Source organism: Capsicum annuum, chromosome 3 (genome assembly GCF_002878395.1).
Source record: "Capsicum annuum cultivar UCD-10X-F1 chromosome 3, UCD10Xv1.1, whole genome shotgun sequence".
Taxonomy (NCBI): Eukaryota; Viridiplantae; Streptophyta; class Magnoliopsida; order Solanales; family Solanaceae; genus Capsicum; species Capsicum annuum.
In genome coordinates, this window is record NC_061113.1 from 106,159,477 (window position 1) to 106,303,655 (window position 144,179).

The following is a 144,179-nucleotide window of genomic DNA, read 5'->3' on the forward strand; positions in this document are numbered from 1 at the left end:
TTAGATTTGCACTATGGAAATACTTGACACATTGTCTTGTGATATCTTTATATACCATCTATCGAGGGCTGTACTATAAAAGAGTCATGGATATTAGCATTAGTTATTAGACTACATATGGGTTACAAACCCCCAATTTATCCTATCTCGGGATAATAGCTTGGTAGGTGTATGCAGATGTTATGCAACAACCTCGAGCATCACATTATCATCACATCATCTTTGCATTTTATACATATATTTATATATGGTGCTCATTTTGTTTTGTATTTCTATCCTTTATGTGATATCTATCTATTTACTCTATTTTATCGTACTTATATTTTGTATATGTGTTAACTAATAATTTTTTTCTTTTGTCTGTGTATGGTATATGTATATAATATAGGACTATATGTGGAGGCAGTGTGGGCTACCATTTAGGATATTTTCTAATTGTTTGTGACATGCCCATAGTGTGTAGTTTACACACTTTATTTTTTACTTTACTTAGTCAGCCTATTATACCTAATGAGTACAAGTGGACCGTACTCACCCCTTACTACACCATTTCAGTGCAGATCTTGGTTTGAGTGCACCGTATCACAGCTGATTCAGGCAGTACTTGGAGTTTATTCGACATAGCTATTGATGTATGCTTTCAGAGTTGACCTTCTATTTTTTTATATCTAGACTATGCCTTATTTTGTATTCTAAGATAGATTTTAATCCTTTTTAGACTCCCATTGTATGTGTTTGAAATTTAAGATATATTTAGTAGTTCTTACATTCTACTACTAGGTTTTGGGATATTGTATGGTATTTTTTGGGTTATGTATTTCTATTTTTACTATATATGTGTGGTTTAGATCTGATCTAAGAGTCAAGCCTTAGGTTTTGGTACTAGTTTATTATTTCATTTCAGTTTGGGTGATAGGCTTTCTTGTTAAGGCTTTGCCACTACAAGTTGCATCATGACCTTTGATTTTTAGGTCATGAAAAATTGTTATTAGAGCATCCAGCTATCATTAGTCTCGTCAATATAAGAAGAGGGTGGCTAGTAAAGTCTCTCAGATAAGTATGTAGATGTTTATATCTATCTTCGAGAGGCTATAAGATATTATTAGGACACTTTTCTTATTTTATTTTATACTATTTGTGTGTTTTCATACTTTATATTTTGAATAGTATTTTGCTCTGTTCTGCATAGATAGTAAGGACTAGATCTCATGAGGCTATAGATACAAAGTTGTCATCTGAGGAAAGGGCTCAGTCTTGAGGTTAAGTTTTGTACCATGGATGAGCTCAAGATAATGGATGGTAATGAGGATTTATCCCATCTAGAGTTAGTACTCGAGGGCTCTCCCCTGAGCTTCAAGTTGAGTATACTGGAAATATAGGGCCTACACCAGTCCCATAGAGTTTTTCTATCTAGTCTAGGAGGGGTTGTTGATTTGCTTGCTAACCTATTTGGAGGGTGCTCCTTTGACTACACCTGGTGTTCCTCTAGCTCTGAGTATTGTACCTATATTTGTTCCAAATCCTTCTTATGGTGTTCCTCTCATTCTAACTGTGGATCCTCAGTGGTGCTAATATCGGCTTATGGTACTCCATAGACCTAGAGTGTTGTTACACTTTTTATACCAGCATCTGAGTATGGTATTTTGATACTAGGAGTTCAACATATTTCTATGTTACCTTCTCTGGTGAGATCTCAGCCTGCCAAATTTATTGCGCATCCTATTATTTTAAGTGCAATTATGTCATTCAAGGATCAGAAGAGGTTTGAGAGATTTACTCATTTGGGTCCTCCTAGATTTTATGGTATTGTAGGCGAGGATGCTTATTATTCTTGATTAATATCATGAGAAGTTGCATAACCTTGGTTCTCTTGGGTATCATGGGGTCACTTATACTACTTACCAGTTGAGAGATGCAACCAGGGGTTAACGGAGGTCACATGTTAGTTGCAGTCCTCTCAATTCTCCAAAGATTACTTACAATTAGTTTGTTGAGGCCTTTACTGATAGGTTTGTGCTATATATTTTGAGGGATCAAATAAGACATGAGTTTGATCACCAAAAGTAAGGCCCCATGGTTGTTACGTAGTATGAGGCACACTTGTATGCCTTATCTTGATATTCTTATGCCATCATAGCCATCGAATTTAAGAAGATTCTAAAGTTTGCGAAGGTTTTGGATGTTTCTCTTTAGCAAGCTATGACTCAGTGGTAGTGTATAGGGCATTTCAGAGTATATCTAATCATGCTAGGATAGCTTTGTCTATTTGTCAAGGGTTTTAGTGAGGTGTCAAGAGGGTGCATTGTTAAGGTGAGTTAGAGGTCATACTACTTAGAGTTGAGATTTTAAAGAAATAGTAGGGTACTATGCATATGTAAACTTATTATCAGCATTTAAACAAGGTGACAATTAATAATTACTATCTTCTTCCTCATATTGATGATTTATTCTATTCGCTTCAGGGTACTTCGAGGTTTTTGAAGATTGAGTTGAGGTCTAGGTATCACCATTCGAGGATTAAAGCTTTGATTATTTTGAAGACTGCTTTTCATACTCGCTACAATCATTATGAGTTCTTGGTTAGGTCCTTTGGGTTAGCTAATGCCTTAGCTACATTCACGAGTTGATAAATCAGGTATTTTGATCATATCTGGACTCTTTTTTTATGGTATTAGTAAATTATATCTTGTTTTATTCCAAGAGTAAGATCAACCATGAAGACCATTTTTAGATTATGATTTTGAGATTGAGGGATAAGAAGTTGTATGTTAAGCTCTCCAAGTGTGAGTTTTGGTTGGAGCCTATCACTTTCTTGGGTCATGTGTTTCCCAAGGATGGTATTATGGACTATTTTTCCAAGATTGCAAGTGGTTATAATTATGCTATGCTTACTTCTCCTTATGAGATTTAGAGATTTATTTATTTAGTAGGTTATTGTTTGTGCTTTGTTGATGGGTCTTCATCTATTATGGCCCTGTTGACCAAGTTGACTCAAAAAAACATTTTTATTTAGTGGTCTGATACTTGTAAGGTGAGTTTCTAAAATCTCAAGGATTTGTTGATGTCAGCTCTTATCTTGACCTTGCAAAAGTAGGGCATGGGTTTTACCATATTTTATGATGCTTCAGGTATTAGGTTAGGTATTGTGTTAATGCAGGAGGGAATGTTGATTATGTATGCTTCTCGTCAGTTGAAGACCTATCGGAGGAATTACCCTAGCTATGATTTGGAGTTGCATGCAGTTGTTATTGCTTTAAAGTTGTGGAGGCATTACTTTTATGGAGTCTGTTTTGAGATCTTCTCAAATCATCATAGCCTTTTGTATTTCTTCACCAAGTGAGATCTTAATATGAGGCAAAGCCAGAAATCGACTAGTATGGGTAGCTATATATATCCTTTAGACCAGGAGAGATCTTTGGCGTTAGAGGTTCATCTTTTAGCTTACCAAATAGTGAAGTTGATATTTGACACCTAGTGTGTTATGGTATTTGTCGAGGCTAGGTCTTCCTTGTTTGACGAAATTCACGCTCATTAGTTTGATGATGTTGGATTAAGACTGATTTGGGATACGGTGTTAAGAAGAGAAGCTAAGCAATCCTTGCTTAATTCTGATGGTATTTTGAGGATTGGAGGCTGAGTTTGCATGCTAGGAGAGGGTGATTGGATTAGATTGATTTTAGAGGATTCTCATTATTCTAGGTATTCCATCCATTCAAGAATGATTAACATGTATCATGTTTTGAGACAACATTATTGATTCGGTGGTATGAGAAAGGATATAAATATATGTCATTGTCAATATTGCTTGCAGGTTAATATCGAGCATTTAAGGCTTTGTGGTTTGCTTCTGAGGTCACCCATTCCCATATGGAAATAAGAATGGATCACTATGGACTTTCTGACTAGATTATCTCGTGCTTCTTATTATTCTCATAGTGTTTGGGTTATTGTGGATTGATTGACCAAGTCTGCTCATTTCATTATGTTTCTAGTTTGTTTCAATGTTGAGAGGTTGGCCTATATTTACATTTATGAGATTGTTCGTCTTTATCGTGTGCCAGTGTCTATCATGTCAGTTCTATGTTTAGTGTTCACATCTCACTTTTTGAAGACTTTTTAGGAGAATTTGGGTACATTGGTTGATCTTAGTACAACATTTTGCCCATAGATCGACGGTCTATCAAAGCGGACTTTTAGGTTTTAGAGGATATGCTTCACGCTTGTGTGATAGACTTTTGAGGTTAGTGGGAGCAACATTTTGCTTTGGTAAAGTTTGCATATAATAATTACTACTATTCTAGTATTTAGATGGCTCCTTTTGAGTCTTGAATGGTAGACGTTGTCATTCTCTAGTAGGTCAGATTAAGTCTTCTAAGGTTAGACCTCGGGGTATGAATTTTCTTCGTGATTTTATGGATAAAGTTCACATCACTTATGACAGACTTCAAGGGGCTCAAAGTAGGAAGAAGTGTGATGTGGATCGTAGACTTCAGGCCGTCAGATTTTCTGTTAGCTATTAAGTCTCCCTTCATGTATCTCCTATGAAAGGTGTGATGAGGTTTCGAAAGAGGGGCATCCCAGGTATATTGGCCTTTTTGAGATTCTTCAAACTATTGGGGATGTGGCTTATGAGTTGGTATTACTACCAGATTTATCTGTTGTTTATTAAGTTTTTCATGTTTACATGCTTCCGTGACACATTCTAAATGTATCTCATGTTATTCATTGAGATTTACTCCATTTAGATAAAAGGTTTCTCCTGTTGAGGAGCCTATCTCCATTATAGCATAAGATGTTAGACAATTGGGTTCTACAGATATTCCTGAAGTTAAAGTCCAGTAGGGACATTGACCTATAGATGAGTCTTAATGGGAGTTCGAGTCTGATGTGTGGTAGATATCTCTCCATCTTTTTTGCTGATTTAGGTATTTCTCTTGCTTTAGTCCAAGGATGAACTAGATTCTTAGTGGTGGATGATGTAATGACCTGATTTGGTGATTTTTTGAAAAAAAATTTCTATGTGATATGTGTAACACCCCATATTTTAGGCTAGAACAAAAACCATCATTTCTATGTGTAAATGATCCAAAAACCATAAATCTATGCAAATTTTCTATGTTAATCAATTATGTAGTGTGGAAAATTGAATGAGCTTTCCATAATATAAGATTTGCCCAAATCCGATACCCGAGAAAGATGTTATGGTTAATTTAAGTCCTAGTTGTAAAACACCATCATTATGGTGCTTGGCGTATCGCAGAGGTTTTCTATTTAACAATTGTCAAATTCCAATAGCCTAGAGCAATTATGGCACGTCGTATTGAAATTCCAGGTCCCAACTGGTGGGACAACGTGATGGATCCACGTCGTGGTGACCCTAAGAATCCCATTCAGCAATTCGCAGTGAGCCACCGCGAAAGTGGCGAGTCGCAGTGGCCCTAAAATCGTGCTCCTAGATATATTTTATTCTATCTCATTAAGGGTATATTGGGTAATCCCCCCGTCAGCTTAAACACTGGATTTTTCCCCCAAGTGACAACATTATTCATATTTTCTTCAAAAATTCATAAGAACTCTCTCTAGGGTTTCAACAAAAAACCCGAATAACTCAAGATTCAACCGTGGGTTTTCGAAACTGATTAAAGATTTGGAATCCCCAAATCGTAGTCTTCAAGAATCATCCATCAAATTACTAAGTTGAGGTACGTAGGGTTTATTCTAAAACTACATGGGCTTATTGAAAACACCCAATTATGATTTAAAAATCATCAAGCATGAATTTATTAAAGGGGTTTTGAGATCCATGATTTTATTATGTCTTATACATGTTTAATGATATTGTTGTTTTTTCCTTTAGGCCTTATCCCCTTAAATTGATTTACACATATAAGTAGATGTATGAAACTTGAAATAGAAGATTTTTTTGAGAGCACAAATAATGAAAAATCCATCTCTTGTGATAACGTTATGTTTAGGATCTTATGGTGATGGATTGAAATACATGATTTATGGCTTGAAAATAGTTTACTCAAATACAATAGTATTGTGAGTGCGATTTAGAGATTTAAGAGAGGGTGTTTCTTGATGTAAATATATTTGTTAAAAGAGAAAGATTTGGATGAGATTAAGAGCTTTGACATGACCACCTTGCATCATTGAACATTTGACAAAGAGAATTGCATAGATGTGTTTACATGAGTTTTAGAGAAAGAGTTCTTTGAAATGATTTATTGATATGGTGGTCCAGAATTTATGTTTTGAAAACAGAGATGGGAATATGCTAAAAATGGCTCAGAGATGTGACTGGCAAATTAATGGTATGACGATACCATATAAATGTTTGCCATAATAGAGTTAGAGTTTTCAGAGTATATTTTCAGAGAATGCATGTCTTAAAAAGTTAAAAATGGCAATAAAGAAAGCTAGGTGGTTGCCTGAAGAGGGCTAGAGTTCAAGTAAATCTCAACATAAAATCGTGATTTGCCGATCTCGGTATATTATTTTTACGTTGGCGATGGCTGTGTGGTGTAGCAGAGTCAGAGACTCTAACCCTTGCGGCACACTTGGGTTAGAGGCTTCCCCACCGTGTCAATGGCAAATTCTATATATCCCATGGAATTTCAGAGTTGTAGGGTATATGACCTAGAGCAAAAGTAAAACAAAGAGTGTCACAGAGTTCAGATTATTTTACAGAGTCTTTTGAAAATACCCATGAGATTTCTTACTGTATGATATGTTTATGAACTGTTTTAAATTGCTCTCATTTTTGTAGAATATAAATTATTGTTTTTGATTTGCCTTGCATACCAGTACATCTGTATTGACCCTCTACCTCCCAAGTTTGGAGGCTCAGTCTAAGAGTTTGGCTAATTAGTAGAGGATTCCAAAGAGAAGTAATCTATGCAGTGGTTAGCCTTCTTTGTTCCAGAAGGCCTGTTATTTTAGATTATGTTATTTCTTTATTTTGGTCTACTGGGGCCTTGTTCCAATTTTTAGAACAGTTTTGAGATATAGTACAGATTTCATAGACTGAGTCAGATCTTATTCAGATGTTTTGAATTGCAATTTTTGTTCTTATGTCTTGAATCTCAGAGTTAATGACCATGTTTTCGTATCAAATTATATTGCTGAATCTTCTCTTATTATATGAATATTGTGCATGACTACCAAATGGAGTAGGACATTCGGGCCTTCATGGTTCGAGATGTCCATCATGGCCAGGCTCTAGTTTGGGTCATGACAAACTTGGTATCAGAGCATAGTTCATGGTCCCAAGGTGCCTGTAAAATCGTGTTGGCTAGAGTCTTGTTTATGGGTGTGTAGCATGCCATACTTATAAGCAGGAGGCTACTAGACATTTAGGAATGTTTCTTTTTCTTCAATTCTAGTTCGTTCTATGAGGTCAGTATATTCCTGTTTCATACTCTAATTCATGATATGGTGTTTCCCATACGGAACTAAAGTCATCCAAATTCTTTCCTTACTTTGATGTGCTTAGATATGTCTCATTATTGAAGTAATTCAAGTGCAGAAGTCTAGAATCTAAATGGTATAGTCCTTTCTAATTGAGCCATATAAGATTTTTAAATTGGGTAAAGACTTGTGAAGATTTCGTTAGTGCCTCAAAGTGTATTGATTCTAGTGTGAATTTTGATTTTTGATGAAATTGTTCTTTTGAGCCTACGATATTAAGTATATTCAGTCCCTTTCAAAATTTTTATGTTGCAGGCGTCATGCTTAAGATGGAATGAGGGTAGCAAAATGTTAGAACTGTATTTCCAGCTGAGTAGTAGTATAAGTTAAGGTGTCGGTGTCATGACCTATTGGTAATTAGATTAGACTAAGTAGTTTGTGATACGAAGTCACAAGATTAAAAATCAAAGTGAGGATAACTTTTGTGTAGATAAATGTGTTTAGTTGAATACTGATGTTTGAGGATGATTTACCCCTTTATAGTGATAGACTAATGTGGTAGCTAGTAGCATGCATGGATTGTATGGTAGTCTGTGGGGAAGTGTTTGGCTCATATTTTCGTTCATACAAAGTAAGATATGTATTCTTAGATCACTGATTATTGTGTGTCAAGTTTCTATCTCTTGTAACCTTGTTATCATTGTGTTGCTAAAAAACAAAGTCTAGTGGAGCCGTGTGGGGTCTATTTTGATTCACTAGCAACCTGTTATCCATCTTGTTGATTCTTGTGTTGGTTGGAACTGGGGCTTTAGAGGCGTAATGGAAAGAAAATTAGTAAGGGCGATTTATTGAATGTATATATAGCCGAACCATTTTGCATCAGATTGAGTTGGTAGTAAAGTGATACGTCCTTGTGTGTTAGTTAGTAGAAAGTAGTTAAGAAGTTATTAGCTAAGGTGAGTTGTTGCTTGCGCGAAGTATTAAAATGGCTAGATTAGCCAGTAAGTCATAATTATAGACACAAGGTTGTTTGTGGAACTTGAAGGTAGTCTAAATGTACGCTTGGGTAAGTAAGTGTGATATGAGAAAGTCGTATAAGTAGATAAGATTGTATGGGGTTATAATATAAGATTAAGGTTGACCATGTCTATTATGTGACTCTACCCCCTGACCTTCTTTTCTTTAGTAGTTGTAAACTAGTACTACATGTGAGAAGGTATGTAGTAGATTTTGAGGCATAACAGTGATTTCATAAAGGTGTTTTGGTTATGGGTTGTCTCTAAATAAAATGAGATATTTGGGTAGAATATCCCAATTTGATGGACTAGTATATTATATTGCATTCTTCATTGGTGGAAGATGATTCATGCTAGACTATTGGCCTGATGTGTTGAAATAGTACATCTTAATGAATTATAATAAGGAAAATCGTAAGGTCATCATCAATTATTGTCGCTATGGAGTTCTAGTGTAGTATTGTTTCTTGATGTTTTATTTTGTAGTTTCCAAGTGAGAATTGTGTGTAAGGTTGGGTTGTAAATCATGTTTAGCCCTAGACATTAAGTTTGAACATTTGATGGCCATGAAGGTGGATGTGATTATTTCTTGGTTAATGATACTAGTTTTATGGAAGCGATCTAATAGGCTTGAATAATGCAGCAAGAGATTAAGTTTATTTGATTCGTAATAAAGTATGTTGTTGTACGTATGAAGAAGAAGTATGCCAAGGTGATATGAGGTTGTGGTATTTTTCTAAGGCTATTACATGTTGTGTGTGGCTAGTGGAACCATTGAGTTGCTAGGTGGAGAAAGACTAGTTAGATGGTATATGGTTTTCTAAATAGCCAAGTTAAGGCATTTTGATAGATAATGTTAAGCCTTTTGATATGATCTTGATTCTCAGAGTAGAGAGATATAAGTTCGGAGTCGTGATGCTGGTAGACTATCACAGAAGTAGTACGGTCCGTCAAAGGTGTGGAGATATCCATGTTTAGTTTTAGAAGAATCTGAGTTGGTGAAAGTTTAAGATGTTGTATGATGACTTTTGGGGATATAGAAACCTAGGGGTTAAATCTTAGAAGGAGGTACTAGCATTGGTTGTTATACATGAAGATACCATCTTAAAGGGTAAGTTTAGTTTTATGTGTATTGTTATATCCCCGACTCTAGAGTAAAGTGATTTCAATTTATATCAGAGTGTATATAGTGGTCCACAGACTTAGAGTAATGGCTTAAATCCAATGGGGAGATGATAGTACGAGTAACCAAGTCAAGTTTTTAGATGTTAATAGATATGCAAGTAAGTTGTGAAATTGGCTGTGAGAAAAAATGATGCTCAATCTATTCTTATTTCAGTGGTTTACCTCAGTTATTACGGCACATAGTCATGCTTTATTCTTCAGCTTCATGATTATATCTCGTGTTCATGCATATGATAAGGAATCATGTACTCTCCTAGTTCCTAGTATGATGAGTTCCTAGTTTGTTTAGCAGTCAGAATTGCTTTCCATAAGTTATGACTTCTAAAATTCAGATCATGCAGTTCATGACTCTTGTGCCCATGTGATACTGTTAACGATCAATGAAAATTCAGATTTATATCAGGTACGTCCTCAGATTAGATCTGTTTAATGAATCCATGCCGTGAGTTCTCTATTCCTTACACCTCAATAGGGTATCAAGTTATGCTTAGTACTCCCCTTATGTTTCGAATCCTGATATTCCAATTTGCAGTGACATTGTCCTATAGGTCGAGATAGTGATGATGAACAGTTATTTAGATGAGAAAGAGTAAACATTTCTTGTTGATGAAAGATAGTTGTATGCTTATTTGAGTTAAGGCGGTAATTATAGAGTAAGATTGTGGCTGAGTATTTGATACATGTCAAGGTTTGTTGAACTTTTATGTTTTATATTTGGGAAAAATTATTGTACGCTTGTTTTATGTAAGTCTATAAGTTGAAAGAATTTTGAGGTGAACTTTCGTGTATGGCTTGGTTAATAGAGGATATTTTATGTGTATCATCTAAATAGTGCAGCGAAGTTGTTATGGATAAAAGTATTTGAGAGTATGAGAAATATACTTTATGAGTGGTTGTTTAGAAGTGCATATGTGGGTAAGAAGATAGGATTAAATGTCATCTTTGGATGCATATAATTTGATGCCTTGAGTGTTTGTGAATTTCTAATACGAAGTTTAAGGTGATTGTTGAAGTGGCAATAAGAGTTATGTAGGAGATGAGGAATTGTGAAATGTAGGGTGTGCTTAATTCATGATTCAGACTAATACAACAGTATTATGTGGTTCGTCTAGTGATTTTGAGTTAGGCTTGAAAATGATGAGGGGATTTAGTTTAGTTTAGACACTAGTAGATGGAAATATGAACGACCATGTGAGTAAAAATAAGCTGGATCAATGAGCATGGTGTTTAAGGGGAAAATATAGTTGAGAGAGTATTTTAGAAGTGTGGCTAATCTTAAAAGGAAGAAGTTGGAATGCCTAAGGTTTGGTAATTCTATCCTAGTTTAGGAGTTATTTGTTTATCTTCCATGATAAATAGTAGTGTCATTGTTGTGATTCCTTAGTTGGATGTCTTGTGTAACTCATGTCAGAGATTCTTTGCTCCCTAATGCTACTAGAACTTCTTTAGAGAGAGGGTTGAAGAGAAACTCCAATTAAGTATAAGTGTCCAGTATAATTCAGTTTAACAGTCAGGCAGATGAGTTACTGTGGTTTTCCACCTTTTTACCCAGTCCTAATATCTGAAGTCCAATGTGTATGACCATCCCAAAAGATAATCTATTCCAACCTTGTAAGTTACGAACTCAGTTCAGTCCAAGCATCATATTTTAGATTCAGTTATTTAGTCATGACTCAGTTCATAAGAGTTGAACACATAATCTTAAATCTTTCTAGCTATTTTAGCTCAGATATTGTAATACCTTTGTATGATCAAAATCTTGTTGCCTGATGATTCGTACTTACCTAAGTTATCACTTCCAAATCTAAGGTGTGTAATTTGAGCATAAACTCTTCGGGGGAAATCCTAAACTCTCAACATGAATCAGCTTCTTAAAACAAGTAAGGGTAAGTTAGCTCAGAATTCAGTTTCATGATAGAAGTTTAAATCTTTTAGATCAGTTATATCCTTTCTTAGAGGACACATCAGGTCTGTGTTATTCCATACCTTTAATCTTCAACGTTCCTACTCATTATTTGGTGATGAATGATCCTATAGGGGAGATAATGTAACACCCCCCATTTTGGGCTAGAATGAAAACTATCATTTCTATGCGTAGATGAACCAAAAGCAATAAATCCTATGCAAATTTTCCATGTTAATAAATTATGTAGTGTGGAAAATTGAATGAGCTTTTCATCAATATAAGATTCACCCAAATCTGATACCCGGGCAAAATGTTATGGCTAATTTAAGTCCTAGTTGTAAAACACCATCATTTTGGTGCTTGGCACATCGCGGAGGTGGTCCATTTAATAATCATCAAATTCCAATAGCCTAGCGCGATTATGGCGCATTGCGCAGAAGTTCCAGGTCCCCACTAGTGGGACAATATGATGGCTCTGCATCGCGGTGACCCTAAGAATCACATTCATCAATTCCCAGTGAGCCACCGCGATAGTGACATGTTGCAGTGGCCCATAAAATTGGGCTCCCAGTTATATTTTATTCTATCTCATTAACGGTATATTAGGTAATTCCCCATCCCCCCTTGTCATCGTAAACACGGGATTTTTCTCCTAAGTGACCACATTATTCATATTTTCTTCAAAAATTCATAAGAATTCTCCTAGGGTTTCAAACTAAAAACCGAAATGACTCAAGATTCAACCGTGGGTTTTCGAAACTGATTGAAGATTTGGAATCCCCAAACCGTAGGCTTAAAGATTCATCCATCAAATTCCTAAATTGAGGTACGTGGGGTTTATCCTAAAAATACATGGGCTTGTTGAAAATACCCAATTATGATTTAAAAATCATAAAGCATGAATTTTTAAAGGGGTTTTGAGATCCATGATTTTATTTTATCTTATGCATGTCTAATGATATTGTTATTTTGGCCTTTAGGCCTTATCCCCTTAAATTGATTTACACATATAAGTATATGTATGAAACTTGAAATTGAAGATTTGTTTGAGAGCACAAATAATGAAAAATCCCTCTCTTGTGATAACATTATGTTTATGATCTTATGGTGATTGATTGAAATGCATGATTTATGGCTTGAAAATAGTTTACTAAAATACCATAGTATTTTGAGCACGATTTAGAGATTTAAAAGAGGGTGTTTCTTGATATAAATATATTTTGTTAAAAGAGAAAGATTTGCATGAGATTACGATCTTTGACATGACCACCTTGCATCATTGAAAGTTTGACAAAGAAAGTTGCATACATATGTTTACATGAGTTTTAGAGAAAGAGTTATTGGAAATGATTTATTGATATGGTTGTTCGGAATTTATGTTTTGAAAACAGAGATGGGAATATGCTAAAAATGGCTCAGAGATGTGACTTGTAAGTTAATGGTATGATGATACCAAATAAATGTATGCCATAATAGAGTTAGAGTTTCCAGAGTATATTTTCAGAGAATGTATGTCTTAAAGAGTTAAAAAAAGGCATAAAATGATCTAGGTGGTTGCCTAAAGAGGGCTAGAGTTAAAGTAACTCTTAGATTATGTTATTCAGATGTTTTGTTCTACTGAGGCCTTGTTCTAGTATTCAGCACAGTTTTAAGATGTAGTAGAGATTTCGCATACTGATATAGATCTTGTTCAGTTGTTTTGAATTGGAGCTTTCATTCTTATGTCTTGAATCTCAGAGTTAATGACCATGTTTCCATATCAGATTGTATTTCCACATCTTCTCTTATTATATGTATGTTGTGCATGACTACCAGATAGAGTAGTACATTCGGGCCTTCATGGTTTGGGATATCCGTCATGGCCAGATCCTAGTTTGTGTTGTGACAATATGTCTCTTTTACCTCTCCCGTGGATTCTTTATGGTATTTTGGGGTGTGAAAATTATTGGCACAATTCCCAATATATTTCAATGTGATTGGTTTGAGATTGTTGTTTTTGGATGGTTATAAAAGTATTATAGTTGACTTCGGTCAACATTTATTGATCTGTGTTGGATGAAAAAATAGACTGTGCCAGTAGATCTGAAATGTCGATAACATGGTTTGTTTAGTGTTACGATTTTTACATCTCATTTTGGCCCTCAATTTGGAAAGTTGTGAAATTGTTTTGCGAGGGTCCTCGTTGTAAAAACAAAATATTTTTGAAAATCTAATATTGTCTTTGAGTCTTGGGTATTGAATTTGATGGGGTAGCATAGTTCGTATGGGTTCTCAGGATTCTAAATTGATACTGAGGGATTCACAAAGATTTTTAATTCTTTAAGTCTCCAGTTAGTGCACAACTCTGCTGGTGCACTCGCTTAGGAGACCGGTAGCCAATAAGGGGTATCACATAAGAGACACCCCCATCTCTTCAGAGACATTCGTTTACGCGATGAGGTAGGCATTACTTAAGCAACCATCGGATCGCCTAAGCCACTGTCGCTTAAGCTATCCTGTGGTCACTTAAGCAATGCATGGGTGGGTAAATCGCCTAATTTTGTGATTTTCATAGTTTTTTAGACTTTGAGTGCAGGGTTTCGAGTTTTTGGGTAATTTCTTCCCTTTTTAATCTTGGGTAAGATCCAAAACTCCTATTTCAATTATTATCTTTGACTTTTATCATTTCAATACTTTTAAAACTTGGATTTAAAGATAGAATTTTGGGATTTTGGCCCATAAGGTTTGAAATGGAGAATTCTTTGATTGAAACCTGAACTCCAACCCATTTTCAATTGGGTTTTCTTGTATAAGTTCCTTTAATCTTTGGAAATATATTTTGGGACTAAAATTCTAGTTTTACCCTTCTTTATTCAAAAACCTATTTGGGGGTCCATTTTGACCCTGACTTGGAAATTGCCAATATGGGTAATGATAGCTTTCTTTTGATGTGTAGATTAAATATTTATGTATTTTAGTTGATTTCGAGTCCGTTCATGAGGTTAAATCTTGGTGTTGAAGGATTATATGCATCGATTTTTGGAATTTTAGGTAGGTTATCCCTTTACTTTCCTCAGACTGGGTTGGGTAGTTAATATTGGTATAATATCACGTTAGGGGTGTGGGAACCAATAATAGAAATGGATATGTTATTATGTTGTGCCTGTGTGAGGGCCTATGCTGTAGCTATTTCTTGATTTTGAGACATTATTTGCTATCTGTGACTGTGTGGGGTCTTGTATGATATAGTTAGCCTTTATGTATTCATATTTGGTGGTATCTTTATGATAAAAGGCCTAAATTGAATTAGGTGGTATTAATGGAAATTTTTTTTAAAGATTACTCTATTGGCATATGGATTACATTGAATTCATGAAGGGTTTGCATATTAAGTGGATCTTGCCTCATATGTTTGGAATATTGGTTAGTTATTGAAGTTTCTTATTTTGGTTGGTTGTGAGTAGTGCATCATCATACTGTATGGACTTTTGAAACATTGGTACCACTATGGAAATACTTGAAAACTTGCTTGTGACATATTTATAGACCCTCTACCGAGGAATATACTACAGAGGAGTCATAGATATTGGTTGTCATGACCGAAAAATAAGGGTCATGATGGCACTAATCACGGCGAACCTTGACAATTAAGCCTATTACCTAAACTGATACACACGGGGGAAGAATACAATAATAAACCCAAGGTAAGACTTCTAGAATGAAGCCGAACGCTATAATATCACAAATGTGGAAAGAAATAAACCAAAATACCATACATTCCTAAAACCTGGTGTCAATAGTGTAAGAACTACTAATACAATCTGAGAATCCAATAGTAGGACAACCAAATAGGATACAACTTTGTCTTTGGAATACAATATAGACATAGTCTAATAGAGATAAGATAGAAGTGACTTTGTACTCCTAAAATTAACCACTACATTGAAAGTTCTAATTGCCGCCCGAATCAACCAAGTTAGGGCGCAATCGAACTAGGACCTACACCAAAAGGGTGCAATAGACGTGAGTACGATCCACTTGTACTCAGTAGGTATCATAAGCTACCCGAGCAAAGTAAATAATAACACATACAAAATACATAAAAATGGCACGTCACTTGCAATCAATAAATGTCCCACAATGGTAGCCCACACTGTATCGACATATAATATAACAAAGTAGCAGAGAAGAACCTGAGTATACACTTAAACCACCTATGAGAAAAGGAACAGGGAGACCAACAAATATGAAAGCATTAAGTACAATTAAGAGAAGATAGAATAATGTATAGGTAACAAGTCAAAACAGATTGTGCAGTACATCACAAACATAATGCATAAAATACAATAAATATGATAAAGATGATGATGATGTAATACACGAGGTCCTCACATAACTTTGAGGCCATTGCACAACCTCCGAGACTGTCACACAGTCTTTATATAGACACAGAGCTAATACTTCCTGACGTAGGACATATGGCGTATTCTTTAACCCATATACAATCCATATATAATATCTCCCCCTTGGCGCATCCTTTAGGGAGAGTTTTATAAGATGTCATAATATCTCTACCCCAACACATTACTTGGGGAGCATTTTATAAGAATATGTTGCTAGTGTTTCTCAATATTTATGATATGAGGATGTAATGCTCACAACCATCCACAATGAGTATTTCGATAACCAACCATGTCAGTATTTCCACAACCAACTAATATGCTAATCATGTGAGACAAATATAACTTCAATGTTTTTGACCATTCATGAATTTCCACATGATTCATATGACAATAAAGTATGAATATATCGCAATACACATTTGGTACCACAATATGTTTTTCATCAAATATAACATAATTATTCTCATGTATCTAGGCTATCAACATCAGATAAGACCCTTCACAGCGACACATAGCACATAATATATCAAATCCACCGATAATATTACATTAGGACCCCACACTGGCACAACATAATAGGATATTCATTTTTCATGATTAGTTTCCACATGCTTAATATGGATTTTGTATAAAAATTAACTACTTAGCCCGATCTGAAAGAGTTATGTCATAACCTACCTTAAATGTCCAAACCAATATACTATACTTTAATCCCAATGACATACACCTTATGAATGGACCAGAAATCAACTAAAATATCAAAATATAGAATCTATACATCAAGAGAAAACCAACGATATCCATATTGCCTAGTTTATAGTCGGTGTCAAAATGACCCCTGAAATGGGTTTTTGAAAAAGATTGGGAAAATTGTAGTTTTGTTTCAAAAATATGTTCCTCGTGTTTTAGCAGTATATAGCTGAAAACCCAAGAGAAAATGAGTTAAAAATAATGTCCAAATCAAAGAAAAACTATTCTTAAACTTTACCAAATAAAATCTTTGAAATCCTTTTAAAAATCAAGAATCGAAGTTGTTTTGAACATGAAATTGAGAAAAAAACAAGGAATTATAGAATTATGAAAATTATTCAAGTGGAAAGGTGTTGAATTAGGGCTTAATTCAAAGAAATACAATTTTGGACCTATGGGCCAAAATCTCTAATTCACGCTTTCAAATTTGAATTAAAATAATAATTTAATGTTAAAGATAGAAAAATTAAGTTGAAATGGGTGTAACATAGCTTACTTAATCTTAAAAATAGCGAAACTTTCTCAAAACCATGAAACCCAAAGTTCCAAGTCCAAAAAATGGTGAAAATTGGTGAAACATGAGCATTTATACTCAGCACTCGCGATTGCGGGTTGCAATCAGGGTATATCATTTATAAGGGGTATCGTGATCGTGGGGAAGGGCCACGATCATGAAATCCTGACTATAGGACTTATCACGATCGCTGGATCATTTCACAATTGTAGGTGCACTAGATAGTTGGTGCACCAATTAGGGATTTTGGATCTTTTCGAGTCCCCACAACCCCATCCTAATTTTTTTAGAATTCCTTGAATATAAATAAACTATGATACCCTATCAAATTCGATGCTCAGGACTCAATGGTGATATCAGATTTTCAAAAAGACGTCATTTTTACAAATTTGACCCCCAAATCCCAAAATCACAATTTTCCAAATAAAGGTTTGAAATGATATTTGAAAGCCATAAAACCAAAATACACATCTTACCACTCTAAAATTAATGTTCTAGATCTGCTGGCACAGTCCATTTTACAATCCATCACATGGATCAAAAGATAATGACTGAAGTCACATATAAGGCTCTCGAAACAACCAAAAACCTCAATATTGCACAAATGACACCCAAATGCATTGGGAACCATGACAATCATCCCTCACTCCAAAATTACCATAATGAAACCATTGGGATGGTTAAAATACTGCAAGTACACAAAAATATACATTTCATATATTTCATAAAAAATTAGGTCGTTACATTTGTATTAGTTGTTGGATTGTATATAGGTTGTGAACCCCCTATGGTCCTACCTCAAGAGTAAATCCCAGTAGGTGTATATGAAGGTTCTGCAAAAACCTCAAGCATCACATCATCATCATCATCATCATCTTCATTGGATTATATATGTATATATATATATATATATGACAAAATACATAAAGTACCCCTTGAACTTGTCCAATTTTTCAAAAAGACACCTAAACTCTACGGGTTACCTATTACCCACTAAACTTACCTAAATCATTCTAAATTCATCATTTTGACCAAAATTTTTACTATGCATGTAGACACGCAAAAGAGGCGCGCGAGTGCTTAACAATGGACTGAAATAACCAATTAAAAGATGTCACGTGTAATAAAAAGGTTTCATTTTTTCATTTTGTATTTTAGTACTTTTTCCTTCATTTTCTATCTTTTTGTTGTTTTTTCCTTCTTCTTCTTCTCCAATAATCTTCAATAATGGTATCTTTGTTTTTCCTCTTCCTCTTCTTCTCCATTAATGAAGTAATGATAAATATATAGATACATAAACAAGGACGGTAAAAAGGACATTGTATGTTAGCCACCATTTTTTCAGTGAAAAGGTATTTTTTAGCGCCTAAAAAAGTGATGAAATTAAAGGATTTTGATTTGATTTTATGATGACTTGCTGATGAATACAATGAATGTGGTATCTTCAAATATTCTTCTTGATAGGATTTTTAATTTTAATTCAATAGCAATTTTGATTTTTTGATTTTAATTTGATTTGGGGATGACTTGGTGAATTATTTAAGTTGAATCTGTATCAGAATCAAGTTTAATCTAAATTACCAAGCACACAACAAGTACAAGGATTATACAAGTTTAATCTGAATCAGAATAATGTCTTCTTTTCTTCTACTTGTCTTTATTATGTTTTCTCCTATCATGTGAATCGCATATATGCTCCCTCTTATCTTCTAAAATGGGAATGTTTCCTTCTGTCATCTGAATTATGAGGTTGTTTTCTCTTATTATCTGCGTCCTACAAATGTCGCTTCTCTCTTTGGGTTGAAGTATATATGAGAAAAATGAAGATGGAATAGAAAAAATAAAAAAGAATTAGAATTAGAGTAAAAAATAATAAAGAATTAGAGTTAATAAAAAAAATCTAAATAAAAATAAAAAATAAATATTTAACATGTGGAAAATTGTAATTGGTGTGTGATTGCACTCTTTTTTCTTGCAACAGATGTTGGCTGGAAAATGACATATTTATTCCACTTATAAATTGTTTAATGGGGTAATAGGACTTTTACAAAGTTTAAGTGTCTACTTGCAAATTCAGGAAAAATTTCAGTGGGTATTTGATGTATTCTCTCTCTCTCTCTCTTTATATATATATTATGCTCATTCTATTTGGTATTATTATCCTTGTTGAGATATCTGTCTATTTGCACTTATTTGCTATACTTGTATTTGGTATACGTGTATACTTATGCTTGTTTTTCATATTTATGTATGGTATATGTCTATACTATAGAACTATTAGTGGAGACGGTATGGGCTACTATTTGGGACATTTTTTGAATGCAGATAAAGTACCCATATTTTGTATTTTATATGCTTTATTTTCTACTTTGCTTAGTCAACTTATGACACTTACTGAGTACAAGTAGACCGTACTTACCCCTACTGCATCATCTTAGTGCAGATCCAGGTACGTGTGTGCAGTGTGACAGCTGGCGGTACTTAGAGTTTATTCGAGGTGGTGGTTGACCTATGCATTCAGTGTTGACCTTTTATCTATTCGAAACTAGACTATGCCTTATTTTAGACTCAGAGACATATTTTGGTCCTATTTGCACTTGCATTGTTTCTTTTTTTTTTTACATTTGAGATGTATTTAGTAGTTCTTACACTGGGACACCAGGTTTTGGGATATTGTATGGTATTTTTTTGGTTATGTATTTCTTCTTTCATTTTAGTTTATATGTAGGATTACTTTTCATGACTTACCGCAACAAGTGCCATCATGACCCTTTGTTTTTAGGTATTAACACATGGAAACCCTGTCAACCATTACCTTCCCCTATCAGAGAGAAAGGGAACAACCATAGTTTGATCAATGCTAGTGGAATAATAGCCCTGATCTCAATCTTCTTAAGAAGGTCTAGCTCATCATCTGTATCATCAAACTAGTATCATATGGTTGTATAGGTTGTTTCCCTTATAACTTGTTTGCCTCTTACTCTTATCATGTACTGCTAAAAGGTTCTTCTTCAACTTGTTTAGCCTTTCCTTTCCTAGCTGCCCAATTGGTAGCTTCTTGCCTAATATTCTCCTCAGCCATCAGTTAAGTAATAGTCTCCTTCATAGATTCTTATAGTCTTGAGTGACACCCTGGTTGATACAAGACTACCGATTCAACACTCTCCGTTATAAACTCCTTTATTATGTACTCCCTTATTCACCATCATTTTATTAGGACCACAGTTATCTCAAGTTAAATCAGGGAATTCCTTAACCCTGAGATTAGGAATACTCTAGTGTGCGGCCTAAAATTAGTAGAAAAGTAAAATAAGGAAATGAAAACCAACGGCCCGACAAACATAATCAATCAACTCTATTATATCTTGTATTGATGATGAGTGGGAGACTACAAGGGACCAGGTCTCTGGATGTTCAAGGCTATAGTGCAGTTAGCACATGTCTACATAGTTTTGTCCTCTTGTGTAACAAAATAAACAGGTGGTACTTGTACTTTTTAGGACACCTGGTTCAATATCATTTCAACCCTAATTATCACTCAACTATAAAATAAAAAGTATGCTTCTATATTAATTGGTTTTTGCAAATACAAAAAGTTGAAAAGTGAAAGGAAGGAAAAAACTCAATTTCTACATTGCTTAAGTTCTTATTTATTTTGTGCTAAAATATCAAATGTTCTTGAGTCAAGTTTGAGTCTGTAACTAAATTACTCATTCTATAAGAGTAATGCTCTTTTCTTTTTTGCTTTGACAGTTCTTTAGGTAGAGTTTCCTACGCTTGAACTGGTTAGAGTTAACTAGTATTGAGGAGTTTTGGAAGAGTTGTCAAGTTAAGATTGTAGTAGAATTACTATAAGAAGGAGGATCCTAGAGTTATGTTCAAGTTTGATTCTATGATCAAGAGGTTGATTATAGTGAACTTTTGAGAGCTTTTGAGGGCAATCCGTGGTTTTTCCTCTCTTGAGCAAGGCGTTTTCCACATTAAATCTGTTGTTCTTTACATTTCCTTTAGTGTGTTGTGTTCCTTGTTGGCTTACTATTTTATTTCTTGTGATGGAATTTAAGGCACCTAGTCCCTCACTGTGTGGTGCAACCTCCAGGATTCTAAAAATTAGTATCATAGATAGAACACTCTAAAAGGTTCACACATAGAGTGATTTGGTTAGCATGGCTAATCCACCTAACCTAGAAGAAGGGAAATTTACACTAGGACACCTATATTTAATGGGCACTACTACAGGTGATAGAAAACCAGGATGTTTAACTTTATTATAGCTGAGGATAGTGAGTTGGTGGACATAATTCTTGATGGTCCTCATGTTCCTATTAGAAAAGTCAAAGAAAGAGAAGATACAAGGATGGTGTCAAAAGAAGGAGGCAGTTTAATGATGAAGATAGAAAGAAAGTTGTGAAAAACTACAAGGCCAACAAACTATTAGTGTATGGTATTGGACCTGATGAATATAACAGGATCTTAGCTTGTTAAAATTCCAAGGAAATTTAGTATTGCTTAAGGACTGCTCATGACAGTACAACTGATGTGGGGGATTCAAAATTATACATATTGACTACTCAATATGAAACCTTCACCATGAAAGAAGGAGAAACAATCCATTTAATACATACCAGATTCACTTCCAACAAAAATGAGCTTCACTGAGTAGGAGAAGTGACTCTATTGTATAAAAAAGTGAGAAAGATTCTTGGTGTTCTTCCTAAGTCCTTAGAAAGCAAAGTGGATGCCATAACTGAATCATGAAACCTGAAGACCCTCACTATGGATGAACTGATTGGAAATCTACAAAACCCATGAGCTCATGAAGCAGCAAGGGATGGATAAGAATGAACTAAAAAGGGAAAAATCCCTGGCATTGAAGGCTTCAAAACATGATTCAGAATATGAGGACACTGATGTTGCCTATTTGGAAAAAAGGATTGTCAAGGCCATGAGAAAATGTAGTCAGTTCTAAAGAAGAGGAAGCAGTAGCAATGGAGGAAGCAATATTAAAATGTGTCTCAAATATGGAAGTCCTAAGCATTTTATTAAGGATTATAGAATGCACAAATTAGATTATCAGGAGAATCTCAAGACTAGAGGTGACAATGGAAAGAACAAGGACTAGGTCCCTAAAAATTCAATAAAGAAGGTAGCAGCTGAGTATGCAGTAAAGCAAGCTCTAGCTATATCGGGAAATTCTTCCAGTTAATTTAATAAAGATGAGAATTTAGGAGATGTTTCTATGCTAGCTATGGAAGATTATCAATCATCTATGATTACTTGTTTGCATTCATGGAAAACACAAAATATGAAGAAGAAAAAGAGCTAACTCTCTCAAATATTAAGAAATAGCTTGAAAACTATACTACTAGGAAGATAAAACGTCTTGCAAGTCTGTTGATAGACTCTAAATGTGAACTAAATATTGAGAAGAATTCCTTAGAGGAAAAAGTAGAGAATCAAGAACTTGAATTGATTGCTCTAGTTCTCCAAATATCTAGATCTAAGGACATGGTCACTAAAATAAAATCTAAAAATCTGAGTTGAATGAGTCACTGGAGAAATAAAATTCTATAGATAGTAAAGGGAAAAAAGAAGCTTCAAGGCTTCCGATTGAACTTGAAGAAAAATTGAAGGATACTCAAAAGCATCTTATGTCGAAAATCCATAAGAATGAAGAGTTAGAAATGGACCTGGTCCTTTTAAGAAAAGATCTTAATAAATATCTTAAATTGACTATATCTTCCAAAATCCTTTCTAACTTAACAAGTTAAGATGCTAATAATGGAAAGGGTCTTGGTTATCAAGGAAAAACTCAACCCGTTGGGTCTCATGGAAAGGCTGCTCCTGATGCTAGAAACAAGGTTTACAAACCTCTATGTACTAATTGTGCTAGAGATGGGCATATAAAGGAAAATTTTCAGAGTTGGATTAGAGCTAAAATGAATAGTTCCAGATATGTTCATCAAAGAAATTCATATTTTAAGGGTTTCAATCCTTTGTAAATTATGAAAAGGAACTATTTACCTAGATGGGCCAAAAAGGATTTGATCACACCATTATCCTTCTACTGGGAACTCAAGCTCAAGTTAGTTCCCAAATCTAATAAATAAGAATTGTTCCATGTATGAGAAAAGGGATTGCAGTCAGGAATGGGCTATTGATAGTATGTGTTCAAAGATTAATATGGGAATATCATAGTATGTTCCCTCTCTCAAGAAACTTCAAGGTAGAAGAATCTTATTTTAAAATAGTTGATTTCAGAGGACCTAGTCCCCTACAAAACATAGCTAAAATATCCAAGACAAAAAGATCTCATTGCAGAAAAGATAAAAGGTTGAAAAATGCAAATAAGAATGGTGATGATTTAGAACTCCAGTCACTGATCCCAACTCTAGTTGATGGAGAAACTGATCAAAGTTACCTTTCAAAACATATGAATCTGTGTTTTCTCACAAAATTGGCTATGATAAGGAGGCAGGTATCCTTGATAAAATGGGTGAATATCAGTCTAACTCTGTATCATGCCCATACAAGTATACTCCCAAGGGAATAGCTTTGAAGGAAAATAGTTGAAGCAAACACAATTTGGGAATTCACTCATAAAAGAGAGGGTCCTGGTCCCATATCTCAGGTAATTACCAAAATAATATGCCTTAAAATTTTTATAGAATTTCTATTTAAAAAGCCACATGTCGTCTCATATATGAACAAAAACTGTCAATTCAAATCAAATATGAAGAGCCACAACTTACTAATCAGATAAGACTATTCAAAAAGTTACCTATTAAATGTCAAATGGTTATTTCCTTAGTTATAAACTCAAATCCTTTATTTCACTCTCTTCTAAATTAACTTAAAACATTCTTCTAAATCATTTCCTTCCTTAATAAAAACTATTCCTTTCTTTTCCTCTCACAAAAATTCAAAATGGCTGAAACCCCATTTTCTTCTAACCCCATAAAAGAATTATCATCTAATCATCCTCAAGAATCACTATGTGCTTTACCTATTAGTTCATCTCATGAAGTTCCTAAAACCTTAGGTGAAACTATTTCAATAAAAATCTAAGCTTCAATAAATGTCCTACTGAGTTAGTGTTGGGAAATGACTTAAATAAAGGCTTTGGCTCTCCAATTGACCAAGAGATTCCTCAACCTAATGCACCTCTATCCTAATAAAAAATAGATTCCTTCTATATTTCTCAAATATATGTCCCCTCAGAAGAATTGAAATATACTAAAATTTCATAAATCTTACAAATACCTGGTTTCCCTACTCCCTCTAAGTCAAACCCCATATTTTTCCAACTAGTTGATGAAGAGATCCCTGAAAACAACTTTGATCAATTCATCAGTGTAAATTGGGTAGCTGAAAATTTACTCTTGCTATCAAATAATTCCAAGGAAAGTTCAGTAAGTGTAGAGGAACATATAGTAGGACAAAGGATGATTTATATTACCTAAAAATAAGAAAGATGAAGAGGATGAAGATGAACAACCTCTGAGTTGGAAAATAAAGAGAATGAGGGACAATAAATAAAAGGATGAAATGATTGACTCTAATATTTAGGGTAGAAGATCTTACTCCACTAAGGGGTCTAAAAAGAAATTGCTAGTAGCTGCTAGAAAGGAAAGTAAGTCTTCAACCCTTAAAAGAAGAAGACTCAAGAAATCTATTTTTAAAGAGGAGGAAAATATTGATGTTTTGGAGGTTAGAAAAGATGAGGATATTGACTCTACTGTTGCTGCTGTAACTAAGAATAGGAGACAAGAAGTTCATGTTTCTTAGATGACCAGGTCACCTGGTTTAAAGTTTTGAAGCCCGGTAGGAACAAAATAGAAACATATTATTGTTAAGAAGAAGAAGTCTTTAAGGAACCTGGTCCCAAGAATAGAAAAATTATTGAAAAATAAGAGCCAAGTAATTATCCAAAAACAATAAAAAAGGAGAAAGAAAAAAAAGACATGTTTAGAGAAAGAAGGATTGTAAGCCTAAAAACATAAAAGGTATTGTCAAGAAAAGTGTTTAATCCAAAAATCTATGAGAAATCTGGGATGGTGGAGTTGGTCAAGTATATCAAGCACCAATGATTGATACATATATCTGATTAAGCAGCACCAGTGGTTTTTGTAAATGAAGGAAGAGAATTCTATTATGGAATAGAGTTATCAGAAGATGGATTGAGTTTATATGTATAAGTGTAAGGAAAAGAAATAAGACTAGATGAATAAACCTTAGGAAGAATTTTTGATGTACATATTATAGGTGTGAGGACAGTTCTGAAGCAACAACCCACAACTGAGTTTATGATTGAGGCCTTAAAATTGAGTCGGACTTCAACAACTGCAATAAAGAAAATGTTTCTAAAAAGTGAGTTTCATCTGGTTTTTGAATTAATTAACAAGGTTCTACTGCTAAGATTAGATAAAATGACCATTACCTCTAGTGTTGATTTGATTTTAATATAATGTCTGAGTAAGTTTGAGTTGATGAGTTTGCCTACTCTAATGATAGATCACATGAAAAAGGTAATCTATGAAAAGGAAAGGAAATATAGAATGCCATATGGGAACTTGTTGAACAATGTATTTAATCATTTTAGAGTAGTTGGGAATAGAGGAACACGGGGAATAGTTCAATAAAAGACCAGTCTAACTACACAGGTGGAAAATTAATATATTGTAGGGAAAGTGAGAACTGTGTCCCAGGCGTCTAAGCTACTAATTGTTAAAGAAAACATATGTAAGGAAATAGAGGATTTGAGAATTAAATTAGCCTCTAGGGATGGTGAGATAGTGGAGTTGAAAGTTAAAATTCAGCAGTTATCTTTTGAGGGAATAGGTGCTTCTGAAGAACTTGAAGTAGAAAATGCTCAGCTCAAGGTCAATGTTACAGAACTTAGTAGTGAGGCTCAAGGACTAAATACAGAATTTAAAAAACTTACCAAGAAGTTACTATATGCCATTGTACAAATCATGCAAGAATGGATATGTTTCTAAAATCCCTCTCCCTCAAGCCCCCTTCAACTTGAGTCTTATCCTCCCCGAATAAGTCTTGTCAATTTTATGTCAGTTTCCACTTCATGTTTCTTTTAGGTCTTTTGCATACATTTGTCTTATAATGATTTGGTATATTATAATGGCACATATCCTACTTAATCATGAATGAATTTTTGTTTGTGTGCTTAATCTGTTTCCTCTTTATTTTAAAAATTGTTCTTCATGTTAGTGTTGCCTCAGTGTCCATGCGTTAACTAACCATTGCTTAGTACTAATCTTGCTTTACTACTTTGTCTTTTGAATGATGCCAAAAAGGGTAATACTGATTTCATGTGATAGGGAGCAGGTATTGTAAATAAAATCTTAAATTGCAAATATGTATGACATATTGATAAGGGGAAGTATGAGGAGGCACAATGACAAGGGGAAGTAAATAAGTTGAGTTTTTGTTACAAATGACCACAACGGACCATGTCCCTAAGTTTCATGATATTGTAAGCATGGTATTGAATGATAGGGTGAACATTTATATTCAGTAGAGGTAATCACTCTAATTAAATATGATGAATGTTTATTGATGCTCAAAACTTTGTGGTTGGTTTGACATTATCAAATAGGGGGAAATTTTTTTTCTTATGTTAATGATAAGTAGTAGACTACAAGGGACTAGGTCTATGGATGTTCAATAGTACAGTACAGCTAGAAGGCATCTTTATAGTTTTGTCCACTTATTTAACAAATCGCATAGGTGCTAATTGTACTATTTAGGACACCTAGTCAAATTGCATTTCAACCTTAATCATCACTTAACTATAAAATGAGAAGGATGTTTCTCTATCAAGTGGTTTTTGCAAATACATAAATCTAAAGAGTGAAAGAGAATCAAAAACTCAATTTCAACATTACTCAAGTTCTTATTTCTTGTATGCTAAAATAGCAAATGTTCTTGAGTCCGATTTGACTATTTAACTGAATTACTCATTCTATAAGAGTTATGCTCTTTTATTTTTGCTTTGTGAGTGCTTTAGGTGGAGTTTCCTAAGCTTGAAACTGGTTAGAGTTAACCAGTGTTGTGGAGTCTTGGTAAAGTTATCAAGTTGAGATTGTGGTAGAGTTACTACATGGAAGAGGAGCCTGGTGTTACATTCAAGTTCGAGTTTGTAATCAACAGGTTGATTATAGAGAACTTTTAAGAGCTTATGAGGGCAACCCATGGTTTCTCCTAACTTGAGCAATGTGGTTTCCACATTAAATCATGTGTTATTTACATTTCCTACACTGCATTATGTTCCTGTTTGGTTTACAAATTTCTTGCAAGTGAATGATTTTACAGGACCCTGTCCCTCACAGTGTGGTGCAACCTCCAATATTCCAACAAACTTTATAATCGTACTTTCAGGAAATGGTGTGAAAAGTTGATGTCTCCCTTATTATACCTATGAGCAAATTATAAATTGATTATTGATAACATATAGAACTCAACTAAGTTAGGATTTATCCCATATGGAATATGTTTAAATATCAATCAAGATATTTGTCGAAGAAAGTATTAAATAATCTCTAGTAAAAAAAGGATTTTTGTAAATAATATTTCAAGAGTAACAAATCCTGATTTATTTGGATTGGTAACAATATGAGAAAGGCACTAGGATTGTGTTCCCAATAACTTCATAACTCTATAGGTTCTTCATACTTAGTGATCTATTGTGGTGCTCGAACCTCAAGCAGAAAGTTATGTTCATCTAACAACTATGTTATCCCCCTAATAGATGAATGTTCCTAATAAAAAACGTTTATGTCACATGAGTTTTGCATTACTAACACCTATCATTTATCCCATATTAGGCTATCTCTAATTATCGACTTAAGTCTAAGGAGGTTGATTGCTCTAAGTTTTGTTATTGATTACTTTTTCCCATCCATTAGTCTTGATAAAGTATAGAGTAGAGATAAGTAAAATTCTAATATTTTAGCCTTTAAAAATCCAACAAACAAAATATGTTAGTGATACATGCCCAAACACCCTTTAAGAATCACCTTATAATACGAACACTACCTCGTTAATCTGTCATGATTTTCATATCCCTAGTTGTTGAGGTTAGCTACACATAACTGTAAAAATACAAGAGGAATTTTAATTATAAATTATAATTATGAACTTACAAGAATAAGATGAAAAACTCCAAAATCACACTTTGAATTAAAATCTTAAGAAGCAATGTTTGTGAATTCAAGAATAAGAATTTACCTTGAAAGCTTGAAATAATGTAATAAAGCATAAACTGGTTCAAAAGACCTAATAGGAATATTTATAGACAAAATAAAAACCTATCCTAAACATAATGGGATTTTCTAAATGAGTGCTTCAAACAAAGGAAGGTTAGATCGTGGTTAGATCCTATGATTGTCCTTGGTTCTCGTAGGTTAGCCTTGAACTTTGTCATGTTGTAAATCTTGGCTACCTCTAGGTTTAGTTTGATCTTTTTCCTTGTTGGTACAATTGTGCTTCCATTCATCTAGTATTCATATAATTTTTCACCTTGTTAAATATCTCTCTTACGACCATCAGTATTACTATGGGATATTAACCCATGACTGTGGAAACCTCTTGTCAGATTGCTTCATACTTAATAGCTTCAAGACTTACTTTTGGAATTCTTTATAACGATTAATTCAATGGTCATGACATCGTTCTATAAATGTGGGAAGGTTCCATGTTTCCAACATCTGATTGTGAATACTTACTTTTCATCCACCATAGGTTGGTAGGTGTCACGACCAAATTTCTAAGGTCATGATGGCACCTAAAATAACCCATCAATAGGTAAGCTATCTCGTCGTCTGGAACTGCTAGTAATGGACTACTAAGAGGAATGAATGAAAATAGTGGAATGATTTGGATAAACTACCAATATATATATATATATATATATATAACACGGTACCAAAACCTACTAGAATCAGTACAAGAGCTTCTAATATAGTAGGAATACAAAGAGAAATACTAAAAAAATATATTGATACAACCTATCACTAAATACAAAATAGAGATTAGTCTAATCTATATGAGGGAGAATAGTTATACCCCAAACACAAGGATCTCAACCTATGTCTCCTATCCATAGCTTCAATGCATGATGTAACTAATAGTGGCAAAAATCCATATTATAATCTGTAGGGGGCAGAAGTGTAGTATGAGTACCAACGCATGGTAGTAAATAGGCAACTACCGACTGAACTCCAAAAATAATGCAAATATAAATATAATGAAAGTATGAATGTAAAATCACCCAAATATCCAACAAACTAACATAATAAAACTAAGGAAGAAATAAAAATAAACTATCTTATTCTAGCCATACTCAGAAACCTAAGAACTATATCATATATTGTTGGCCAATATACAATAAAGAGTAGAAGAAGGGTATACGGTAGTATACAAGGTCAGCAAATGGATATACAATGTTATTAAACCTACTTAAAGTGGGATAGATTGTAATACCATATACATATATACATACATACATACATATATATACGTATATATAAACAATACTAACTAAGAGGTACAACATAAAGTAGTCATACTAATATATTAAAGTCTCCCAATAATGTTAAAAACTAGAGTAAGCATAATCAGGGCCAATAACCATAATGTATGACTATGAGATAGTTATCCAAATGATATTAACCATAAAAGAAAGAAATTGGAATTATACCTTAAATCTCAGTACCAGTCCTATAATCAACCTATCAAAAACTAATCGTAATAACAACAATAGAGTAAATGGCTAGTCTAGAAAAACAATACCTAAATTGAGCCACATAACACGAAAGGCTCAATCAACATACATCATAAAACAAACAACACTAATAACCTTTACGTATACAACACCCCATATAACTAATACATATAGGGGTCAAAAAATATACTGGTGATAAGTGATGCATATGCTTGGATGAATGCAAAGTAAATCCATAATACCATAACCGATCTGAATGCCATAAAGTATCCTAGTGTATATACCTATTCCATCTCAATGGATTGCAAAAGTAGGACTTATGGCCACCTTTCTTCTCTAGCACGTTGGCTCACGAATGAAGAGGGACCTAGGGGTTTGGGAGTTGATATGTCATGGAAACACGATTTTTTCAATGCTTAAAACCATGAAATTAGGCTTGAACTTAGGTCATTTTAGTAGATATGATATGCTTTTATGGATATTCCAGGTAAAATAGGTCTAGTATAGTGTTAGAAAGAAACCAAAATAAAAAGACCTAAAAAGGCCAAGTTGCACCAAGGTACGAGTCGTCAACACCTCATACGACTCAAAGGCTAACTTATAAGAACAATGGAAATGAAGCACTAGAAGAAAATCTAAGTATAGAGAAGATACAATTGAGAATATGAGTCGTATGATGAGTGTACGAGAAGTATCATGAAGTTGTACAAAGAGCAAAACCTAAGGAAGAAATTTAGAGTTGAAATGTCAAAAGAGCAAGAGTCAAAAGTCTGAGTATGACTCATATCATCCAATTATAAGTAGACCAGTGTTCAAAAGAATAAAATAAAAAGTCCCAGGTGGATATGAATGAAGGCTACGAGTCATATGATCATGTAGGACTCGTGAACAGTTATCATAGACAAAATAGAAAGTTGAAGCCTAGAAAGATCAGATACTAGAGTGGATACGAAAGGCATGGTACATCTCGTACGATGTTGGTATGAGTGAATGTGAGAGTCGTACATTGTCCCAATATAACTTTACCTTTTTTAATTTTATTAGGATTTCTAAGTATTTTTTAGATACTATAAATACCTTAGGGTTTATATTTTATTACGTTACACATTCTTACAATAGTTCCTTACTTTTACATACTTTTATAAATTTTCTTGATATTTTGGATTTTTATTCAATTAAGGACTTAGTATTTTTATTCATCTTATTATTGTGCAATTAATTACATGTCTTCTTTATTTATAATCAAGGATTCTTGCATGAACATGAGTGGCTAATCTACCTGAATAGGGTTGTAGGAACTCTGGCGAATTAGCTACATAAAGGAAGTGGAAGATTTATTTACTCTATGGTGTATGCATGTATTTTAATCTTCTACAAAATAACTGACCTCAAAGCTACTGTAGAAGCTTGGGGATATTCTGTATTTGCAAACATCCTTACAAGGGAGTTTGTGATTAGGAAAAGAAGATTAACATAGTAATTTGAAATTCACTCACATCTTATTATTATTCCATCAACTTATCTAATCACTTGAGACTCAAAAGGTGAAAGTAAACTAAAGTCATAGATAATGAGTAATAAGGTGACGGCCTAAGACTCACAAAGTAAAGGGTGATATTTATCAGCATGTTCAAGAGACGATTGATAATACATATCTGGTTGACTTTACATGCAGAGCAAAAACATAGATGGATTAAATACAAGAAATGTATGGAGTTAATATGCCAGGGAAACACAGCCCTAGTGTTTGTCTTCTATTGTTTACAACTCAAAAGAATTCAAGATTCGATTACTAGTTATTAATAATTCTAAATTCCCCCACTTACTTTTCTACATTGCTCATGAACTACATAAAGTTAAGAAATAGGTTAATGTTTTCCTTGTGGGTTTGACCCCAACCTAGTTGGGTTACTATATTTTGCATCGACCACAACATACTTCTTTTAGTGGTTAGTTTTGGGTGACATCTTTGTCACCATTATCAGGGAGGATGGTTTGAGTAGTTAATTAAATTGGTGAATTTCATGGTTTCTATTTTATATTTTTGATTTGGCATACGTCGGTGTATGTCAAACACTAGGAGAAGAGGAAATCCTTTACTCTTTTTTGATCTAGAGCCAGAGAGAGTTCTTCAAACACCCAGAAGAATGTCCAGGCAAGTTCAATATGGGGTTAAAGACCCTCCACCTATGGATCCCAATGTAGGACTCCCACATGCTCTAATTGGTCCATAAAATGTTAAAAATTTATAGATGAAACAACTAATAGATATTGCTGAGGAAAAGAGAAAATCAATCAAAGAGGATTGATTAGCTGAAGAGGCTGGGTTAGATTAGCAAGGAGGACTATCTAGGCTTAGACAGGGAGCTGAGCAATGACTTAGAGTTTAGAGAGGTAGAGCTCCACTGATTCTTGCATATCTACACTTATATCCATATGATAATAAAGAGGATCTAGATTATGTTAAACCTACTGAGACAGGATCCATCATTCCTTATGCTTTACCCCATAATGTGAAGTTTGATATTTCAAGCACCATGATCCAATTGTTGAACTTGAAGAGTGTATATTTGGGATTACCTAATGATGATACAAACTTGCATCTTGCTAATTTTACTGGGATTCGCATTCCATACACTATTTTAGGGGTGGATCAACTAGCTTAGAGGTTGTGGTTATTCCCTTTGAATTGATATGGGAAGCATCACTATGGTTAGGGGAACTTCAAAAGGCTCAATCACTAATTGGTATTAGTTACAGAAATAGTTATTGAACAGATTTTTGCCTCCTGCAAGAATACTATATTTGAAAGATGAGATTTATAACTTTAGATAGTTACCTTCAGAATCCTTGTATAGGCGTGGTTTAGATTCAAGAAGAAGCTAAGCATGGTTCCTAATTATAGAATCAGAGGATCAAATTTGCTGGAAATCCTCAATAGATCATTGAATGTCAGTCTAAGAGTAATGGCAGATATAAAGTTGGGAGGTGTATTTTGCTACATTGATGGGAAGCTGCACGGGATATGTTGGACGATAGTTTAGTGACTAATATAGGTTGGTATACTAGAGAGACAAAATGTATTGCAGGTATATATGCTATTGGAGAGGATAATTATTAAGGAGTTGGTCATGACATAGTAGCACAAGAGGTTGCACAATTTCGTATAGATATTGGGTTACTTATAAAATAGTTCATAACAATGAGCGCTAAGAAATTAATGTAGTTACTTCACAGGGGTCTACTTCCAGAACTTTTGAGATTGAATCTTAAGAGTAAGCAAAGTATCTTAGTCAGAGGTTTGCGTATTTCCATTCCCAACGTCAAGGAAATCAAGGTCGAAACTATTATAATGATAGATATAGAGACAAAAATATAGAGAGATGGTGATAGGTAGTGAAAAGATGACTTAAGTTAAAAACTGACAAGTATGTTCCACCAGGTAATTGTGATTCAAAATCTAGAATAAAGGAACTTTTTTCAAAATTAGTCAAAGTGAAGAAAAGTCAAGAAAGTTGTCTTAAGGATGTCAAGGTAGACCTATCAGGGCTAAACCAAAAAGTTGAGTCACATGCTATATCAATCAAGCAACTATAGAAACAATTTGGTCAGATATCAGCCATAGTAAATCAACGATAGTCGGTGCTCTCCAAAGTAACACAGTGGCTAATCCTAATAATGATGTTCACTGCCATATCATTATTACTTTAAGTGGTAAATCCACCATAGACCCACTTATACTAGTTGTAGATGAGCAAAAGAATAATGATTACCCCGTGGTTATGGAAAGTAGTAGAAAGAAAGATAAAGGACAAGATAAGGATGAGGATCCTATGTTGAATACCATTTTGAAACTTCATCCTCCTTATCCACAGAGGATAAAAAAGAAATAAGAGAATGGTAAGTATCAAAAGTTTTTATCAATTCAAAAAGAGCTATTAGTCAATATGCAACTAATAGAGGCATTCGACCAAATGCAAGGGTATGTATAATTCATGAAGTATCTAATCACCAAGAATAGGTCAGATAGTTATGAGCCAGTTTAAAATATTCACCATCACAGTGTTATAACTACTAGATCATTATTGGAGAAGAAGGGGGATCCTAGTGATTTCATTATACCTTGCACTATTGTATCTTCTAACTTCGCTTGTGCATTGTGTGACTTAGGTGCTATCATCAACATTATGCCATTTTTAGTATTTAAATAATTGGGTTTGGGAGTTCCTAAACCAACCACCATGAGATTAGTGATGGCAGACAGGACTGTGAAAAAACCAATTGGTATCTTATAGAATGTATTGGTAAAGGTGGATTCTTTATTCTTTCCTATGGATTTTGTGATATTGGACTACGAAGTCAACTTCAAAGTCCTAATTATTTTGGGAAGGCCATTCTTGTCTATAGGAAGGACGTTTGTTGATTTAGAGCTAGGATATCTGATGCTGAGACATAATTGACATTAAATGTATGCAAATATATGAGGCATCCCGATGAGTTAAGTATGATATTCTTGATTTATTTGTATGATGATTAAGTGGATTCATTCTATGAGGTCGATTCAGTTACTCTTTAGGATGATGGTTCTAATGTTGTTGTTCCTTTTGAATAGGGGTTGGGTGTTGATAGTCTTACAGCCGTGATCATTAACTTTTATAGTGATGGCATAGATGTGTATGATGAGATGATATATGAACTTAATGGTAGTGGTTCTTATATGTACCAAAGAAGCTTGATTTAGATTTGAAGAATATAACTACTTCACCTTTTCACCCATCTATCGAGGAGACACCAATCTTAGAGTAGAAGTCCCTCCCTAATAATTTGTGATATGTATTTTTGGGGGCTAACAACACTTTACCGGTAATTATTTCAGCCGATTTTATTGATTCAGAAGTAGAAGAATTGTTATAAGTTTTATAGAGATTCAGGAGGGACGTTAGTTGGTCCATTACAGATATTATGGCTATTCTACCTGGTCTTTGTACATATAAAATTCAACTTGAATTAGAGTGTATTCTAAGTATAGAATATTAGTGTCGATTCAGTCCTCATATACTGGGGGTGGTGATGAATAGATAATTAAATAGTTGGATGCTGCTAGAGTATATCCTATTGCTGACAGGAAATAGGTCATTCCAGTATAATATGTTCAAAAGAAAGGCAGGATTACTATTGTTCCTAATGATAAGAATGGGCTAGTGCCGATGAGTCTAGTCACAAGATGGAGTGTATGCATGAGACAATTGAGAATTTGATAATGGCATTAGGACTTGGTATAAAACAACTAGGGAAATTTTTTGAATAACCGGATTAGTACGTAGCAGTATAACTTGGTCAGGGGTAGCGAGACCTGAAAGAAGCGTTAAAGAAAGAATGGATAGCTAACCTAACTAGCTGATAGAGCGCCATAAGAAGTCGAATGCAAGGGGAGTGTATGTGAGGTATTACTAAGTTCCCGGTGACTCAAAATCTAGAACTTGTCCGGTTTCTTTTACCTAGGCCAAGGATAGTCGATTAGGAGATAATCATTGGTCGTTTTTGATATAAGTCCACTTAATCATAAATCCCCAAACCAAATGACTAAATCCCATTAATCCAAATATTTGAGCCTTAATCGACCAAATTTGTTGAGTACACTTATTTCACCTGCCCATTTCTACAAAGAACCTGTATTGGCCCTGGTCCTCCTTGGACGCTGTTAATCTTAACTCAAGAAAATTGCCTAAGTTGAAGGTGGCTATTATAGGGGTGCATTGAAAAAATGGGTGTGAAGAAAGAGGTGTGCAAGAAAAATGAAAAAGGACAGGTGTAGTGAAAAAGAAGAAAAAGTTACAAATAAAAGAAAAAATGAGAAAACAAAACCACACCTAGACCATGTAATGTTCTTTAAATAAAAAGGGAGACAAAAGGGTGGAAATAAAAGATAAATTGGAAAAATAAGTGGAGCCTGAAAAATGTGTAGTGTCAAGGAGGCTTAGTCATTTTTATATTTTTGTATATGTATGTCTATGTATATATAAACAATACTAACTCAGAGGTACACCATAAAGTAGTCATACTAATATCTTAAGGTCTTCTAATAATGGTAAGAACTAGAGCTAGTATAATCAGGGCCTATAACCATAATGCCTAACCATGGGAATATTATCAAAAAATAATAACCGTAAAAGAAAGGAATCAAAATCATACCATGAATCTCAGTACCAGTCAAATAATCAACGTAACAAAAACTAATCGTAATAAAAACCATAGATGAAACTGTTAGTCTAGACAAACAATACCTAAATTGGTCCCCATAACATGGAATGCTTAATCAACACACAACACACAACAAAAAACACTAATAACCTATGCCTATACTACACCTCCATACGACTGATAGATATAATGCCAAATAATATACTGGTGATAGGTTGATGTACATACATGGATTACTGCAAAGTAAATCCATAATACAATAACTAATCTGAATGTCATAACGTAACCTATTGTATATACCTCTTCCAGCTCAATGGATTGCAAAAGCAGGACTTATGGTGACCTCTCTTCTCTGGAAAGATGACTCACGAATGTAGAGGTACCTAGGCGGTTTAGGAGTTGATGTGTCATGGAAACATGACACTTTCAATTCTTAAAACCATGAAATTAGGCTTAGAATTAGGTCATTTTAGTATATATGATGTGCTTTTGTGGTTATTGAAGGTAAAATAGGTCTAGCATAGTGTTGGAAAGAAATTGGAAGAAAAAGTCCTGAAAAGACCAAGTTGAAGCAAGGTACGAGTCTCCTCATGAATCATCAAGACCTCATACAACATGGAGGATGACTCGTAAAAACAATATAAACCAAGCACTAGAAGAAAAACCAAGTGTATAGAAGATACGACTGAGAATACGAGTCGTGTAATAAGGGTATGAGCTATATCATGAAGTCGTACACAGAGCAAAAGACAAGGAAGAAATCCATAGTTGAAGTGTCAGAAGAATATGAATCAAAAGTCTAAGTATAAATCGTATGATCCAACTGTAAGCAAACCAGTGTTCAAATAAAGAAAAGAAGAAGACCCAAGAGGATACAAGTGAAAGCCATGAGTTGTATGATCATTGTACGACTCGTGAGTAGGAATTGTATGTAGAACAAAAAGTTGAAGCTTGGAAGATCCAACACTAGAGTAGATATGAGAGGCACAATACAACTTGTATGATGTCGGTACGAGTTAATGAGCGAGTCGTACCTTGTGCCGACATAACTTTAACTTTTCCATTTTTATTAGGATTTCTAAGTATTTTTTAGATGCTATAAATAACTTAGGATTTATCTTTCATTACGTTACGCATTCTTACAATAGTTACTTACTTTTACAATTATTCTTGAAATTTTGGGTTTTTCTTCAATTAAAGACTTGGGATTTTATTCATCTTATTATCGTACAATTAATTACATCTCTTCTTCATTAATAATTATGTATTCTTGTATGAACATGAGTTGTGGGACCCATGGTGGATTCGCTACGTAAATAATGTGGGAGATTCATCTACTCTAGGTTTTATGCATCTATTTTAATCTTCTTTATAATAACTGACCACAGAGATACTACTGAAGCTTAGAGATAGCTTGTATTTGTAATCATCCTCACTAGAGATTTTGTGATTAGGAAAAGAAGATTAAGAAAGTAATTTGAGATTCATTGCCATCTTATTATTATTCCATCATCTCATCTAATCACTTGAGACTCATAAGGTGAAACTGACCTAAATTCATAGACAAAGAGCAATAAGTTGATTCCCTGAGACTCACAAGGTAAAGGGTGAGATTTATCAGCACGTTCACAAGAGGTTGATAATACATATCTTGTTGACTTTACATCCAGAACAAAAAAATAGGTGGATTAAACATGAGAAATTTACAAAGTCGAGAAGCCAGGGGGAACACAGTCCTAATGTTCATCTTCTATAGTTTACTACTCAAAAGCATTCAAGATTCAGTTACTAGTTACTTATAATTCCAAATTCCCCCCCATTTACTTTTCTGCACTGTTTGTGAACTATATCAAGTTAACCAAGTGGTTAACATTTTCCCTGGGGTTTAGAACCCCAACCTAATTGGGTTACTATATTTGGTATTGACCACAACATACTTTTTTGGAGGTTAGTTTTGGGCGACATCAGGAGTACCCCTATAGACCGACTTGATTGATCTTCATCATAATCAATATACTTATTTCAATACTAGAGAGATATGTGTGTGTATATATATATATGCATGAAATTAAACTATGAAAAAAAAGACTGTAAGCCTGTAAATTTATTGCCAGGGTAAATTCTAGGGATAAATCATCACAAAAATGTAGAAAGGGGTCAAAATCTCTTCCGACCAAAATATATAGTTGTGGTAAAACCATGAATCAAAAATTAGCTCGGTCAATTCTCAAAAACATCATTTTCAGTCTTAAAAGTTCCTGAATAATTCATTAAGATGTTACAATTCTCATTATGAAAGAATTTGTTTTATAAGTTAAAAGTGGGAATTATTTTCTTTTTCTTCAAAATAGTAGTAAAACCATGTTTCTATTTGGAATTGTATCATTTAGTGGGCATGAGTGTGCTGAATCTATGCAAGGCCATCACCAATATCAAAATAATATAACTACAAGAATCTAAACATCAATAAACTAAACCACATCCTTTATAGGGATAAATCACTCACCCAAAATCTATTTAAGATAGTAATCACAACCTTGGTCCTAATAATATCTATAACCAGCATAAAAATATCATCATATGAAAAACCATTATAATCCATCGAGTCAAGTATTAATATTTATACTAAAGGGGTAATTAACGTCAACTATGTCCAAACTGCTAAAAACCAAAGGTAATAGAATTCTAGAAGCATATAATTATTTTATCTTAAGGGTCGGTACTCCCTTCTAGACCCCCAAACTTATAAATTAGGCTAAGTCATGGTGTCCTACGTATCATGGTGTCCTACACATATTCATATCATAATATCCCTATATAGTATGCCACATATGTATTACACTATCTCAAGAAGAAGAGTAGACAGAAGCCTACATCACTGTAGAACTTCAAATCCTTGAATTGCCCATAAATCATCCGTCTTTGCTACATGATCTCAAGAAGCCATCACGATATTAAAACAGTAATCTGCATATTGTTAAGAGTAAATAAGATCCATATTTCTAAACTATGGTTTGGGATGAATTTGGGTGAAGTACGAGCCTATATGGCCTATAAATAAAATACAAAATTGAATCCATCAGTAGGTCCCTCGAAGGACAAAGAAAGTATGCTCAAAAGTTGAGCATAAATGGTGCATGACTTAGAGGCCAAATTAGTCCCAAAAGTTTAGGGATTTTAAAATATAATTTCTAATAATTTACCTTGAAATAAGATGGACATTGATAGAAAAATTAATGGGAAAAGACCAAAGAGTATTAGGCTAGCTTACCTTAGCTTCAATGAATGATTCTCCACTTTTTTCCTTCTTTGAGTTTTCAAATCAATGTGAAAATGGTGAAAGAAATAAAGAAAACTGGGTGAAGAAATGGGTTAAAAGCCCCCCAAGTGCCGTTAAGGCGGACACCTTGATGCTAAAGCACTTGCTACTAAAGCAGCATCGTGGCCGCTAAAGCAGTTTGGTACCTTTGCACGGGTACCGCTAAAGCAGCACCTATGGCACTAAAATGGGGTTCGCTTAAGTGGACCCCTTGCCTCAAAAGTAGAGCATAGAAAAATGTCCTAGTATCATGACTCGATTTATGATTCATGATGGGACCTACTTTATCTCACCAATAGGTAAACCAAATCATAACCTAGAGCTATGAGGAATGGGCTAATTTTGTAGAAAATAGTATGAATGCCAAAAATTTGCTAGTAAGGACTTACAACCATAAATTAGATAATAATAATAATAGTAATAATAAAACTACTACTACTACTAATAATAATAATAATAAGAAGAAGAAGAAGAAGAAGAAATATTAATAAGGTAAACGACAATATCCCATGACCTAGTAGGGTCAATACAATGCCACTACCAAAAGCAATATGAGTAATCTAATATTCAAATATACATCAGTCTCAAATTATGAATGACTAAGCAAAAGTACAAGAAAGAAAAAAGGTCAATCCAACTTTGAGAGCTCACCCAGTCTTTGAACCTTAACCAACCCAATCTTAACGTTAGTGGTGGCTACTAGTACTTGAATCTGCACCAAAAAGGTACGGAAGTGTAGAATGAGTTTCAAATCCACGGGTACTCAGTAGGCATCATTAGCCGACTGAGCTAAATCATAGTATAAATTTAAGGAAAATGCAAGATAAATAAGCTAAGTTAAGGTAAAAGGGAAAACCTATGATAATGCTCCAAAGACATTAATAAGTAAATAAATTATAACAATAACTTAAAGGAACACATAAATATCACTACAAAACTAGACCCTATAAGCTAGTAAGTGAGGAAGAGTAAATATTAAAATGTGGGCCCCTATATATATGAAGGGTACAATCAAAGATAATAGGTAATTGAAATTATATTAAATAACCGCATCTCAAGACATAATGAGAATCCTTCCATGCCATCAGCATCAGTCTAGAACTAATTCCATAATCATCATAAGCAACCCCTCAATGTTTGACTTGAACCGAAATTCATATTATCAACTATCAGACTTGAATTAGAACTCATATAATCAAAGGCCAGACTTGAACCGGAACTAATATAATCAAATATTGGGATTGTATCTAAAACTCATATATGCCATACTTAAACTAGAACTCAAAGCTTCAATAATGTTGAAATCTAACAATCCATAAGATCATAAATTGGAGAAATTGAATCAAAACTAATATCAACTCTAATGTACCAATCTACAATTAGTATCATGTAACCAACCTCTTAAAGCACCTAAATATCTATAATCTAATACTATGCGCCTTCAAATTTTACAAATGAACTATTAGTAATCTTAGTTTAAGATGGCTAGGAGGGTCCCACATCTAATCTTTGAAATCCGTTCTAAAGAAAATTCTACCCAGGACTACCCTAAGCACGAGCAACTATTTAAATTATGCCTTTTTTTTGGTTCATTAATTGACTAACTAATCCAAATTACACTAATTTTTACTCCAAAACCAAATTACCAACCCATATCTAGCATATTATTATACATACGCTATCGTTAAGCTTAGTGTAAGATAGAGTTAAACCAAGCTTACCTGGACGCCAAAGAAAGACCGATGAAATTTGTTAAATCAGTTATTTTACCTTTCGAGAAGCTTTTGTGCCATACTATCAAAATGATAATATACTCATCAATAAAAGAACAATGGTAACCATATCTCATTTTAATGTTTCAGGACCAAAATAACATAAAAATCCCATGTAGGGATTGTTGGCGAAATAATACTTTTGAAAATGTCAACACGTCACTCCGTGCTCAAAGAACATTCACCCTTAAGGATGGGTAAATTTTGAGCTCAAATGGTGCTAAAAGCCACCCACCAATAGTCTAGGGATTTTGAGAAATAATAAATAATTTCACTATGAAATTAATGACACTCATAAAGAATTCAGAGAATAAACAAGTAATGTAAGCTTACAAACTCCCCAAACTTACCTACTAAAGTTTATCCTAAGTTTTCACATTTTCTAAGGTTCTACACTCTTGAAATTGTGTGGGAAGTGGGAGAAAATTTCACTAATTGGGGAACTTAATAGAACCTAAGTGTCTGTTAAGCAGACACTGGGCCGCTTAAGAGGTCATTGCTTTCGCAGCCAAGAGTCACTTTCGTGATACCTATCGTCTGCTCATGTGACATAAACGAGCCATCTATCGTTTTACCAGCTTCGCTTAAGCAGTGAAGGGTATGGTTAAGGAGCCTCAACCAATCAAACTTGGTTACTTAAGTGACTGATAGACCACTTCAACGGTCTTTGCTTAAGAGACCTAATGAGGACTTAAACGGATGCACTCACTGAGACTTGAATTTTTTCCAAATCTCCACCAAACCCTCAGGATTCATCTGTAATCCCATCAATGAAAATAAACTATGCTTACCTACCATATTAAATGTTATAGAATAAATGGCTTGATTAAAATTTCCATCCAAGGTCATTTCGATAAAAAAATAGATCCTATACCCAAAAAAAATTTCATAATTTTTGGACAATATTTATGAATGAGTTTGAAAGACTTGAGACCTGAACCAAAGTTCCACCTAGCCTAAATTGATGTTTTAGAGTTGATGGAATAGTCAAAATGACATACGAGGTTATTTGATTGAAGTTTTCATTCGGTAGCCAATTATTACAAGCCAAGAATTCAAAATAGGAAATTGGCTCTAAAAACCAAACTAACTGTCTGGTAACTAAACTGTCAGCTCCAGTAAGTCATAAATGACTTTGGGCAGCTATAGGAAAGCTATAAATTAGGACTCTATGTTTGAATACAAGAAATGCGCTAGAGGGTCATTAAAATATCCACTACTAAATGAACATTCACTCGCAAAAATAAAGGGGTTAGGATGTATCGAAAGCCTCGAACAGGTGAGGATACTGGGCCAACATATCTCTCTTGATCTCCCCTGCAACTTCCTTTATTGAGTAGTGTCTCAACTAAACCTTAACTACTGCAATCTCTCTAGAGATTAACCACCTGACATCCCATGAAAATATGAACATATACTCCTCCACGAAAGTCAATCGCTCAACCAAGTGAAATGAGTCCCACCGAAGAACATGAGACTCATTAGGAATGTACCATGGCAATATAGAAATAGGGAAAACCGAATGAACAACAGTGAAATTTGGGAATAAGGCTAACTCATAAGCTACCTCTCCAATTGTGCAAAGGATCTTAGAAGTTCTAATATATCTGGGGTTGAGCTTGACCTTCCTCCCAGACTTTATCACACCAATCCATGGGCATTTCATAGAGAAATACCCGGTCACCAACTCCAAATCTCAAAGCATAAAGCCTAAGATTTCCATAAGCCTTCTGCCTACTTTGAGCTGCCCTTAGCCAATCCTAAATCACCCTAACACAATACAATGACTCCTAAAGTAAGTCAATACCTCGTAGTTTAATCTTGGAGGTCTGGAATAGTCCAATCAAAGAAGGACAATTCCTACCATATAATTCCATAAATGGTACCATCTCAATACTCGAATGGTAGATATTATTATGTGCAAACTCTACCAAAGCTAAGTGTTGCTCCCACTAACCTCCAAAATCTGTAACACATGCTTGGAGTATATCCTCAGAAACATAAATAGTTTTCTCTTATTGTCTGTAAGTCTAAGGATGGAAAACTATGCTAAGATCACCTTAGTACTCAACTTCTCCTAAAAGTCTCTTTAGAAGTTAGAAGTGAACCCTGAACCTTTGCCTAAAATGATTTATATAGGCACACCATGCATTCAGGCAATCTCCTAAACATAGATATAGTCTTACCTCTCTGCATAGATGGATATTTGAATCAGAATAAAACTTGTTGATTTGGTGAACTGATTTCCTTTGACCTAAGTACCATTAGAACCATGGGATTTAAGTGGAAAACCATTATAGAAGTCCATAGTGATCTTCTCTTACGTTCACTCAAGAATGGGCTTCTCTGAATCAAGCCACCAAGTCTCTAATGCTCGGCCTTCACCTCCTGACAACATAGATAGTGAGCTACAAAGTCTATCATATATCTCTTCATGCTGCTTTAATAATAATGTTTCCTCAAATCTCTGATGTCACCCAAAACTACACCACAATAAGAAGTATAATATGGTCGATGCAAATATAATAACCCAACTAGGTTAGGGTCAATCCTACAAGGAAAATTTGAGAAGTTGTTTGTTTTGATTTAGTCCTTGAGCAGCAAAGAAAAGTAAATAGGGGGTTTGTTATCAATATCAAAAAGTAACCAATTCTTGAGTGCTTTTGAGTTGTAATAAATCAGAGATGAATGCTAGGTCTATGTTCCCCCTGACATCTCAACTCCATAGTTTTCTCGTGATCAACCCACTATTCAGTTGCTATGTATCCAAAACCTAAAAGCTATGTATTATCAGCCACCTTTTGAGTACGACGATAAATATCACCCTTTGACTTGGTTATCATCATTGGATATCACCTAATTGCTCCTTTATATGGCCCCAGTTCACCTGATCCTTGGTTATCAGACGAAGTGATATGATGGAATGCGAGGACTATAAGGTGGAGGTAGAAATCTGAAATTACTGTCCTAATCTTCTTTTCCCAATCTCAATCTTTATTGGTTATCGAAAGAATGTGAATATATTGTTTTATCATAAGATGTTGTAGGTATTTAAAATCAGTTGCAATGAAGAAGAATTGGAATACATGATTAACCTTAAAATAAATATGTTTCACACTCTTCTATGTTACTAATCCACCAGGGTTCCCACAATCCTAGTTAATGAGATTAGAAACTCATATTTGTGAAAGAAACCATGATTATCAATGAAGAATACATAAAATCAATCACACAATAATAAGATGAAAAAACTCTAAAGTCATAAATTGAATAAAATCCTAAAATCTCAAGAATAATTATAAATTATGTAAAAGTATGTTGTAGAATATAATTGAAACTAACCTAATGAAAGATAAACCCTGGGTTTTTATAGTATCTCAAAATAATAGTAATTTCTTATTAAAAATAGGAAAGGTAAAGTTAAGTTGGAAGTTGGTACAGCTCGTTTGTCACTCATATCTTCAGCTTACATGTTGTACCCTGCCTTAACATAACCATTCTAGCATCTAGTCTGCCCATGGCTTCTACTCTATGCGCAGCTTATGATTCTAGTTCACGAATCGTAACTATGTGTAGGACATAGATTCTTCATCTGTATCTACCCGGGACTTTGGTCTTTTCAGATCTTTATCACTAGTTTCCATACAACCTCTCGATATGAGTCATACTCAGACTTTTGACTCATACATTTCTGACACTTCAATTCCTAGATAGTATCTTGGATTACATTATGCTTGTGGACTCTTATCCTGCCATACGGCTGAGATGCATGATTCATATCTTTTTTAGATTTAGTTCTTCAATTTCTCTTCTGGTTCTATTGTACCTACGATTCTGAATACGAGTCGTATTGGTTTGTTACAACCTAGGTATTGACTTGTATACTGATCAAAATTGGTCTTTTTTAGGTTTTTTTCTTCTCTTTTTGTTCAAGTACTGTTGTTGACCAATTTTACTTGTAATTCACACCAAATCTCATCATATCTAACAAAATATCCTAAGTTTACGCATAAATTCTTGGTTTTATGCATCGAAAGTGTCATATTTCTGTGCCACATCAACACCTTTTACTTAGGCTTTTGCATGTCCTCTGGTAAACAAAATCAATTGCTATTTTCTACCCTTGGGGAGATGCTCAAAATAGGAATATTTCAGATAACAACCCATGGCAGTGATTTTGAATTAAATTTCAATTTTGTTGTTCCCTTCTTTATTTTCAACTTTTTCAACTCACACTTGCGTATAGCAATTTCAACACATGTACAAACACAAAAGGATTCAATGACGGTATTACATTAGGAATAGACAATTGGGCACAAATATATTTTACAGTTGTCAAGCACTCTAGCAACCTAGCAACATAACCCATATGCACTCACCATCAAAGAAATCCCATTTTCTCTTCATATATCGACTTTTTTCAGGATCTAACAAATAACTCTTGCTCTCACAAAGAAGTATCATCGGTATACATAGAATAGGCTACGGGATTGTAGGATATCTTTTGGGATTCTTTTAGTGGCTATACCTCCTGGACAATATTTTTTTCTTGGGATACTTTCCACTTTTTCTTTTATTTCTACCCTTCTATCTACTTTTTCTTTTTAAGCATATTCTAATCGGGTCAGGTTTAGCATTTTCTAGTGCTTAACTTTCTTTTTCTTTTGCAATACTTAGCTCCTTTCTTTCTTTTCAAACCTGTCCATATTTCAGCTAGTTTTCTTTTGCCTTTTTTTCACATGCATTTGTTCTTATGCACCCCTATATGCATTTGTTGTTACCCTTAACTTAAGCTATTTGTCTGAGTTGAGTTGCATAGGATCCATAGAAAGATCAGGGTCAAAAACAGATTCCTTTCAGCTAAATAGAAATATGGTAGGTTTAAGAAGAAAAATTGGTCTATTAAGGCTCAAACATTTGGATCAAGGGGATTTACTCATTTGATAGGCATTTTAGGCTGAGGTGTACTCATACGAAAAGGGCCTATGATCACTTCCTACCCAACTATCCTAGGCCTCGGTAAATGAAACTGAGTAAGTTCTAGATCCAATACAATCGAGAACTCAGTAAACCTTACGCACACTTGTACAAGGCTATATTACAAAGTGACAGATATACCAATCTGTACTAGTTTTGTCCCAACCTATAATATCATTAATCATAATGCCATTATCAGATACCAACAGTTTCAACACAAATATACTAACAATGTGATTACTTAAACAACAAAATTTCAAGGGGGTTTAACATTTTCAACTCTTCAGCACAGTTAACACTATTTTTAACAAAGTCAACTCAAAAATGCACAACCATCAGCAGTATCAAACTCAATTATAAAAATCAAAATCAGCATCAAAATCATTAAATAAAACCCACATTTTTCAAAATCCATAAAAATCATAGTTAAAAATAAAAAAAATTTCTACCATAGGCGTGCTGATCTAATCCCTATCTCAGCTGCCGGCATCACATCTTAGAGTCTTAATAGACTTTCAGTTTTAGCTACATCTAAAAAAAATTCAAACTACTCCCCAAATTTTTGATACCCCACCCCCAGCTTAAGAATATTGTATTGTCCTCAATGCATCAATAATAATTTAGAGTAGGGAAAAAGGGTCATACCTAGGTACTCAAGGCATCGAAGCATCAACATACATATGCGGGCCCTCAGACCGGGTCCCACTCTCATCAGAAACTATCCTAACTGGGACTAGAACAACAACAGGTGGGGGCACAACATTGACCCCCTCAACATCAGAAGCTGGATCTTTCAATCCACTTTATCCGCTATCCATATATTTGTCCTACCGATCTTGGTTGCCATTACGTCTGGCCTTCTTGGCAGCTCTTGCCTCTTTCTTCTTTTATTTTTCTTCTTTCTTATTTCTTTTCTTTTCTACTCTTTTTGCCTCGATCTACGTAGTCTGCTGATCTATCGAGACTACCTAAATATTTGGCACCTCAACTATGGGGATCACAGTCTCTATAATAGGCTCAGAAATCACCAGCCTCTAGGATAACTTAGCAACCATACCCTTCATATCAGCAATATCTACTCAAATAGCAGTAACATCGGGTGTCTGTCCACTACCTCACTATTAAGTAATCCTCAACTCAAATATATCAAGGCAGTCTTGCATGCACCTATCCTGTACCTCCAGCTGCCATTTTATCCAACTCTGTATGCCACCTTCTATGTTGTTTACCTTTACTAAAAGTATAGTAGACTGAGTCACTACCTCTATCCACATAGCCTACGAATTATCATAACATTAGGGGGCATACCTCTTAGCCTAGGTGGCATGGAATGAGCTAGGAGTGGAGCACTAGAAGTACTCACTCTATCTTTTGGAGTAGTCTCAGTCTTCACACCTATCTCAGTGGCCTCAGAATTAGCAACGACATCTGTCTTATCACCTTGCAAAAAAGCTCCTGCTATAGCCTCTGTTTCCTACCTAATAGGTCGAGACAGTGGGTTGGATGCATCATGAATAAGCCATATATCAAAAGTCTAATAGGCCTCTATCATCTTATTAATGACCAAAATCGCCAATAACCCCACAGCTAAACATATTTGCATGATTATACAGTGGTATGTTGGTAACGCCTTCTACTCTACAATATCCCTGTATTTTAACTCTCAAGCTAAGAACTAACTAACATCAAATGCAAATCCTCATGTAAAACAACCTAACATTGCAGCCCAAAATTGGCTCAAGATATCATCACCTATAGTCGGATATAGCCTGTGATGGGCTATAGTCCACCATGCATTACCCTCAAAAGTAAGGAATTGTTCTGGATTTCTTGTGAATCCCCAATACAACCTGCAACCCAAGTGGCATGCTCACCATGTGTAGCAATCTGCTCAACTATCTATTGGAATATCTCCAACTTGTCATCTGTAACTAAAGTCTAGTTGGTGATATTCATCATCTCTGCCATTCTATAGTCCATCTCGGCTATGTTAGTCTAAGGCTGATATGCTAGTCCATATAAAAATATCCCAATAGTCCTGGGAGAAATGTCGACACGGACACCTCCAATAGCCAGGAAGGTAAAAGGTTCACCTCCCTTCCACAGCATATCTTGTGGATAAATCCTCATCAGCTCACCCTTGTAAGCTACATAAAATTTCCGAACAAGCACCTTACTATATCTACCCGATGCTCTCAACATCTAGTTGAAACCATATTTTCTGAAACACTAAGTGAACTCAAGAAACTCATCCATACCCGTAGTTATCATTCTCTGCTCCTCGCATAATACTCTCTTAATCTTTCTATTTAGTAGCTGAGCAAGCCTGTGGTAAATGTCACCTACATATCGGGGTACCCCCATCGTTGAATGATAGGCACCAGAGCAGGGGTTGACGCTAATGGAGGTCCTTTCTAGCTCTTAATGGTATATCCACCTTGGGACCATGGTTTTTCTCTACAGTTTCCTCGGCTAAACTAGACTCAACCTCGTCTTCATCGTCATCACTTGGTACTGGTATATGTGGAGGGGTGAAATTCATATTCTTTCTTTTTGGTCCTTTAAGTGGTGGGGTATCAGAATCTTGGGGAACGACTTTCTTCCCTTTAGCTTTAGCTACTACTTTTGATTTTTGTTCATTTTTCTTGGAAGATGTTCTAGTATACTCCACTCTGCTACTTTTAGTCTAGCTTATGGATGCACTTGTTTCTTCACTTTCTACTAGCTTTTATTTATTTCCTTTCATTGCCATAGTTTTGGAAGAAGATGAATTCTTTTGACGCATTTTTTCTGCAAATATACTAGAGTTAGTAACTAAGAAAAGGAAAGAAAAGAAAAATTAAAAATAGAAGTTCAATATGCCTTGATTTAAGTATGTTACGAGTGGTGGGTATCAATTTTATCCACTGGGTACGACTCTTATACACAAGTCGTATAATAAACAGTGAATGATCCTTGTTTACTAAACAACTTATGACTCCTTCTCACTAGTCGTACCGACTGGTTACGACTTATGTCCAAAAGTCATAAGCTGGTTAGAAACTTTTGGTCAATTTATTTTCTTACCATGTGGGTACAATATATATGTACAAGTCGTAAGGTCTGGATATGACTCATAAGCTAGAGTCATATCCATTCCTGAGAATTTGTCATATTTCCATGTTGTCAGCTGGTATGAGTGTCATTATTACTCCTATACTAGTGGGTACGAGTCGTAAGGAGTCCCGTATCCACGGCAACATAGAAGTCCAACTTTCAAAGTTTGGCTCCAATGAAATTCCCAATTTACCTATTACTTATTCAGCTATATCTAGCATTTCAAAACATACATACATATAAAATTCCAAGTACAAACCCTAGTTCATCCTAATTCTCCATTTTCAAAATCTAAATCAAAATATGAGGTACCAATAATTGACATTTGAAGAAATTTAACTTAAACCAAGTTGTTAATACCTCGTACAACACTTTTCAACTTACAACATAGCAAAAATAGAATCAAGAACTTACTTGGTATGTGTACAGTAGAGGATTCCAATTTTGGATCTAAAAAGCCTCAAATTCAAGTTAAAAATTGCACTAACTCAAGCAATTGAAGTTGTTGGTAGTTCGACTCAGTCAAAAACAAGTTAATTTTTAGATTTGAGTTTAAAATTTAGAAGAAAATGGTGTGGGTACGAGTGAGAAGCCTCGGGTGTCTTATAGGTTCAACACTTTTCTTTTTATTTAAATTTTGGATCGGGTTAACTCGAGGACTGACCTAGTAAGCTGGGGTATGAGTTGTCAGTACAATTTGTACCCAGGATTACAGGTCATTTCCTTGTCTCTACGACCTAGGATTCTTACCTAGGTTCTAGACTGGGTATGACTCCTGCTCACAATCCATAACTACAGACTACGGCTCGTACCCAGAATCGTTAGCATTCTACAACTTAATTTTTTATTTTGATTCCTCTCCCAGGTCATTACTACTCCTATCCACAAGTCATACCATATAGAGATGACACGTGAAGTGTCTATATGAGACCATTCTAACTTCTTAGGATTTGTGTCTACACTCTTTTAGTCCTGCCGCATATTAAACCAACACATTACCCTATACAAGAAATAAGTAAAAAAATATGGGTTCCTGGTATGCAACACTTGATTTGACATCGCGGCACAATGTGGCTAAGTTAGATACTCAGCATTTACCAACTAGCCTCATGGTTTTCCTCCTACGTAGTGCTTGATTTAACGTCATGGTACGATAGACTTTCCTTGACTACTCATATTTTATCAAGGTCAATAGCATCTATTTCATTCACCGCTTCTATATTTTATAGATATATTTTTACTCTAGGACTATTTACCTTGAATGGTTGTTCACCATCCTTCTATAGTTCTAAAGAACTATAGGGATAAAATTTTGGTACTTTGAGTAGACCATGCCATCTAGACCTCAACTTTTCAGGAAACAAGTGAAGCCTACAGTTATATAGTAGCAATTGGTCATATTTTTCAAATACCCTCTTCTTTATATTTCTATCATGATACAACTTCATTTTCTCCTTGTTTATTGAAAATTCATATTCCTGGAGTCATAATTCATGCAACTCATTGATGTTATTCAATCTTGACTTAGCCGCATCCTTCCACTCTAAATTTAGCTTATTCAATGCCTATGGTGCCTTATGTTCAATATCAATTAGTAAATGTCGAGCCTTGCCATACATAAGCTAATAAGGTAAAGCACCTATAATGGTTTTGTAAGCTGTACAGTAAGCCCTTAATGCATCATCTAACTTCTTGGCTGAATCAGTCCTATTGGCAATAACAATCTTTGCTAATATAGACTAGATTTCTTTGTTGGATACTTTGACTTTTCCACTAGTTTGTGGATGATAAGGTGTTTCCACCTTGTGATTAACTCCATATTTGTTAAGCAGACTCTTGAATAGATAATTACAAAAATGTGACCCTCTGTCACTAATAATAGCAAGTGGCACACCAAATCATGAAAAGATATTCTTTCACAAAAATATTATGACACTCCTCTCTTCATTATTGGGAAGTACAATTGCTTCCACCCAATTTGAAACATATTCAACAGCCAGAAGTATGTATTTCATTCCACACGAAATTACAAAATACCCCATGAAATCCTTGCCTCACATATCAAACACTTCTTATTCAAGAATTTGGGTCATAGGTAACTCATGTCTTCTAGAAATAGCACCTTTTTGTTGGCATTGATTACAAGGAGTTGCATAGTCCTGAGCATCTTTGTCTATTGTCCGCCAATAGTTGCAGCATTATAGGATCTTATGAGATGTGCGGGACCTTCCGTGATGATCCCCAACTGGCGATGAATGACAAACCTCAAGTATGCTTATCATTTCCTACTCAGGTATGCACCTACGAAAGATTCCATCTACACAAATTTTTAAAAGATAAAGTTCATCCCTAGAAAACATTCTCACCTTATGCATGAATTTTCATTTTTGCTGATATGAAAGATCTTTTGGAACTAGATTGTTGGCTAGGTGGTTTGCAAAGTTTACAAACCATGGAATACAATCTTGGGAGGCTGCTAGTATCTGCTCATTTGGGAAACTATCATAATCTATACTCCAGTAGCAACCTTCTGCATAGCTTCCTTCTCTAGTCTAGACAAGTGATCTGCAACTTGATTATCTCTGCCCTTTCTGTCATTTACTTTAAAGTCAAATTCTTACAAAAACAGCACCCATCAAATCAGCCTTAGCATTGCATTCTTCTTAGCCATTAGGTACCACATTGCTGCATGATCAGTGTGTTTTATTACCTTGTTCCTAATCAAATAAGATCTAAACTTTTCAAAGGCAAAACCAAAAGCCAATAACTCTTGCTCCATGATAGTATAATTATTTTGAGCAGGATTTAGTGCTTTCCTAGCATAGTAGATAGGATGAAGGATACTTTATTTTTATTGATTTAGTACGGCCCCTAAGGTCAATCCTCTAGAATCACACATAATCTCAAAAGGTTCATACTAATCAGGAGACACAATGATTGGAGCAGTCACTAAATTCTCTTTAAGGCTTTTAAAAACCTTCATGCATGTATCATCAAAATTAAATTTAACCTCCTTCTCAAGAAGCTTGCAAAGAGGACTTGCAATCTTTGAGAAATCCTTGATAAATCTTCTATAAAAACCTATATGACCAAGAAAACTTCTAATTACCTTCACAGAAATTAGATAAGGTAATTTCTCAATCACCCCAATCTTTGCTCGATCAACCTTTATGCCGCTCTTTGAAATCATGTGCCCAAGTATAATTCCTTCTTTAACTATGAAATAACACTTCTCCCAATAAAGTACTAAGTTGTATTCTTCACATACTTTTAGATCCTTTGTGAAGTGAATGAGACAATTATCAAATAAGTCACCTACCATCGAAAAGAAAACCAAAAAAATTTCAATGGTCTCTTCCACCATATCGAAGAAAATGGACAACATACATCTCTGAAATATAGTTGGGTTCTGCATAGATAAATGGCATTCATTTTAATGCAAAGGTTCCATAAGAACATGTAAAAGTGATCTTCTCATGATCTTCTGGTGTAATAGTAATCTAATTATAACCGAGTACCCAACAAGAAAACAATAACATCCTCTTCCTACTAACCTGTCTAGCATCTGATCCATGTACAACATATGAAAATGGACTGTCTGAGTCCATGCATTCACCTTTATATAGTCCATCCAAACTCTCCATATTGTGACTGGTCAACTAGGAACCATCTCATTCTTCTTATTAGGAACAACAGTTATCCCACCCTTCTTTGGAAAGCATTAAATCGGGCTAACCCACTTGCTATCAGTGATGAGAAAAACCACACCAGAATCTAACCACTTGATCATCTCCTTATTAACCACCTTTTTCATAGAAGGATTAAGGTGGTGCTGATGCTCAATAGATGGAAAATAATACAAATCAAGCAAAATTTTTTGAGTACATAAGCCAGGTTAAATGCCCACAATATCTACAATAGACCATCCAATGGCCCTCTGGAAATGTTGTAAAACTGATTACAATGCTTCCACTTCTGACTATTTCAGGTCTACTGCAAGAATGACCAACCAAGTATTGTTCGCCCCAAGAATGAATATTAGAAGTTTGGGAGAGCCTTCAACTCTAACATCGGTGGTGCTTCAATATATGGGCGAGTGAGTGGATTTGTTCTGTTCTTTAAATCTAGATCAAGATTCTTTAGTGCAAAATTGTAACCAGTACCATGCAATACACCAAAAATCTCCTCAAATTCTACTATGCCATGAGAGTCAAAATTCATAATCACAGTTGCAAATGCTTCACCACCTAGTATTTCTTCAATAGAAGTAACTGCATCAGAACCGTCATCCCATAAAGTTACCATATCAACATCATGGAATGACTATGCTTCTTCATCATCCAAATTAATCGCAAATATCACCCTTAACTCATAAGGTTGCTTCATGGATTTGCATATGTTGAATATCACTTATTTATCATTGAATCTCTACATCAGATTTCCAAGCTCTAAATCAATCAATGTTCTACCTGTAGCTATAAAAGGTCTGTCGAGAATAATTGGGACTTCAAAGTCCACTTCACAATCTAAAAAATAAAGTCAGTAAAAAAATAAAAGAAACTACTTTTACTAGAACATCATAAAGGATACGAACTAGCTTCTTTATACTTCTATCTACCATGACAAGCCTCATGGTAGTGGGTTTTGGAGCGTACAACCCCAACTATTTGAATACTACAAATGGCATGAGGTTGATACTAGCACCCAAATCACAAAACGCATGGGCAAAGTGGAAACATCCAATGGTTCAAGGTATAGTAACTGCACCAGGATCCTTCTTCTTCTCCATCAATGACCTAATGGATACAGCACTGTAATTATGGACATTATCAATAGACTCATAACTAACTATGGTTTTTTTGTGATCAGGTCCTTCATGAACTTTCCATATCCAGGCATTTGCTCCAATTCTTCGACCAAGGGTATGTTGACTGATAGCTCTTTTAAAATGGATATAAATGTTTTATACTTACACTCTTCTTGTCCTTTTTGCAGTCTTTGTAGATAGGAAGGAAGGGGCCTTGGAATAGGTTTCAACACAGGACCTGCAGCCCTCTCATCTTCTATCCTCTACTTGCTGCTGCTTTCTACATCAGCTAGCTCATCATTATTTTGATTTTGCTCATCAACAATACGTACAGGTAGATCTACTATAACCTTACCTCTCTGAGTAGTAATGGCATGATATTGGCTGTTATTTCTGGGATTTACTATTTATTATTTGGAAGAGTGCCAGGTTGTCTCTTAATTACTGTGGCCGACATCTTGCCAAACAGTTACTCCAATTTCCTGATTGTTGTGGCATATGATTTAAATTTTTGATTAAGTCCAGACAGATTTACTTTGATATTTTTTAGAGAATTTTTTTGACATTCTTGCCCTTTCACTAGCTTAGACAAGAGAGCCTCAACTCTAGACTTTGTATCTCAGCTACCTAATGGAATGTATTTTTCACTCTTTTCCTTATAATAATCCTTGTGTCGCTAATCACCATCTTTATATCTGTTCCAATCTCTATATCTATCACTATAATAGTTTCAACCTTGATTCCCTTGCCTTTGGACTCAAAAATCAGCCAATCTACTATCAAGATAATTTGTCTCTTCTTTAGAAGCAATCTCAAATGGTTTGGGTGCGGATCCCTTTGCTGCTATTACGTTTACTTTCTCAGCATTTAACAAAACAAACTATTTTGTGAGCTAACCAATTTTAGTACAAAGTTGTGCTACCTCTTGTGCAACCATATCATTACCTGCTCCATATATATTTATCTCTCTAATACAATATGTACCACTACCACGGTCAGAATCTCTGGTATGCCATTCTCTATTGGTGACTGCAATATCTTTAAGCAATTCCTTCAAAGCATCCTGACGAAGATGCATAAAAGAACCTCTAGAGATAGTTTCTATCATGGCTCTCAAACTATCACTTAGTGATCTATAAAAGATTTGTTACAGATTAGTTCCTGAGATTCTATGGTTTGTCTATAAGTTTAACTTCATAAATCTAAACTATGCCTCATACATCAATTATGTAGGTAATTGTCAGAAATTATAATTTTCATCCTTCAGCTTAACATTCATGCAAGAAGGAAGAATCTTCTCAAAAACTATTTCTTCAATTCATTCCATATTTTGATAGATCCTTTTGGTAGTTCCCCTAACCATAGAGATGCTTCTCAAATTGGGAGGTTATAATTTGTGCAGATCACAAGAAAATTAGTAAGGTGCGTGTTCGTGTCATCCTTAGCTGCTCCTAAAATGCCTCTTTCATATTCGACAATTAGATCATGGCACTAGTAATATCGAACTTCATATTAGGGTCTAATACAGAAAGAATAATAGCTCATGTCTCAACAGGCTCAACATAGCTCTTGTCTTCATCATCCTTATCATATGGATCTATATGCTGATATACTGGAACATATGGAACTCTGCCCCTTTAAACTAGATGATCAATAACATATATATGTCTGGCTAGTACACTTTACTATGCTGATTCGACTTCAGCAACCAGTCTAGCTTCTTTGGCATCTCTATGTTCTTGTTCAAACAGTTGTTGTGTCTGAATATCTGCAAGATTGTATGTCTGATGGATCACGCGGGATTGCCGTGTTTGGGTCCACAAGTGGGGGATCTTGAACCCCTTCATGAACTTGTCCTGACATCCTTCTCGATGTTTGAAGGATCCTTTCTGGCGCTGGCTCAAAAGAAAGTAAGGGATTGTCCCTACTCCTAGTGCTTGGCATACACTGACGTATGCAAAATAAAAAATAGAAAAGTAAAACCTCAAGAACTTCACCAATTTCAATTACTCCTCAAACTTTATTCCCTAGAAATGGACCAAAATTTGATGTCACCCAAACTATACCTCATTCAGAAGTATAATACGATCGATTCAAATATAATAACCCAACTAGGTTGGGGTCGATCTCACAAAGAAAATGTGATAAGTTGCTTGTTTTGATTTAATCCTTGAGCAGTGTAGGAAAATAAATGGGGGATTTTGTTATCAATATTAAAAAGTAACCAATTCTTGAGTTCTTTTGAGTTGTAATCAGTCAGACACAAATGCTAGATCCGTGTTCCCCTAATGTCTCAACTCCATAAATTTCTCATGATCAAACCACTATTCTATTGCTATAAAAGCAAAGCCTACAAGCTATGTATTATCAGTCACCTTTTGAGTGCGAAGCTAAATCTTACACTTTGACTTGGTTATCGTCACTAGATGTCACCTAGTTGCCCTTTTCTATGGCCCTAGTTCACTTGATCCTCGGTTATCGAACAAAGTGATAAGATGGAATGCGGGGACTATAAGATGGAGGTAGAAATCCCAAATTACTGTCCTAATTTTCTTTTCCCAATCTCTATATTTCTTGGTTATCAAAAGAATATGAATACAAGCTTTTAACTGAAGATGTTGCAGGTACTTGAAATTAGTTGTAATGAAGAAGAATTAGAATACATGCATAACCCTAGAACAGATGTGTCTCACACTTTTGCTATGTTGCTAATCTTCCAGGGTTCCCACAACCCTAGCTAAGGAGATTAGCCGCTCATATTTGTGCAAAAAATAATGATTATCAATGAACAATATATGTAATCAATCCCAAAGTAATAAGATGAATAAGCTCCAAAGTTTTAAATTGAATAAAACCCTAAAATCTCAATAACAATTGTAAAGTTTGTTGTAGAACATAATAGAAGCTAACCTAATAAAAGATAAACCCCAGGGTTTTTATAGTACTTAAAATTATAGTAATTTCCTATTAAAAAGGGGAAAGGTAAAGTTAAGTCGGCAGTCGGTACGACTTGGTCGTCACTCGTATCCTCATCTTAAGAGTTATTCCATACCTTGTCGTAACTAGTCCAATATCTAGTTTTCCCATGGCTTCAACTCTTTGCTCAGCTCATGATTCCAGCTCACATAGCATAACCATGTATACCACTTGGTTTCATCATCTGTATACACCTGGGACTTTAGTCTCTTTAGATCTGGATCACTGGTTTGCATACGACTTCTCGATAGGAGTCGTACTAATACTTTCAACTCGTATACTTCTGACATTTCAATTCACGGATAGTAGCTTGGATTTTTTTATGCTTAAAACTTCAATATACGACTCATATCCTGCCTTACCACTGAGATACTTGAGTCGTTTCTTCCTCAGATTTGGTTCTTTAATATCTCTTTTGGTTATGTTGTACTTATGATTCAGCATACGAGTCGTATTAGTTTTTTAAGACTTAGGTGCTGACTCGTAAAATGATCAAAGTTGGTCTTTTTCAGTTCTCTTTCTTATCTTTTCATTTAAGTACTATTGTGGACCTATTTTACCTACAATTCACACCAAATTGCATTATATCTAATAAAACACCCTAAGTTCACGCATAAATTCTCAGTTGTGTACACGGGACCTCAACCACATGTCCATACTTTCGAATGGGAGTGGTACTTTGACCTTATGCTCCCACATTAAGAAGGGGACTCCAACATAATGCCATACTTGGACTTTAACCATAAGCTGTTCCATTCGGCGAGGATCTCTAATCCTCAATTGATATCTTTAAGCAAGGGACTCTTACCTCGAGCATTTCCATTAGTAAAGGGACTTTGACCTCCAAGCCTCTTCATAAGGCAAGGGACTTTGACCTCAAGCCATTTATAAGGAAAGTAACTTTCACCTCAAGCCATCATTACCATCATTTGTTGACATTTGGGACTTTACCCTATTCCCATGCATCAACATTCATTCAATAAAACATTTTAAGGATTTTATCCATTTTAACCAATTCAACATTATTCATGACCATATGGTCCTTATAGGAGCCTTAATTTATAAACCATTTCAATAGGCCAATGCCTTCATTCAAATCATTACATAATTCATTTTATGGTCATCAAGACCATCACAAGACATTCAAATTTCACTTGCATTCTTATACCACACTTTAATTCAATACACCCCTGAAGTTCATATTTCATGTTGAGGGACTTCAAGTTCTTATTGTTCATTAGCTTAATAAGGTTATCATCACACCTTACATGGCTTAAAATTCCTTTAACAACATCATTATCAATCATTTATACTCATTAGGCCATTGCTCTAGTTTAATACACCAACAACATACTACGAGACAACTCACTTTGACATTTTCACAAACATCCTCTGTGTTTATCTTCAACAAGGCTATTTTCATGGTGGATATCATAAAGATTAGGGTTACTCAATACCCTCATGTTAAACAACATATAAGGACCACACACATATACAATCTGCCGTTAATAACATGTATCTACACAAGTATAAGCAAGAATCATTATTATTCATTGTTAGGAAACAAACCACTTTTCATTTAATTCAAAACCACCATGTATACTTACTAATCCACGTATGAAATACATGGGTTTAGACTTATTTAAAGAGGGGAAGATATACATGCCTTAAATAAGCTGACACACCAACAATCTTGACTCTTTCTTGCTACTAGATGAACACCTCAAAACCGTAGCCTTCAATCTTGCTTCAAGAAGGCATTACAGTATTTAGGAGTGTTTTAGTCTTGTAAATGAAGACTTAGAAGGACACAATGCTTTATATAGTGAGAGGACTTAGGGTTTTAGGCAAGGAAAATCACCAAAATGTCCTTAGTTAAAAGCTATAAAGTTCACACATGCAAGGGTATGACTCCCCCGTAGAGTTCCTATTGCAATAGTGACCCAGGGTACCAGTGGTACCCTAAAGCGTACCCTAGGCTTCTCCAAGTTCAACTACATTGTTTTAGGTACGAGAGGGAACCTTCGAGTCATAATTAAAGGGTACGACTCATTCCCCAATCGTGAACTTCACCCATAACAAAAATAGTCCACTCTAGGTTATGTTTTCACTCTATATAACTTTGTAGTAAATGAATCGTATGCATGGTTACAACCAAGTGATGGCCTTGTCGTATAGGAGAAAATATTCTAACTTAACATACTGCTCAAGGTATGAAAGGGGAGGGGGAGAAGGGAAAAAATTGTGACCAAGGGCACGACTCAAGCTCCAAGTCATACCCAAATCAGAGACACCAAAAGTTGGTTTTCAATAGCTTAAAGCCTTGGTATTGCAAACACCTAATCAGGGATAATAACAAGTCTTATATCCTTGAACAGATGCTCTGAATCTGCTCAAATAAGGTAGTCCTTACCTCAACACTAGCAAGAATCCTCCTAGGTATAAAATATCAAGTCCCACTACCAAGTTGGCTAAGGACTGGATGTCCCACACCAACAACCTTTATGAAACTGATATAGAAGCAAAGTACCCATTCTCACAGCCTCCCCACTCAAGATATCCGCTACTATGTTCGCCTTGTTCAGATGATATAGAATAGATATGTCATAATCCTTAAGCAACTCCATCCATATATGCTACCTAGTATTAAGCTCTCTCCAAGTTATAAGATGTTGAAGACTACATGTTCCATGTAGATCTCACAATGCATTCCATAACGATAATGCCTCCAAATCTTAAGCGTAAAAACTACCACCACCAAATATAAGTCATGAGTACAACAGTTTCGCTCGTACACCTTTGGCTATCTTAGCACATAAGTAATAACTCAACCCTTCTACATCATCACCCAACCCAAAACAACACTGAAAGTATCATAATATACAGAGAACCTCTCACCTTAAATAGGAACATCTAATATATGAGTATAAGTTAGAAATACCTTGACCTTTTGACAGCTCAACTCACACACCTCAGTCCAATTTAGGCCTATCCAATTATGAAAAACTTCAATCTTCACTGGGTCCACCATATGTCCTCAAAATGTCACCCACTCAAGCCATAAGCCAAACATAGAGAATTTGGAAAAAAGCCTATGATCTTTCAAAGTATGGAGCACAATTCTCGAATGTTGAATATGCTCCTATCTATTCCTCAAATACACTAGGATGTCATTGATTAATACAATCATGGAAAAATCCAAATAAGGCCTGAACAAGTGGTTCATCAGATCCATGAATGCTGCTAGGGTATTGGTCAACAAAAAATACATCACCAAGAACTCATAATGGCCATAACATGTTTCAAAGGTTGTCTTTGGGATGTCCTCAACATAAATCCTCAATTAATGATAACCAGAATGGAAGTCAATCTTAGAGAACATCGGTACTCCCTTAAACTAGTCAAAAATTCATCGATGTGAGGAAAAGGATACCTATTCTTCACCATCACCTTATTAAGATGCATGTAGTCAATGCACAATTACCTCGAAGATCCTGAAGTTAAGAATTTAGATCTTTAAGATTGGCATGATCCATGTGGTAAGGTGATACAGAAATAAGTTGGGTACCTAAGTCAAGATCAAAATAAACTCAATATTGTACTCAAGAGGAAAAATAGGTAGATCGGTACGAAAAATATTAGAAAACTCACAGACTATCAGAATGGAGTCAAGCAAGGGACTCTCCACGCTAACATCATGGCTATAAATGATATAAGACTTGCAACCCCTCAAACAAGTCTCCTAGCCTGAATATAAGAAATAAACCTGATTGGCTAGTGGCTAATAGATCTCTTCTAAATAATTTAGAGTATACCATGTATGGCTAAGGTAATGATCTTGGTAAAATAATATAAGGCCTCATGATAAGGGGATAATCAATGCATGCCCAGAATCACATCAAAATCCACCATACATAACATAATAAGATCATCCTAAGTATCAAACTTTTGAACCGTCATAATGCATGATCTATAAACCTAATCCACAACTAAAGAATCATCAACAGGAGCAGATATACAGAACGATAAAGATCAAGAACACCAAGATAACTCTAACTGCAGGGCACAGTAAGTAGATACATAAGAATACATTGATCTCAAATCAAATATAGCAAAACTTAGCCGATGGCACTCTAAAATCATAACTTTAATAACAACAACCAAAGACTCTAGCTTGGGTCTAGTAGGCATGACATACAATTGACCATTCCCTCCACCTAGCTAGGCTCCTGATCGATCTCCTATCTTAACAGCCTTAGGAGCACTACAAGCACCCTAAGGACCACCCCAACGACCATGCATATCACCTCGGTTTAAGAGGTGTACATTCCTACAGTGGAACACTCTGATCTAAAGGAACTATCACTACATTACTGGGGCACTCTTATGAAAAATGGTTGAAGGTCACACATCCTTAACACGCCCCTGGAGCTACACTAAAACCAAATGATTTGGCTGACCCATATTAACCACTATGACTGGAATAGCCTAAAAATGAACCCCTCAGAGGATGAATACTACTTTTTCTGGGAAGATTACTATAACTAGACTAGACTCCATCTGTGATCTGAAGTGTTGCATGAATGAGCCTACTAGACTGGACCTAATGCTGATAAGGCTGACGCAGAGGGTCCCTATCTTAAGAAACATGAGACACTATGGCTCCCACTTAAATTGACATGGTGGTGTGGTCTCTTATCACTGCCCCTTTATCCCTCAAATGCATCTTCTCTAAGTGTAATCAGAAACCTAAGTAAAATATCTACGCATAGCAACCAAAATCTATGTAGCCATGTAGAAAGAAAGTCTCAAACCTAAAAAAAACACTGAAACCTCTCATAATCAATCATCAAGATAGAAATAGCATGCCTAGACAACTCATTTAATCAAGCCTCATACTCAACAACAGTCATAGATCACAGCTCTAACCTGGATAAATTATCCCATAAAAGATCTCTCTAGCTACGAGGCATATACTTCTTCAAGAAGACCTTAGAGAACTGAGTCCATGTCAATGGGGGATATCCAGCAGGCCTGGAATTAAGATGACCTCTTCCCAAATGTCAAGTTTCCAGATCCAAGTAAATATTAGTCTAATCCACATATGAGCCTCAACTAGGCCTAAATTACAGAGCCTATCCTCAAAAAAAACTAAGAGCTCAAAATAATTCTCGCTTGGTGCAACAAAAAATCTAGGTAGAGTGAATCTTAGAAATCTACCCTACATCTTATGCTCCTTAATAGATATAGCAGGATGGGGCAATAACTTGTTGAGCAACAACCTATATAGAAGGAGTGGCAACCTTAGGAGTCGCAGTTACAGGTTGTACGCCCACCTTAGTGCAACTCAAATCGATAGACCATGCACTATCAGATGATGCACCACTATCTAATATTAAGAACTAAGCCAATGCATTATGGAGTAGTGGAAAAGAAAGAAATCTTGATAGAGCCTGGGCTGGTCCCTAGCCCACCACTAGTTAGGGTGGAGGAATATTTGGTGCAGGAGTAAAAATAGGGTCTGGTGAAGGCCCTAATCCTGGTCTTTATCTATAGATACATCTCTCGATTCTCTTCGACCTCTGGGTTATCCACGGACTGCAAAAGGATCCCTAGTTGTAGACTCGCGGTCCTATCTTATGTAGAGGTAGCACGCGTCTTTACCATCTCCAAAAGAGTGAGAGCAAAGGAACTTTAAAAACCAACTTAGACTCTTAGAACAAAACGATTGAAGGAAAGGAAGAACTCTTAAGAATGGACTATAGCCTCACGAAGATAAGTAAGAGATGACATTGTTCCAATCCATGGGACTCTATTAGAGACTTTCTCTTGTACCAACAGTACTGGTGAACCTAGCGCTCTAATACAAATTTGCCATGATTAAATTTTTGATTCATGATGGCACGTTCTTTATCCAACCATTAAGTATGCCAAACCATAGGATGGAGCTATGAATGATAGGCTAATTTCTTGGCAAAATAGAATAAACATTGCGGATTTGAAAGTAAATACTTACAACCATAAATTAGATAAGAATAATAATAAAGATGGATGAGGTAACAACAATATCCCACAACCTAGTAGGGTCAATACAAGAGCCGCTAACAAAATGAATATGAGTATTGTAATAGTCAAATATATATCAGTCTAGAATAATTAAAGAATAAGAAAAAGTAGAAAAAACAGAAAAGGTTAACTTTAGCTCTGAGAGCTCACCCTGTCTCCAAAATCTAAGAAGAATGATTGTAATGTCAACGGTGACCAATAGTACTCGGATCTGCAAAAAATGGTACAAAAGTGTAGTATGAGTACCAAAGACATGGGTACTCACTAGGCATCATCAGTTGACTAAGCTAAATCATAATAATTACACTAAAAATGCAAGATAAATAAACTAATTCAAGGTAAAAGGGAAAATATAGGAAAATGATCCAAGAACTGTAAGTAACTAAATAAATTGGAACAATAACATAAAGTAACACACAACTGTCATTACAAATTTGGCGCTCATAAGCTTGTGAGTGCTGAAAAGTATATAACCGAACGCGAGCCCCTATAACATCAAAGAGTGCAATCAAAGATAATAGATAACTGGAATTATATTGAATAAGTGCATCTCAATCCATAACCAAGAATCCTTTCAAACCATAAAAATCAAAGTAGTGCCAATCCCATAACCATCATAAGCAACCCCTCAATATCGAACTTCAACTAGAACTTTTATAATTAACTGGAAAACATGAACTCCAACTCATATAATCAAATGTTAGACTTGAACTAGAACTCTTATAATAAAATGTCGGACTTGAACCAAAACTCTTATCATCAAATGTCGGACTTTAACCGAAACTCATAGTACAATGCCCGAATCAAATAGGTCTTAAGATCAGAAATTATCAAACTTGATTTGGAATTGGTGCAAACTCTCAAGTATCAATCTAGCATAAGTATCATGTAACCAACCTCTTCAAGCTCCTAAATATGTACAATCTAAAGGATAAAATGCACCTACAAAGTTTACAAAGGAACTAATAATAATCTTGGCCTAAGGTGAGCCGAAGTAGCCTACTTCTAATCCCAAAATTCCGTTCAAAGAAATATTCTACCCTGGACTAGGATAAGGTATCTAATTCATTGCTAGATATAAAATAAGCCACATTTAGTCCTAAGATAACAAGTCTACACTAAGCATGACAAACAAAGTTAATTACGCCTACTTTCTGGTTCCTTAATGGTTAAGTAATCAAAATTACATAAATTATGCCTCCATGACCAAATTTCTAATCCATATCTAGCAGATTATTATAAATATGCTATGATATAACTTAATCTATTATAAAGGTAAACGTATCCTACTAGGACACCAAAGAAACCCTACTAAAATAAGCTAAATTCGTGATTATCCCTTTCGAGAAGTTTTTATGTGAATCCATGCTATCTAAACGATAATTTACTAATCAATGAGAGAATAACGACAGCCATATTGAATTTTAATGCATCGGGCCCAAAATCACATAAAAATCCAACATAGGTCCACTTGCAAAATCACACTTTCAAAACTGTCAATGCATCCCTCCATGCTCAAGGAAAATTTACCCTCACGAATAGGTTCTTAGCTCAATGGTGTAAAACTCAACCCACTAATAATCTATGGATTATAAGAAAAAATAAAGAAATTCACCATGAAATTAATGAAACTTACCAAGAATTTAGAGAAGAAATGAGTTATTTAATCTAATAAAACACCCTAAAATCACCTATTAATGTTTCTCTCAAGGTTCCACACTTTCTAGGGTTCTACATTCTTGAACTTGTGTGAGTAGTGGAAGAAAATCAGACTAATAGGGGCATTTAATGGAACCCAGGTGTCACTTAAGCAGACATTGGGCCACTTAAGCAGTCATCATTTTCACAGCCAAGTGCAGCTTTTGCGATACCTATGTCATCTGCTCATGTCGTTTAAGCAACCATTCTGTCACTTAATGACACAACCCGACCCCGGGCCTTGTCGTAATGGGAATCCCAAGTCCATCCAGGTCCAGGGACCACCCCCTGTTACACAACATAACCACCTATGTCCAGCCTTAGATGGGCTAAATTTCGAACATATAACTAGATAGTGTTATTGTTCTCATCAAGACTCTTGGATAGGGCCACAATCGTGATCGACCCAACTGAGTCCAACCGTACCGTACCAACTACCCAACCATACCAAACCAAAACATAGACCATAAACCAAAGGGAATACCAAACACAATATGATAATCAATCCCAAAATATACTACGATGGAATAGTGAGAAATTATTTCTGATAATGCCAGCCTCAATATCAATACCAATACTAAGGAAGATACCTCTATCGATCCCGCCCATAAAAACCCCCAGATCTACCACAAGCCTCTATCCAAAAGTGTAAACAAATTTGGTTTGAGCATGCCCCCAACCATGGCCAAAACCAACATCAAATAAAAGAAAAGTGTCCAGAGAAATCCATAGCATTAAATAATACCTTCTGAAAGGGTGGAAGCTCACCAATTTAGTCCAAAATATTGATACTGAATCCACGTGCTAAACAGTAGGAGTAGAATGGACAATTCTTGAATAGCATGGGTATACAGCCGCCAGTAGACGATGTTAACGAATGACCGCTAGCATAAATCTCAAGGTAAGGATAAAATAATGCTAATAATAAACCTAAGTAAAACAATCCATAATGTATACAACCATACATATATAAGTGCCGTAAAAAAAGATTGGGTTTAGTAAGGACGTAAAACCTTTACCTAGGTTGTGTAGCTTTACTGTCCTGTTCTGCGCTCCCTGCTGAAAGGGTCCTAGTGCATATTGCTACATAACCAAGCTATATCATATAGGATGACTAGTACATCCCTATAATCTAAAATGTGACACTCGCACATAGTCTTCAAGGACCCCTCATATCGGTAAATATGAGTTTCGAGTTTTTGTCCCCCCGGGCTGCCATATTTCATGGCTTAGTTAGACACCCTGCCATTAATGCCCATTTAAAATCATGCCCAAACAATCCATTTAACATTTACTAACCAAGACCAATATTGGTGGTATTGTCATACCACCTCTTACTTACAAGTTATATCCATACAAAAACCATTTAGATTAAGGGGACCTTAGGTTCCTTTTCCATATACTATATTAAATCCACTTGGGGACTTCTATGTTACCCACAAGCATAACAATTTAGCCTTAGCATTTTCAAGCCATTTAAACCATGCATAAATCCTTTATCTAGTTTAAAACATGCAAGAGTTCCATTAAAAAAAGTTAATGCAATTAACATATCTTTATAAGCATTTTATCAAACACCTTGGGGGCATAATATACCCAAAACAAATTTCAAAAACCACTAAACAATTACCATGCAATACAATTGTCCAAAACCACCATTAACGCATATAAAAGTATAATTAAAACCATCCGAAACCATAACTAAGCATTCAATATCAAAACCCCCAAGAGTAGCTGAAAATCGATAATCATAAAATAGTAAAAACTATGAAATCAATCATATAAACTATTCCTTTAGTTAAAATTACAAAGAGGGAAGAGAATCATGCCTTAAATCGAGGAATTGATGGAAAGATATCACTAAAGTAAGCCCAAAAATAATACTTTAGTAGAAACCCTAGCTTTCTTTCCCCAAAAGCTCTTGAGAGAAGTATGAGATGTTTTTGAATAGTTTCTAAATGTTAATGAATAGAAAATACGGGAAATAACCTGCTAAGGTAAATAACCTCCTACTATCCAATGCCTCAAAAGGAGCTATAGCAATACTTAAATGATAACTATTGTTGTAAGCAAAATCCACCAAAGGCAGATGCTTAACCCAATTTCCACCATAGTCAATCACACAGGCACGAAGTATATCTTCCAAAGTATGAATAGTACCCTCCGTTTGCCCATCCAACTGTGGATGAAAAGCAATACTCAGACTAACCTTAGTCCCTAACCTTTTCTGGAAAGGCTGTCAGAAGTGAGATGTAAACTGCATACCATGATTTAAGATAATAAAAATAGGCACCCCTGTAGATTCACAATCTCTTGAAGATACAACCGCGCATAATCCATCGCTGAAAAGGTAGTCAACACTGGCAAAAAATGCACAGACTTGGTCATCCTATCCATGATTACCCAAATTGAATCATACTGATTTTGAGAATGAGGAAGACTGATAACGAAGTCCATATTGATCATTTCCCACTTTCATTTGAGAAAATCTATTTCTTGATACAACCCTTCTGGCTTTATGTGCTCAACCTTAACCGGCTGACAAACCATGCACTTGGCCTTGAATCAGCCACATTTCTCTTCATGCCATTCCACCAATAGATCTCCTTGAGATCAGGATACATCTTAGTCGAGCCAGGATGAACAACATAGCATGACTCATGCACCTCAGTAAAAACCCTTTGCCGCAACCCGTGGACATCAGGAACACACAACCTCCCCTGGTACTGTAAAGTACCATCACCACTGATATTAAACACCATTTGCTTTTGCCCACCGACTTCACCCTTGAGTTTTATCAAGATAGGATCTAGCATTTTTTTCTCTTTAATCTCAACACCAAGAGATGATCGAACCACTTCTTGCACCATTCACCACCATCCTTAGAGTCCAAGAGACAAAATCCAAGATTAGCAAAGTGGTGAATATCTTTTACCAATTCCCACTTTCCTTTCTCTAAGTAAGCCAAACTCCCCATGGATAACCTTCTAAGAGCATCAGCAACCACATTATCCTTTCCTGGGTGGTAGTGAAAACTCATATCATAATCCTTGAGAAGGTCAAGCTATCTTCCTAGCCTGATATTAAGATATTTCTGAGTGAATATGTATTGAAGACTCTTGCAATCAGAAAAGATATCCATAATAATACTATACAAATAATGCCGCCATGTTTATAAAGCAAACAAAATCCCCAACAACTCCAAATAATGAGTAGGATAATTCCTCTTACGTACCTTCAACTTCCTGGAAGCATAGGCAATCACCTTCCCATGTTGCAATAAAATACAACCGAGCCCTACCCGAGATGCATTACAATAAACCACATACCTATTATTGCCTTCCGACAAGGTCAGGATTAGAGCCGAAGTCAACTTATCCTTCAATATCTCAAAACTCCCTTTACAAGCTCCAACCAAGAAAACATAACCTTCTTCTGAGTCAACTTAGTCAAAAAAGCATCTATCGAAGAAAATCTTTCCATAAACTGCCTATAATACCTGGCCAAACACAAGAAACTCCAAATATCGGATGGAGTCCTGGGCCTAACCCACCTTTTCACAATAGCAGCCTTTTACGGATCCACCATGATCCCTTCACTAGAAATAACATGACCCAAGAAAGTGATAGCATTAAACTAGAACTCACACTTAGAGAACTTAGCCTACAACTGTTGTTCCTTTAGGGTCTGCAAGACCACACGGAGGTGATTAGAAGATCCACCTAACTCTTTGAATAAACCAGAATCTCATCAATAAACACAATAATGAAGAGATCTAAATACTGCCTGAACACTCTGTTCATAAGTCCATAAATGTTGTCGGAGCATTAGTCAACTCAAACGACTTCACTAAGAACTCAAAATTCCCATACCCAATACGAAAAGTCATCTTAGGGATATCCACCACCCTAATCTTAAGCTGATGGTACCCAAACTGAAGATCTGTCTTAGAGAAGAGCTTGGCACCTTATAACTAATCAAATAAATCATCTATTCGAGGAAGAGGATATTTGTTCTTGACCATTACCTTATTCAACTGCCTGTAGTTAATGCACATCCAAAGAAAACCATCTTTCTTCTACACAAATAACACAGGCAACCCTATAGAGAAAATCTAGGATAAGTAAACCCCTTATCCAGAAGATCCTTAAGTTTCTCCTTGAGTTCCTTCAACTCAGTCGAAGCTATTCTATATGGAGGAATAAAAATTGGACGAGTATCCAGAAGAAAATCAATACGAAACTTTATTTCCCTATCAATATGAACACCAGAAAGATCATCCAGAAAGACCTCTGAAAACTCATTAACCATAGTGGTCAAAGACAAAAAAGTACCTTTCGAGTTAGAATCCTTAACCTGGACAAAGTGATAAAGACAAACCTTAGAAATTAACCTCTGAGCTCTAAGATAAGAAATAAACCTCCCTCTAGGAGCTAAGGAACTACCTTCCCACTCTATAACCAGTTTACTAGGGAACTTAAAGATAACCTTATGGGTCCGACAGTACACAGAAGCATAACAATAATAAAACTAATCCATACCTAAGATTACATCAAAATCTACCATATCTAACTCAAATAGATCCGCCAAGGTCTGCTTGCTACCAATAGATACCATACACCCCTGATAGATTCTCTTAGAAATAACCGAGTTACCTACTAGGGTAGAAATAGAAATAGGATCCAAAATAACTTCAGAATCAAAACCAAAACATGCAACCATATATGGAGTCACATAAAAAAGTGTGGAACCTGAATCAAGAAAACAATATATATCATGAGAGAAAGGTTGTAACATACCTATAACGACATCGGGTAATGCCTCAAACTCCTGTCGAGATGCTAAAGCATAAAACCTATTTCGACCAACACTAGAACTAGAAGCAGTAATAGAAATAGATGCCACACCACTAGGTATAGCAGCAGAAAATGAACCCATAGGAATCTTATTCACCCCAATAGCAACCTTATTGACCAAACAATCCCTGAGCCAATGGCTTATCTGGCCACACTTGAAGCACTTATCCCTTTTTTCGCATAATAACTCTAATGAGGATGGTAACAGAATTAATAAGGAGGACATAAAAAAACTGACTGACCTCTACTCGCCTACAATTGGGCAACTTGTTCCCGAGAATTATCACCACCTTGATGATGCCTGTCTCCCAACTGATAAGAAGTACTAGTAGTAGAGAAAGAGCTAGAACTCCCCCATTTCTTTTTTGGACACTATCCACTATATCTACCACCCTGAGACTGAGCACCTCCCTAATCAGAAAACATGTTCTACTTTCCCTGCCTATCCCCAAACTCTGTTTGTTTTCTCTTCCCATCCTCAACTTGTTGCATATGAATAGTCAACCTTGAGATATCTATATCTATAATTAGTAAGGCAGCCTTTCTCTTTGGAATCAAATCTTTATTCAACCCAGAAGCGAACTTACTCATTCTCGTCCTTATATCAGCTACCAAATTAGGAGCATACCTTGGTAGCTGATGGAACTTCAAAGCATATTCCTTTATAGACATTTTCCCCTGTCTGAGGTTTACAAACCCCTCCATCTTTGTTTCCCTCAACTCTTGTGGAAAAAATCAATCCATAAAGGCATTAGTAAAAGCCTCCCACAACCCTACCTCTTCCATATCACCTCTATCCCCATCCCACTCCTCATACCACTGATAAGCAGCATCTTTGAGATCATAAGTTTAAAGTTAACCCCCTATACATTAGTAGCATGCATCACTCAAAAGATATCTTCCATTTTTTACATGAAGACCTATGGATCCTCCTCCACCTTTACCCCAATAAAAGTTGGAGGACCCATCTTCATAAATTGACCAACCCTTGTGGCCTCAGCAAATAAAGCACCAATCATACCCTGCTCATTCTAAGTAGCAACCAATTGGGAATAGGACCATGAGATCAAAGATGTACTCCAGACGTAGGAGATACCCCTTCAGCATTATCCTTAGATGGGATGGAAGAGTTTCTTTGTGTTCCAGATCTAGGAGGCATAATCTGAAAGATGACCAAACAAGGATTAGAGGAGATTCCAGGATTAAGAACTCATGCTTGAAGATAGAATTCCAAGAAAGTTAAATATTCCTAAATATCTTATAACCTCTCTCTCATGGGTGTGGCACGCTTTATAACACTAAAAACAACTCTACTTTACATGGCTTTGTGGACTTCCCAATTAACTATGAACATAAAGCTCTGACACCAAATTTACACAACCCAACCTCGGGCTTTGTCGTTATAGGCTTCTTAAGTCCATCCAAGACAAGGGACCGCCCATTATTACCCAACCCAACCACCTATGTCCAACCTTAGATGGGCTGAATTTCAAACATATAACGAGATAGAATTATTGTTATCAGTAAAACTCAGGGAAAGGATCACAACCGAGACCGATCCAACTGAGTCCAACTGTACCGCACCAACCGCCAACCACACCAAACCAAACCATAGACCATAAGCCAAAGGTAATACCAAAACATAATATGATAATCAATCCAAAAATGTAATATGATGGAATAGTGAGTAATTCTGTCCGATAATGCCACCTCAATATCAATACCAATGCTAAGGCTGAGACATCTACCGATCCAGCCAATACCAACCCCCATAAGTACGACAAAGTCTTTATCCAAAGTGTAAATAAATCAAATTGGAACATTCCCCTAACCATGGCCAAAACCAATATCCAAATAAAAAAAAGTGTCTAGAGAAATCCATAACATGAAATGATGCCTTACGAAAGGATAAAAGATCACCAATCATTCAAATTTTGATACTGAATCTGCATGTAAAATAGGAGGAGTATACTGATCAGTTCCTTCATAGTGTAGGTATAAAGCCTCTAGTAGATAGGGTTTGCGAATGACTGCTAGCATGAATCTCAGGGTAAGGCTAAAATAATGCTAGTCATAAAATCAAGTAAAACCATCCATAATGCATACAACCATTCTTACATTAGTGCCGAGAAAAGGGATCGAGTTTATCATGCACTTAAAATCATTATCTAGGCTAAGTAGCTTTGATGTCCTAACCACCCATGAGCTTTATAGGTACAACTCCCCCTGCTGAAAGGGTCCCAGTGCGGGTAGCTGCACGACCAGGCAATATCCTATGTGATGTATAGTACATCCCTTTAATATAAAATGTGGCACTCACATGTGGTCAGAGAGGACTCCTTATACTGGCAAATATGACTAATCGGATTTGGTCCCCCCTTGGACAGCCACCTTTCATAGTTTAGCTACACACCCACCATTAATGCCTAATTAAGACTATGTCCAAACAATCTATTTACCATAAATTAACTAAGGCCAATATTGGTGGTATCATCATACCACCCCTTACATGCAAGTAATATCCATAGCCAAACCATTTAGGATAAGGGGACCTTAGGTGCCTTTTCCATATACCATATTAAATCCACATGGGGGACTTCGATGTTCTCCACAAGCATAAACATTTAGCCTTTAGCTTTTTCAAATTATTCAAACAATGCATAAGTCCTTTATCTAGTTTAAAACATACAAGAGTTCTATTAAAAGAAGACAATGCAATTAACGTATCTTTATAAGTATTTTATTAAACACCTTGGGCCATAATATACCTAAAACTAATTCCAAAAACCATTAAACCATTACGATGCAATCTAATTGTCCAAAACCACATTAATGTAAATAAAAGCATAATTAAAACCATAGGAAACCATAACCAAGCATTCAATATCAAAACCCTCAATAGTAGTTGAAAAACCATAATCATGATATAATAAAAACCATGAAATCAATAAATTAAACTATTCCTTTAGTTGAAATAAAAATGAGGGAAGAGAATCATTCCTTAAACCAAAAAATTAATGGAAAGAACTCACCAAAGCAAGCCCTACAACAATCCTTTAGTTGAAACCCTAGCTTCCTTGCCCCAAAAGCTCTTGAGAGAAATATGAGATGTTTTTGAATAGTTTCTAAGTTCTAATGAATTGAATAATAGGGTAAATAACCTCCGAAGTGTATTAGAAGACATGGGTCCTAATTAGGGTAAGTAGGGAAATGTCTAGAATATCTCCACTTCAATTGCACAAAAATCCCGTCATAGTAATACAACTGACCCATACCAGTCGTACCCTCCTATATGATCGGTATCCACCACTCGTATCCAGACCTTAACCCTTGGATTAAATATTGTTCAGTATACAAATTATCCAATTAAGTGGCAAACATAGTATACGATCTGTGTCCATAACTAATATCCCTAGCAGAATAAAATACCTGGGGAATCAAACACTGTTCACCATACAAGTCCCTGATATAACTCGTACAAATCCCTTACGAATCAAACCTCTAAGTTCTAACCATTCTAGTGACCAAATTAATCCCACCAACTAACACTGGTCAGCATTCACAAGACCATACCATCTGTAACCCAACATATGGCTAGTACCTATGAGTCATATTGGGTCCAGAGAACGAATTTGCAGGAAATTTTCTACGGGTCAATACCCAGGATGTTTCACTTATGTGGCCTTCGCTTGTGAGAAGGCACCACCTGAGTGCAACAGCTGAAGACTTAGAATTTTTCAAAGTCTCCACCGACCCCTTAGGTTTCATCTAGAATCCTGTAAATGAAAATAAACTATGAAACCTTATGAACTTTTACATTCCAGACTCAATGGCACTGTTGAAATTTTGATTCGAGGTTGTTTGAACAAAAGGTGGGTGCCACACCCAAGTGCCATATATCTTAATTTCTGGAAAATATCTTAGAATGAGTTCAAAACCCTTAGGACCCTAACCAAAGGTTCACCTAGCCTAAAATAGATATTCTGGAGTTGATGGAATAATCAGAATTGGAATACGAGATTGTTTGGCTAAAGATTTTACCTAATAACCAATTCTTACCAGTGAGAACTTCATAACAGGGAATTGGCTCTAAAAAACAAATGAACTGCCTGATAATTGAACTGTTAGCTCCAGCAAGTGATAAATGACTCATCGTATCAATAGGAAAGCTCAAAATTATAAAAATACATGATAAAGAAGAAAATGCCTTAGAGGGTCATTATACCAATTCTGCTTAAGCAGATCATGGGCGCTATATCATTTTCTGCTAAAGCAACTCTATGAATGCTAAAGCTCTTATATCAAATACCAAGTACAAGTTTTTGCTAAGACTAATAATAGACTTCAATCGGGTGGTCAAAATTTATTCAAAACCTCATGTGCACATGGGAACTATGATATCATACCAAATTCGATGTTCCAAACTTAATAGAACCATCAGAACTTTCATCTGGGTTCATTTTGACTAGATGTGGTGCCTACACCTATAGTTCTATCTTTCATATAATATGCCCCATAGCCCAAAACTAGTCTATATGACTCGAGACCTGAACTAAGGGCCCCTTAGCCTAAAATCAACATTTCAGAGCTGATGAAGTTGCCTAAATTCTCATCTAACGTCATCTTCTAGGATTTTTCTTCTGAACTAAATCATATAGAATAAAAACTACAAAATGAGGAAATAAACCTAAACCCAAACAAACTGTCTGATAACCAAACTGATAGTTCTGACAACTAATATATGGCCTGCAGCTATTGTAGAAAGGCGCAAAATGTCAAAAATGCACATAAAATAAGGAAATAACCTAGAGGGTTATTACCATATCTGCCGCCAAAAGGACTTTTATCCACAAAGATCAGCGAATAGAAGAAGCACAAAAACTCGAAGGGATGAGGTAGGTAACATACATGGTCCGGGAAAGACACCCTAGATAACCTCTTAAAAAAAAGATAACATTTTCAAGGTATTTAGCCATAGGTACCCCTTTATCAACCAAATTCCTTTCTTTACTTATCAAACAATAAAAACACAACCTCAACCACCAACTGACCTTTAATAGAATCGAGAAAGGTTACTACACTCAAATCTAAACTATGACACGCTAATACAACACCGATATATTACAACCAAACAAAAACTCATCCTAGCCTAATGCAATCCAAGGTATGACTCATACAACAACTCCAATAATAAAATATATCCTTCTTTTGCCTTTCCAAACTGGTATCCACTCCAAACAAAGAAGAAAGTCAGTCAAGTCCTATTTACATAACTCCATCATATTAATCACGAAGAATGAAAGTTGATCTACCAAAAATCTATATTGGTAAGCATGATAGTAAATCTATAAGGTGCTACTTGAATACACAAATTGAGATAATCAAGGTTTGAAATCAATGCCAATGCTACAACTAGTCTGAATGACCCTAAAAATGAAAGCTAGGAGTTTAAAGCACAAGCACTCAGCACAGAACAATCAACTCTATGATTTTCCATAAACTAAGGAAAAAACAAACTAATCCCAATATGATCACACTACTCATACTAAGTAGGTCATCAAAAATTAGAATAAAAACTAAACATTAAGGTCAAGGCTAAAGGAACCAAAACCGATCTAATGGACTATCATCTAAAAACCTATTAACCACTATCTATCTGAACTAAAGCAAACTGAATAGGCAAAAAATGAGTAGGTTTTAGTTTGTAGATAAAACCCAACAGAGATAAATCTAAAAACATAGGTTGCACCCTAGCTCTACAACTTCTAATTGAATCTCAACACTAAGGTTGAACCTTCCAATCTCATCTATCCAAAACTATCCTGTAAATAGGCAAACATCCACACTCCAAATATACCATAACCTTAAATTCACCATTCCAAGGCATCAAATCCAAAATTGTGCCAAAAATTATAAACAAAGGCAAAACCTAAATTAACCTAACTATCCAAATCAAACATATCATTATTAGATCATGCTGGAGCCCAAACCAAAACCTAGCTGAAGATCAAAATCACAACAAATGATAAATCACTGGCTATAAGCATAAGAAATCAACTCCATATCTACTGGAGCACACGAACCACCAAAGCATACACAAGAACTCACAATAGTTGCAAATTGTACTAGTAATAGTCAAAACTCTTGAAACTTAGATAAATGCAGCCTTAGCTGGAAAATGGTCAATCCAATGCTCCATCTAAGCAATGAAACCAAAATTTCCAACTTAAGAAACAGTCAGAGGAAAGATTACCTATCTCCACCTCCTTTAACTCTATTGGAACAAAAATCATACCCCAATAAGAATGGAGTGTTTAACTCCACACCAACACAAAGATCAAAGCTATCACATAGAGAAAAACCCAATAAATCTTAAAAGAAAATCCAAGACCTCTCAACATCAATATTAGGGCCACTACCATGTGATGAACTAGCCAAAACCAATGAATGGATCCCAAACTAGTCAACCTCAAACTAGGATATATATATATATAAGGGAAACCAATACTAAAATACCAGCAAACTATGAGGCAATCCCTAGAATCTCAAACTCAAAAATGGATAATTTTATGGAATTGCCAAATCTAGAATTATAGAAGACCACCCTACCTTTGTTTCCATAGCCAAATCAACAACCTATCTATCCTCGTTAACAAAAAAAGAAAATAACCAACCTTACCTTGTTATAAGAAAGAAATTATCCAACAAAGCTAGCCATCCAAAACAATGAATAAAAGCTAGAAAAAATGGATTTTTAACTAGAAAATGCTACTCTAGCCATCTATCAAGCAAGGATCGATAAACATTAAATAATGGTAGTAGTAACGACGATAATTAAAATAACAATATAAGGAATAGGTGGTACAAAAAACAAAATCAACAAGGAGTACCACTCTTAGGCCATAAAAAGGCCAATATTCCAAGGTAAAGGGGACTCAAACCCAAATAGCGCAATCCTAAGAAAGCTTCAACACTAATCCACATTATCCACTACTAAAGAAAATCATCTATAAGGGTAGTCATATAATTATGAACTTTATATCTTGAAATATAGTAGTCAATATAAACCTACCAAGGCATAAAATCATCGATGGGTACGAGAACCCTAATATAAATAAATAAAAAGGTAAAGAAAGGAAATAGAAAGTGCACCTATCATGGTGGAATCCAAAGTCACATTCTTGTCATTCTCAGGAGAGAAAGAATCTGAGTATGTCCAATCTCGGACTGATCATCTGAATTACTAATCTAGACACCAAGTGCACTGCCTCTAATTGAAGGTGCCATATTACTATTATACTAACCTGGATGAGATAAAGGAATAGTAGTCCCATATTAGAAACACTCTTTATACTAGTGACTGGTCTCTTTGCAGTTATTGCAAGCCCTTAAAGCCCTAATCTGGTGAGAAACATGGGTTGACCCCAACTGGTTGAACTGATTTTAAGGCACTCCCTACTAAGATGATCATCTTGTCTATAATCATAACACACCTCTGAAGACCTAGGCTGAAAGAGAACACATGCTAACTTTTTTTAAGAAACCAACTCATATTTGGGCACTCCCTAGACCAATGACTAATCTCACTGCAACCACAGAAAGCTCTTAAAATACTCTAAGGTATTGTCCCTACTAATCTTGAATAACCGCCATGAACTAAAGAGCCAATCATGTACTCCATAAGGCTCGCTGAGAAATCCATCAACTATAATCACCACAAATAATCTTAGAGCAACCCATAGTCTGAGATGCTACCTAGAAAGAATTAATAGGCTGCAAATAAAGCTGACCTCTACTTAGAGGATCCCCACTCCCAGATAGAATACCAATGGCACTGTACAAGTTTTATGGCCTCTTACCTTCACCATTATAAGTATCAATACATGCTCTCTTTATGGCCCTCGCATGGTAAACAACCTAAGATAAAGAAGACCCAGCTACTACTAAATGCTCTGATGCCATATAAAGTGGCAAGGCTAGTCCTCTAATAAATCCATGTACTATCTCATGCTTTGAAGTATATAACATAAGAATATGTTTGGCCCACTCAAGAAATCAAATCCCATACTCTAAAACTAACAAAGAACCTTGTTGAACACCATCAAACCCAACTTTATCTTGAGAACTACTTAAAAAATTAGACCACATCTCTGCTTGTGGGGTATCAATAAAAGGGCTCAAAATCCCCATACTAAATATTAAGAGGCTATGTAGGTTGTAAGCTCTACCAGAGCCTGGGTTGACCTTAAATCCTCTAGATAATATTAAAGGTCTTTGATATTAACCTTTGACTCCCTAATACGATGTTGCACCAAAGCTTTGGAAACATGTGTTGAAGTCTCATCTACATTTATTAATAACCTTACATCACCCCTTGGGGATAGAATATAATCAATGATTGAACTTGAGGCTCATATAATTATGGACACATGATAAGGAGTCAATAATAGAATTTCCTAAAAATTTTCTATAGCCTCTAAAACATAGGTTATGAAGTTCTTCACACCGATCCACAGGACTCAACTAGACACATGCTTTTCAACCAATATAATGAAAAACTTAGGTTCTGATACTAATTTTTCAAGATATAATTTCTCAGGTCATCAGGCCACCTACTTTAACCTACCAGTATGTAAGCGAACTTGTAGTTCAAAACTACTAGTAACAAACTACCAAGAGGAATGAGTAAAGATAGAGGAATGATTTTGATAAAAGACTAGTATATAAATATATCTATATATATATATATAAGGTGGCCCCAAAGCCAGGTGGAATCGGTTTAAGAGATTTTAATTTAATAGGTATACAAAGTGAAATACTAAAAGAATATACTAATAAAACCAATCTCTAATACAACATAGAGATTAGTCTAGTCTATAAGAGGGAGAATAGTCATACTTCAAATAACAGGAGCTCACCCTAAGTCTCTGATACATAGTTGCTCTGCATGATGTACCCAACAATGGTAAGAACCTATATTATGATCTAAAGGATGTAGAAGTATAGTATGAGTACCAACATATGGTACTTATTAGGTAACTATTGATTAAGTTCCAAAGATAATGTAAATGTAAATAATATGCAAGCAAGAATGTAAACTACACCCAAATATCCAATAAACTAACATAATAAAACTAAGGATTCATGAAGAATAAACTATCCCATTCTAGACATATTTAGGCACCTAAGCACTATATTATATATCACTGGCCAATATATAATAAAGAGTAGAAGAAGGATATATGATATCATAGAAGATCAAGGATTGGATATCCAATATGAATAAAAGAAGAAAAAGAGGAATATATAATAATACCATAGCTATATATATGTATATGTATATGTATATATAAAAAAGACTAACGTAGAGGTATAACCTAATGTAGTCTTACTAATATCTATGTTCTCCGAATCACAATAGGAATTAGAGCTAGCATAATTAATGCCTATAACTATAATATCTGACCATGAGATAATTGTCTATAATAAAATAACAATAATAGAAATGAATCAAAATTATACCTAGAATTTTAGTACCAGTCCAATAATCAATGTGTCATGAACTAGCCATAATAAAAATAACTATCCAGGCTAGACAAACAATACCTAAATGACCCCATAATCTGAAAGGCTAAATTAACACACAACATACAACAAACAACACTCATAACTATTCCTGTGCATTCTCCCAAAAGGTTGATAGGTATAGGAACAAAATAACATAATGGTGATAGGTATTGCACATGCTAGGATGAATGCAAAGTAAATCCATAATATCATAACTGATCAAATGAAATAATATACCCAGTGTATATACCTTGTTCAATTCAATGGCTCACAAAGGCACTACGATGACCTATCTTTTTCAGCATGACATCTCACAGATAAAGGGGCCCCTAGGGAGTTTAGGAGTGCGTGTATACACCAACCTGGTCCAGATTTAGTATTTCAAATAATCATCATCTTCATCAATCTACTCTATCTAGTATTGAAGTTGTGTACATATATATGTATATATATAAAAATACACAGACTCGAGCCATAGCTAAAAGAGTGTAAGCCTGTAAATTCATTGGTTAGGGTAAATTTTAGGGCTAAATTATCATAAAAGTATAAAAAGGGGTTGTAATCTCTCACGGTGGAAGTAACTAGTTAGTGGTAAAACCGTAGGCCGGAATCTACCTCGAACAAATATTTAAAACATAATTTTAAGACTTCAAATCTCATGAATCATTCACTATGGTGTTGTGATTCCCATTATTAAAGAATTCATTTTAATAGTTAAGTGGGAATAATTTTCTTTTTAGAAAAAACAAAAGTAAAACCATGTTTTAGTTGGAATCATTCAATTTTAAGGGAGTGAATGTACCAAATATATCAATGAATCACCACTATCTAAAAAATATAACTACAAGTGTCTAAATGTCAACAAAATAAACCACATCCATTACAAGGATAAATCACTCACCCAGAATCCAACTAATATCATAATCATAACCTTTCGCCCAATAATATATATAATCGGCAAAACCATATCATTATCTGAGAAACTATCATAAACCACTAATTCAACTATTAAATCTTATAATAAATGGGTTATTTGACTCAATTATGACAAAAATACAAGTATCCTAGGTTAATAGGATTCTACAAGCATAATAAGTATTTCATCTTAATGGTCGGTTCACCCTTCTAACCCCCAAACTTATAAATCAGGATAAGTCATGGTGTTCTACCCATAATCACATCCTAGCATTCCTATCTAATATGGAATGTATACAATACACTATTTCAAGAAGAAGAGGAGATAAAACCCTACCTTGTTGCTGAATTGTAAATCCTTGAATCGCCTATGAATTATTTGTCTTTGCTTTAGGATCTCAAATGCTACCACAGTATGAAAATATTAATCTACATAGCATTAAAATGAGACTCATGTTGATATACTCCGTATCGAGTCAAATTTGGTTCAATAATGGCCTACAAGGCCCACAAACAAATTCAAAACTTGAATTCGTAATGAGTTTCCTTAAATTCAAGGAATGTGTGCTCAAAAGCTAAGCACAAATAATGCATAAATCATGGCTCAAATCTACCCCAAAAGTTTAGGAATTTTAAGACCTAATTTCTAAGTATTTACCATGAAATAGGATGAAAATTTATGAAAAAGTTACTGGGAAATGACAAGGAATGGTGGGCTAGCTTACCTTAGCTTCAGTGGATGATAACCCACTTTTCTCTTTATTGATCTCTCAAATTGATATGAAAATGGTGAAAGAAATGGTGAGAGGAAAAGGGTTAAAATTCCCCTAGGTGTTGCTAAAGTAGTATCTTGGCCGCTAAAGCAGTTTGGCAGCTTTGTACGGGTACTACTAAAGCAGCCCCTATGGCACTAAAGCAAACCTCAGCCAATTGGCCAAGGCCACTTAAGTATCTCATAGGAAATAAAGCGTTAAGTGGCTCCATGAGTTCTAAATTGTTCATATTAGGAATAGGTACCAGTTTTTAGTAATTCCAAAAATAAACTTCGATCGGGTGCTCGAGATTCGTTTGAAATCACATTTGTGCAAGCGAACTATGCTACCGTATAGAATTTGATGTTCCAGACTTAATGGATTCATCAGAACTTCCATTCAAGATCATTTTAACTAAATATGGGCCCACACCAATAGTTTTATTTTTCATATAATTCATCCAATAGCCTAAAATGAATTTGGAAGCCTAGGGACCTGAACCAAGGGTTCTTTTATCCTAAAATCAACTTTTTGGTGCTGATAACATTGTCGGAGATCTTATTCGAGGTTTTATACTAGGAGTTTTGGTATGAGACCAAACCCTAAATAGCAAAGCACCAAAATTAAAAAATGAGCCTAAAACTCAAACAAAATATCTAATAACCAAACCGACAGTGCCCATAAATTACCTGTAGCCACTATACGAAGGCTTAAAACACTGAAAAAGAATGAAAATCGAGAAAATAACCTAGAGGCTTATTATAGTAGGATAGTGGTAAGATTCCACAATAGTGGGTTGGGTCGTCTGATATCCTATCTACCAGATTTTTTACATTTTTCTTCTCTAGGCTGATTTACCTACAAATACCCAAATAATATATCTTACACGCTTACTAATACCTTTGTGTTTATAAATTTTCATACTTTTAAGGGTTTAAAGTGTCATAAGCCCAGAACACATCATCCTCCCATTGTGTTTTTTGTCCTTTCTCCGGTTTTTTAAGAATTAAGGTTAGATCAGGCTTAGTAAAGTTTGTATGAATATTTTACACTAAAATGGGAATGTGTAACACTCCAATTCACCCTTAACTCACCCAAACTCTTTAGGGAAGATGACCATCCATCTTTCAGCCTTTCCATGGTCAAAATTGCCTATGAACTTCATTACTCTTACATATCAAACATTATATGAGCATTGAAGATAAAAGAGAACCTAACATATTCATCATTTCATTCAAGAACACTACCAAATTCTAGTTTCAAAAGTTGCACCCAAAAATCCTTCATTCTAACAAGGTTTGAACAATACTATAGTAAGAAATGCATAAATTAAGTAATAGAGAAAAAGAATTACCTAAAGTTTATTGTCTGAGGGAGTTTGGACAGAGGGAGTTGAGAAAATTTGAGAGTAGAAGTGAAAATGGGGGAATTGAAATATTTCCTATAATTTAAACTGTCATGAACCACTAATGTGGTAAAGTTACTGCTACAGTGGTACCATTATAGTGGTAACCTTCCTGGGTGTCAGTTTTTATCATGACTATTCACACATTATAGTATTGTGCGACATCCAAACATTGAAATAATTGGCATGTGAATATTTTATCAACTCCTTCTATGGTCCTTGTGGATTGGGAAATTAAAAATACATCCATGCAAATGATAATTAAAATGATAAAATAGATAGAAGGTTAGTCCTATTATAATTGGAATGGGGTGGGGTAACTTGACTAGCAAAAAACTAAGATCGTTTCCCCTTTGACATAACATAGGCTAAAAATTCCTTGTATATTTATACTGAAAGTTCTTGATTTTTACCCGTACAAGTTCGACGGTGAATTGTAGGTAAATTGTTATCTATGTAATGACCTAAAATGTCATTATATGTGAAAACACCTCGGAAATATTATTGACTAAAAAAATAATTTAAATGGACATCGAAAAATTATTTCATGGGAAAAAATGAGGCCTAAAATGACTGGGCCAACATGCCAAAAAAGAATTAGGATGGTCTATGGCGTACCTTTGTTGTGGTAAAATAACTGCTGCAGCATAACCCGACACTTACCAGCCTAAGATATTTTAAAATCCCTCTTTTATTATAACCCTCTCCAATCAATCTTTTCTCTTAAAACACACAGAATAAATTCCACCTCTATAGTTATGAGATTCCAAAGGCTAAGCTTCATGAGCGGGGTTTTGATGGAAACCCGATATGGGATGATGCTTAGCACTCGTAGGATAATTCTCTTCACTCAATAGCATCATGTCTCATCTATGAGTTTGGTTATGATTTATTTATCTAGAAAATTTAATTTATTTAGATTCATATAATATGGATAATAATGTTATACATTAGCCCTGCAGGCATAGTGCTTGGAAGAATAAAAATGATAAATACCCAATTAGGCTTTAATAATGTGGTATATTATAGTTCTACCCTATTGATGTGAATTAATAGCATTGAATCAGACAAACTTTGTGAGAATCTTTACTAGTTGAATGAATATCATGGCTAGTAAGTATGGTGTGGGGTTAGGTATGGTAAAAGGGGGAGCAATAGTAAGCTAGGGTATGATCGAGGGTGCTCTTAAAAAATTAAATACTTATGTCTTGCATTGAGGAAGGTTAATTAAACTTAAATATGGAGTAGGGGTTAAAAGTAATTTAAGAGTGTTTTATGCGACCTATGAGCTGAATTAAAGAGGTAGAATAGTTTAAGAGACAACCTAATGGTAGGGCATGTAGTAGAATAGGTAAGTGAATAAGAGGTATCGGATAATTGGGATAAGATTGTAAGAATATGTATGACAAATCTAATAGAAGTATTTTGGATGAAATTTGAGTACTATGTCAAGAAGATGAATGAGAGTTGTGAATAGACACGATTGGTAACAACACCTAGGAAGAATTATTGCAGTTTGATAGGAGGTGTAGCATAAATGATTTTAACAATAAATGTACCTAAAAATATGTATGGAAATAACATTTATGTCATGATTATATGTGAAATAGTGATTGTGATTACTTTTAGGCAACACTTGTGATTATTGGATGCATTGCATATCCATACACTTTGATGTGGTAGAAGTGAGATGATAAAGATATTGATTATGTCACTAAAATCACAATGTTGACGAGTTGATGGCGATGGTAGTGATATTGGTATTGATCATAATGTTCACGATATGGAAAATAATATTAATAAGATTGAGAAGTGAAAGAGGTGATGCACACATCTTGCATACATACATATATTCATATGACTTGACATTTCATATCATTGTAAATTTATTAAACGGATCGGTCTATTAGTAGACTTGATCGAATATAGTATCACACAATGAATCCAAGGATGCCCTAGTTAAAGTTTAATGTTAACTATTCTAAGTATATAGTTATAGGAGCATATTATATGATATTGTCCCTCCCCACTGGGTAGTTAGAATTCTAAGTCTTGGAAATGGTAAATACTGTTATGCATTGTAACAGTGAATTATCGAGAAGATCCATTATCGTATGAGCCAGGAGTTGCGCAAACTAGGATATTGAGTTAGTGAAGGATAAAAAGGTATAATTTAGAATCGTTGATCAACGGACAAACATATACAAAAATTTTAAATGGTAGACAGGGCACAGAGATGTTAAAAGTATGGTTTTAATGAATTCATAACATGGGATTTTGAAAAAGAAACTTTACTTGATTCGATGATTTTTCCTTATTTTAAGATTATTTAGCCTATATGCGTTCAAAATGAAATAAGTGACTTCTTTGTGAACTTTTCCACACTTGTTTGAAGTAGTTTCACACTTGTTTGAAGTATAAAATATTTTAAGATAAAACAAAGAAAATTAAATATTACTATCTTTGTCCTATTTTATGTGTCGTCATTTGACCGGACACGAAGTTTAAGAAGTAAGTAATGACTTCGTAAAGTTTACAAAATTGTCCCTCTTAAAGTTATTTTAATGTTTACTTTTTAATTGTCTTTTTTTAATAAGTGAGAACCACTAAGAATAAAATGGGAATAATGTCATTAAATTGTTATCAACTAAGTAAAGATGACATTCTTTTTGGGACGGATCAAAAAAGGAAATAGCGACACATAAAATGGGACGGAGGATTACTAATTATTGACCTACAACTTTCTACCCTATGATCCACGTAAGAAAATTAACTAATTAAATAACTGATAGAAATTGAAGAAAGAGAAAAAATATAGTGCAACTAGGAGACATACAAGAACACTTAATCCCTTAACCACAAGATTCTAATAAAGCTTTTTTGTTGCAAATGAGGTTCATCCATAAGGACTATCTCAATAAGTGACATTTGTTTTTAGTTTAATAACTTTCATTTCCTTTGTTTATGATGTGCAACTTCAACACTGCTAGTTTCAAGATTCTAAGTCTATCATCACCGTTTGAGTCTATAACGAAATATTTAGGCATATCTCTTTATAACCAAAGTTTACTATCATCATCATCATCTAATTAGTAATCAAATTTCTGGTATAAATCTTTTCTAGTTTAACGGTGTAAAGGTCAACAGGTATAATTAAAGTTAACATCAATAGTGCCTGTAATTGTAAACACTTCGTACCTTTAGGTTGTGTTTTAAACCGTCTACACGAGAAATTAGACTCGAACCTGATGAATATTATTGTACTAAGCTAAAAAGGTTATGTCTTAAGTGTGGGGATCTATTATAAATAAAATTGATGAGAATTTTTGCGGGCATGAATGTCATATTTTGGGTAATTGATACTTATTTTGAGTTTATTAAAATATATGACAACGTGAGCTTGATTTCTCGTTGTAGCATTTGTAAAATATCCAAGTTGCTCACTAATATGTAACAAAGAGATTGATATTAGAAAAACAACATATGAAATGCTTGTATGATTATTCTCTCGTCCAACTTGTGAAGTTTATTATTATAGACTGTTTATGATTATTTGTGTTGAGAATTTAATTTGATCTAGGATTTATTATGTTTTGGCATTGCATCTCATGCACAGGGACATTGACGATTAAGCAAGTGAAAGGATAAATTTCATTAAAGGGTCATGTAGGATATTACCGATAAAGGGATATCTGGTATAGGATATTGATCACCAAGATTCCTCTATAAAGGATTGTCCGATACGTGATGGGTATATGGACCTCCTGAGTCCTCTATAGGCCCTAACTAGCTACACTATGGAAGCTAGTATAAAGAAGTTCCAAGCCAGGTTGGAGACATATGCAGCATATTCATACATCATCTCAACTCTCCTAATATGGTGTTGTTATGGTGTGAAAAGTGATTGGGTACTTGTGATAGTGGCTTTAATATTTCTATTTCTGACTTCACTAAGATTTAGATTATCTTGACTTAATTAATATTCGCTGTTGTTTACATTGACTGTTAGTCCAGGTCTATCTTTCTTATAAATGAATAGTATATGAGTTAATTATCGAAATAGAGCAGTTTTGGACCGACCCTTTCCATTGCTTAGTATTTGGGTCAGTAGATATTGTTGTTGAGCTCATGTGAATTTTATACTCATTTTTTCTTCTTTTTGCACCTTTGTTGTGTAGGTTCTGATCTAGTACGAGTGGCCAGTGATAACGTAGCGATTTAGAATTTTCGAAGATTCTTAGATAGTTACTTGACTGATCAATAGTTCCTAGATCTCTTCCTTCTCTCATTTCTTAGGTCCTTATCATTTTTAGATACAGCATAGACTGAGTTTATACTTTACAATTTGTAGAGGCTTGTAATAATGGTACCCTATTTTGGCGGATTCGTATTATTTATGCTTTTCTCCTATGAGTTTTAGGAAAAAAGATGTTGTAAGGCTTATCCTATTTTAATATTATTTCCGTGATTATTCTTCTTTCTTTTAGGGGTCGTTTGGTTTGAGGTATAAAAAATTCAAGAGATAAGTTATTCCGGGATAAAATAAAAGATCACTTAATCCCTTATTTGGTTGGAGAGATTAATCCAACGCGGGATAACTTATCCCACCATTTTCCACTTAGTGATGGGATAACTTATTCCATATCCATGGTGGAATAAGTGATCCCGGGTAATCCCGGAATTTACCTCGAATAATTTATCCCGGTATTAATTATCCTGGGATAACAATTTTCCAGACCCCTTACTATTTTAGGTTAGCTTAGTTATCAATGAGTGTAAGGTAGGTATCATCAAGTACATAGATATTTAGACCATGACAGGAAGTTGAACCATATTCTACCTTAAAAGTCCCCTTCCCGTGATGGCAGGATTCACAATACGAGATGCCAAGTTGCCAACGAGTGGTACTTTCACTTCCGTGCACTACCAACGAGGCTTCCAAAATGCAGTGTTTTTCAATGGTTCATATTCTTGTTATTTTCATTTTGAACGGTCAACTTCCTTCTACATTGGTGATCGGATCTCCTTGCATCAGCATGGAAGTTGGTAAAATGGCTCAACTTGCAATGTCGTGCATTTAAACTGTAACCTACAAATGTAGAAGGTAAAATCAACATGTTAAGACATGACCAAATAGGCAATAATACCAAAATCTAAGAGCTTGTCAACACGTAAGTCCTCATGGAATCAAAATTTGTTGTGGTGTTGGTGAACATGCAAGTGTTGCCGCTATTAATGCAATTATTGGGAGTAATAAAAGGTCATATGTCAAAAGGACATATGATTGAAAACAGTTAGATGTAAACTACTACTATGTAGAGACAAGTGTTTTAATACAACAGTGCCGTTTCTTACTTCTAATTGTGATTGGATAGCTTTGGTTAACACAATAAAGATAAATTTCATAGTTATGATGATTCTAATAAATTTACTAGTGTCTACACCTTTGTTATCTAGCAAGTAACGATCGAGTTTTTGATTCATATTGTAACGCCCTTGAAACTCATGCACGTGGGTTTTCAACGTGTTTAGGGTCATAAAATAAGGCCATATGACCCTTATGGAGGTGGAAAAATGTTTTGGGCAAGTTTGGGGTCACAAAAAGATATCATGGACTAAAATAAAAGGTTGAGCCTCACACATGAGGACACCAGCCTTGGGCCCCGCTTGATGGGGCACTTTAAAATTGGCCATGGAATGACCTGCGGTATCGGTGGCACTGCACACAGGCCAGCCCTGTGCATTGGAAGGCGTAGTGCACAACCTCCACCTGCGTATTGTGGTGCTTGGCGCACGACACTTTGCTCCCGTAGTTTTTTCATTTTTCTTTAATAATTGAGGGCAAAATCATCCTTTAACCCTATGTAACTCCCCAACCCATTTTCAATCATCCAAAGTCATCCTAGTTTACCAAAAATTCATTCCAAAACATACAAATCCTCTCTCTCCCAAAGCTCATGACTACAAGAAATGGGTTTCTCAATTACCAAGCTCCATGGCCTAGAGAATCAAGCTTTCTCCAAGAATCTTTTCCAATTTCAGCTATGTGGGTATTTAACAAGGATATCCTTCTATCCTTGTGCCTCAAAAATTCAGCTATCAAATGGAAAATTCTTAGTTAAATTCTAGGGTTTATACTCATTTTATGATTTTGAGTTTTATTCAATTAATATCACGCTTCTCTTGTTTTAAAGTGTTTAGAATAAATGGTTTACTACTTTACAAACCTCTAGCATGAATTTAAATTAGCATGACATGAGTTTCGTGAACTTCCATGATTTAGTATAAATCCCATGGTTTTGGTTATGTAATGGCCTTATGATTTTAGTTGATCATGAATTACCCATCGATTATTATTAGTTACATCCAAGTGGCAAATGAAACATGATCAATTTTTAGCATGTCAGGACTAGGACTACTGTCACGACCCGATTGGGCTAGTTGATTAAAAATAGCTTAAATGTCAAAATTATGTAAGTAATTAGATTACAAGCCATTAAACACAAGAATAGTAGCATAACTAAAGAGAAATAAAGAGAAGAGTACCAACAATTCCTCGATCTAGTAAGGTCAATACTAAAGCCTCAAAAGAGTACTATCAATGTCAAATATAAAATAAACTTTAAATGGAAAGACCATCAAAAAATAGAAGAAGGAGAGAAAGTTAACTCCAGCACCAAAAGCTCCTCCTATCTCCAAACTCTGACTCGAACTAATACAGCGCCAACGACAGCACCTAATACTCGAATCTATATCAAAAAGGGTACAGAAGTGTAGTAGGAGTACCAAAGTAATGGGTACTCAGTAGGCATCATCGATCGACTGAGCTAAATCACAATATAAATACAACAAAATGTGAGATAATAAGCTAGGTTGGGAAAAAAAGAGCAAACCCAGAATAATTCTTCAAATACTAATAGTAGACAGTCGAAATAATAATGTTATAGAGAAGATAGATATTTCTAGCATAACTGGGGCCCATAAGCCCAGAAAACATAAAAAAAAAAGTAAATAACCCAACATGAGCCTCCATAAGCCCGAGGGATGCATTCAAGAGGAGTAATACTAGTAAATATTCTAACCGTCCAAATTTCAAAAATATAACTGTAGGTCCTTTTATACCGTAAACATCGCACTCGAACTAGTTCCATAACTATCAAAAATAACCTTTTAATGGTGGACTCAAACATGAAATAATATCTCATATATCAAATTTGAACAAAAAATAACATCATCGTAGATGTAAGACTTGAATCGATCTTAATATTATAAATCGTCTGGCTTGAACCAGTTTTATAGTCTCCTATGTACATGTATAGCATAATCCATAAAATATCTAAAATCTCTTCGGGTACAAGAATGTAAACAAGATAATATAAGGAGGTCTACTGAGACTACAAGATGCTAATAGTAATCTTGGCCTATGGTGAGCCTAAAGGGCAAACTTTTAACTCCAAAAGTCCATTCTAAGGAAACTTCTACCTCGAACTAGACTAAGGTGTCAAATCATACTATAAGGTTCTAAATAAGTCTCATTGTTTCTTAAGATAGTAATTCTATCTAAGGAATAGATAGTTAAGTCAATACACCTAATTATGGTCCATTAATAAACTAAATAATCCAAATTCCACTAAACATACCTCTAAGTCTAAATTTCCAACCCAAAACTAGCACAATATCATATCGATACTATAATTAAGCCTAGTCCAATAAAAGGTAATCCTAGCCTACCTGAACGCTGAACGAAGCCCAATAAAGTCTACTAAATAGACGACTTTCCCTTTTGAGAAGCCTCTGCATGATTCTATGTTATCAAAATAGTGATATAGTCATTAATAAAAGAGTAATGATACCTATATTGCATTTCTATGCTTCAGGTCGAAAATAAAGTCAAAATTTCATATGGGCCATGCTTGTGAAGTAGTTTCAAAATTGTCAAAACGTCTCTATATGCTCAGAGATAATTTACCCTCAAGAATGGATAAATTTCAAGCTCAAATGATACCAAAATTGACTCTTCAAATAAATAGGGATTTATGACAAAATTGGAGAATAAACTCAAGAATTTGGTAGAGACATAGAAAAATCATGATAAGAAAATGATTATTCCGAGCCCTCTACCACCCCACGATTACCCAAAGATTAGTATCCAAATTTTCCACACTATTTAGGGCTTAATGACTCTTGAAACTTGTCAGAAATAGTAGAAAATTGAGTAAAGGGATGAATTTAATGCCCTCTCAGAGGTCGTTTTAGCGGATTGGCCTTCGCTTAAGCACCTTGGATAGATCATCCTTGGCTGCCAAATCATCCTCTACTTAAGCGACCGAAGTTCCGCTTAAGAATATGTACTAGCTGAAACTTAGATTTGCCAAGTTTCCATTGACCCATCAGGACTTATCTCAAATCCTTTAAATGCAAATGAACTATGCTACCCTATCTGATTCAATATTCTAGACTCAGTGGCACCATCACAATTTTCATCTAGAGTTTCTTTGATCAAATATGGGTCTCATACCTAAGGTCCACTTTTACTATATTTGAAAGGCCAAAATGAGTTTGGAAACCATGGAACCCAATCCAAAGGTCCCCATATCCTAAAATTGATGTTCTGGAGTTAACATAACTATCTCAATTAGCATATGAGGTTTCTTACCTAAAGTTTATGTATGATAGACAATCCATACTAGCGAAGACTTCAAAATAGGGAATTGGCTCTAAAAACCAAATAAATTTCCTGGTAACTGAATTGTTAGCTCTAGCAAGTCATAAATGACTTGGGACAGCTTAGGAAAGCTCTAAATAGTGAAAAAGTATGGAAATATAGAAAATAATCTGGAAGGTCATTACAACTACGATCATCAATATAATATAAATTTATGTTTATTTTCATGATGTGTTTTCTAAAATATGAGTGATATTCTATGTTTGTAGAGTATTATTTACCATAGAGAGAGTGTGGCTTAAGATATAATATAAATTCCTAAACTATGTGCCATCATTGACTATCATAGGGATCCTCGCCAGTTGAGACTGTCACATCTTTGCCTAATTATGGGTCCATGAGTGAATTAACACCAAACTATGGTTCTTTAACCCTTGAAAGGTATTTAACACCCTTACAACAATGATTACAAGTTAGATACTATCTTTCCTAAATGGAGCATGTCGATTATGATAATTTCTCACAGTAAAATTATTTTAGAACCTAAGTGTACATGGATCAATAGCTTTATTGAAATATATTTTGGCACTCTATTCTTTCTAACATTTAAATTTTGAGCTTAATTCATGAAAAATGGTGAGTCTTATACACTTGGCCTGCATGTATTCATTTCATGATCATGGTTATGTTCTACCCCAATTACTCAGTATATTCTATAAGTACTGACCACATACTCGTTGTGCTCTACATCCTATTATGATGTAGGTCCTGGTGTTCGTCCATAGCATCACAATTAGCCACGATCACCTTTGTGTACTCCCATCATTTGGTGCGTCCTCATATTTCAAAGACTTGGTTTATGATTCTTGTTTTCAGTAGTTCTATTTTACATTCAATTTATATTTCATGGTTTTAGGTCCCTAGGGATTTACCCCATTAACTCTTCAGTATGTTAGAGGCTTGTCTAGACTTAGTAGTATTTCCTGTGTTATTTAAAATGGTATAATTTTCAATTAAATTTGAAAGGATTCAAACTTTGTATTTCATATTCATATTTCTTATGACTAAGTATTTGCTTTCTCCAATGAGTTTAAATATAATGTACATGATTTAGCATTGAGTTAGATACCACAGGTTAGCTTTGGGTATACTTGTAGTCCTAAGCACCAGGTGACATCTTCAGAGTAGTCTCGGAGAATTACAAGCTTAGTATTTGAGCCTAAGGTTTAAGTTACTTGAATAGTATAATCACCCACGTTACTTAAAGTCTTATTGATGGTGTGAAGTGTGTCACAATTATGAGCAAGAGGATATGAGATGTTGTTAAGGACTTTTTCTTCTCTAATGATCTCTATAATACAATAGAGTTTAACTCTATCTCTCTTTTAACTTATGCTTTTCATATGACAGAAAATGCCTCCTAGCAGAGTTAATGGTCACAAAAATAGAAATCAACCAGACCTACAACCAACCATAGATATTTTGAATGAACATGTTTCCCATACTGAATTTTGGGCTTTATTTCAAGTGTTGGCTCAGGCTATGACTGTATAGGTTAATCAACTGATGGTAGTTCCATTTCAGCAAAATAGAAACATAGTTGTAGCCTAGATTTGAGATTTCACGATGAGGAATCTACCCGAGTTCTTTGGTTCAGAGGTAGATGAGGATCCATAACTCTTTATAGATGAGATGAAGAAGGTTCCTCAGATTATGCATGTCATTCAGGTGGAGAGTGTTGAGTTAGCATCTGATCTTAGGTGGATTTATGCGCCTAAGTATTGTTATCTAGCCTTATTAAGTTAAGTTTTAAGGACTTCTTGTGTGCATAATGAGTTTCTATGCAAATAATTGAGCATCTAAGTGTTAATTAATGGTTTTATAATGTTTAAGTTGTGTTTAGAACATGTTTGGATATAAAACATTCACTTAGAGCTTAAATAGGGAAACTAGTATTCTTAGCTTGAGCTATACATTATTATAGCTTGTCTTGTTGATTTCTATTGAGTTGTAAGCTCTAATTTGTGGTTTTTTATGGTATAGTAATCTTTGTGAGATGATAAACTCAATTATTGTATGATATACAAGATTTTTTTAAAGAGAAAAAGCCACCATAAAGGAAGGAACTAAAGGCCAAATGCATAGAGCAAGGGATAACTAAAGCTGGAATTTTTGGGCTTAGGGACATGCCACACTCTAGCTCTACGTTTAGGGTGTTCAACACCCTTAGCCATAATCCAAGATCCAAGTTATAGTGTGTCACCAGTATAGGAGCATTTTAGGCTCCCTATCCTCTACGATAATGGTGTGGGACATTGGTATGTGAAGTTCGGCCAATGGTTTCTAACTATAAACAAAGACTCTTATCTTTTGATATTGATCTTGGAAAATCTTTAGGGATTGGAATACACTTGAGGACGATTCACTTAAGATTTCTAATCCTTTCCTTTAGTTTACTTTTGGATTATTTACATGAATTCCTTATGATTCTTTATAATTTCATGAGTGGCTAAACACCCTCATCCGAAGTTAAGGCCAAGAACATGAGTACTTTATCTTGTAATTGAGTTGGTTTGTGTTTATTATCATTAAAGTGTGTTCATATATCCTTATTTTTACTATTCTACAAACTTGCCACCCTTAGGATAAATATATATTCCTATCAGGTGCGCGGAAGGAGGAATGATGGAATAGAATGCAGGATATATGGGATAGGATCGTAATCATTTAAGGGAATGAAGTTATGATTTTCATTTAGGATAGGAATATACCTAATTTGGCCTATTTTATTCATATATGTGAAGAAATACAAATGTGTTTAGCTTAGTTCTTTCTTCTCCACTCAACAATGTAGTTGTGAGGCTAAGTTTGATAGATTATTAGAGGCTCGGAAGACTATGGTCATGCTATCAACCTTGTGAATAAACAAAAAAGATAATTAACTAAAGCAATGAGATTATATAGTAAGTAAGATTTTTTATAGTGCCTTAGCCTTGGGTTTCTCCCTATGATTATCCAAGTACTTTACATTACCACATTGTTTATGATTATTTTTAGTTTTTACCTCCCTAACATTATTGGTTACTTTTGCACTTGTTAATCTTCTTAGTGAGATGAGAATCAGATAGTTGTTAAGCACAAGTCCCTGAGATCTCGATACTTAGATTTTAAAGGCTACTTTACTAATTAGGTGACCACGTGCACTTTCATGTGCACTTAGGCGCACTAAGTTTTTGGCGCCATTGTTGGGGACTTATAAATTAAAAATTGTCTTAGTTTTAGTTTTGCACTTTATTTTTCTAAGTGCTAACAACTTGATCTTAGCTTCTAAATTTGTAATTTTAGATCTAAAAAACAAGTAAGATGGCAAGGGAAAGGGATTCGGTTCACCCATATCCTTAACCTGAACGACGCTTACACCATTTAAGGAGAGAAGTAGAACTTCTCTAATGGATACCTCAAATTCAACAAGGGGATGATATTCGTACTCCCGTGGTTGAAGATCTATTGGCCTGTAGGACAGTATGTAAAGTGGCAATCCCACTCATAACTAACGTTACCTCTTCCATCCACAGACCAACCCTTGAAGGTATATATGAGTTGAAATAGAACATAGTGTAGCTTTTGCAAAATAGTGGATAGTTTACTAGCTTGTCACATAAAGATCAACATGTTAATTGTAGAATTTCCTAGGGATCAGTGACACATTCATTCCTAATATAGTCTCTACTAACTACCTGAGGCTCACTTTCTTTATTTTCTCACTTTTAGTGGAAGAAATATATGGTAGAATGCGGAACTTGCAAGTTCCATCACTACATGGGATAGTCTAGCAAGGAAGTTCCTCATCCATTTCTTTCCATCCGACAAGATTTCAAGGTTGCACGGATAAATTTTGAGCTTTAAGCAGAAGCCAAATGAGAATTTATATCATGCTTAGGAGTGTTTCAAATCTCTTCACAGGGATTGTCCACATCACCAACAGTCCAATAAGATATTGGCTGAAACTTTTGTTGAAGCTCTGCACCATAATACAAAGATTTTACTGTAGGTGGTCAAGCATTGGAGAAAACTTATGATGAGATGTACACCTTTATAAACCAAATTACACAAGGTAATCCTAACTAGAATGGTGACATCTCTAGAGGTATAGTGAAAAAGCCTGCAGGCATGATTAAGGTTAATAGTGTCACAACCTTAGCCACCCAATTGTCAGATCTTCAGAATCAGATGCTAACTTATTTTAGCAAATTGGGTGTGAATCAATCTTAGGCATAGGTAAATCCAGTTCAGTAGGCCCCTTCTTGGTGTGATATCCACTGCAGGTTGAGAAGAAGAAGGTTGCAATTAAAGATGTTGAAAATTCAGGGAAGACTGAGTACTCAAAAACTAACGAGGATGAGTATTCACCTAAAAGGCCACCACCACCATTTTCTTAAAGGATTAAAAAGGACAAAGAGTATACATGTTTTAAGATATTCTTTCACGTTCAGAGAATATCACATTAATCTTCCTTTTTAGATATTTTGTAGTGTATGCGTAAGGATATTAAGGACTTAAAAGATATGGTAACAAGCAAGTCGAAGCTGCAGGATATTAAGACGGTGGCATTTACTGAGGAGTGTATCTCAATGGTGATAAAGAAGATGCCCAAGAAGTTGAAGCACCCAGGGAGATTGGTGACAATGATGTGGTCTATGCTTTGAGTGATATGGGGAAATCATAAACTTGATGTCCCTATTGGTGTTTAATACACTTGGATTATGGAATCTGAGACTATGCCCTGTGGTGCTTCAAACGGTGGATAAGACCAGATTGTATCCTGAAGGAATCATAGAGGATGTGCTTATTAAGGTTGGTAAGTTCATTTTTCTAATGAATTTATTGTTCTTGATTATGATGCAGATGATATCCAATCACATTGGGACGTCTATTCTTAAAAATGGTAAAAACACTGATTAATGTTAAAGAGGGTACTCTTAAGATAAGACTGAATGATGAAAATGTGGTCTTCAAAGTTTACAAAATACTCAATCAACCATCGCAATATAAAGACTTATGTATGATCACAGCTTGAAAGTGGATGAATGTAGGGTGGAGCCTAAAGCACCAAAGAACTCTTTAGATTATCTTAAAGAGTTGTTTGAGCCACTACTTAAGCTCGAAGACAAGAAGCATGAGAAGGATCCTAATAAGACATGTATTGACAAAGATATAGACCTTAAAGTACACATTCAAGAGGTTAAAAAAGAGTGAGAAGATGGCCTCTAAGTATGAGGAAGAGAATGAAGTAATATGGTTAAAAAATAGTGATGTGGGTCCTGCAGTGACACAAAATCAGACGACTCTTGAGGGGGGGAGGGGCAACCCAAGTTAAGGTAGGTATTTTATTTTCATATTTTAGTTTTTATTTTACATAGTTTTTGTTTTGTTGAGTCTCAGGTTGAAGAAAAGTCTGAGTACCAAAAATCTAAGCTAAGAAGCATGGCAAAGACTAGGTGTAGGGTCAATTCAAACTTATTAATGACTAAAAATGCTACTAGCTAGGTCTAAAGGCCTTAGGGAGTATTTCTATCTCTATTTTTTAATTATACTTTGGGTACAAAGTATGTTTCCAAGTGTGGGGTAGGGAATCTTCATGTGGTGTAGGGTAAAGTATTTCTATAGGTTTTTCATTCTTAGTTGTGTTCCTAGGTTTTGACTAAATTATAAAAATTACAAAGAGATTTTCTCTTTGTTTTTTTAGTTGTTGTTGGTGTCAGTCTAGTAGGGGCACGCTTCACCCATCTCTTAGTTGTTCTTTTCGTTTCTTTTCTTAGTAGGCGCCCTTTGAACTCAGTATCCATTTTTTTTATTTTTAGGACTAAATTTAAAAAAAACTGTGTTAGGAATAAGTGGGATGTTCTTTCTAGTCTATATGTGGTTATATGATGGAAGTTGTTTTGTTTGTAAAAGCATGTTGATATTGTTGACTAACTATTTTTCATACACCTAGGCTTATGTTTATGACTCATGTATGATGTTGGCTAAATTTTAAATTTATTCTATTGCTTGGTCTAAAGTCTATAATGATCCCACTCAAATTGAGCATCTTCCATGTGTAATGTGAGGTTTTATTGTATTCCTTATTGTGTTTAGCATCTAGAACTTGCCTGATATGAGTGCAAATCAAAGTAAAGAATGTGAGTTTAGGAAATGATATAGGCATTTCTTTGATAGACATGCTTCCTGCCATCTTTTATTTACCCTTGTGCATAATCTTAGTTAACCCTATTGAGCCTTTAGACTATATTCTTTGGTAGCCTCATATGTATCCTACTCCCCATTATTGATTGACCATAAGTTGATCCATAGCTCCTAAGCACTTTAGTTGTTTAATTAATGAGTTTAAGGAGTTTAAAATTGAAGAAGAAAAAGGTAAAAGTGATGCCCCAAAATATTATCTATTAGTGTTGAAAAAGTTGATATGTCGGGATTGGGAGTAATGTGAGTAAAAGTGAATCATGTTCTGATAAAGACCACTTTGCTTTAATATATGTGAGCTAGCTTAAAGATATGGGGTAAAACAAAAGATATATGTAAAGGTAGAGGTGGTGAAAGTTCGGTTTCTTAGAAAGATCCTAATCTAAAGTGTGATATATTAAAGTGCTTAGGAAAGACAGTTACTATTACTGGCCAAATTAATTTCTACCCGTCCTTTAGCCTACATTACAACCCTTAAAGTCCTATTTGATCTTAAGCTTTAACATTATGATATTAGCAGAGTCTTACATTGAGGGAAATCCTATGGTTCATTTTATGTGACATGTGAATTCTTTGTGAGAGTGAGCATAATTTGATTCTCATCCCCATTCTTGTGATACATTGTATCTATGTGAATGAATATGGATAAATATCTTGTGAGGGTGTAGGTTTGATGATAGTTAGGTAACTTATATTATCTCTTTAATGGTGTAATATGCATGTGTTTTCCAACTTGGTAGAGTCAATTCTGTTGGCTAAAGTGTTTTGAAGTAGTATTCATTATTTCTCAATTATATATGACATTCTTGAGTATGAAATTTGCTAATTGTGTAGTCATTGAAGTCCTAGCTTGAGAGTCTCACTTGTATTAGTGATTTTGGATTCTTCCTTATATTATTATTAAGGTAAGGAGTTGTTCAATGATGAACAAGGATTTAAGTGTGAGGTGATGATCTTAGGTGGATTTATGCACTTAAGTGTTGTTATCTAGCCTTATCAAGCTGAGTTTTGAGCACTTCTTGCATGTGTAACGAGTTTATATGCATATATTTGAGAATCTAAGTGTTAATTTACATATTTATAATATTAGGGTGTGTTCAAAACAAGTTTGGAAGTAAAAATTTTACTTAGAGTTTAAATGGGGAAACTAGTATTCTTAGCTTGAGCTATGTGTTATTCTAGTTTGTCTTGACGATTTCTATTGTGTTGTAAGCTCTAATTCATAGTGCTTTATTTTATATGAGGCTTGTTGATATGATAATATTGATGATGGGATGATATACAAACTGTTTTTGTAGAGTAAAATCCGCCACGAAGCAAGGAACTAAAGGACAAAAAGATGACTAAAGCTGGAATTTTTGGGCTTAGGGGCGTGCCACGCTCCCTATCCTCCACATTAAGGACATTCCACTCCATTATACAGAATCCAACATGAATTTTCTAGTGTGTCACTATGATAGTAGCATTCCACTCTCCCTATCCTCCACGATAAGGGAGCGGCACGTTGGTGTGTCAAATTCGGCCAATTGTTTCCAACAATAAATAGAACACTCCTATTTTTTATGATAGACCTTGGACGACCTTTGGGGATTGTAATACACTTGAATAGGCATTACTTAGGGTTTTTAATCCTTTTCTCTAGTTTACTTTTGGATTATTTACATGAATTCTTTAATTGTTATTCTTTGTAATTCTATGAGTGGCTAAACACCCTCATCCTCAGTTGAGGCCAAGAGCATGAGTACTTAATCTTGTAATTAAGTTTATTTATGTTTATTATCATTATTGGTTATTCATATATCTTTACTTTTACTATTCTACAAACTCGCGACCCTTAGGATAAACACATATCTTTATCAGGAGCCGGAAAGGAGGAACAATAGAATAGAAGGTGAGATATATGGGATGGGATCCTAATAATTCAAGGAAATAAAGTTAGAATTTGCATTTAGGATAGTAATATAACTAATTATCCCTATACAATTCATATACAATAAAAAATACAAATTTGATTAGCTTATTTCTTTCAACCCTGCTCAATAATGTAGTTGTGAGGCTAAGTTAGATAGCTGATTAAAGGCTCGATAGACCATAATCATGTTATCAACCTCGTCAATAAACAACCAAGATAATTAACTAAACCAATGAAATTACATAGCTAAGTAGGAGCGTTTTTTGTTCCTTAACCCTATGTTTCTCCAAATTATTGTTCAATTACGTTACATTACTGCATTATTTACGGTTATTTTTATTTTTTACCTCCCAAACATTATTGGTTACTTTTTCACTTTTTGAATCATCATTGTGACACAAGAATCATATAGTTGTTGAGTGCATGTCCCTGAGGGATCGATACTTTTCTTTTAAAGGCCACTTTACTGCTTAGCTAACCGTGTACACTTTCGTGTGTGCTTGGGCATAATAGTATCATATCAACTGAAGGATATTTCATGATTGTTTAAAGTAGTAGAAATAAGTTAGGGGTGAAAATGCATGTTTGATAGATGTAGTGTGTTTGAGCCTACTTTTCTTGATTAGTTCCTTCCTCGAGAGATGCAAAAAGTCAAAGTGGATGAGTTTATGAATCTTGGGCAAGGTTCTATGTCAGTGAAGGAATATTCCCTCAAATTCACTCAACTTTCAAAGTACGCTCGAGAGATGATGGCTGATTTTAGATCCTGAATGAGTAAGTTTGTTAGTAACGTGTTTGGATAGGTAATTTGGGAGTGTAGGACTGTCATGCTGACTAGGACATGGATATTTCTTGATTGATACCCCATGTGTAACAAAGTGAGAGAGAAAAGATAAAGTAACATGAGAGGGAAGCCAAAAAGTATAGAACCAAGAAGTTTGAGTATAATTAGTACAAGTTAGACGAGGAAAATTGCTCACAGTATCAGAACTATTCATCAGCTCTTGCACCATCTTCGGCCTGTGGCCCAACACCTATGTCTTAAAAAGTAGTGGGGCAAAGCACCAAGTTACTATCACAAAATAGTGTTAGTGAGGTGTACCCACCCAACTTGTAGAATATTCTGTAAAAATTATCTGAGTGAGTGCATGGTAGGTAGGGATGGTTTTCTAGGAGTGGCAAACAAGGACAACATATAAGGGATTCTCCATTTGCTAACAAAAGTGGCAGGGATGCTATTCATTTCTTCAACATCTTACATGGATCGCCCAACCCAGACACATGGTGCTACATTCAGTGCTGGTGGTGGTCTAGGTCAGAACTTATTCTATACTTTATCTTCTCATCAGGAGCAAGAGAGCTCCCCAAATGTAGTCATTTATATGCCTCATGTCTTGTTAATTCTTATGTGATATTAGATGTGGGGTCTAATCTATCTTTATTAACCCTATTTATTGTTGTGAATTTTGGTGTTAGTCTTGAAAATCTTTTCAAGTCTTTCTCAGTTTCCACCCCTATTGTAGAGTCAGTTATTGCTAAATGGATTCACAGAAATTGCCAATTATAGACCTTCATAAGGCCACCTTAGAATATTTAATAGAGTTAGAGATGACTAATTTTTATGTCATTCATGACATGGATTGGTTCCATTCATGCTATGCCTTGGTCAATTATCTAACGCGAGTTGTGAAATTCTAGTTTCCTAATGATGGGATTAGTTTTAGTTAAATTTGATAGGATTCAGACTTGTTGCTTTATATTCATAATTCTTATCACTAAATATTTGTTTCACCTGTGATTTTCGGTAATGGTGTACATAATTCAGTGCAGAGTTAGATACCATAGGTTAGCTCTAGGGATATGTCCTACGCACCATGTTTTATATAGGGGTAGTCTCGGGGCGTTACACATAGGGTTTATAATAAGATCATGGTTTCCTACACCTTTAGTCTCATACTTATATTGGTCTTATATCTATATTGTTAAGTGAAAAATTGTTACCTTTCAAGAGTGCATTTACATCACCTGTTTATGAACAAATTAGGGAGAACTAGGTATATCCTTACCTAAACATCAAATTTTCTCCCTTATAATACATCCTACTTTATTTAACCATTGTTAAATCATAAATTTCCTCTTACGAGTTCCATTATATAATATGGATTTATTTCTACTGGTCATGAAGTAATAAAATAGTCAGTACAAAATCAAATAAATAACTTATGCAATTGAAACTATAAAAATAAATTAGATTGTGAGATTACCATTCATACTGGGGAAGATTATGACATCAATGTTCATATTAGGACATAAACCTTGAACTAGGGCGTTTATCAACTCATAATAGTTTAAATATGCAAAATTTTATTATCATAGAATAATACCATGACATAATAAAGAGACATTTGAACTAAGATAATAGCTATGTTGCATCTGTTCTGTGCTACAAAATATCGATCCCCTTATAAATAATTGACTAAGGATTATTTATTATTTATTAAAGAAAGACCTACTGGTCTATCTAACTTTGGTGGTACTTAGAAAGATATCAAATGTGGCTTGCCTTCCTCATAATATGATGCCTATAGTAAAGCAAGTTCTTTTGGTGAGTTTCATGACATAAAACCTTGCTATTTTTACAACTCTCTAAAGTTTCAACCTCTTCTAAGCAAAAAAGGTTTCACCCAGCAAAACCCATATCAAAGGGTGGTATCACGTTCCATCTTACACTATAAAGCTTGCTCATTACTATCAACTTTGACATTTTCCAAAGTATTTGACTTACAATTTGACATACTACATCGATTCATTTAACCAATGCATAAATGAATAATAGTAAGGAATATATAGCGTGTTTTATCTCAAAAGAATACATAAATGTATGTAAAATATAATTAAAAGATATATAAATCTACCTGATGTCATCACCCATACTTTATACTTTGTTCTTCCTCGAATAAATTACTACACACTTTGAACACATTATACACCTAACCATGCCTATTAAATAAGTTTTCTCACACCTTTCAGACCGGTAAAAGCTTTTAATTTTATTTTTGAGATTATTTACCCAAATGTTTACCTTAGTTAACCCATATGTTTTCAACTTCCTATTTTTTGGTTTTCTTCTCAAATATCATTTTCCTAGGAATAAATCAAACCCAATCTTGTAAGTCATAATTCACATTGTAAGACTATAAGACATGTTATTTAAGGTTAAAGGGACATAATAAGTATGCCTATTTGAGATTTCTATCTATGATAAATGCTAAAAAATTAGTTGGGAAGGAGTGTTGGGCTTTTTAAAATCATCTATGTGATACTAGTGCTGAGATACCTCTTATTGCATTAGTTCTAGTGATTCATGAGTTCTTAGAGGTTCTTATTGATGATCTACCTAGAATTCCACTTAATCATGACATTGATGTTTTCATAAACTTAGAGTTGGGCACTCATCACATTTCCATTCCTCCTTATAGAATGACACCGTCTGAGAAAGGGGAGACAAGGGTCTTAATTGAATGAATTATGGGTAATGATTTTATTCCTCCTAGTGCTTCTCCTTGGGGTGCTCCGATATTGTTTATTAAGAAGAAGGATAGTAGACTTTGTATGTGTATACACTACCGGTAGTTGAACAAAGTTATGATTCATAATAAGTACCTTTTAACTAGGATTGATGATTTTCTCGATTAGTTACATAGTGCTTTTGATTTCTCCAAAGTAGACTTAAGTTTTGGCTATCACCCGCTTAGGATTTGGGTAGCAAACATACCAAATATGACATTTCAAACTTATTATTGTCATTATGAGTTTTTGGTGATGTCTTTTGGTTTGACTAATGTTGTAACGCCCCGAGATCCCATCCCGAGATGTCACACTGATATTTGTACCTATACACTGCATAATATCTGGAATAAATGCAGAAACTAGCTATAAGGTTCAACACATCTATCAATACTCATAATAAAGAAAACTGAATACTAATACATCTGTCTGAAAAGCCTCTAACTATCTGAATTGTGGAGTTGATGGGACAGGTCCCCATCTAACTCCATCAACTGAAAATAAACAAAAATTGAAGCAATAATAGTAAACTAAAATTGGTCGTAGAAAGAAGAGGACTCACTGCTACTGCTACTGATTGGCACTGACCTGCTGAGGATACTCTGGATCCTGTGCCTCTGAACCTACGATGTCAAATAAAACACCATAGCACAAATGCATCAGTACAAGAATGTACCGAGTATATAGACGAGGTAGTCTAATGCAAAGGCTCATGTATGCACAATATCTAAACTGAATAATCATGAAGAAGCTGCATGAGAACACATACATAAATGCACATATCATAAACACAATCACCGCAACTCTAGATACTGAAACTCGAATACCACTTTACTACAGACTAAACTCACTACTGACACTTAGATACTAAATTACTGACTCATCTGATTCTGATAACTGAGAGTCTGGATGTACTTACATCAAAGACTAAATTCTAAGCTTACTACTTTTGACTGACAGAATTAGATATCAACTTTTCTAATAGATTATTCCAGAAGTGATTATCAATGATAAGAAGTATGATCATGTCCAAATCTTACAACAAGAGTACTCAACAGAATCTGATATAGAGATCAAGCCTATCTGATGGGAGATCTCTAGATATGATAATAAGAATACTCAACATAGTCTGAGACAGAGATCAAGCCTCTTTGATGGGAGATCTCTAGATATGATAATAAGATCTGCTTATGAGACCAAGCCTATCTGACGGGATGGTCCATGAATTAATGGAACTATCTGAGTTCCTCACTGAGATAGATGATTATACCACCTAGTCCTGATTTTTAAAGATTGATACTGAAACTTTAACTTTGGGAAGTAGTTACTTAACCGACATACCCCAACCTACCACAGGTGGGGTCCAACCTGTAACCCCAGCTGGCAGGGTGTCAATATCGTGCCACGGGTAAAGACTTCTCTAGTTGAGACTCTCTGATGGGATGACCCTCACAGGAAATTAGCCCGAGGTAATATAATAGTCAAACCTCTCTGATGGTGACAACCTATATTGAGGGGAATCCTGCATCTTGTGTTTTCTATGTAGTTTTGGAGTTCATGGATTTCTTCTAATGACTCCGCCTCTTTGACGGGGAGTCGCCATCCCTTCCCTCGCTCGGTGCTACTTTGTACTCCCAATTAAAAGACTTTGAACTAAAATCTTAACTGAACACAAATGAACTGAATCTAATACTGATCATGTTTCTCAAAAGATCTGACTGAGTTACACTGAGATTACTTAGTTCCTTATCTGATCGAAAATGCATGGAATCATGGTATCTGACTGATGATACATAGCTTGAATAGATTACTCTAATCGCTTTGAGATTAGAATTGAATCACTTGAATACTATAAGATGTAAGCTTATTATAGGACTGAGGCTAGATTACTAGTAATACAGAGATTATAGAGATAATTGAGATTAATGAGCTTAACCATTTCTACACCCATTTAACATGAACACATCACATAGAAAGCAACATAAGGAAGATTCATCACAAATATCACATGGATTCTACCTACTAGGGTCAAGGCTCATGAATCTTGTAAACAAACATGAATTAAAACTCAACAACACATGTAACATCAATTTCAACTCATGCAAATCATTAAAAACTTATAAACATAAAAACCTTTGGGTTTTGAAAAGAGTTCTTAAGTTTCTTGGATGAAAGGGACCCAAGAATCAACATCTACATTCCTTAATCTTCAAATTTAGATGAATTCTAATGCTTTAGACTCTATCCGCACTTATAATAAATAATTCTCAAAGCCCACACTATGAGGAACTTAATTATTGAAGAAATTGTGAAGAATTATAGATGAATTTTTAGAAGATTAGGGTTCTTGAATTGAAACCCTAGATATTTTCTATTAAGAGAATTGGAAGAGTAGATGAAGGAATTAGGGTTTGGATGGGGTTCCTCATATTTATAGAGACCTCCAAAGGGTGGGAAAAGACTAAAATACCCTTGCAAAAATGTTCTTAAATTGCTGAAAAAAATAGCTGACGACATTTGTGACAAGCCGTCAAGTTGGTGATAAGTCGTCACGAAATATCGTCACAAGAGGGTAAAATTTTGAGTTTCTGGTAAAGGTTGACGAAATCGGTGATATGCCATCTCGAGCGTGATGGCTTGTCAAAAAATGTCATCACCAGAGGTAGAAATCTACCCAAGGATGATGACATTGGTGATAGGTCATCACGGGCGTGACGGCTTATCACGAATGTCGTCACTCAATTTCTCAGCTAGACATGCTGGAATAAAATGGGCATAACGCTTTGATCCGATATTGGTTTTTGATGAAATTAGTATCATTGGAAAGATAATTCAAAGAGATTTTATTTGATATATATTAGGTCCTATAATTCAATATATACAAAGAATTATGGTTGATTGAAGTTGACCAATATTTTGACACTCACTAAAACTTGAACGATATGAAAGCTTTCAACTCGTCCTTGAGTTAGGGGACCTCTATGATCTTAATTCATGCTCAAATAGATTCCCACACGATTCAAAGTATTTCATACTTGGGAAGATATTTTTGAAACATTTAGACTCGACTTTTTTGTTTTACCAAACACGCTTTAAGGCTCAGACTGGAAGAGGATTTTGTGGGGCATTATATTATCTGCCCATTGGGAACATTTGTCCTCGAATGTAGCTTTATAATTTATGAGTACTGATCAATTGAACTTGCTTAAGGGATACAAATATCTAGAACATGACTATGTAACTAGAACCACTGACATATAGATTTATCGCACTAGGCATGAATATCTGATGTATGGAATACTCGACTGAATCTACTCATAGCTGAATTCTCATAACACTCATGCATATCTGATGCATAGACTCATAACTGGGCTGATCTCAAGAATGCATAACTGATCATACACTAACAAGCTGAACTCATTTATACTAGATGTGCATATATAATGCATGAATATCCAGCTAAGCTGACTTTCAAAAGCAGGACTTGACAATGCAATAACGACTGATGCTAACTTCATAAAGAAAATCTGAACATGTATCGAGATGTATCTAATGGCATGCAACATCATAATACTATGGGGTATCTCCCCCTTGGGACTCTATATCCTTCTAAACATACTTCACCGAAATACGGGGGCTTTACGCAGAGCACCTACAGATAGGGTCATAATTGACCGATCAAGATTTGAAACTCATGCATGACTCATGCTAACGTATAAGCTCAAAATGAGAGCAAAGGATCTATTAATGCACGTCATAAAGATGAAGGGGTCATTACATACTCGGGCTATTTCAGGGGATCTTTACCGATCAAGGTGAGCCAGTAACGCACGGAGTCTACCCGTTTGAGTCAACACCCTACATTCTTGTATTCTATGGTCTGATTCACCACACCCAAAGCATACATCACTACCGGCTCCACACATACCTTGGTGGCACCTGTCACACTCTCCACAATGCAGATGGGTACGAACACCAGTAGCACTATATGGGCTTTGGAGCTTGGCGCTCCCTCAGATCTGACACCCCTAAACACAGGTGTGGGTACACTAGATGAAGATAGAGATGGAACTAAAAATCTCTGACCAACCTGAGAACTACTACCATCTTGAGACCCTGACTGTAAGAAATCATGACTATTTATCTTGGCTCTCTTACTCACTCTCTCTCTCCTTCATCTTATCTGCCTCAATCTGTTGCGCATGCATCATCAGTCAAGTAAGGTCGATATCTCTATGAAGCATAGAAGTCCTACACTCTTTCAACACTAACCCGGATACACCAGTCACAAACTTATTCATACTTGCTCTAGTGTCAGCTATCAAGTCAGAAGCATACTTAGCTAATTGGTTAAACTTAAGAAAATACTCTTTCACAGTCATAGAACCTTGCCTTAGGTTCATGAACTCTTCTACCTTAGACTCTCTCATCTCTATAAGGAAAAATCTATCAAGAAAAGCACTCTGAAACTCTAGCCAAGTCACAGGAGCTACATTCTCCCCTCTACTCTTCTCCCACATCACTACCCAATCATGAGTAATATATTTAAGCCTATAAGATGCTAACTAAACACTCTCCTCCTTAGAAATATGATTATTCTGGGTGATCTTCTTCACCTTCTCTAGATAAAGCTATGGATCCTCACCTACTACTAACCCAAAGAATTCAAAAGGGTTTATTTTCATAAAACTTCTGATTCTGGCTACGGTTGAGTCCCCATCTTACTGAGGTGGGGTTGCAGCCTGACGATTGCCCTGAACACTAGTCACAGCTTGGGATAGCTTCTAAAAATATGCCCAAAACTCTACATATGACACACACTCATTCTCAGGATCTACTGGCTAAGGGGGCTGATCATCAACCCACGGATAAAATCTCTGCGAGGAGGCATACTCTGTAATTGGAAGAAACAACTGGATTAGATGAGAACCAACTTGAGCTTATGCTCACTCGTATGAAATGATCACTGAAATAAGGGAAACTGCTCCTAAGAATATCCTATAGTCTCCTGTACATAAATCTGGTGTGCTATACACCCATGCACAAGACTCTACTAGATGTGGCTTTTCAGACTCCCAAGGACACTCTTGAACCTTAGGCTCTGATACCAATTTTGTAACACCCCCAGATCCTATCCCGAGATGTCATACAATGCTTATGACCCCGAAGGACCACAAGCTAACCCTTTACTGATATTTGTACCTGTATATTCCATAATATCTAGAATAAATGCGGAAACTAGCCATAAGGTTCAACACATCTATGAATACTCATAATATAGAAAACTGAATACTAATACATCCATCTGAAAAGCCTCTAAACTATCTGAACTGCGGAGTTGATGGGACAGGTCCCCAATTAACTCCATCAACTAAAAATAAACAAAGACTGAAGAAATAATAGTAAACTAAAATTTTTCCTCAAAAGAAAAGAACTCACTGCTACTGCTGCTGACTTGGACTGACCTATTGAGGATACTTTGGATCTTGTGCCTCTGAACCTATGGAGTCAAATAAAACACCATAGCGCAAATACGTTAGTACAAGAATATATCGACTATATAGAAGAGGTAGGCTAATGCAAAGGCTCATGCATGCACAATATCTAAACTGAATAATCATGAAGATGCCACATGAGAACACATACACGAATGCACAGACCATGAACACAATTACCGAACTCTAGATACTGAAACTTGGATACCATTTTACAGCAGACTGAACTCACTACTGACACTGAGATACTAAATCACTGACTCATCTGATACTTATAACTGAGAGTCTTGATGTACTTACATCAAAGATTGAATTCTTAGCTTACTGCTTTCGATTGACAGAATTAGATATCAACTTTTCTAATAGATTATTTTAGAAGCAATTATCAATGATAAGAAGTATGATCATATCCGAATCTGACAACAAGAATACTCAACAGAATCAGAGATGGAGATCAAGAATATCTGATGGGAGATCTTTAGATATGAGAATAAGAATATTCAACATGGTCTGAGACTGAGGAGATCAAGCCTCTCTGATGTGAGATCTCAATATATAATAATATGAATCCGCATATGAGACCTAGCCTATATGACAAGATGGTCCATAAATCAATGGAACAATCTGAGTTCCTCACCGAGATAGATGACTGTATCACACAATCCTAATTTCTGAAGATTGATACTAAAACTGCATTTATGGGAAGTAGCTACTTAACCGACATGCCCCAACCTACCACAAATGGGGTCCAACCTGTAACCCTAGCTGGAAGGGTGTCAATACCTTGCCATGGGTAAAGACCTCTCTGGTCAAGTCTCTCTGATGGGATAATCCTTATAGGAAGTTGGCCTGAGGTAATATAATAGTAAAACCACTCTGACGATAATAGCCTCTACTGACAGGGACTCCTACGTCCTATACTGGCTATGCAGTTCTAAAGTTTAGGGATTGCTCCTAACGACTCGGCCTCTCTAACGGGGAGTTGCCATCCCTTCCCTCGCTCGGTGCTAGTTTCTACTCCTAACTAAAAAACTCTAAACTAAAATCTTAACTAAACATAACTGAAATAAATCTAATACTGATCATGTTTCTCAAAAGATCTATCTGAGTTACGATAAGATTACTTATTTCTGTATCTAATGGAAAAAGGTATCAAATTATGGTATCTGACTGACGATACATAGCTTGAATAGATTACTCGAATTGCTTCTGAGATTAGAATGAAATCACTTGAATACTATTAGATCTGAGCTGATTACAGGACTGAGTCTAGATTACTAGTGATACAGAGATTAAAGAAATAACTGAGATTACTAAGCTTAACCATTTCTACACCCATTTGACATGAACACATCACATAGAAAGCAACATAAGGAAGATTCATTACAAATATCACATGGATTTCACCTACTAGGGTCAAGGCTCATGAATCTTGTAAACAAACATGAATCAAAACTCAACAACACATGTAACATCAATTTCAACTCATACAAATCATTTACAACTCATAAACATAAAAATCTTTGAGTTTTGAAAAGGGTTCTTGAGCTTCTTGGATGAAAGAGACCCAAGAATCAACATCTACATACCTCAATCTTTGAACTTGGATGAATTCTAATGCTTGAGACTCTATCCGCACTTGTAATAAATAGTTCTCAAATTCCAAACTATGAGGAACTTGATTCTTGAAGAAATCTTAAAGATTTATGGATGGATTTTTTGAAGATTATGGTTCTTGATTGAAACCCTAGATATTTTCTCTTAAGAGAATTGGAAGAGTAGATGAAGGAATTAGGGTTTGAAGGGGGTTCCTCATATTTATCGAGGCCTCCAAAAGATGGAAAAGACTAAAATACCCTTGCAAAAACATTCTTAAATTACTAGAAAAAAATAGCTAACGATATCCGTGATAAGCCGTCAATTTGGTGATAAGTCATCATAAACTATCATCACAAAAGGGTGAAATTTTGAGTTTCTGGTTAAGGTTGATGACATTGATGATAGGCCATCACAGGCGTGATGGCTTTTCATAAAATGTCATCACCAGAGGTAGAAATCTGCCCAGGGATGAAGACTTGGAGATAGGTCATCACGGGTGTGACGACTTATCAAGAATGTCGTCACTTAATTTCTCTGCCTGACATGATGGAGTAAAATGGGCATAAATCTTTGATCCGATATTGGTTTTTGATGAAATTAGTATCCTTCAAAAGATAATTCAATGAGATTTCATTTGATATATAGTAGGTCCTCTAATTCAATATATAAAAAGAGTTATGGTCGATTGAAGTTGACTAAAGTTTTGACACTCACTAAAACTTGAACGATAGGAAAGCTTTCAACTCGTTCTTGAGTTAGGGGACCTCTATGATCTTAATTCGTGCTCAAATAGATTCCCACATAATTCAAAATATTTCGTACTTGGGAAGATATTTCTGAAACACTTAGACTCGAATTTTTTGCTTTACCAAATACGCTCTTAGGCTCAGACTGGAAGAGGATTTTGCAGGGCATTACAAATTCCCAACTACGTTTATGGGAATTGTGAATAGGTTGTCTAATTTTTATTTGGATTCTTTTTTTATTATTAATATTGATGATATTTTTGTATACTTCAACAGTGGAGAGAGTATGAGGCTTAATTGCAAATTATGTTCGAATTGCTAAAAGAGAAAAATTTTCCTTGTTAAGTATTATAAGTGTGCATTTTAGTTGTATTCAATGTCCTTATTGGTGCAATGGTTTATAAAGAAGAGGTTGTAGTAGATCCATAAAATATTAAGGTTGTTAAGAGTTGGACCGGGCCTACTACTATGACTGAAATCCAAATCCTTATAGGGTAGGCTAGCTACTATTATAGGTTCATCAAAGGGTTTGCTTCTACTTCTTCACACTTGTCTCTATTTAGTCGTAAGTAAGTACCTTTTTTATCAACTAATGAGTGAAGAGAGCTTCCAAAATCTCAATACTTTTCTTACTTAATCTACTATTATTGACCTACCCATTAAAGGAAAAGACTTTATTATGTATTGAGATGTTTCACGTTCAATTTTAGATGTTGTATTAGTGTAGGACGAGAATATGATTACATATACTTCAAGTAATTGAAGGTTCATGAGAAGAATCATCTTACCGATGATTTAGAGTTGGCACTAGTGGTGTTTTATCTCAAATATGTCATCATTATCTTTATGGGTGAAGTGTTAAGTATTCACCGATCATCATAGCTTACAATATGTATTTACTCAGTATGACTTGAATATAAAATAATAAAGTTGGATGGAGATACTTAAGAATTATAACATTTTTATCCTCTATCATTTGTGCAAGGACAATTTGGTAGTGGATACATTGAGTCAAAAGATAGAGAGTATAGGTAGCATGGCATATTTTGGTGTTTCAAGATATTCATTGGCTTGAGAGGTTCATACCTTAGCTGAAAAATTTATGAGATTGCAGTTGACCGAGGGGTGAAAATTAGTAGATAATATTGAAGAAAGGTCTGCTTTTATTGACCAAATCAAATCTAGACAGTTTGAAGAAGAGAATTTAGCTAGGATTCATGATAAACTATTCCAAGTTGAGGCTAAGAAGGCCATTATTGATGATAAAGGTCTGTTGAGGATTATAGGATAAGTTTGTGTACCTTGGGTGGCTGATTTGACTTCTATCATTCCTGTGGTGGCTCATAGTTTTAGTTACTCCATACATCCTAGTGTAACCAAGATGTATTGTGACTTGAGACAATAATATTTTTGGCATTGTATGAAGTAGGATATCGTAGATTTTGTGGATAATTGCCAAAATTATCAACAAATGAAGTACTTAATTTAAAGACTTGGTGGTACTCTTCAAATAATGCCTATTCCTAAATGGGAGTGGGAGCGAATAGCCAGATATTTGCTTTTTAATATTTCTGAGACCATGAGGTAAGATGATTTTATTTGGGTTATTATAGGCTGATTGACTTTGTTTGCATACTTCATTCTAGTTTAGGGGATTATAGACCGATTGACTTTTTTTTGCATACTTCATTCTATTTTAGGTAACTTATAATGCAACCAAGTTGGTCCATATCTATGTTAAGGAGATTATTTGACTGCATGTGTATCCATTATATCGTGTAGATATGAGAAATTCACCCTAAATTTTTTGGAGAAGTTTTAACAAGAGTAAGGGACTAGATTTGATTTAAGTATAATGTTTAATCCTTAGACTGATGGATGGTCTGAGCAGATAAATCCAAGAGTTTCAAGACATGCTTTGGGTGTGTGTCATGGATTTTTCTGGTCACTGGGACTAGTTCTTACCCTTGTGTGAGTTTGCCTACAACAGTAGTTATCACTCCATTACAGATATGGCTCTTTTTAAGGCTCTACATGGAAGAAGTTGTAGATCACACATTGGATTGCTTGATGCCTTTGCGGTTCATACGGGAGAATCTAAAGTCTTCTCAATGTAGTCAAAAGGATTACACGAATAAAAAGGCGAGAGATGTGTATTTCAAAAAGAGTGATCATAAGTTTCTCCAAATTTCACTCATAAAGGGTATGACATGATTGGAGAAAAAGGGTAAGATTATTCCAGAGCATATTGTACCATTTGAGGATTTGGAGGATGTGGGGCCTATGGTATATAGATTGGATCTAGCTCCTATATTATTGAGACTTTATCCCTTACTTTATGTATGATGCTTAAAAAGTGTCATAGAGATGGAAATAATATCATCCATTGCGATCCAGTGTTGCAAGATAAGGACCTCTATTATGAAGAGGAACCCATTGCTATTCTTGATATGGATGTGTGAAAGTTTAGAAAAAAGATGATTTCATCTTAAGAGTGCAATGCAACCATTTTCCTGTTGAGGAGGCCTCATGGGAGAATAAAGTAGAGATGCATAAGAATTATCCCCAAATTTTTATCAATTCAGGTAATTTTTGGTTGTTTTATTCTCTTATTTTTTTAGTGGCCGTTTGGGGATGAACATATTTTTAATTAGTATGTAATGAGATGACCCATTTTATTTTTATGGCATTTTCTATGGTGTAAGTGTTCGTGTAGAGTTGACCTTAGGATGATAGTTGTGAAAAACTAAGACCATGGTTAATTTAGAAAAAAATTGGTTGTCGTGTGGTGTAAAGACCTTTTTATGTCTTGTAGTAGTTGGTATGTTAATTTTACATATGTGGTGTGATAGATAAGGAGTTTAGTGCTCTATAGTTTCGTGACCCAATTCATAGACTGCGAGGGCACTTTTTCAACTCTACCCTAAATTGGAGAACCCTTACTACCTAATTAATTTAAGTGCCAAAAGTTAAATAAAATAACCGTTAAAAGAAAAAATCCCTTAATCAAAAAGAAAACTCTTACCGAAATACATTTGTAAGATAATAACATTATGGAAATAAAATAACAGTTTTCCTCAGAACCTAATCCAAACCAGTATAAGAGCACTAAGAAAATGAAAAAGAAGACTACAAAACATCTATGTAAGAATTAGATGTCAGGAGTTGCTAAAGAGTAACCACCGAGGTACCTATAGAGACTCCAACTGGCCAGCAATATGGATATACCACCAAGTGGAGATATATCAATTATAGTATTAGTTCAACCACATAGACAAGATGGCATCATCAGTTGACCAGGGTTATAAAATAATAACAAAAATATAGAATAAGGAGGAAATCATAAGACCAACCAAAGTTACCATTAAAATCTTTGCACCTTGCCTGCCATTTAAAATTCTAGTGTATCGATGTGCTTTGGAAATTTAGCTCCTCCTCAAGTTCACTAACTCTAGTCTTACCTTCTTTACCAACAACCCTGTGACTCTATGCTAACACAATTATGAGTCACTACTCCTTCTCTAAATTATCCACACAACTACTAGTTTGATTTTCTAGGACACTTCTAAGATTGGACTAGATCACCCTATACCCTACCTATATAACCTATATACACTACAAATACTGAGTTTTATATAATTACTCATATAACGCATATCTATCATTACACCTAAGTATTTTCTGACTACTCATAAGCACAATCTTAACTCATAAAAAGAAAATAGTAAAATTATAACATATCAACTCAAATAGGTATAACGATATACAAAAACATCAATTAATCTAAAGAAGATTACTTCCTCACAATAACCATGGTGAAGCTACCCACAAAAATAACAATGAGGATAAGGTGGGGCTGACTATGCTCCACTAGCCTGAGACTGGGTACCCTTTGCCTTAGGACCACTGTTAGCCTAAAAACGACAATCACCTAAAGGATTAGAAAAAGGAGCACTGGCTGACGAATAAGAATTTCCTAATCCTTTTTCTTAGTCCACTTCCTACCATCTCTTTCACTGTTCTGCTGATTCGCAACCTACTTTGATTATCTAACCTTCTTATTCTGCCTCTCTCCCATCTCTACCTGCTTCTTTTTTTCACCCTCCATATGTTTCATATAACCCACCAGTCTAGATATGTCCATATCATTATTCAGCATAGCAACCTTACACTCTAACACCTGCTCATGAGACAATACAGAAGCAAATTTCCTCATTCAAGACCTCATTCTAGACACCAACTCTGGAGCATAGAGGAACAACTGCTAGAATTTTAGATCATACTCTTTAACACTTCCTACCCTACTTTAAGTTCACAGACTCTTTATCTTTAGGCTTCGTCAACTCTTGAGAAAAGAAGTGATCAAGAAAGGCACCTAAAAAGTCATCCCACATCGTTGGTTCAACATTATTATCACTTATTCCTTCCCGCTACTCAAAATATTGATAAGTCACATCTTTCAAATGATAAGCAACAAAATTTAAAACCTTAAAATCAGTAGGATACATAACCCTAAAAAGATTAAAATCTCATCAATAAACCCCTGAGGATCCTCCTAAACCTTAGAACCTGTAAAGGCTGAGGGTTTTCAACCTCATAAACTGGCCAACCCTTGAGACCTCAGATGAACTAGACATAGATCCAACACGACCAGATTGACGGGACTGTTGTAATACCCCAGAAATTGTTTTTCGTAAAGATTTCGTGAGAAACGTATCAAGTTCTATGCTTTAAAGCGATTCATAAATTTTCTGTGTAGTATTTATAAGATATTGACCTACCATTGTGTAGAGTATCGAATAATATTTCCAACGATATGTAGATCATTGAAAACAGACACTCGAGCGATGAGTTACACTATTCCGATAGAATTGTGAATAGTAAAACGTGCAGGAAATTAAAAATTACTGCAGCCAGGCAAATTTTGGGGTCAACATCAAATGATCGTAACTCCTTGTACATAATGATCTAAGTGATCTACTATATATCAACGAAAATCTCTGCGAGTCCTCTTTCCGATGAAATTGGTTTCATCTAATTTGTCTATCGGAACAAAAAGTTATGGTCGATCTACTTCATCCTATCAAAAGTGAATTTTTGGGTCAACTTCAAACGATCATAACACCTCATACACAATGATCTGGGTGAGATACTATATGTAAATGAAAATATATGAGAGTCCTATTTCTAATGAAATTGGTTTCATCCAATTTAGATATTGGAGCAAAATGTTATAGTTGATCTACTTCAAACTATCAAAACAATCCATCAAAGGACAGATTTGAGAATTATTTGATTTTTAAGGGCATTTTGGTCATTATGCCTTCACTTCATGGACGAAAATTGTCCATTTATACCTATATGGAGCCATAAAATTCATGTTCTTCCATTAAAAACATTGAGAGAACTAAACCCTAGGTACATTTTGAGCTGCAAATATCTTTCAATTTCACTATAGAAATCTAAAATTAATCCAATAAACAAACTTCTCATTTCAAGACCTTCGAGGAGCACCCATTATTTGTCCGAATAGGATTCCATAATCAAGAAGTCAATTTCAATGTATGTGGTATTTTGAACAAGAGCAATCTTCCGTTCTTGTGCTCAAAGCTTTAATTTTATTATGGTTTTACATGATTTTTTAAGTGAGATTATGTCTAAATAATTCGATTATGAGATTATGATGGTTGAATGAATAAATTTCATTATATGATTATCTCAATATTTTCATGATATGATTTAATAATTATCATTGAGAATTACACACTTTCACCACGAGGTGGTATTTTGAATGATTTTGGGACGTATGTCGAGATGGTATTTTGGAATAATATTTTGAGATATGTGTCAAGCTTTATGCTTCTCAATGACGATTTTAATTATTGAATATATATTTGAGATATGAGATGTCTTGATATCTATAATTGTAAATTTCATAATTTTATTTTGAATGATTTCGAGATATATGTTGAATTGATATTTTGGAATGATTTTGAGATTTATGATAAGATTAAAGCTTCTTTATGAGGAAATTGAATCATTGAGCATATTGAGATATAACGTTTGAGATGTTACCATGAGTCTTGATATTTTCTCAAAAATATTGATGTTGTCATGACTTGATAAATTATTACATTTTGACATTTAAAAAGCTTGAGTTCTATTATTGAAATTTCATGATATTAAAAAATGGATATACACTCAAATTACTTTATGAAGGATTTATAAGACTTTGAAATTTTTTTCAATATGGATATACATGATTACTTCATTACTCCACTTCTTAAATTGAGAATTATGCTATGAATTGCAACTACTACAATGAATTGATATTTCTAAAGGCTTTCGAGATAAAAGTCGTGATTTGAGTTGTACTACGGGATATGTATTCTTATTATGAATTGAAGGTCTTAAATGGTTTTCAAAAGTTGTTGTCATGATTTAATTGTCGAATTGAAATAATAATCATTTGAGTACATTGACCTTGAACTCGTAGAGTCGAGATGATTTTGACTCTGCGAAAGATTGATTTTGAAATAGATGTTGAGATAAATTTTGGTATTTTTTTCCGGATGATTTTGATGAGTTGAATTGTTGAAAATATTACGTATTGAGTCTTCATATCCTCATCAAAATATCGACTCAGTTATGGTTTAATGCATTGATACCTTGTTGATGTTGAAAAAGATTGAAATGTTTTAAGTCGAAGTTGGGGTAAGGAATCCCCAAATTGTTGATGAATTATAAATTAAGATATTTGTTTTGGTCTCTATGATAGACCCTTGTGATGATGATGGTGGATTTCCTAATGCGTTTTGAGCTTGTCGGAGAGTAGTACTTAGCACCGAGAGAGAAATTTGGTATTTTTCCAAACCTATGTGCCACCATAGGGTTGTTTGATGATGATATTATTGGCCAGAGAGCCCGATTGTGATTATTGCAGTTTTAAGGTCATACTCCCTGGCAAAGAGTATGACGCTACCGCCAACGGGAGTTTCAAACGTTAGTATTCCAGGTAGCTTACATGGCGTTGTCGGTTATAGGAAACTCTCCTGTCCATAAAAGTCATATTTCTTGAATTACCGAGTCACTCCGAGATTTGAGTCAAAGAGATGAGATATTATGATGAATTCTGATTACCTATGATGAATTTTGACGATATGATAATTTATGATGATTTATCATAATTTATGATTTTTGATGATTTACATGGATTATGAGATTTTACCATTTGAACTATTTATTATGAAAGTATGAAGAGTATGATTTGATATAACTCAAGCCAAGTTAGTCATCATTGTCTATGAGCATATTTTCGTGAAATTAATGATGTTATTTAAAGTGTTGCATGAACCCCCACATACTCAGTACATTCTCTTTGTGCTGACCCCCATTTACTATTCTATTCAGTTGCAACATCTGGTCAGCAGGTAAAGAAGTCCTTATAGTTCAAGGTCTTATGTTGGTTGTTTTAGTTCAGAGACACTGTACCTTCTTCTGTCAGCCATATTGAGTGGGATGGTTGGGTGTCATGACCTGTTTATGTACAGGAAATAATAGTAGAGGCTTCATAGACAGTAGTAGTGGTTGACGTATTCAGTCTCCTTCTTGTATATGTATATTTATCAGTAGAATTGTCATCCTGTAATTCCAATATTATATTGAACAAATTCTGTATTGACATATTTTCAGCTTCATTATCTAAGAATTATGTTTTAAATCAGCTGCTTTTGAGTTATACCTATGAAATGGTTAGCTTGGGGTCACTTGTGACCCTAAGCACCGTCTGGCATCTCGGGACTTGATTTTTGGTGCGTTACAACTTGGTATCAAAGCATAGAGTTCAAGTGTTCTAGGGTGTCTATGAAGCCGTGTCAAGGATATTCTTGCGGAACGATATGGAGACGTCTTTACTTTTTTTCGAGAGGCTATAAGGTATTTAGGAAAGGTTTCTGTTCTTTCAAGTCTTGAATCGTGCAATAAGTTTAAACCAGATAAGCTACCAAATTTCTTTTCAGGATCTATAAGTGACAGTTTATACTTTTCTATCTATGTGCTATTCTTGAGATAGTATGAGCAGTAAGTCTCGGTTCTTTCCCTGATAATGTTTTCAGACTAATTAGCAAAATATTTCAAAAGTCTCATAAAAGTGGTTTCAGAAGAGCCTCCCAGTGTGTTATGAGTTCCTGAATTTTCACGTTATGTCCTCTTCTTTACGACTTGTTCAGCTAAGACTGAGTGGATGCGTACTCCTTGATCATCGAATATGGTATGCCAAGTTCCTATCTCCCGTAATATTGCTATCATCATGTTGTTGAAAAAAAAAATGAAAGTCTAGTGAAGCCGTGTGGGGCTCTTTAGATCCACTAGCACAGCTGTTTTGTTATTCACCTCAAACTTTTTTTTTCAAAACTCATATTCAAAGCCTAGTGGAGCCATGTGTGGCCTATTTCGATCCACTAGCAACTTGTAGTTTATCTTGTTCCTTGTGCTAGCTGAAAATGTAGGATTTGGAGGTGTAGTAGTAAGAAGGATGGTAAGTGTGATTTGTTGAGCATAAGTATAGTGGAATCCGTTTTTGCATACATTTGGGGTTAATAGGGAGTGATATATCCTTGTGTGTCAATTTTGTTATGTAGTTTGTTCGAGGTATGAAATGGGTGCTGACGGTATTTGTATGCCAGAGAGTATAGGTTAGTAATGAAAGTACTCGGTGGGTGAGTATTGTTAAATTATGCCATTGTCGGGTTGGAAGAGGAAGTTATGTTAAGGCGTAGAGAGCTACAAACTAAGTTAAGTTGTGTATGAAGGATATAGAGTAGTGACAGGTGAAAGAAGGATGTGTTAATGGATTGTGAATAGCTTATGACCAATTATTATTTTTATGAAGTTTAAATGGTCTAGAATTTATTGAGGATTGTTTTATAGTTTTTAAGTTGAAATTTCGTGCGAAAAGTTTTAAGTTATATTGTGTGCTAAAAGTTAAGTTTGAATGATTGGTGATCGTGAAGGTGACCATGATGATTTCTTGATTAATGGTATTAGTTGTTAGGAAGTGATCTAGTAGGCTTGAATATTGGATATAAGATCCTAAGTTTGGTTGATTCATGATTAAGTTTGATGTTGTGTTTATGATGAGAAAGTTCACCCAAGATATTATGGGACTGCTTTAATTTCGAGGATTAGTGTATGACTGTAATGGTTGAGCTTCTTAGATGTGATTTTTATTCTTTTGGTTTAGAAATATAAGTTTACAAGCGTGATTTTAATAAGTGATGACAGAGGTAGTGTGGTCCGTTAAGGATGAGAAAAATTTGAGTTGAGCGTTAGACTGTAAGACTGAAATTCCGAAGTTGAGCTGAAAGCGATGAAGCTCTAGATGGTGTATGCTTATTTTGAGCTAAGTGGTAATGTGAAGTAAGATTGAGATTAAGCTTTCATGTATATTGTGGTTAGTTGAAGTTTTAAGTGGTTATATTGAGGGATTGTGGTGTACATGTTTCAGATTCTGGAAGCTAGTTATGCTTCATTCGTAAACTTCTACTAAACGATCTTTGTTTTCCAAGTATTCCAGCTCAGTCAGTCAGAATCGTATAGTGTACCTTCTCATTTATCCTTTCATCATGTTATCCAAGGATATTAGGAATGATATCATTTCCATATGGAGCATATCAGTAGTTACGAGTATACCTCTGTTCGTGCATCATGCATATGAGCTAATACATACGTGCCCCGTGCACAGTCTTAGCGACCCTATGAAATAAGTGTTGTAGAGGAACATACAGTCCCAAGGGGGAGATACCCAGTGACTTCTTAAAGCTTTCGTATTTTAAGAACATCTAGTGCATGCTCAAGTTCTCATTACGAGCCTTGAATTGGAAATTGTTGCATACGCATTCATACATTCCAGAGTCAGTTCAGCTAGATATTTATGCGTCAGATATGCATGTTCAGTATGAGGACTAGGAAACTGTAATTCTAATCGTGCCGATATGTCTCAGATGTTCACGTCCCTTAAGAAGGTCAGTTGATCAGTGCTTTTATCCTATCAAGCGACATTCGAGGACGAATGTTTCCAAGGGGGAGATAATGTAATACCCCAAAAAAATTTCTTAGTAAAGATTTAGTGAGAAACATATCGAGTTCTATGCTTTAGAGCGATCCATAAATTTTCTGTGTAGTATTTCTAAGATGTTGACCTACCATTTCGTAGAGTATCAAATAAGTTTTCCAACGATATGTAGATCATTGAAAATTGACACTCGAGCGATGAGTTACGACCATTCCGATCGAACTACGACCATTCCGATCGAACTGTGAATAGCAAAACGTGCAGGAAATTTAAAAGTACTGCAGCCAGGTGAATTTCAGGGTCAACTTCAAACAACCATAACTCCTTGTACATAATGATCTGAGTGATCTACTATATATCAAAGGAAAGCTCTATGAGTCCTCTTTCCTACGAAATTAGTTTTATCCAATTTGTCTATCGGAGCAAAAAGTTATGATCGATCTACTTCAGCCTATCAAAAGTAAATTTTTTGGTCAACTTCAAACAATCATAACTCCTCGTACACAATGATCTGGGTGAGATACTATATATCAACAGAAATATATGAGAGTCCTCTTTCTAATGAAATTGGTTTCATCCAATTTGGATATCGGAGTAAAACGTTATGGTTGATCTGCTTCAGACTATCAAAACAGTCCACCAAAGGACAGATTCGAGAATTATTTAATTTTTAAGGGCATTTTAGTCATTATGCCTTCATTTCATGGACGAAAATTGTCCATTTATACCTATATTGAGCCATAAAATTCATGTCTTCTATCAAAAACATTGAGAGAACTTAACCCTAGGTCCATTTTGAGCTCCAAATATCATTCAATTTCACAGTAGAAATCCAAAATTAATCTGATAAACGAACTCCTCATTTCAAGACCTTCGAGGAGCACCATTATTTGTCTGAACAGGATTCCTTAATCAAGAAGTCAATTTTGAGGTATGTGGGGTTTTGAACAAGAGCAATCTTCTGTTCTTGTGCCCAAAGCTTTAATTTTATTATGGTTTTACATGATTTTGCAAGTGAGATTTTGTCTAAATAATTCGATTATGAGATTATGATGGTTGAATGAATAAACTTTGATTTATATGATTAACTCAATATTGTCATGATATGATTTAATAATTATCATTGTGAATTACACACTTTTACCACGAGGTGGTATTTTGAATTATTTTGGGACGTATGTCGAGATGGTATTTTGGAATAATATTTTGAGATATGTGTCAAGCTTTATGCTTCCCAATGGCGATTTGAATTATTGAATATATATTTGAGACATGAGATGTCTTCATATCTATAATTGTAAATTTAATATTTTTATTTTGAATGATTTCGAGATATATGTTGAAGTGGTATTTTGGAGTAATTTTGAGATTTATGATAAGCTTAAAGCTTCTTTATGACGAAATTGAATCATTGAGCATATTGAAATATAACGTTTGAGATGTTACCATGAGTCTTGATATTTTCTCAAAAATATTGATGTTGTCATGACTTGATAAATTATTACATTTTGACATTTAAAAAGCTTGAGTTCTATTATTGAAATTTCATGATGTTCAAAAATGGGTATACACTCAAATTACTTTATGAAGGATTTATAAGACTTTGAATTTTTTTCCAATATGGATATACATGATTACTTCATTACTCTACTTCTTAAAATTGAGAATTTATGCTATGAATTGCATACTACTACAATGAATTGATATTTCTAAAGGCTTTCGAGATAAAAGTCATGATTTGAGTTGTACTACGGGATATGTATTCTTATTATGAAGGTCTCAAGCGCTTTTCAAAATCTATTGTCATGATTTGATTGTCGAATCGAAAGAATAATCATTTGAGTACATTGACCTTGAACTCACATAGTCGAGATGATTTTGACTATGAGAAAGATTGATTTTGATATAGATGTTGAGATGAATTTCGTTATTTTTTTCAGGATGATTTTGATGAGTTGAATTGTTTTTAATATTACGTATTGAGTCTTCATATCCTTGTCCAAATATCTAGTCGGTTATGGTTCAATACATTGATACCTTGTTGATGTTGAAAAAGATTGAAATATTTTAAGTTGAAGTTGGGGTTAGGTATCCACAAATTGTTGATGAATTATAAATTGAGATATTTGTTTTGGTCTCTATGATAGACCCTTGTGATGATGATGGTGGATTTCCTAACGTGTTCTGAGCTTGTCGGAGAGTAGTACTTAGAACCAAGAGGGAAATTTGGTATTTCCTCAAACCTAAGTGCCACCATAGGGTTGTTTGATGATGATATTATTGACCAGAGAGCCCGATTATGATTATTGCAGTTTTAAGGTCCTACTACCTAGCAAAGTGTATGACGCTCCCACCAACGGGGGTTTCAAACGTTGGTATTACACGTAGCTCACGTGGGGTTGTCGGTTATAGGAAACTACCCTGTCCATAAAAGTCATGTTAATTTGAATTACCGAGTCACTCCAAGATTTGAGTCAAAGAGTTGAGGTATTATGATGAATTATGATTACCTATGATGAATTTTGACGATATGATAATTTATGATGAGTTATCATAATTTATGACTTTTGATGATTTACATGGATAATGAGATTTTACCATTTGAACTATTTATTATGAAAGTATGAAGAGTATGATTTGATATTACTCAAGCCAAGTGAGTCATCATTGTCTGTATGCATGTTTTCATCAAAATTCATGATGTTATTTAAAGTATTGCATGCACCCCTACATACTCAGTACATTCTCTTTGTGCTCACCCCTATTTATTATTCTATTCAGTTGCAGCATTTGGTCAGCAGGTAAAGGAGTCCTTATAGTTCAAGGTCTTGTGTTGGTTTTTTCAGTTCAGAGACACTGTACCTTCTTCTATCGGCCATATTGAGTGGGATGGTTGGGAGTCATGACCCGTTTATGTATAGTCAATACTAGTAGAGGCTTCATAGACAGTTGTAGTGGTTGATGTATTCAGTCTCCTTCTTGTATATGTATATGTGTTAGTAGAATTGTCATCTTGTAATTCCAATACTGTATTGAACAGATTCTGTATTGACATATTTTCAGCTTCATTCTCTCAGAATTATGTTTTAAATCAGCTGCTTTTGAGTTATACCTATGAAAGGGTTAGCTTAGGGTCACTTCTGACCCTAAGCACCATGTGGCATCTCAAGACTCAATTTTTGTGGTGTTACAAATGTGATGCCACCAGCTGAGCAAGCATATAAGACAGACTGAAATTTGCAATAGAGATGTCTCCCTTAGGTAACTAATCATAAGTATCACCAGCTCGAGAAGCCTGAGGAGGACTAGAAGGGACTGGTGGAACCCAGTTGAAACAGTACAGTCAAGAGCAGGGACCCTAGACCAGGTTTGTACTTCATAAGTAGAGAAAATCCCCTCCATATTTTTCTTAGGCGGGATAGAAGTTCCAGCAGAGTTTCTATAACCGTTAGATCTATAGGGAGGCATGATCTGAAATGTGAGTAAGCCAAGAGTTAGAGAGGTTCCATAACAACTAGACTCTATAGCTCGAAATAGAACACAAGAAGGGAAACATTCCTAAATTCCTTATAGCCTTCCCCTATAAGTGTAGCGCTCTACACAACTATCAAAATCACTCTACTCAACATAACTTTATGGACACCCAATAACTCTAAATCAGGCACTGATATCAAGCTTATCATTACCCAAACCTGGGGTTCTCCATGATGGGTATATCAAACCCACCATGGGCCAAAGACTACCTCCTTATCCTTACCTCAAGAGCATAATAATAATAAATAGCGAAATCAAATAAAAATAGTAATAAGGATAGACAAGTCAAATGACAGTTCTAAGAAATCCAAGAAAAACAACCAACCCACACATTTCCATATATAAAATCCTCAAACTATAATACCAACTAAGTTGAGATATGCCCACAACTATGACCAAAAAGAATCCAAAAGTACTACAACTAAAGAAAGAACAATGAATGATAAGGCCTTTCCAAAGATGGAGGCTCATCACTTCACAACTGATCAATAGGTGTACCCGACCACCTAATGTTGCACAAGAGCAACGAAAAATTCCTATGAACCTACATTATGAAATGATACAACATCCTGGTACGGTCAGTGGTGCGAGCATAGGAAGGTAACTCAAGGGATAGGGAAAATAACGTAATTACCGAAATCCAATAATAAACACTGTGCACCACATTCATATCCATATATATCGCGTGCTGAGATAGGTACAAGGTCCATGAACATGTGAGTTTTAAAGTATTAACCTAAACTATGTAGCTCGATCTATCCTAAAGGAACCCATGGGCTATATGGGTCTAGCTCCCCTGTTGGAAGGGATATAGTTAGTTTTAGCAAGACCAAGCAAAAAAAAAGGAAATTTTAAAGATACTAATATTATAGCCCTCCCAAAATATATAATAGTGCACCAATCACATGGTCACATGGATCCCCAACATCGGAAAATGTGGTTTCCAGTGTTGATCGCCCCAGAACCTACATCTTCATAGTGAGCTACACAATTTCCTTTAAGCCGAAATTAAAACAATTTCATAGATACCAAGAATTAAACTAGGTGTATTTCATTAAGGAATTTACCAACTTGGTATCGTCATACCAATATTCTTACAAGCTAATTTAATTATGCCAAACCAGTCCACATAACCAAACTGACCCAAGTTCTATTTAAAATCCAAGCCATGGCCATCAATGCCATCCAAATTCATTTTTATCCAATTATCCCTTAATGCAATGCAATGGGTTCAAAAGATAAGTTAAACCATGAAATTATCCATATTCAAAATCAAGTTTACAAATTGTTTTGAGGGTAGTGCAATTATCAAGCCAAATTTCATCAATTTTGGAAAACCCATGTCATCCATTCCAACCATTAAAATAATGTACCAATTCAGTCTAAAAAACCATCAAATAAAGAATAAATAATATATTTAAATTATGGGAAAAATAATTCATGTAATAACAACCAAAATCCCTCAACCCAAGTTCAAACCCATCAATTCAAATCACATGAATATTCAACAAATCGATGACACGATGTAAAATTCAAGTTAAGGAAAGAGAAATATGCCTGGAATATAGAACAATTTGAAGAGAATTCAAATTTTAGAGCATGAATATTGCATTCCTTGTAAAACCCTTGAGTTTTCTTAGGTTTTGAGTTAAGGAGGAAAAAGAATATTTTTGATCTTTGAACACTGAAGGAAAAGGGTGACTTTAATGTTATGAGTCATGTAAGGGGTACAAAGACAAAAATCCCCTTACCCCGAGTTCAAAAATAAAAAAATTGGAAAAAATAAATATAAAAGCGTGGAACGCTGTGGAATGCCTTTATCGCGGAAGTTAACCTCCATGGCATGCCACTATCACGGAGGCTTACTACCTTAGTTTCGAAAATAGCCCTGAACCCCTTCTAAAAATTCCAAAACTTCCCCAAAACACCCTTTTAACATCTCATAACATAATTCAAATTAAAAATTGACATTATGCATACAACACGATTAAAATCAAAATAGTTGAAATTTTACAAGGTCTCTTACAAAGCTAGGCCGGAGCCAACTCTTGATAGCCTCTATCATCTTGGGATCTACCATTCCCCTTTTCCAAAACCAAATACCCTAAAATGGCTAAAGAGGACATCCAAAATTCAAATTTAGAGAACTTGGCAAACAATTGCTTCACCTTTAAAATTTCCAAACTAATACAAAAATAACATGCATGTTCCTCCTTACTCTTAGAGTAAATCTACATGTCATAAAGAAAAACAATCACAAATAAATCTAAGAAAGGCTTAAAAATACCATTCATCAAACTCTTAAATGTTGTCAACACATTCATCATACCAAAAAACATCACCAATAAGGTGTAATTCCCATACCACATCCTAAAAGTTGTCATGGGTATATCCTCAAGCCAAATCTTTAATTAGAGATAGCCTGATCTTAAGTATATCTTTGAGAAAATTGAAGCATCCTACTACTGGTCAAAAGATCATCTATCCATGGGAAAAAATACTTATTCCTGATGATGACCTTATTCAACTTTTTGTAGTCAATACATATTTTTATGCTACCATCATTTTTCTCAATGAACAATACTAGAGCACCCCAAGGAGAAGTCCTAGGACGCATGAATCCCTTATTAAGTAGCTTCTATAATTGAGTATTGAGTTCTATCAACTCAACTGGAGCCATTTGTTAGGTAAGAATAGAAATTAGCAAGTGTCTTTCTCCAAATCAATGCAAAATCAGTGTCACGATCAGAAGACATACTAAGAAAGTCTATAGAAAACAACCCCTGAAACTCCAACACTATGGGAACTAATTTAATAGAAGGACACTCTGTACTCACATCCCAAATATGTTCTAGAAAGGTTGAACATCCCATCCGAACTAGGCTTTTAGCCCAAATAAAATATATAATTTTCACTGGTCTCACTTGTACTAACCATCCCACTCTAACTTATTTACATCAGGCATCTCTAAGGTCATAATATTAGCATTAAAATTTAGAATAGTATGATATGGAGATAGTCACATCATACCCAAAAAGAAACTGAAATCAAGCATATCCAAGATTATCCAATCTGTCTAAGTTTAGAAACCCGTAGATAAGACAAAAAAGGTATGATGCACATGGGTCACTACCATAGAGTCTCTAATAAGAGCACACACATATATGGGATAGTCAAGAATATCATAAACCAAGTCCAATACCAAGAAAAGTTAATAGATACATAGAATCAATGGAACCAGATCAAACAAAATAATAGTCATCTCACCATGGATGAGAATAGTACCTATAATTATAAAATCAGAAGCCTCAACATTGATCTTTCTTGGAAGGCATAACAATGAGCTTTATTATCAATTTGGACAACCACCTTAGCAAGAAGCACACCACCTCTCACTATATGACCACCACCTTATTCTCCACCATGACTTTCCTGATAGTTACCTCGCCCACCCTGTAGATGTCCCTAACCATTAACTCTACCATTTCTACTAGTAGAATCCATGAATCTAGACTCTTATTGCATATAAAAGTAGTCATACATATTAGGATAATCTCACTTTAAGTGTCCTCTAGAGCCGTAACTGTAACACCCTCGGCCTAAGGAAGACTTTTTAGCTCATGATTATGAAACCCCTTGGCTTCTCAAAATTAAGGGCTAATGAATAACCCTGTTTGACCCACTATAGAAGCTAGTAGAGATTTCTAAATATAGAGAGACAAATAGGCTTGATGGACATGACCCCTGGAGTAAAGCCAATAAAGTTATCCACACCCTAAAACTTCATTTTTAACACCTTAGTATGACCAACCTATTGGACTCCTTCTACCTTCTTTATATCGTCAACAATATTATTAAAGTTCCTTCTAGTAGAATTTAATAAATATACAAAACCTGCATATTAGTGTTTAAACCCCTTAAAAACAATCAATTTCTCCCCTTTTTGAACTAAGTAACTAAGTAGGATAATATGAAAATACCTAACACTTAGCCTCATAGGCTACAACAGATGTATTTCCCTACGCAAGGGCCAGAAACTCATCCTTCTTGTTATCAGGAAGAGTACAAGGTACATATTTCTCCAGAAAAAGAATATAAAATGAAGCCTAAGTCAATGGAAGTAATGATGGTGACTAGCACTCTATATATGCCCTCTAACACTACTTTGAAACTCCTTGAAGTTAAAAGTCACAAAATCAACACATGATGGTCCACAATACCTATTTTATATAGCCTCTCATAATAATAATGAACTCAAATTCATCCTCATCTCAAAACAAACAAAAAAAGAGGTTTCATATTCAAAAATTTAGTCAGCATGTTATGTTTTGTACGTATCATTATAGAACCTCGCACCAAGTGAGGGAAAATCTCAATTCTCAAAGGCTCAACCATCCTACTGAAAAGAGTGAAAGTCATTTAAGCATTATGAAATTTATAAGTAGTCATAACTGGAGTGGATTTAATATCTATCAACCACTTAGAAAAGAAATCACTTGTTTAATCATCTCAGAAGACATCAGGGGAAGAGTTATGCTCCTAGCTGGTTCTTCCTCCTAATGTTCCATAACATGTATGTTCATAACATCCTTATAGTAATCCTACGATGAGGGAGGTATCTCAAAGTACTATCGAGCCTAATTAGGTGTTGCCCATGCTGCACCCCTGGTTGGTGTTGTGCTATCTATCCCTCTCCCCGTACCCCCTACACATTCTCAAACAACTAATTTCGTAGATGGAACTTTTGGAATGGGGGCTACTACTCTTCCTCCATTAGCTCTAATGTTCACTAATTGCAGACAAAAAAAACCTCTTTAGCCAAAAATACCATTAAGATAAACTCCTTTTTATGAGGAAACTTCTACAATTTTCAAATTAAAATAAAATTCTAAACAAACAATCTAGTTCCACTTAAGTTAAAAAAAATACCACAGATAGAATAATATAAGTTAGAAGGCAACAGAACACTATTTAAGGACAATTAACTATTGGAATTGGTGAAATATAACAATTATGTCTTCATAACGGTTCATTTTATTTGAACAAACCATGTATTATGAGAATGGTGATTAGAAAATTTTTATAAGAAAAAGAAAATGAAAAATTTTGGTTTAAGGAAAACTCAAGAATGATAGTTGAGAAGCTATATGACTTGAAGAGGGAAATATCAAGTATCATATATAGATAATTTAATTGAGAAGAGAGTAAGTATTTTTAAAAATAGATAGGGATGACATTAATAGGATAAGAAATAAATCTCTAACTCTTTTAGAAGAAAAATAATAGCACCAAATTTGGACATTAAGTTAATATTTATTTATTGTTCAGAAAATATAAATAACATATTAGATTCTTATAATCTCTTTTTAGTGTGAACTCGGGTAATTGGTCAAAGTACTTTAAGGATCCGTTGAATTTAGCACTCGAACGTGTGTATGCTTTTGTGATTTTTATCCTATCCTATTTTTATAACATTATGTCATGGTTCAAATGACTGTGAGTGGCACCCAAACTAATCCTCCAGTAGGAGAACCATTAACCTAATTACTAACCTAACCATTTTGCCAGTTTAAAACAATAATAGTAACACCAACTTTATACTAGTATAATCCAACAACTAATTAATAAATAAATGCAGAAAATTAACCACTATCTATAACTATCCCCAAAATCTTAAGTCATCATACAAGAACATCTAAAACTATATAATTAATGTCCGATTAAATATCTCAAAATAACTAAATAAAATATTGTCATTGAATGAATAGATAGACATTGATTTTATCATTGTATGAATAAATGGACGTTATCAATATGAGTATCTAGTGATTGCCTGAAGATAGGTTTTCACCCTTGGGTGATATGTTGTTGGACATAAACTAAATCTTTGGTCTTGTCTCAATTACTGGAATACTATCACCACTCAATACAAGGAATAGTATATGTAGTATTTGTATAAACAAAATGTACTGGTAGGCATCAACGAACGACTTAACTTAAAAACTATACATAAACACAATTTAAATAAAAAAAACTTGAAATTAAAGAATAAAAGAAATTACACCATAATTTACCACCATCCAAAACAAACCTCTTTATGTAATCTAAACAATATAATGATACAATTAAAAGTCTATTTCCATCACCATTCTCTCATATTAAGCCAAGTTAAATCATAATAATGGGAGAACCTAAGACCCTATAATTATCTAATGTGTAACATACCAAGTTATGTTCATCAATTAATTCCATAAGTAGTCTTAATCTACTTTTCGTTAACACAACACACAACACTTATACTCAAAGCAACCATAAACTCAACGAATTAAGAATATAAACCATGCATTATGACCAACAAACTAATCATGATAGTGTACACATATACCAAGTATTTTATATGCCCAATAAGCATGACCTATAGGGCACGAGATCAGTTCATGTTTCCTATGTATGTGGTACTCAATCCTCTGATATCAAGATGTTAGTAATATATATTGGTATGGTATCTGACCCTTCAAATATCACAATATGTAAATATATCAACTAATATCAATAATAATATGATAACTAGCTCCAAATATATCATAACACATTATATCTTAGGACAAGAAAACTAGTATGTATTTGGTGCATATTATCCCTATCATTTGAGTTACACGCCAGTGCTCTCCCCACTGACCATCCTAGGATTCTACATCATTTCATGATGTAGGTTTGGAGGACTTTTTTTTGGATTCTGTGCAGCATTAGGTTTTTAGGTACACCTGTTGATTAGTTGTGAAGTGGTGAGCCTCCATCTTTTGATAGGCCCTATCATTCATTATTTTTTTTAGTCGTAGTACTTTTAGATTCTTTTTGGTCATAGTTAGGGGCATGTCCTGACTTAGTTAGTATTATGGTTTTAGAGGATTTTATAGACAAGTATGGGTTGGTTGTTTTTCTTGGATTTCTTAGAACTACTATTTGACTTGACTTTCCTTATTAATATGTTGTTGGATTCTGCTAATTATTATTATCATGCTCTTGATCTAAGGATAAGAAGTTGGTCTTCGACCCATGGTGGGTTTTAGATACCCGTTATGGCTAGGCTTGGTTCGTGATAAGCTTGGTATCAAGGAATGATTCAGGGCCATTGGGTATCCATAAATTAATGTTGAGTAAAGTCCTTTTTATGATAGTTTAGATTGCCACACTTATAGGGGGAGGCTAAAACGCATTTAGGAATGTTTCCCTTTCTTGTGTTACATTTCAAGATATAGAATCTAGTTGTTATGGAACTTTTTTAACTCCTGGCTTACTCGCATTTCAGATCATGCTTTTCCAAAGATTTGAAGGTTATAGAAACTCTTTTTTCTTGCCTGAGGAAAATTTAGAGGGGATTCTCCCTACTTATGGAGTACAAACCTGGTCTAAGGCCCCTTCTCCTAACTATAATACTTCACCTGGGGTTTTACCAGTCCTTACTAGTCCTCTTCGAGCTTCTCAACCTGGTGATACATATGCTTAGTTACTTGAGGGAGACGTCTCTAATATAGAGTTCCATTAGTTTATTTATATGCTCGCTCAATTGGTGGCATCACAGTTGGCCAGCTTATGAGGTTGAAAACCCCTCAAACTTTACAGGCTCTAAGGTTTAGGAGGATCTTCAAGGGTTTATTGATGAGATGGAGAAGCATTTTAGGGTTATGCATGCTACTTATTTTAAGGTTTTGGAGTTTTCTTCTTATAAAATGAAGGATGTAGTTTATCAATGTTATGAGTAGTGGGAAGGAATAAGGGGTGATAATGTTGAACCGGCAATGTGGGATGACTTTTCAAGTGCCTTTCTTCATCACTTCTTTTATCAAGAGTTATGAAAAGTCAAGGATGAAGAATTTATGAACTTAAAGTAGGGTAAGAAGATGGTTAATAAGTATGCCCATATCCCATTATACTCCAGAGTTGGTGTCTAGCATGAGGTCCTAAATGAAGTAATTTGCTTCTGCTTTGTCCCGTAATCAGGTGTTAGAGTATAAGGTTGCTATATTGAATAATGATATGGATATATCCAGGCTGGTGGTTCGCATACAGCATGTGGAGGATCAAAAGAAGAAGCAGGTAAAGATGGGAAAGAGGAAGAATAAGAAGTTTAGATATTCAAAGCAGGGTACAAATAAGCAGAAGAGTGGGAGAGGTGGTAGATAGTGGACTAAGAAAAAGAATTGGGAAATTATTATTTCTTTGGACAGTGCTCCATATCCTAAGCCTTTAGGTGATCATGGTTTTTATGATAATAGTGGTCCTAAGGAACAGGGTGCACAGTCTCAGTCTAGTGGATCTTAGTTAGCCATACCTTATCTCCCTTGTCATTTTTTTGAGCAACCCTACCTTATCCTTTTTGTCATTTTTTTGGTTAGCTTCACCATTCTATAACTATGGTTAACTTAGTCATATGCAATGATATTGTCCTCAGCCAAGGTTTCTACTAGATCTAATAAGGTCCCAATTGTAACTTTATCAATTCTAAAACAAAAGGGTACCACTTCAGGTACCGACAATGGCCAGAATCATCTCTATGCATTTGCTACTCATCATGAATTTGAGTGTAACGCAAATCCATGTCAATATTAGAACCATGATTTAAGTTTATGCCAGATCAAACCTCATGTTTTGTTAGTTTCATTAGAGATTTAGACATATATTATATCCCAAATAGCTCCTAGCTTATAGACAAGTCAAGACATCCCTTAGCGATTAAATTCTTGTAAAGTATATAACTATAGTTAGCTTCAAACGACCTCAAATTTAGTTATACAAAGAATTTTTTATCTCAAAACCCACCAAAAGATATATAATTTAATTATATTTCCAACTATACCAATTTCACCTAAGTCCAATATCGGGGTGAAAAGTTATGAGAAAAATACCAAAGTATTGTCAAAGTTTCCCAGACTACGAATCGTAATGTCTCATTATGGATCACTAGGAGGAATTCATAATTTTGATAGTAGATGCTGAAAATAGGGCTTCTGTCTATGAATAAAGTCATGAATCATCTCATGAATCATAATATGGGACTACAAGTCATATAGTGTAACTCATAGGGCCAACAGTGTAGGGTCCGTAAGCTACTGACCAAGCCATAATTAGCCAGTACGAGTTGTAAGGTCTGAGTACGAGTCATTAGGATGACTCATAACTGGACCAATGTGTACCCTTTTTGTTACTACCAAGACCAAGAGTTGCTAGGATTACTTGTATCCAGATGTCATGAGTCGTAAGGTGACCCATGATGACTGGAAGTCAAGTTTCTATGTGTTTAGTTAAAGGGACTTTTGGTATTTTCCTCTCTTTAAATACCAATCCACGACTATAGACATAAGATAGGTATTATTTACCCCTTTATCAGCCAGTTAGCAAATATCAAATCCTCTCTCACTCTCAAGAAAAACAAGGCTAGGGTTTCTTCCACAAAGTCACCTCCCAAGTCTCCAAGTTCAAGTTCCCTTCAAGAAATCAAGCAAATCCAAGTATTTGTGATTTGATCAAGGATAATCTTTCATTAATGTGCCCAAAAGATTCAATTTAAAATTGAATTGCTTTGATTTAAATCAGGGTTCATGCCCAAAATATCCATATTTTTGAATTATGATATTATCATGTGATTTGAAGTTTAATTTACATAAAAAATTACTTTTATTCATGATTTTACATACAAGATTGTTATTATGACATTATTTTTATTATCATGACTTGAAAGTTGATAAATTTTTGAAAGATTCTGATTTAAATTTTGAGCATGGTATTTTGATATAAATTTTCTATGAAACAATGCATGAATTTCAAGATTTAAGAACAAGCTATTGAGTTACAGGAAGTTTAAACTTATAAATTCAATTTGCAAGAATTTCAACTTGATTAAAGTTTAGTTTTGATCTTATGATCACATCTAAAATTTTAAATCCACAATTTAAGGTGGATTTCCCAAGTATGAGCATTCACACACACACACACAAACACACATATATATATATGTATGTATATATTTGGGATTAGTATTTAGCACCGAGAAGGGAATGTGGATGAGCGTATGCTAATTTTAAGAAACTATCAGCCACCGTAGGTTTAAGGGCCTCTCAAGATAGTGTCCCTTCAGTTTCCTAATATGGATGAATTTTAGTAATCACTTAAGTTAAGGTTTTATTCTGATGGCAAGGGTAGGACAACTCTCCCTAACGTGGGTAAGACGTTTGACTTCATGATGGCTCATATGATTTATGTCCGTTATAAAAATCTCTCTCAAGAAAGAATAAAATTAAGGATTTTAGAAACTAAGTGTAATGACTCAATAAGATTATTGATGTTTTATGATCTTTCAACTCTCAGTTTTATACATATTCAAGGTGAGTCCTTTTACATTTAGCATGCTTGATTTCAAAGTATATTTAGTTTTTGTTTTACTTATGCATTAACCCTCATATACTCAGTATATTGCAAAATACTAACCACATATAAGCATTTGTAGATACATTCATTCATAACGTAGGTACCAGATATAGCCCACATACCATGGTCAGAAAATTCTCAAGATTCAACCAACAGGTGATAAGTTCTCTTATTTCGGGGACTTAAGTCAGTTCCAATTCTTGTATCTTATTTTCATTATTCTTATGTATTAATTAGGGATAGTTGGGGGTCATGTCCCGGCTAACTATACTTAGTATTAGTAGAGGCTTCATAGACGGTCATTCAAAGTTGATGTATTTATTTTCAATTTTGTTTTGTATAACCAAAGTGTAAATGTTTTAAACAGTCTTGTATTGAACATATTCAGCAAAGAAATCTCTTTAACTTATTTCTTTTATATTTATGTATCATATTCAGTAGCTCATGAGTTATGCCAGTATCATGGGTTATCTTAGAATCACTTGTGGCTCTAAGCATCGTGTGACATAAAGGGGTAGCCTTGGGGCATTACAAACTTGGTATCAAAGGACAGAATCCAATTTTTCTAGGGTTTCTATGAAGCTATGGTAAATTGAATAAAATTTCCATCGATACCAAAAATCTGACACTTGGTGAAGAAGTTAGGACGTTTTTAGTAAACAGTGTTCCCAAGAGACGGGCCACCATGTCGCGGTGAAGGACAAAACGGTAAATGTCAAATTCTAGTAGGTCACCGTGATTGTACCATGTCGTAGTGAGGCAAAATTGACAATTTTCACCATCCAGTAGCTCACCGCGATTAGCCTGCATCGCGGTGGGTATCACGATGAGCCAGTCACTACGTCACAGTGAGGCTTTAATCGCCATTCTAGTTATAGGATTTTAAATCCCAAAGGAAACTTAGACATTTCCCATGACCCCAAATCCACCCAAACACGGGATTTATACCCTAAACACCCAAAATACTTCATTATTCACCCAATTTTCCCTAAATCAAAATATTCTCTCTAAGAAAAAAGAACCCTAGCCTCAAGAAATCAAGAACAAGTCACAAGAATTCCTCCAAGAACCTTCATGGATTAGCACTCTAAGGTACGTTAGATATTCATTCGTGGATCTCTTTCACCCATGAAGTCCAAGAATCTTTTTTCAAAGTACAATGAATTTTTATTTATGATTTCTATGCTTTAATTAGATTGAATTCATGTTTATGATGTTGGTTGGGTTAAGATCCATGATTTAAGTGCAAGTTTCATGAATGTAGAAAGCATGTGTGATGAATTGCATAATATTCATGATAAACCCTTCAATTTACAAATGAGTTGATGTAGCCAGATAATTTAGATATATTGCTTGTTGTATGACCAAAGCATGTTCCCCGTATGTTTGACAAAATGCCTATGTAAATGAGATAGAGTCATTATAGCATGTTAACAAGAAATCCCCATTTATGTATAATTTAATGCATGCCAAGTGTTTGATGATAGACCTTATTGAATGAATCATGAGACTTTAGTATGTATCCCTATATATTTACAAGTTTATGACTTTCAAGTGCTTGATAAAATGCCTCATTGATTGAATTGCAAGTGATTGACTATTGTCATGTTATTCAAGAATTGCCATGTCTTATTAATTTATGCTATCGAGTCCTGAGAGTATTCAATACCGGAAAATTTAGCTGATTACCTAGAGCCAGTGTCAGTTTCAAGATACTCTCAGTCCAGCCACGATCCATAGAACTCATTCAGTAATAGAACTTAGGAAAATTCAGTAATCTCATTATTAGTGCAGTTTGGCTTGGTAATTAAATTTAGAACTCAGTAGCATTCAGTCAGTTAACAAAATTTAGTAGTAATCCATCAGTCAATGAAACTCAGTAAACTCAATTAGATTAGTTAAGTAATATGATCAATAACAGATTTAGCCTAGTCGAGTGCAGTCTAAGAATTAGTTCAGTGTCTATTGAGTTGGGAGTAGGATTCAGCATCGAGCAAGAGCAGGGATGAAGGCTTCTCCGTTAGTTAGGCAGAGTCATTAATAACAGCCATTGTACTCCTGAACTATGTAGCCAGCGTAGGATGAGGGTTCACCCATCAGATAAAGATTGGCTACCTCTAAGGGGTCACCCATCAGATTAGGCTTAACTTCTTATTCAGGGTCACCTATCAGATAGGCTTGACCACGACAATGTATTCACCTGTGGCATGATACTAATACCCTTCCTGCTGGGGTTATAGGTTGGACCTCACTAGTATAGATAAGGGGCATGTCAGTTAGATATTACTTCCTATAGTTTCATTTTCAGTCTCAGCCATCAGAATAGATCTCAGTTTAGAATTACAGAAATCAGGACTGTTAGATACAGTCACTAAGATTAGTAAAGAACTTAGATAGTGGTACAGATTCAGGACTATTAGATATAGTCAATCAATATCCATATCAATAGATTTTGAGATCACCCACTAGATAGGTCTGATCCCAAGGGTCACCTATTAAATAGGATTGACCCCACAGCAGTCATCAGTAAATTTAGTACTAGAAGACCTAGTTATCAATATTACAGTATCATTAAACTCAGATAACAATTATACAGCATTCATAACTTGGCATCTAATGTTAGTACGACCTTAGTTATAGTTTACGCTTTCATGTATGTATCCTTATTTAGTAGTCTCATGTTATTCAGTCAGTTTTATGTTCATGTATATGAACCCTTGCATTCAGCCTTACCTCATCTAGCATTCCAGTACATTCCTACGTACTGACACATACTTTCTTACACTATGGTATTTTATACCATAGGTTAAGAATCATGAGCTCCAGAGCATCCTTAGCAGTTTAGATTCAGTCAATAGCACTAGACCTTGCAGTGAGTCCTCATCATTCAAGGATGTTTCTTATTTCTTATTTTATTTGATTTAGTATTTCAGTAGACAGAGTTAGTTAGAGGATTATCCCATCAATTCACAGTTCAGACAGTTTAGAGATTTTTCACTCCAGAGTATTTAAGACAGTTGTTTTCAATTTTGTTATTATTATACCTTGTTCAGACATTGTTTTTTTTCAGTTTTGAACCTTATGGAAAGTTTTTACCAGATTTCCATATTATACCATATTATTATTATTCAGTGCTCAGTTACAGATATCAGTCATGGGTTAGCTTGTAGTGCTTTGGGATTATGATGACCAGGTAGTATTCAGGGTTCAAAATTCGAGGCATTACAAGACATCCCTTAGCAATTAAATTCTTTTGAAGTATATAAGTACAGTCAGCTTCAAATGAGCATAAATTCATTATACAAAGAATGTTTGAGCTCAAGCCCCACCAACAGATACTTAATTGAATTATGTTTCCAATGGTATCGATTTTTCTTTAATCTGATATTGGGTGAAAGGTTATGGCCAAAATATTGAAGCATTGTCAAAGATGCCCAGACTACAACTTGTAATGTCTTATTATGGATTGTTAGGAGGGAGTCATAATATGGACTGTAGAGGGTGAAAATAGAGCTTTTGAACATGACTCAAGTCATGAATCATCTTATGACTCATAATATGGGACTACGAGTTGGATAGTATGACTCATAGGGTCAACAATACAGGGTCCTTAAGTTACTGACCAGACCACTACTAGTTAGTACGAGTCCTAAGGTCTGAGTACGAGTCGTTAGGATGACTCATAGAGATACTAGTATGTACCCTTCTTATTACTACCAAGACTATGATTCATTAGGATGACTCTTAACCAGACGTCATAAGTCAGAAGGTGAACTATGACGACTGACATTCAAGTTTTTATATGTTCAGCTAAGGGGCCTTTTGGTATTTTCCTCTCTTTAAAATACCAATCCACGACTAAGGAAATAATATAGGCATTATTTACCCCTTTATCAGTCAGTTAACAAACATCAAATATTCTCCCACTCTGTAGAACAACAAGGCTAGGGTTTCTTTCACAAAGCACCTCTCAAGGCTCCAAGTTCAAGTTCCTTTCAAGAAGTCAAGCCAATCCAAGTATGTAGCGTTTGAGAAAGGATAATCTTTCATCCTTGTGCCCAAATGCTTGAATTTAAAATTGAATTGATATTTTTTAAATTAGGGTTCATGCCCATGATTTCCATATTCTTGAATTATGATATTATCATGCGATCTGAAGTTTAATTTACACAAAAAATTACTTTTATTCATGATTTGACTTGCAAGATTGCTATTATGACATGATTTTTATTATCATGACTTGAAAGTTGAAAAATTGGTGAAATATTATGATTTAAGTTTTGAGCATGGAATTTTGATATAATGCCTCTATGAAACAATGCATGAATTTCAAGATTTAAGCACAAGATATTGAGTTACAAGAGATTAAACTTATAAGTTCATTTTACAAGTATTACAACTTGAATGAAGTTTAGTTTTGATCTTTTGATCATATCCAAGATTTTAAATCCATCACTTCACCCATTGGGTATGAGTTAAGCAAGAAAAGCATAGTTGGTTTCTAATTTAAAAACATGTATGCTATTTTAAGGTGGATTTACTGAGTATGAGCGTATATATATATATAGTCGAAAGTAGTATTTAGCATCGAGAAATTAATGTGCATGAGTACATCCTAATTACAAGAAACTATGAGCCACCATAGGTTTAAGGTCCTAAGAGAGTGCCCCTTCAGTTTCCTGATATGGATGGAGTTTATTGATCACTTAAGTTAAGGTTATATTCCAATCGAAAGGGTAGAAAACCTCTACCCAATGTGGGTAAGACGTTGGCCTCCATGATAGCTCACAATGTTTATTTTAATTATAAGAATATCCCATAAGAAAGAATAAAAGTAATGATTTTAGAAAGTAAGAGTAATGACTCACTAAGCTTATTCGTTATGATTTATTATTCAAGTTTTATAATCTTTGGTTTTTAGTTTTATTTATGTTCAAGGTGAGTCATTTTACACTTAGTACGCATGATTTGATAGTATATTTAGTTTTTATTTTACTTATACATTCACCCCCATAGACTCGGTATATTCCAAAGTACTGATCACATATGTGTGTTTGTGGATGAATTCCTTCATAATACAGGTACCATATGTAGCCCACACACTAGGGTCAGACAGTACTTAGTATTCAGCCAACAGGTGATGAGTTCTCATATTTTGGGGACTCAAGTTAGTTACTATTCTTTTATCTTATCTTCATTATTCTTACGTATTTATTAGGGATAGTTGGGGGTCATATATTTGCTACCTATACTAAGTATTAGACAATCATTCAGAGTTGACGTATTTACTTTCAGTTTTGTTTTGTATAACCAAAGTGTAAATGTTTTAAATAGTTTTTTATTGAACTTATTCGGCAAAGACATCTCTTCCACTTATTTCTTTTAGATTTATGTATCTTATTTAGTTGATCACGAGTTATGCCAGTATCATGGATTAGCTTAGGATCACTTATGATTTTAAGCATCGTGTAACTTCCTTGGGTAGTCTCAGGGCGTTACACAGAGGCATCCCCTGATGTTATCACTAGTATGTTATATCTTTTAATGTTTATTGCTTACTTGATCTGGGTTCCAGCCTATATTATGTGACCCTTTATGTGACTATACTTTTTTTGTTTTGGTCCCGAAACTATTTTTTACCCATTTTTATTTCTACTTTGGTGGGTGAGTCTATTATTGCTAGAAAAATTTATAGGGGTTGTGTGGTGTTCATTCTTCATAGAGAGACATTAGTGGATTTGATTGACTTTGATGTTATCTTGGGGATAGATTGGCTTCATTTGTGCTATGATTGTTTAGACTGTAGCACCCAAAAGGTAAGTTTTCACCTTTCAACTGAAATAGTATTGGAATGGGAGGGGATTTCCTTAGTACTAAAAAATAGGTTTATCTTAAACCTTAAACCTTAGAAATTGATTTCTAAATAGTTTTTTTATCATCTAGTTTGAGTTAAATATTCTAACTCTAAGGGTCCCTCTTTGTACTATGTCCCTATTATTAATAAGTTTCCTAAAGTTTTTCCTGATGATATTCTAGGAACTCGTCTCGATAGGGAACTATATTTTGGGATTGATCCTCTATCGAATACCCATCCTATTTCTATCCCTCCTTATATAATGGTTCCGACTAAACTAAAGAAACTAAAAGAGTAGTTAAAGTATCTCATTGATAAAGGCTTTATTCGTCCTAGTGTTTCTCTGTAGGGTGCTCATGTGCTTTTCATGCAGAAGAAGGAAGGGTCTCTTTGGATGCATATAGATTATCATTACTTGAATAAGATTACAGTAAAGAGTACGTACCCTCTTCCTAGGATTAATAACTTTTTCAATCAGCTTCAGGGAGCTAGGTATTTCTCTATCATTGATCTATATTTCGGCTATGATCAGTTGAAAATTAAGGAGGTTGATATCCCCAAGACTGCTATTTCAACCCGATATGGTCTCTATGAATTTTTGGTTATGTCATTCGTGTTGACTAGTGGTTCATTTGCTTTCATGGATCTTATGAATTTGGTTTTCTGGTAGTTTTTGTATTTACTGTGTCATAGTATTTATTGATGATATCTTGGTATACTCTAAGACTGGGGAGGATCATGTGAATCATCACTGAATTATGTTATAGACTCTTAAGGACCAAAAACTGTATGTAAAATTTTTTAAGTGTGAGTTTTCGTTAAGTGTTGTGACTTTTGTTAGGTATTTTATTTTTTTTAAGGGGATTAAGATGGATCTACAGAAAGTTGAGGTATTTATGAAATGGCCTATACCCACAACTCCAACCAATATTAGTAGCTTCTTGGGCTTAATGGGGTATTATAGAAGGTTTATGGAGAGTTTCTTATCTGTTGCTTCTTCGCTGATGAAATTGACATAGAAAAAGGTTAAGTTTTTTTTTGTTTTGATACTTGTGAAGGTAGTTTTAAGAAATTGAAGAATAAGTTGACTTCTGTGCCATTTTTCACCCCACTCGAGGGTACTGATAGTTTTGTTGTGTATTAGGATGTACTTATATGTATCTCATGTTAGACTGGGTTGTGTTTTATCGCAGCATGGTAAGATTGTAGCCTATGCTTCCAGGCAGCTCAAGGTTCATGAGAGGAATTATCCAACTCACGATCTAGAGTTGGCAGTTGTTTTTTATTTGAAGATTTGGCTCCATTTTTTGTATGGGGTTCATGTGGATATTTATTCAAACCATAAGAGCTTGCAGTACGTATTTTTGCAAAAGAAACTGAATTTTAAGAAAAGGCGGTGGTTTGAGTTGCTTAAAGATTATGACATGAGCTTGCACTACCATCTAGGTAAAGCTAATATTGATGTTGATGCTCTTTGAAGGTTGTTTATAAGAGCTTATCTCACATTGATGAGAAGAAAAAAGCGTTGCTGAGAGATATTCACAGGTTGGCTAACTTGGGAGTTTGTCTCTTGGACTCTGAGGATGGAGGAGTGATTGTTCAGGAAGTGGTTAAATTGCCTCTTAGTGCTGAGTTCAAGTAGAAATAGGTTATGGACCCCATACTTGTGTAGATTAAGGATGATGTGGGTCAGAAAAAGGTTATGGCTTTTGAGATTGGGGGATATAGAATCCTGAGGTATCAGGGAAGTTGTGGGTTCATAATGTTGATGAGCTGTGGAAAAGGATTTTGGATGAGGCTCATGCCTCCAGATATACCATTCATTCGGGTTTGACCAAAATATATCATGACTTGAAGGAAATCTACTGGTGGAATAATATGAAGAGGGATATGGCTAATTTTATTGCTAAGTGTATATTGTGTCAACAAGTCAAAGTGGAACATTTGAGGCCTGGCAGTATGTCTCAAGAGATAGAATGGCCAACATGGAAGTGTGATATGATTAATATGGATTTCATTATGGGTTTTCAATTGTTTCAAAATTAATATGATTCTATTTGGGTCATTGTGGATAGGATGACTAAGTCTGCTCACCACTTTCCTATGAGGGCTAACTACTTAGGAGAGGATTATGCCAAGTTGTTTATTCAGGAGATAGTAAAATTGTGTGGAGCGATGGTGTCCATCATATCAGGCTGAGGTACACAGTTTTATTCTCACTTCTAGCATTTATTTCAGAAAGGTTTAGGTACTCAGGTAAGCCTTAGCACCATATTCCACCCTCAACGTACACAGAAGCTAAACACACTATTCGTACTTTGGAGGCTATGTTAAGGTCCTATGTGATTAATTTTAAAGGAAGTTGGGTTGATTATCAACCACTTATTAAGTTCAATTATAACAACAATTGTTATTTTATCATTCAGATGGCTTCTTTTGAGGCTCTTTATGGTAGGAGGTGTAGTCATCTATTGGATGGCTTAAGGTGGGTGAGACTAGGTTGTTTGGTCCTGAATTGGTACAGCAAACCATGTAGAAGGTGAGGGTAATTAGAGGAAGACTTAAGACTGCTCAGAGTCACCAAAAGTCTCATGCAGATGTGAGGCGAAGAGAGTTAGAGTTTGAAGTTGATGATTGGGTATTCTTAAAGGTTTCTCCTATTAATGGAGTAATGAGGCTTGGGAAGATGGGGAATCTTAGTCCCCATTATATCGGTTTGTATCAGATTGTAAGGTGAATTGGAAATGTCACTTATAAGTTAGATTTACCCACGAGTTTGTCTTCGATTCATCCAGTGTTTCATATGTCCATGCTGAAAAAGTTTGTGGATGATCCCTCTTTGATAGTTCCTGTTGAGGCTATGGGTGTTAAGGATTTGTTGTCTTATGAGGAAGTTTCAAGATTAAATATTGGATAGGTAGGTTTGTAGATTGAGAACCAAGGATGGAGCTTCAGTAAAGGTTTTTGAAGGAATCAAAAGGTAGAAGAGGATACATGGGAAGATGATGAAGATATGAGAGCCAGTTGTACAGGGCATTTAATAAGGTCTAAGTCAACCTAAACCCAGCAATATCCTAAGGAAGTATTTATATGATTGTTTAATTGTAAAGGGCACTACCCTAAGCATCCTATCTTAAAAAGAGTGGTGGGGTCCACTAGTAATTTTGAAAACCAACCTAAAGTAAGCAACTACTCAAACCTAGTCTATGATTTCTCGATCTAGACCTAGGGTACTAAACATGCTAAGTTTGATCCAAAAGGACAATTATAGGCTAACATAAGGGAAAATAGCGGTGAACAATGCTCGAAAGGCCACTAATGGGTCAAAATAGGTGAAAAATAGCTAAAAGACAGTCCAAGTAATAAGAAACCACCTAAAACTAGTAGAATATCAAACTAGTGTCGTAATAAAGCAAATTATAGAAGAAAGATATGCCTAGCCTACCTAGATGCCATCGGAAGCACATGAGAATCTCTTCAATGGAGATTTTTCCTTTTGAGAAGCCTCTGACTGCAACCATGCTATCAAAATAGTATTGTACGAGTCAAGAGGAAAATATAGATACCTATATTGCAAAAATGTGCTATGGGTAAAAAATGCAGCTAAAAATCCATTGTGGATCTGCTTGTCGAAAAATAAAATTGAAAATGTCGCACTGTCCCTCTTAACTCAAGTATTGTTTACCCTAAAATTAAGCATAATTTGAGACATGTAATATCACCAAAATAGCCCCAAATAAATTGAGGAAAAT